The 144,179-nt window shown below is 42.4% G+C and overlaps 2 protein-coding genes and 3 long non-coding RNA genes across 7 annotated transcripts in view; 1 reads left to right on the top strand and 4 right to left on the bottom strand.

Moving 5' to 3' along the window:
* Positions 1-12,143: 12,143 nt before the first annotated feature.
* On the bottom strand, positions 12,144-32,878 carry LOC107311194. 2 transcript variants are annotated; one of them, XR_004306663.1, is made up of 4 exons: positions 28,525-32,878; positions 21,704-21,858; positions 16,483-16,615; positions 12,144-15,054 (listed from the first exon to the last, which is right to left on the bottom strand). It is a non-coding gene; the product is annotated as an uncharacterized LOC107311194 (long non-coding RNA). The 2 variants fall into 2 exon arrangements; XR_001553914.2 differs by lacking the exon at positions 28,525-32,878 and having other exon boundaries at positions 21,704-24,550.
* Positions 32,879-52,623: 19,745 nt separating this feature from the next.
* On the bottom strand, positions 52,624-79,746 carry PPP1CB (protein phosphatase 1 catalytic subunit beta). Its single transcript, XM_015857519.2, has 8 exons — positions 79,427-79,746; positions 68,749-68,880; positions 66,019-66,249; positions 65,566-65,670; positions 59,393-59,464; positions 56,606-56,757; positions 54,945-55,079; positions 52,624-54,368 (listed from the first exon to the last, which is right to left on the bottom strand). Exons 1-8 carry the CDS (start codon positions 79,476-79,478, stop codon positions 54,264-54,266), a joined length of 984 nt encoding a protein of 327 aa, XP_015713005.1. The 5' UTR covers positions 79,479-79,746; the 3' UTR covers positions 52,624-54,263.
* A 4,357-nt stretch (positions 79,747-84,103) lies between these two features.
* LOC107311207 lies at positions 84,104-93,548 on the top strand. Its single transcript, XR_001553939.2, has 3 exons — positions 84,104-84,602; positions 89,693-89,938; positions 91,934-93,548. It is a non-coding gene; the product is annotated as an uncharacterized LOC107311207 (long non-coding RNA).
* LOC107311206 lies at positions 88,331-103,402 on the bottom strand. Of its 2 annotated transcripts, none has more exons than XR_001553937.2 (3): positions 102,809-103,398; positions 100,845-100,909; positions 88,331-89,754 (listed from the first exon to the last, which is right to left on the bottom strand). It is a non-coding gene; the product is annotated as an uncharacterized LOC107311206 (long non-coding RNA). The 2 variants fall into 2 exon arrangements; XR_001553938.2 differs by lacking the exon at positions 88,331-89,754 and adding an exon at positions 100,529-100,642 and having other exon boundaries at positions 102,809-103,402.
* A 9,377-nt stretch (positions 103,403-112,779) lies between these two features.
* PLB1 (phospholipase B1) overlaps positions 112,780-144,179 on the bottom strand; it is a 79,812-nt gene continuing 48,412 nt past the window's right edge. The window contains 23 exon segments of the mRNA XM_015857533.2: positions 112,780-113,562; positions 114,052-114,126; positions 117,603-117,698; positions 118,889-118,993; positions 120,301-120,382; positions 121,375-121,466; positions 122,009-122,074; positions 122,977-123,057; positions 125,037-125,088; positions 126,416-126,515; positions 127,671-127,714; positions 129,407-129,465; positions 132,235-132,293; positions 132,960-133,020; positions 134,590-134,667; positions 135,973-136,044; positions 137,131-137,226; positions 138,957-139,061; positions 139,569-139,650; positions 140,911-141,011; positions 141,369-141,434; positions 142,044-142,124; positions 142,249-142,300. Of these exon segments, the coding sequence (XP_015713019.1) occupies positions 113,344-113,562; positions 114,052-114,126; positions 117,603-117,698; positions 118,889-118,993; positions 120,301-120,382; positions 121,375-121,466; positions 122,009-122,074; positions 122,977-123,057; positions 125,037-125,088; positions 126,416-126,515; positions 127,671-127,714; positions 129,407-129,465; positions 132,235-132,293; positions 132,960-133,020; positions 134,590-134,667; positions 135,973-136,044; positions 137,131-137,226; positions 138,957-139,061; positions 139,569-139,650; positions 140,911-141,011; positions 141,369-141,434; positions 142,044-142,124; positions 142,249-142,300 (1,924 nt within the window). The 3' untranslated portion in view covers positions 112,780-113,343.

Below are 144,179 nucleotides of genomic sequence, written 5' to 3' on the forward strand. Positions count from 1 at the left end.
TGAAATGCATTCAGAATATTATGTTGAATTGTTGTTGCTTTTTCAATTATGAAGGTAATACGGATATATCCAAATTAGTGTTTAGTTGGGTACAGACAGCAAAGCAGCTCTAGCAGCGATGAATCATCAGAACCCCTCAGAAAGCTATTCTGTTCTGTGGTTAGCAGATACAGAGCTCCTCTGCTGGGATTACATGGCTCCCCAACTAGAGGCTGGATGCTGTAAAGCTGATTTTGGTGACCTAGAGCTGAGACTTTAACTGGACTGTAACCAAGCACCGAAAGAAGACAAGAGAGGGGAGGCCAAAAATGTGGGTGCACTCACACAAAACTGAGGAGGGGAGGAGGACAATGTGAGATCTAGTCATAGGCGCTAGGCCAAGAGTAAGAGTAGAGAGCTGGTGGGACTCACAGTCTTTCTCTTCTTATATTTTCCTTCTTTCTTTCTTTAAAAACAAGTAACCAAGCAGCTGCTTTAATTTTATGAGGCCTTCTGATGAAACATTGCCTATAAGCCTACAGTATCTTTTAGGCTCCTATGAAGGAAACATAACTGTAGGTCTTGCATTGGTGGGCCTAAAGGCTTCATCAAAGGGAAGTCCTGCATGGCCACCGAGTATGCCATCATACTTGGGTTGTGTGCAACATGTCTGTAGACATCGGGTCAAACCTTAGTCTCCTGTGGAGACTCTTTGGCTTGATCAACACAGTGGGCAAAATACTCGTGAATGTTCAGTGGATGGATTTTTGTCATTTTCAGTGGGAAAACACGTACAAATCAGTCTGTGTCACCAATCAGACTATGCCACTGCTGCAGATTCATTTCAGTTTGCCTACAGCTAAGTCTGCCAAATATGAAGTGAAGAAAGGGTATAATGGAGATATCAGTCTTGACAAAATACATCCGAGCGGGTGGTGCTCAAGTCACTGCTTAAACTTCCCTGAGTGTGGGGGCGGATGGCAGTCAGGGAAGAATTTAGTGGTTGTCCATTCCGATGGCAAGAGAGAAAAAAGGAAATGCTTTTCCAGGTCTAAAGACAACTAGCTTTGGTTGCTTTTGACATGGGAGGTTTTCACTGTAACATACTTATTTTTCTTTATTAGCAAACCAAAATAACAGAATAATAGCTAACTCCTATTAAAAAATTACCAAGGGAGGCAAAGCAGTGCTTATAATAAAATTATTGCTACAACCTTAATTAGGGCATGCTGCCAAATACCTCCTTGATGAAAAACAAATCAATATAATGATGTTTTCCCATTACTTTTTGTTTGGGGAATGAAATGTCACAAAATATTTTGCATACTTTGTCTTGGAGACTGGGCTGTATTGGACCAAATTACAGGAGAACATTAAAAGATTTTGTTTAAAATTGGCATAGGAGGACAGACAACTCCTGGAACATAAGGTTGAAAAAGGTTTTTGCTTTCTAATGAGAGCAAAGGATGCAGCACTGGTACTTACTGACCATAGAAGTTTCAAATAGAGCACGGAATCTGACTGGACTAAACATGGTGCATCTGCTTCTCTTTTTCACCCATGTAGACATTGTTTCACCTAACCTGAACCTGCTCTGGCAATTCAGGCCATGCTGTAAGGTCCTGCCTTTCTGTGGTGACTTCTCCCCAGGTACCTGCAGTACAGACGCCCACTGCTGCTGGAGCTCCTGGCCAGACATGCTGCCTCTCAACAGGGTACCTGATTCAGTTTTTCCCTTATCTGCCATCACACATGCTTTCACAGGAGTTTGTCCATGTAAGAGCTGACTAAACACTGAGCAAACGGTTCAGAATTTGGCTGTCTTTTATAAATAATGATTCAAAGATTTGATTTAGCTACCGATGAGCCCAAGCCACAAAAACTGCAGCTGGCTCCCAACAGTATCAACTCACACGGCCAGAGATTACTTTTCCCATTGTGTTTTATTTCAGCCAGAGCCTGGCCCAAAAGTCCATGTGGAAAGACAAACTAGCTGTGAACCAGACGCAGACATCAGTGCCTGGGGCACAGTGCATACCAAGATAGCCCACAGCCACCTGCCAGCTTGCCACTGACCTTTTATCTGCATAAATAGTCATGACCTTTGGGCTGCTCAAATTAGTGCTAGCTGCTCACCCAGGCCAGCATCACAGCCCCATCATGCACAGGCCTTCCGCTACTTCAACTTTGTTGCCTTCGCATGGTGAGCCAACAGGTAGGGGCACTGTGCTTGTGGCCTCCATAGGCTGCAAACACCTCACTGAAGCCTTCATCCACCACTGAAAGGCACAAAGACCAAGGGAGAGGTCCTGCTACCCATAGTTGTGTTGTCACTTCTCTGTAGGGCACGGTGAGCCTTCAGCTGCGCTCTTGCTTTGGGCATTAATTTAGCATGTCCTTCAGGAGAAGTCATGAAAGAGTTTTAAAATCAACAGAAAAAAAATCATTACCAAAATGGCTACTCTTTCAGTAAGCCTCAGAATGAGTTATTTTGGTTAATACGGAAGTAGTTCATTACATCGCAGATCTTTCTTTCCCTTCTACATTTTATTCAGTGGACTGTAAGTTGTGTAGGGCTTAATGCCCATTATTTTCTCAGCAGATGAAAACTAGCATGCCCCCTCATGTAAATGAGCATTTAGATCTAGTTCCAAACGCAGCAAATGAAACCACAGCAGTTTTCCTTATTTATTTATTTATTTATTTATTTATTTATTTATTTATTTATAGTACATATATTTATGCATGTATTTGCACTCTTTTACAAGCATGTTCTTTCAGATTGCTTAGGAGAGACCCTCTTGCTGCCTATCTGACAATATTGACTAGGTCTGAAAAAAGAAGAGTCGGATACTTTAAAGACATAGAGCAGAAAAGAAATACAATTTTCTAAGTTAAGTTGAAGACTGCATAGACATATTTCAGAGATACTTTCCTATGCCTAAAATTTGCTCCAGAGCTCTTCTGATTTATTTTAACTAGAGCTTTTTTCTCTTTCACTGTTCTAGTCATGGGATAAGTGGATTCCAGGAGCATTATTCCACCTGATGCCCGCTGTGTTCATGAAGCTTTAAAAATTCAGTTGACTTCTCTCAACATTCTGGAGACTTGCTAAGTTGCACCAAGGCAAACTGTCAGGAATGAGAAGGTGCTGTTTACAGCCACAGCCCTTGCTGCCAACCTATGACACCTTTGGACAGGAATAGGAAACCCCACAGGGTTGGGAGGTCTACTCGTTTCACTTGGCTATCGCCCCCAGATAAGCACGAGTCATAGAATGGCTTGAGTTGGAAGGGACCTTAAAGTTCATCCAGTTCCAACCCCCTGCCATGGACAGGGCTGCCCCCCCCCCAGCTCAGGCTGCCCAGGGCCCCATCCAGCCTGGCCTTGACACCTCCAGGGATGGAGCATCCACAGCCGGATAGATGGATGGCCACATCCTCTGGGCAACACAAAGCTCAGATGTATAATTGCTTGCAGAAAGTGAATTCCGGACATAGTTTTTAGCTCCCTCTTTTGTTTTATCTTTTACAGCAGTTCCCCAAGTTCATTCATTTGAAACTTCTAAAAGCAATTTGGTTTGCTTTCACCTGTTCCTTGTTTCAGCTATCTGCTCTTCCCTATCTGTGTCTGTGCTGGCAGCAACGCTAGCTTGAGCCACTCACGGGTAAATAAGAAGTCAACACGCATATTTGCAAAGTATGTTTAACTTGCGTCTTTCATCTGTGATTAATATTAAATCTATTGAGCTACATAAATAAGTAATTCACTTACAGACCTGTCAAACCAATAGTAATTTCTTCCCCTCTGAAGCTCTGAGCTACCCATTCTAATTGTTTAATTTCCTTTTGTGTACCTGGAGATAAAAACAGCCTGCTAGGCCGCTTCCACTTGGAGAGAAGGGAGGGCTGCCCAGTCACTCTCCTCCTCTACCTCCATCCCACTGCGTACAAGGCCTGCAAATGTCCTTAGAAACCTTGAGGAGTAAAAGAGCCATTTTGCACATCATTTCTGTGGTGGTAGTTTGTGCATGGGAAGTGGCCTCCTGCTCAGCCTTCTGGCTTGGATCACAGCCCTGCAAAATCATCTCCACCAAGAGACTATGGATCTGTTTCTGTTCTCCTGCAAATGAAATTAGTGGAATTATATAAACATAAAACCAGGGGCAAATGAGAGGAAACTCTTGTTTGCTCTTTTGTGTTGATATGGAGTTGTGCTTCTTGAACACTAATAAGGCAGTGCTCTTGTGGAAGACTGAGAGCATGTAGTCAGGCCCCTGGCCTCCCACTGACTGTGCACAGCACTCGGCTCCTGTAATCTTTCGGGTAGTTTACAGGTTGCTTATAGGGAAGAGTATGAAGTTGGTTCGAGGGAAAATAATCCCCAGGTAGGGAAGTCCCTCCTAGCCAAAGAAAGCACTAAGCACAGGGAGTTGAGAGGAAACCTAATCCCTTCCCTTGTTCATCCAGGTGCCTTTATCAAAGCAGCAGGGGAAGATCTCCCAGCAGCAAGGGATCCTTTCCTAAATGCAGTTGTGTAGGACCTCTCTTTGGAAGCAGTGATGAGAGAGCACTCCCTCAAAACCCACCCCAGCACCATTTCAGGCTGGTGGAGGTGGTGGTATTGGACTACAGCTCTTCATCTGTGGGAATTTTCCTCCCCCCAGCATTTGCTGCATATGTAAAGCCCTGCATAAGCCATTGTAGTCTCTGGGATCTGGGGGTGGAAGGAGGAATGGAAGAAATCTTGAAGCAGAATATATTTAGCTTCCTTCTTTTCCAGGATGCTCCTTCACACCTCACTGTTCAGCGCATCCAGCCCTGCACTGAGCAGGGGAAATGCAGCAAAACCAGCAGAGCTTTCTGCAGCAATGAAGGGGCTTTCAGTAAAGGAGCCTCAGCACTGAAAACATGAAAGGGACACCACAGTTATTTATCAAAGGACGTTTTTACACAATCCATGTGAGGGATGCTAAGTTAGCTCCTAACACTGTTTAGCTATACTGAAAGAAAAGGAAAATATTACAGCTATGCAGAAATAAAAAATGGGATCAAGATCACTGGCAAAGGGCAGAAATGACATTTACTAAACTGCCTTTTGCCTGTGATGTTTGTTCTTTACTGTTTTTTACTTAACAAGACTGCAGAAGACATGACTTGTTCTTAAAGAGCGCTACCGCATGCAGAGAGGAACCAGACCGTGGTTATCTGCTGTAACCGAAAAGCTGACATTTTGAAGTGGTCATTATTCATTGCAACTGCTCAGATTGAGGCCATTTCACATGGAAACAATTAAGAAGCAGAATGCATATCATAACAAAGGAATGAAAGATCAGGAAATACAGGCAGATTGGATAATTCTCTTAAAATGGATACCGTGTTTACTGCTAGTGATTGTAACAAATCTAAGACCTGTATTACCACCGAAGAACAGACATGACTGAATTGCAGATTTTCTCATGCAACCTCAGAGGAAAAAAAATTCAGATTATTGATTAATTTATAATTTAGGTCCAGAATGGAGAAAACTGTATCTTGTTTCATGTGTGTGCAGGATGGAAGGAGCCTGAAAATAATGAATTGCAAAAGTGCTCGCAACTGGAAATTACAGATAAATGAAAACCAAATAGGAATTCAACACAATATAGTCCACGTGTAAAAGCAAGGGAAACATGTAAATGTGCATGGAAGGGCATCCACAGACATTTGCACATTCTTCTTGAGATCAGTCTATGTGCGACCGGAAAGAAGAAAAAAGGATAAAGAACAAAATCCACTTCTAAAGAGGCGTGTTGTCTTACATGCAGGAGATATGGGGGGAGGGTTTCTTTACGCTATCAGAGAATGAGCAAGGTAATTACTGTAAGTCATATATTGCAATAAAGAATTATGAAACACTATTTAATACTTCTTTCTGGTTGAGTAATTAAACAAACAGAATATCAGCACTAAACGGTGTGAGATAGATGAGACACCGTGAGCCATATACAGCCAGGAGCCAGGATGTCCATGTCCCTCAGTCCTAAAACAGTCATCTGTGTTTGCAAGGAAGTTTGGAAATCACTTAGAGAAGATATCAATTCTGGATCTCTTAGTGGCATGAACGCCACCCCTCTCTGTGCTGTGTGTACACATTCACACACAGAATTTCATGATGCCCCCCAAAATGAGTGACTTAAACTTGTAGAATTAAGTGACAGCAAACTGCCCTCCAATTCCTTCCCCCTGACCACTGTCTGGGAGACTAATTTTTACTGCCACTGAAATCAATTTGAGTTTTATGACTAACCTCACTGGAGCCAGGATGCAAGCAGCTAATGGTCTGCTGACAATAGCTGGCAACTGGCGCAAGTCAGAGCAGAAATATTTAATGCTTTGTGACTGGGTGAATATTGCATTTGCACTATCAGCTTACCTGGCAAAGGGGATTTCAGGTATTGAGGCGTTAATTCCTCTTCAGATATCCAGTTTTTGCCCTTAGGTACAAAATCACAGCGTGGCTGAGGTGGGAAGCAACCTCTGGTCCAACCCCTGCTCAAGCAGCAGGCTGTCCTGAGTGCAAGTGCCACATCCAAGTGGTTTTTGAGTAACTCAAAGGAAGAAGACTCCACAGCCTCTCTGGGCAGCCTGTGCTAGTGAAAATCAGTAATTCCTAAGCACAAGACATCAAACATCTTCAGGAGGCCAGGCATGCCCTAAACAAAATTAGCCAGTACAGACCCAAGAGCAAAAAGGCTGAGGGCACATCTGAGCCTCTGCAGGGGCAGAGCAGACTGGATGTGTTACCTGTGCCATCTGCCTCCACCATCCTCATCCCTACACCTCAACAATGAGAGATATGTCACAGTCATGCTTCTTTGAAAGTAGGGGCTGGTGGGAAGAGCTGTGCTGCTGAGGCACGTGGTGTTTGCCCACACCGCTCCCTTCCTGCTGCTACTGTCCTGCTGGGGCCTCAAACTTTAATTATTCAAGACAACCATTGGGATTTTCAGCTGGAAACTTGTGCCATTTCCAGTCCTTTCCCATCTTTCAGGGAAGCTTTTGCCTAAAAAGTATCCCATCTGCAGAAATCAGCATCTGCAGAAAGAGTCATCTTGGGTGCCATTCTAGAAAGGGCTCCATTTGACATAGTTTATACAGAAGATCCCTTTAAATAGTAAAACGTTCGCACATTTGTATTCAGAGCTGTTACGATTTTATTTTTAAAGGGAATGTAGGTGTTTGTGAGCAGTGGGTGTGAGACTGACAGCACTAGACCAGAGCTCGCCATTGCAGAACAACTGCTGCATTGCCTACTATACTGCAAACCTCTGTGATGAAGATAACCAAGGTTTGAGAGAGGCTGTCCTTCTCAAGCCTGTGCCTGTTCTCTCCTTGTCCACAAAGGAAATCAGCTGCTAAGATGGCCTGTGTGTGTGCACTTGCAGGAGCAGACACAAGATTACGAAGTCTTCCAGACAGTAATTACTTTTAAGCTTTAGCACTGCATTTGGATTTTGCACTCCAATGCCAAAGCAGTAGCTTTCTATGCAACGTCACACTCGCTTAACCACATGCCTGGGCCTGTTTTGTCTTTATTTGTCAACTGTTTGTTTTTAAAAATAACCAGCTCAAACTCTGATGCAAAGGTTCTTACCAGCTTTCTAAGGGCTGGTAAACATGAGTGCTGGTCTCTTTAAGTAATCACCCTTGATACATGGTCTTCTATATCTGAGGTAGCTTATGCCTCTCAGCATCATTTAAGGGGGACTCTGCGAGGTATCACACTCATCCTTTCTCCCACTCCATCCCACTCAGAAACACACTGTGGGGAGAAAAAAAAAAAAAAAAGCACTGCCAGGACAGAACCCCTCTGAACACTTAAAACCCTCTTTTAGTTCTTACCTGGTCCTGTGCCATCTATTCCACATATGATAAGGTCAGTGGTGGTGCCAGCATAGTGTAGATACTTCCTCTTTCTTCAGCTGTGCCAGGTATGTTTACTAAATTGAGTTCACACATTTTCCTCCAAGACTTTAAAGAAATTTCCTTCATGCTATTTCTCTGAGTCTTCCAGCTAATGTGCTTAGGATTTTGGTTCAAGTTCTTCAGAAGAATTCTTCTTTAGCCTATCTTTTATTTCTTGGTTTCCTTTGAATAACTTAGGGTCAGGTTTTAATTTTCTCTCACTGTCTTGTACAGAGAACTCCAAGCTACAAGCCCAAATACCAGTCAGGCTGCTCCGAATTCTGCCCCTTCAGAGAAATTCTGCCTCTGCTCAAAATAACAACAGAGCCTCTTGATCTGAGATCATCTAGGGCTTCTCGGTCATTCTCTAGTTTTTATGGTAGGATCTTTTGTGATGAGTTGCAGCTCTGCCTTCCCTCCTTTCATGATTTGAAGCACTTCTGCTGTAATCAGTCCTCTGAAGCACCATTCTTTCCTTTGAATTGGCTGAGAATTTGGGTTAAAGTGACTGAAGGATGTGACAACAAAGGAGTGATTGTCATCAGGTCGCAGGGATTTGATACGCTGTTGGTTATAAAATGCATTTGGACAGCCCAAGTTGTGTGCCAGATTAATATTTGATGTCATTGGACTTGACTGGCTGTAAAAAGTGAAGCTGGAGATGTTGTTGGGAAAATGGCCATCTCCCTTTCACCGAGGAGCTGGGGCTCATGGAAGTTGACAGCCTGACAGCCCAATCTCCCATCCACCCATACACGCTGGCCAGTGCAAGCCAAGAGCTGTGGCAATGCAAAGTTTCCCATATTTAATCACTGATAAGTCAAATTATCCTCGCAACCCCTACGTGTCATGCTTCCTTTATATTACCAGCAACAGCTTTGCTTAGTGTGTTTTCTATCATTATTTGCTAAGTCATTAAATTACACTTAGAGTACTGATGTTTAATCTGTCCTTACTGTGTATATGTGGGACTCCTCTATGAAGTCCATGAAGACATGTAGTCACTTGATATGCTCAGAAGTCCTTCATTCACTCACATATGTCTTAAACAAGTAGAAGTAAATTTGGGGCTGTATCATTAAAGCTGTTGTAGATGGTCGGATTTTGTTTGCCTTCTGATCCTTTATCTTAACTTATCCAAAATACTGCTAGGCTAATGAAAACCACGTGCCGGTGGCACTTCATTTAAAAAGGAAAAAAAGAAACCAAAACAGTTAGTCTTGTGGCACACAGATATTAAAAAAATAAATCAAATAAAACTTGGCGTTGTAAATGGAAATCAATGGACTGCAAAATTGTATTTGTTCTAGCTGGATAGAATACTTGCCGAGTTCCGAGCTGTCCGTGCCCTGCTGAGGAGAGGCAGGGTCTGCTCTATGTGTAGTGCAATTGCAAAGCTAGTGTGTATAAACATGCACCTCTCCGCGTTCAATGAAATTCATGCATTAAAAAAGTAATAAGAAAACCATATATGATATGGAACTCTGCCAAACTGAAATACTTGCATATTACTATGTAGAATAAATATCTCCATTATAAGCAGTGTGAGAGTGAGGTCCTGGAACAGGCTGCCCAGGGAGGTTGTGGATGCCCCGTCCTTGGAGGTGTTCAGGGCCAGGTTGGATGGGGCCCTGGGCAACCTGATCTAGTAAAGGTGTATGTTTGGTGGCCCTGCCAGGCAGGGGGGTCAGAACTACATGATCCTTGAGGTCCCTTCCAACCCGGGTCATTCTGTGATTCTGTGATTCTGTGATTCTGTGATAAGATTCTTTGCCGTCGAAGAACCTGGATGTTGGGACTTTCAGCCCTGTGGATTCCTAGCGTTCCATCTGCAGGTGCTGCCCATTCAGCTACCAGGACTGTCCTACCAAAGAGTCCTGTCCTCTAAAGCTGTTCTTTGAAAATGTTAACTATACAGAGTATGCTATGCAAAGCAGTTATCAAAAAATAGATACCAGCTCTGTCCTTGATATTAAACAGGATCATTTGGATTACCGCAATCAAATACGAAAAAAATAGCATTCATTATGAATGTGAATTTACATCCCTTCAACTGTAGAAATTATCAGGAGAATATCGCATTTAAAATTAGCATTATTTAAGTAAGGCTTAAAAATTAAATTGATTGGAGAATAATAGCCCAACCAGTTCCTTGCTGCCTTGAACTCCTGCATGCATTTAATGCCAAAGTCTGTCGTGAGAACTTTTTCCTTTCAAGTGGGGAATACACATTTTCATGCTTAAAAAAAGGACAAGTTATCTGCAAAGTATGGACAAGTTCTGTCAGTCAGCAGACACATTCATAGAGCATGTGCTGAAGGAAAGGCAGAGCATTTCTTAGGGATCATAATCCTTTTAGTCCTTTTTAGTTCTGTGTTTTCTTGTTCGTGTTTCTTGTCAGTTGGCAAACTAATTTTCCTTCTACTTCAGAGGAAATGTGCTGAATGGCAGATCACAGGCTGGTCCCTTGGCTGACATTTGTATGTTAGGGTAAAACAAGCCATCTTTGACCCTGACAAAAGTAAAAGTCAACCACGTGTACACAATACATATATATATATACACACAGTGTGGAAAAAGGGGGGAAAAAAAAGAAAAGCAAGAGACCAAGCCACACCACTGCAAAGGTTATAAGTAACCAAGCAGAACAAAGGTCTACTCTTAAATGCTAAAGATCAGTGTAACTCTTTTTATGGCTGATAACATGCCATGCCCCATTGTTAGGCTAAGGACCTTTTACAGCTGAACCAAAGATAACAACCCGCTTTTATGTGGCATGCCTTGTAAAATAATAACTAACAAGAAAGTGCTCTGCAAAGAAGGCCAGTATTGTTATCTCCATGTCTCGGAAACGAAACCTGAGCAGCAGAGGTAACTTGCTTAAAGTGCCATGCTTATGGGCGCAGGTGACTTTCCATTTTCCAGCACAGATATCAGAAACAAGGATAGAGAAGCCAGCCTTGCTTTGCTGGGCAGCTGAATGCACCACCCTGCTTACAGCAAATATCTCTGGAATGCTGCAGGCATCGGTTCAGCTCCACAGACTGCACTGCGGGCACTGCAGCAGCCAGGCCAGGGCTGTGCTGGGGGCACAGTGGATGGAGGAGCCCCCCATCATCAGCTGGGTGTGAAACTGCAGCGCTTTGGCTGCTTCAGTGAGTGGAACGGCAGCTACACTGGCAGGGCAGGAGGCTGAGGAAGGGCAGGGTAGGAAGGCAGCCAGGAGAGGGGATTTGCCGAGTCTGTCACTGCTTGGGGATGCTGGCCAGTCCAGTGTCCCGCATACCCCTGAGGAGCAGTGATGGCACCTGCTGCCTCAGAGCCTCCACAGGATTGCTCACCCTCCATCCTGCACGTGCAGGGAGGGAACAACCTCCAGAATAACTCATTAACCCAAATTACCTCCTGTTCTTATCTAGCTCTGACACTGAGGCATAGCAACAGCTCTCCAGGAAGCTTTGAAGTGCGTAGCGAAGGGCCTCCATGTGGCTCCCCGGGCCCACCGGACACCTGCCATCACCATGTCCCCGTGGGACCAAGTAGCTCAGCAACCAGTGCTCGACTACACAGCTCACCCAATGAGGAGGCTCCTTCATTTGCCACCGGTTTATCCTGCATGAATGATGAGCCGCAGTTTCCACATTAAATCCCAGCACCTTTCACTGCAGCAGCCCTTGGCCTGCCTTCAGCTCCGTAGTGGGTGAGCTAAAAGCAAGCCGTCTGCCCGTGCGGATGTATGGAGCAGAATGTGCATCTATACGTTGTCATGGAGATGCCATGGGATACATCTTCAGGTTTTGCTGGTTGGGCTTCTTCTGCATCACATGTTGGTGAAGAAATGAGGTTTTTACTAAAATACAGGATCCAAGATTTTCCAGAGCATAAGTGGGACGTAGATCTGTGTCAGATCAGATGAGGTCACCTCATTCGTGATCCCTTTGCACCGGCCTTACTTTTTATTTTCCACTTACGTTGCTCCTGATTCCACATGCACACAGCATCAGCTGTTTAGAGAATTAAACACATCCAAAATAATGGAGGGGGGAGAGAAGCAGACCATAAGCTTCAACACTAACAATTCCAAAATGCAAGATGAGGTGGCAGGATATAGTGGATTTTGCAAATACAGCAGGCTTGAAACGGTCAATGGGGAATTGCCCTTAGGAGCTAATTGGAGATATATGAAATCTCTGTAATTTTCCTCTATTACCTCATGTGTTAAGGTAAGCAGTTTTATTGTTTGTGTCCATTCTTCTGTTTCTCCTTGGTAATAGTCTCACAAATATAGGAACAGATATTTTCAGTGAAACAGGGCTTTTTAGAAAAATAATCATTAAAAAGGAGAAAGAATTATCGATTTCTAAATTATACCTTGTCCATAAAAGACAAATCACTTGGCCAGTGCAGATCACATTCCCAATATGTGCGAGCAGACAAGGCCTGCAGTCAGAGGGGCTGAGGCCCTGCCTACCTGATAATTACGTAACCAGGAGCCAACTCCAGAAGACAGCACCAGCTCACAGCCTGCAGACCATCTTCAATCTGAGCACTGTTATAAGAACATCACCTTAGTCTTTCTATATAACATGCTTCTTATACAAGCTTTCCCGAGTACCCACAGCTCAGCCTCTATACCCAAGCTCTCATCTAATTGTGCTAGATTTTCTTTTTAATTGTGCTTGGAAACGATGATCAGTTGTTGGCCTCTTTCTGAAGTTATTCAGATTTGAGATTACTCTGGAGGACCTGCTGCATTTTCATAGTGCTGCTGCTGCAGGTCCGCCAACCGAGAAAAGCTCCCTTGTGCCTGATGACATGAATAATCCCCAGCATTTTTAATACAGGCTGTCTTCGCCAGTTGGCTGACACTTGTGCTATGCCATGAATAAAAGCTATTTGATGACAGATGAAAAATGGATGTGAGACACTTGCTGCTATATTTCCTGTGCTGTATGGGAGCTGTTCCCTATTGTTTGTCATGTGCAGGAACGTAAAGATGCTAAAAGCAACTTGAACATAAACAGCGATGACATGAGAGTGCAAGGCAGTGGAGAAAGCTAGACCCCATACCTGTTCTAATAGCCTGCAGCTTGCATATATTCCTTGAACAGCTTTAAGTGTAAGTTCAGAAATGTGTGTTTTAATGTGTTTTCCTAGCCTACGTGTGCCTTCACATCAGCACAGAAAAGAATCCCCTTGTTGTCTGGCTGGGGAAAGTTTAGTTTCACCAGGAAAGAAGATGGGGATTTGGGTTAGATTGGACAGAATGAGAGAGGGAATGTTTGGCTAATGGAAGATAGGAAATGGACCCAGGAGCCAGACAAGCTCCTGGAAGAAGGAAGCAGAGTTGAACCATCCAAGAACAAGACAAAATAAGCAAAAGGAGGAAGGACTGAGAAACAAAGGAGCAAGTTCAGAGATGACGTTAATGGGGTCCTCAGAGGGGAGATCTGGAGGTTTCACTGGAGATGAGATGCTGGTAGGCCAGTGTGTCATGGCTGTGGGGCGCTTAGCAGGAGCTTCTGAGCAAACTGATGGAAAAAAGTGGAAGGAGAGGAGGGAGGACATGCTGCTGCATCACAAACCACTGTGACACTGGCAGGAGCGTTCTGAAGATGGGCAGCAAAGGAAAGGTAGGATGTAATGAAGGTTTAAGCCATCCTAACACCTTTGGAAACAAAGCTTACAGATGACCCGCTAAAGCCTTTTCATATAAAGAAAACAAAACACGTCCAAATTTTAAAGGATTATCAGGAAGAGAGAGCGCACCACATATTCAGCAGACAACAATCCTTAAAACAACATATCCAGTGGAACACAAAAAACATCAACAAGAAAATGATCTACCATTCACTTGATTGCAGACCGTGTTGAGCCTTGCCCTGGGTTCTGCATTCATTGAGAAGGATCCATAAGCAGACTTACAAGCCACTCTGAGTTTTCTCTCCTGCTTCAGTCCCTTTTGAGAGCCTCCCCCCTCTCCCTTATCACCAGCTCAGAGCTGGAGCTGGCAAAGCACACCTGCTGCAATGACTTGCCACTCACAGCCCTGTGCCTCCAATATAGAGTTTCAAGCACCTGATATTAGTATGACGCAGGTGAGCTCTGCAGCATGTGTACACAGACCTGGGTTCTGCAGAGCCTTCAGCTGCTGCAGGGCACTCAGAGCCGAGCAGTGCTGCTGGCTGAGGCCTCAAGCAAGGGGAGGTGGGATCATGGTGCTTCATAGCCAGCTCTGCTTCAGTAAGGCCTCTTCTCTCCAGCAAATGGCTGAGCCAAGCAGCAGTATGAAAGCAGCCAAAGCAGCGTGAGATACAGAGAAAGGAAAAGAATTTCTTTCCCCCTAAAAGAGGAAAAAAAATAATGATGTGTGTGAGCGTATAGATAGTGTCCGGGTGATTGCAAGGCAAGACACAGTGACAGCGTGATGGCATAATTTCCAGATGACATATCAAGCAAGAATGCTTTGGAGAGCTCTGTTAGCCAGATCAGCTTTGGGGATGTGTGACTAACAGCAATGGGCCATAATAATTATTTTTTAAATGTCACTTTAAGCACAGTTTTCTCCTGATTATCACTAGAGCACATTTCTGGCACCAAGTACCTTTGTACAGTATATCTTCATAGTATGTGAAGCTAGCACTCAGCTCCAGGCAAGGATGGTAAAAAACAGTATATCATTTTGCTCTTGCAAGGGAGAATCTAACAATTTGGCCATCTGCTGCATTCCACAGCAGTGACAGCTCATGCTTGTGTTTGGTGCTAGAGCTGGGGCTGGTGATGCAGGAGCTGCCTTTCCTCCCCACCCTCGTCCAGCCTTGGCGGCTATACCCATCCCCATCATGCCATCGCTCCTCTCATGCCCTTCCCACCACCGGTTTCCCTTTTCACTTGAAGGTGGGTGAACTTCTGTGCTGCCTCACTGCATCTCCCTGCAGCTGGACCCTGCCCCTCTTGGTTTGCCCAGCTTTGCTGCGCCATGGCCACTGCACAAGGTGGGGATGCTGTGGAGGACAGAGCTGTGGCTGTAGGTCGCTGGTTACATGATGTTCATTCTCGTGTCACAGCAAAATGGTCAGTGAGAAGAGAGCAGCTCCTGCCTGCCCTCATGCAGCTTGAGTCTTCAAGCCTGTTTCAAAGAAGAATGAGAAAGCAATTATTTGGATGCACTGATTTCAGCCTCCCTGCATTCATGATGAGGGGATTTCATAAAATGATATCCCTGGAGGTAACTGTACCCAGGCTCAGAGATATCCACTCTACTTAGAAACGCAGTGGTCAGCTACAGTGGCAAGGAGCTTGCCACAGCTGGGCTTCACCTTTAATGTCCTGCTTGAGCAGGAGTTGGACCACATTGACCCTGAGGTCCCTGCCAGCCTCAGCACGCTGTGACTGCTGCAACCCAGCTTCTCTCACAGCCAGGGCAGAGTAAATCCATGCCCCTGCAGTGCTCAGCCCTGGGCACAGCCAGTTCCTGCTGCAAGCTCCCTGTACAGCACAAGCACATAGCATGCCCACCAGGCTGCCACGGTGCTGCAGACCCTCCCTCTCCCTTCCCACCCCTACATCTAAGCACACTGATGTGCATCAGACACCCCCCTTTTCCCCCACCCCCCACCCCAAAATACAGCTGCTGCTGCTGGGGGCAGTGTGCCTGACTCATGAGGGCTTGCTTTCTTTTAAAAAAGACGGATGTTTCTGAAGGTCACCATTTTTACAGCTCTAACATTCGCAATCCTGTGATCCTGCAATAGTTATGTTCAGCATCTGAGTTACTACAGCACAGAAATTGTATTCGTGGCATCCTCGGAGGCCGAGTGCCAAGCTGGGAGCAGATAAGCACATTGCACACAGCTTATGAGGCACAGAGGCACAGAGCAGCCCCGTGCTCTCCGACACAGAGATTTGCCTCCCTGTGGCACATGGAACATATCAGCATGTGCTCATCGGGAACCACAGAGCCAAGCACAGGAAGGCAGACTTGAGGCTTAGCTTCACAACCAATTTTCCTCTGGTAGCTTTGTAGAGAGCTAAATATTCATGCACACTAAATAGCATGCGTTCCTTTAAGAGGGTTTGCTTTCCTAGCGCTAATCTCTGCTGAATTGCTGAGCACAGTGGCATTTGGGATGCATTCACCTGTGAGGTTTAGCACAAGGGTCTCCACATCCCGCGTGCAGGTTGCTTTTGGCTCTCCATCCTGGGCAGGGATCTGGAGCCTGGGAGGTGGTCGGGTCGATGGAGACGATACTCAGTGCTCGTCATGGGGAAGAGGACGCGTGTGCTGCCAGGCAACGGCTCTGCAGCGCCCGTGCCAATGGCTGCAAACACCTCTGCAGAGGCAGGTCTGCAGCACAAGCATCAAACCCAGGCTGCTCGCTGCTGGGGGCCCGTGGGCACATCGCCGCCTGGCAGGGAGATGGAGCTGTGCCCCCTATGCCTGCAGGGAGCAGGGCAGAGAGGCCGGGACCCTCTTGGGTTCTGGGCAGGGCTCTGGGGGTCCCGGTGCTGGTGTCAGCCAATGCTGCTCAGTGGCAGCTGAGAAATAAGCCCTTACCTCACTGTTTATATTAGGGTGGGGAGGAACAGCAATTCAGGCACATGGACTCCAGACGGACGTCTGATGTTCTGGTCTTCATCTGGGTCTTTAATTGCCTTCCCTGGGCTCTGCTGCAATCTGCCATACACAGCTTGGTAAAGGAGGATAGAACAGATTTGAATCACAACAGATTTGCATATGTACATGCATTCACATATACCTATGCATGAAAAATTCATTCAATAGGATTAGGTACAGTTACCTTAGGGCGTGCAAAACAGCAGTGCCATCCACAGCAGGCGTTCCCTTTGCTTACTCTTTTCAATGAACTACCTTGCTTTCTCTGGTCCCCCATTCCAGCAATATTCTTCCAAAAGCAGCACAGGGGTCTCTGCCTACTCAGGGTTTCCAGAAGTTTTCCTGCAGTGATAGTTAGAGCCCTACTATATGATATTGACCAAGGAAATCTTTATAAAGATCCATATTCAACTCTTATTTTACAGCATGGGGGCAGATACCTACAATGCTGAGGAATAAATCTCGTTCCATCCTGCTTTGTCCTTCCTGGCCAGGGTTGGGCCATAAGTACAGAGGGAGAGACATAAGTTATTCTGAGACATGCAGTTGACACGCACTCTTGACACCCAGCACAGCTCAGACCCTAGAAATACCAGTGTGAGGTGAGGGCAGGTGAAGAGAAGGGCAAGGCCAGATAATTTATTGCAGCTCCCCCTGTGGGAATTAGGGATAAATCTCAAAGGATAAAATAATGTTTGTGAAGTTTGCAGCTGGAGGATAGGAATGGCATCTCCTCCTGGTCCCAGGAGCAATTCCATTGTGGGGACGGAGGCTTTGCAGCAGTAGCGCAGTGCCCTATTGAAGCAATGCTTGTCCCTGAAGCCGCCTCCCTTTCCCCCTGAATTTCATCACTTGGGCTGTGGCAGGTGGGCAGGGGGGCTGCAGGCAAGCACCCCACCCATCAGCTGCCTTTTTGGAGTGCTGATGCCCCTATTTAAGGAGAAGCCTGTCAGAATGAACACCACAAAGGACTATTGCTAGGTGCTTTGGAGCAAGGGTTTAGACACCTGCCTCAGCATCCCATCGGTCCCAATGAAAGCCAGGGCTGGGCCCCAGGGCTCCGAGTCTGGCAACAGGGAGGGCAGCCAGCTGCCGGCCAGCCTGGGCACTGCTGTCCCAGCACAGTGAGAGCACCTGAGTGTGACAGCCAGCATGCTGCTCTCCTATGCGTAATTTGCTGCGATCGTGTTATAAATCAAGATGAGGCTGCTAAAATTACGTATGACCTCATTTGATAGATTATCTAATAAGGAATTTGCTAATGCAGTTTATCACTTAAAAAGCCATACGACTGTTAAGGATGAGTACTTTGCTGCAGCACATTTAAACCTAATTGTCAGAGGAGAAAAGCAAGCAGATTTCAGAGGTGAGTTAGAAGAGCATCCTTATGAGGATGATGTCTTCACTAAATCAGTGGTGCAATGCAGCAAGCAGGGTGGAAAGGAGTCTCCTCTGGATAAAGGTACAGAAAGCTGCTAGACGAGGCTGGCTGTGGGAGCATTCTGCATGCAGCACTGATCGGGAGAGCCTTCTGCTTGTAAATACCTGTACCCCAATGGCATGCTTGATTTTATTGTTTCACCTAATGCTATCTTTTATCATTATAACATTTTAGTTCTGCTTCCCTGTCTTTCAAGTAGATTGAAAATCTCTGGTAGATCGAAAGGAGCTCTGTGCTCAGACCTCCAGCTCTAACTAGCTATTCTGGTTATTGTGCTTGTCAGAATGAAAAGAGTAATTGTTTTGCTGCTATATGTTACCATCCAATATTTTTGTTCTCCCAGTCCTGTGACTCATTTAAAAATACTGAACATCACTTCCACATACACAAACAGAACTATAAAGCAGCTCAAGCCAATGAAACAAAGCTCGTTTCGCAGGTTTGTTAACCAAGTGTTCTGTTCCAGTCCTCGATTTATGATTAATATAGATGCCTTTTTATTTCTTGACGATTTTATAAAACTCATTGTGGGGTCTGAATGCCTGCGTACATTCCCTGGATGGATGATACCGTTCAAAGCCTCCGAGATAAACATTAAACCTGCTCACAACTCCCTCTGTTTGTGGGGAGGGGGAGGTGTTAGAAAAGTGACGATTTTGAGCTCCATTTTCAGCTTGGATAGAACAAGGTGGAGACGTGAAAGAGCTCACAAAAGGCCACACAGAAAATCATTACCAGAGCCAGGGCTAAAGCTCTGGACTTCCCTTATCCCCACTTTGTCTCCTGGCTCCCAAGAGCAAAACCATCAGACATCCCCTTCCTACCCCCTGAGCACACCCTGTTTCATTTGCAGCCCTCTGAAGGTGGAGCTTGTTGTTTCTCATAGCAAATCGTGTTTTATGGCAGAAATGGGGAAGTTGGACATTGCTTTACTGGTGATAGGATGTGATCATTGGCAGAATAAGGGAGTAGGTAAATTTTGCAGCGTACTACTGAGTCAGTATGGTAGGCGAAACCTGTGTTGACTTAAATGAACAACCGCTCATTTGGGATTGTACAAGAGCTGCTGGTGTCACAAGAACAGCAGAGCTACCCACAAAGCATTGCAAATGCCACGGACAGTGACCAATCAAACTGATGGCGGATATTTCAGTAGAGACATATATTGGAAACATATAGGGGAACCCCCTGTGACATTTGCATCGAGGCCCACCTAACTACTGTTACGCCTCACTCAGTAATGCAGTCCCAAGTGAGTAGTTGGGCCTGCTGCTGGGAGAACTAGAGTCTATGTTTATGCGTGAACATCCCAACGTGTGCATGCATCTGGCTGGAACGATTTGTCTGCAGAAGTGGAAAACATGAAATAATGGAAACAGCGTTGGCCTCATGAAACAGCCCTGCTCTAATCCAGAGCACGTGATATGAGGGCTGAGCTCAGTTCATTACTGCACCTCATCAGTGCTTGGGTTTTCCCCCCAACACTAGCTGATACAAACTGAGTCAGTGGATTTCACATTGAAGACACATCTCTACAGCAAGAGGGGCTCACTTACCCTACCTACACTGTCAAACAATGTCTATGATAATCTTCAGTCACAGTTGACATAGTTAGACAAAAATCTCACCATAAAGCTCTCACTAGTCGTTCCATGAGCCATCCAGCCTCATGAGCTCTTACCACCACCAAGATAAAGATCTAGGTAAGATATGATGATGATCCTCATTCAAGACCAAGGGAAAACCAAGAAAATCAGGAAAGGTCACAAGGTTGTGAAATTTAAGTTTAATTATAGAATCACAGAATCATTAAAGTTGAAAAAGACCTCTAAGATCATCTAGTCTACCTTCCACCAATATGGCCCACTAAACCATGTCCTTTAGAACAACATCTTCCCTTTCATTAAACACCTCCAGTGCCAGTGACTGCTCTACCTTCCTGGACAGCCTGTTCCAAGGCTTGACCACTCTTTCTGAGAAGAAATTTTTCCTAGTACCCCAACTGAAACTCTCCTGGCTCGACTTGAAGCCATTCTCTCTCATCCTATTGCTCGCTATTACCTGGGAGAAGAGGCCGACACCCACCTCATCACAACCTCCTTCCAGGAAGCTGTAGAGAACAATCAGATCTCCCCTGAGCCTCCTCTTCTCCAGACTGAACAATCCCAGTTCCTTCTCTGCTTCCCATAAGACTCATGTTTTTCCCCCCAGTACATAGCCAATCAAAATAGATGCTTTTCATTTCTACTGGGCAGTACACCCTGCCATGTAACTGCGGGCACTGTGTTTGGCCATATGGTTAGCAATGCACTGTGAAGCTATACATGTCATAAAAATAGTACTTAGTCAAAATATTCTTAATACATCACTTATAGGGCCAGAAATATCCTCTAGAAGAAGTGGACTGTCAAGGTACACTTTGAGGTTGCTATCTGGCACATCGGTTAAATTCTCCTGCTGTGCAAATCAGGAGGTGGACTGCTTTGAAAACACAAGGTAAATATTCCTAGAAGGACAGAACTGGAAGGTGTGGCAGTGAGTATCTGCTGACCTGCAGCTCAAGACCTGTCAGAGCAGCTGAGGGTGCACAGGAGAGCAAGGCCTCAACCACGGCCATACTAGAGGGCCACATTCTGCTCTTCCAAAGGATGGAAGTCCCACCCCATCATGTGTCCACCGAGATCATCTGGGAGATCTGCAGCTGAGTCACCATTAAATAGCAATGCAGAAATTTCCAAGACTGTGAGCAGCAAAGTTTTACAGACATCCTATTATGTTCAGCTTACGTAATCTGAGTGCTTAGCTGCTCGGATAATACAGTTATAGAGCTTTGTGGAATTAAAAAAAGAAAACGCTTCCCCCACTTAGTAGTATGGCAGGAATGGAATTGCAGTGCTCCAGAAATATATAGTCAGTGCCACTTTCTTCCACGCTTTATTGGACATTTCCAGGAGAGACTTGCTGCAGCAAAGATGACACCTCAGCTCCTATGGTCGTGACATAATTTACACTGAACTTTAGCTTTTCAAGGCATTATCTTGCTTTTGGAAACAGAAGCCTCTGGTGACTCAGAGGTACACAAGGGCAATGGTCAAGGTTCAAACAGCAGTCTAAAGACATCTGTTTTCTTCCTGCTGAACTGCAAGTCTTAAGTTCTATGTGAATTCTTACTTCTGCTTGTACACAGCACCAGCATTTTGCAGAAGACCAGCAACTCCTACCTCCATCTTCCCTAAAGATAAGCATCTGCAGCAAGAAACTGCAGCTAATATGGTGGAGTAATGGCAGAAACGTGTTATACCTAGAAATATTCTTTGCTCACAGATTTTTTGAGCTCATCTATGTTACATAAAATACCAAGGAGTTTGATCTTCCACTGGCTTAAGTCCCAGCTTTATCAAAGCAAGTGGAATTATGCTGATTTGTATTAGATGACCACGTATCTGAAAAACATATTTTGGCCTAGGTGGCTGCTGGACTCCAGTGGGGCTCTCTAGGGGAAGATAAAGGGAGCAGTTGGAAATGGGCCCTTTAGAAAGTAATATGCTATGCTTTAGTAAGAAGCATGCAGGGTGAAAAGTGCCCTGTATATGTACAATATACATATAATACCCATATACATTACACCCAATATACATTATAATACCCAATAAAATAACAATGGCTTGTGATCCAGATGCAGCACATGCACACACATGGACAACACGAAGCAGTGCTTACTCCAGATGTGTCTCTTCTGCATGGCTTCTGGTGCCTTCCTCTGCTTTCTTTTCTGAAGTAGCACTTCTGATGTCTCAGACTCCAAGTGGGTCATCCAAGGGCTCTTTTTCCAGCGCTGCTGTACTTGGAGAGATGTGATTTATCTGAAAGGCAGGCTATGCAAACAAACATACAATAAACTTCTGCAGTTCCACATTTTTTCCACTCCAGAGATTCTTCCTCCATCGCCTGACCCTTTGGTGCAAAATGCACCAGCAGCCTCAAAGTTGGTATGTAAACTTAACATGCCAGACAGGGAGAATGCTAAGGCCATCCATAGCCACATTTTCCATGATGGGAAATGACTGTGTTCATGTGAGAGTGGAAAACTTAGTGTACCAGCAGCCAGACCATTTGCTATGGAATAACTCATTCACTATTGAGCAATGACTACTTTACATGGCGCAACTTCCCCCAGGCTCGCAACTAACATGACCTAACGCAGGGCTGAAATGAGCAAGGAATGGTAACAGAAGGACTCACACTCCCTGCTGCCACAAAGCAGGCCCAAGTTCCAACCAAACACCTGCTATTAGAAATTGGCTCACGACAACATCAGCATTTCCTCTGTGGAGTCTCATACCCAAGAGATGAGAGACACAGTGCCAAGCCATCTTGCTTATTGACAAGAAAAATCCGCCAGTTCTCTGCAGTGATAGTAATAAAAAGGTCGCTACCAGCAATGCTGCTATCCCATTACTTTGAAATCGATGCTGAGGACTATTACTTTTTGTCTTTATTTATTTCCAAGCGTTATTGCTTGGCAGGCAAAAGTCTTGGACCGTGATGTGTACCGATCCTTCCAGCATCTAGGTTTTCACAGTGATATTAATACTCAAGAGTACTGGAACAGATCTAAGATAAATATCCCACTGTCCTCTTCGCTGAGTCCTACACATCAGCCACTGCGTTTAGATGGAGAAACACTCGCTATTCCAGAACAGGATGGAGAACAGCCAAGGGAGCTTTCTGTATGCAAATGGAACAGAATACAAACCAAAGCTGATCTTTGGGTCTGGTGCCCTGTAACACACACTGTCTGACTTCGCAGCCACAGCCTGCAGCTCCTTCTCTCCTGCATTTGCACAGATGCAAGGCACCACTGTGCTGCAAAGAGGCTGGGTTGGGTTGCTGCAGCATTATCAGGCCAGGATGAAGATGTGCAGGACAAACAGGAGCAGAGCAGGTGCCATATCCCAAGGAACAGTGCAGCAAAACTCCCTGAGAGGAGCAGCATGCTCTGCTGCTCATTGTGCTTGCAGCTGATTGCCATCCCATCTTGCTGCTCCCAGGGCAAGGTGTTCCCCAGATGCTATAACTTACCCCTCCCAGGCATCAGGCCTGTGCACCCATGTGAGGACAGCTGGGTGTTTAAAGCAGAAACAGCCGAAGAATATATTCAAGAATCTTTGATAAAAGCTACAATTTTATGCACCGTGGAGCATCCATCAAGGAAATGCGCCGAGCTAGTGCCACAAAATAATTACATGTGCAGAGTCCATTGTAAACACAGCTTTTGTGTGCATCAGCACAGCTGGGGACAGTGTTTAAAAATATAATTATGTCATGCATTTTATGTAGTCCGCCAGCCATTCAAGTGATACCATCAGTTCAGCAAAATTACATGCAGCAGTTCGGTGTCTATTGGCCCAAGCAAAGAAACGCTTTTCAAGAGCATTATTGTTTTTTTTTCCCCTGCTATGAAATAGATTTGTCTCTGATGCCTACGGGGAAGTTGTGTCTCTGTCATTGGCCACTTTCTCTTCTCCTTTCACCAATGAAGGAGAAAGAAATGGGGAGTTATTTTTGGCCCTGCAACAGACTCCAGCATCTAAATCAGTTAGTCCTGAAACCACTTGGGGTGGTGTTGGTTCTCTTTTAATGGCTTTACGGAGAAGGAATTTGTGATGTTTGACTGCTTGCGAAAGGAAACAAAGCAGCTGTCAGTGGACAGAAGGGCAAAACAAGGTTAAGACACTGTGTAATGAAGCAGGGTCTGGCCTTTAACACTGAGTGAGTGTGCAGCAAACGATGAGCTGCAGCCAGATCAGCACAGAAGCAGCTATTACTCAGCCATACATATGCCACAGCCTAGTGGGTGATTTCCATCAAAATGAACACACATAGCAGATTTGCAGCTATACTTATTTCTGCCCCTCCCGCTGTTTATTTTATCCTTGTAAAGCTTGTAGCGCACTAGCTGCAGAAAACATACAGGAAGCTTTGCTTTCCTTCTCATATAACTGCAGCTGCAGCTGAGTGGAGATGATGCAACAGTAAAATTCTGAGACAGTGCTTAACCACTGCTGCTAAATGGCAGCAGCACGCTTACCTGAGACAAAAATAGAGGTTTATAGATACTATCTAGAGGCCATTTTAAGGCCCCAAAGCTTTCACTGCCTTGTAGACAGTAGCTTATGTGTGCTGGCCAAATCCCACCTGAAAACATTACATTTGACCTACCAAAATCTTTGTAGGAGACCCAGCAGATGGCTTTTGTGTGTAAAAAGACCATTAAAGAAACCTGTACCTCATTTCATCATGTGAGATCCACAGGTGGGAGTAGTGAGATCGCTTCTGCTGCTAATCAGGTGCTACTTGGCACAGAAACAGGACTTGATGCTAATTTCTAAATATGGGATCTGAAAGCTGCAAAGAGATTTCCTCTTCTCTGTTAGCTGCTGGGCCAGGCGTGGCACATTGGACCACACCAGAAGGAGAAAGGGGACCAGATTTCAGGTGTCTGCATTGCTGCTCCATGCTCACTCTGCTCCCCACTAAGTATATTGCATTTCTTTTTACTTAGTGGAACCGCATTGATTGGAAGACAGAAGACACAGCCTGCCATGGCAGAGCCTACTGAACTGGGAGCCGTGCACTGAAACCTCATTAGGATGATCAGCAGCGTACAACAGAACAGCAGAGCAGCTGGAAGTTCAGCACGGACGTGTTTCCAAAAGGAAGTAAATACAACAGAGCTGTTTGAAAAATAGCAGAATTGCCATATATTTGACTCCAGAGCTACTAAATGATTTAGGTTTCCTTCCTTCCCCACTGACGTCTCTGTAAAATACATTTTGAAGATGTAGCTCTCTGTGCTCTCTGGTGGAGTCTGCATGCATTAGCTACATATAGACCAGCATAGTGCATACCACCTACGACTCACAGGGAGAGCTGAACAGCTATCATTCCTTTGCCTTCAGTGCACAGACTGCTGACAAAGAGGCTGGTGACCATATTTCAGGTCAGCTTACACAATGAAAACGGGTATTTGTATTCACACCTACGTATATATATACATGTATAAATATGCAGTGTTTGGATACTGAGCAGATTTTTTTTCTATGGAAGAGTGGCACTGGGGGGAGATCAAGGTAGATAAATGGCATCTATAATTAAACTTGAGGGAAAGCAAACTTCTGCATTTTTAAAGCTGCACTCAGAGCAGAATCTTTCGAGAGATTTATCAGCTCAAAACAATTGCTTCTTTGCAGCACGGAGGTACGTGGTGCAGTCAGTCAAAATGAAACTGCTGCTGCCTCCCACCATGCAGACAAACGGAAGGTATAAACAAGCAGCACTTTTAACTTGCTTAGCAAAACTGGTCAGTAGCCCACTAAGAAATACTTCAGTGTGTGGTATCAGTATTGAACGTGGGAGTTTTGTGGTGGTTGAGTTGGGTTTTTTCCCTCTAAGATGCAACATTATATATTCTCATGGGAATTTGTAATTCTCAGCTCAAATGCGTTTGTTGCTCTGAAACAGGACACGTTTTACACTGTTCCTGTACACAGAGAGCTGGATTTTCAAAAGCACGTTGTTGAACAAATACTTTTATATGTATATATGTCTGCAGCTTGCTTATGCAGAAGGTGGTATCTTGGAAAGCCTGGCTCAAGAAGTATTGCTCCAACAGGTGAAGACCAAGTTCTTCTTCATCTGTCTTATCCAACCCAAGTGGAATGGTATCTCTAAGATGAGGTGACAGATTTACAGTCTTGGACCCTACAATGTTATATTAATTAACGTGTTTCCTTTGAAATGTAGTAGAGTTCTGTCGCCAGATGAGACAGACATGGGGAAGAGGCAGGAATGGACAGGCAGTGCAGCTTCCTCAGGATCACATAACAGATTGGTAGAGGAATTCACAGCAGAGCCCCTGACTTGTGTATCACACATTACTAATTGCTCCTCAGGTCCAAACTGCTTGTGGTACGCCTTTCTGTGCAAATACCACAACACTGCAATACCACACAGCAGCAAAGAACGTGCTCATTGGACAATTGTTCAGCAGGTATGTTTTAAAGTTCTCAACACAAAGATTACTTGAAGGGATACGCTATATCCAAGTGCATTCAGCACATAAATTTGGATCAAATGCTGACAGAAAAATTGATCAAGAAAAACACTTTTCAATAGAACCTATTTTATACGACCAGAAAGAATCTTCAAGAAGAAAAATGTAAATAATTCATTTGAGTACTTTCTAGGTGAAGACTAGCTGTGAATTTTGAGGTAAAAATGTGCAGGCATCATACTGATGTCCTAGAAATAGAGAAACAATGCCACTTCTACCCTTACCAACAGAAGGATCCCAACACTGACATTTAGAGTGGGGAAAAGTAAAAAGCAGAAGGAATCCTTTAGACTGTGTCTGAATAGCAGATACTCCTGAATAGCCACGATGAGGTTAGTGCTAGGTAGTGCTAGATCAGTTAGCAGATTTACCTAACTGTATCCACTACTCTCATTCCTTGAATCCAATCAGTCATTCTTAAAATATGGTACATATGTGAAACTGTTACCTCTTCCAAAACAGACAACTGCCCTGGCACTGCAGAGTAAGTAATACTGCAGGGTAAACAGTGGGTTTTGGTAACGTTCAAAAGAACATTGTAAGAAGAACCGTCAACCCTACGACCTTAAATTCCTTCAGTGTTCTTCCTTTAATCCCTCATACTAATGTTATTTATCCAGTGTTTATTAAGGACTCAGTTTAAAAGTGGTTTCTAATTTCTGGTGCCTCACTTAAGTCACCCAACTGTTAGAAATATGGCACACCAAACTCCAGTTGAAATAATGGCAGCAATGGGCAGTGTGTACATAACCCCATCTCGTTCCCTGCAGTCACAGTAATAGCATCCCCACTCTTCCAAAAGCTAAGCCAACTCAAGCTGTATTTCCTTTAGAGCTGGGAGTTAAGAGAGTATTGGATATTTGGGGAAAATGCATCCACAATGTATTTTTTTTAGGTAAGAAGATATCAACATACAGATTTCTTGAAGAAAAAATGCTACCCAAAATGCAATAGCCAAATAGTTAGAGAATAGGAAACATGAAACAAATAGAACTTGTAATGACATCTTGGTGCTGTGCAGTTGCAGATACTAGTCATCTTCACTGTCCAATTTCTCATCTACTTCCATGCTCGTGAAATGGAAAGTTGAGAACGTGATTAACTTGGCTGGCAGATAGAATTAATTTCACTCTGGAACCCTGTATAGAACAAAACTATGAACTACATAGGCAGTTTTTCTTTAGCAATGTGCCACCTCAAACCATAAGCTTTTTCTGGTTTGATTTCTGGCTTGAGTGTGCTTATCCATGAGTTGCAGATGGTCGAGCTGCTCCCCACCACTTTGCCACACATTCTTGAGCCATTCAGATTTATTTACGTATTTGTGACCAGTACAGTATGACTTTTACTATATATAAATATATAATAACTTTATTATTATATATAAAGTTATTTATATTTTAAATATAAATAAAGTTAATAACTTTACGCTAAGAAAACAACTCTTGGACTTCCTTTTAAAACTAAATAGAGCGATTCCAGGCTATGGATCTGTTTGTGGCTTTCAGCTCAACTCTTAGCAATACCCAGGCAACCGATGTGTCAGTCACAAACATTCAACATTGTGTTTTGGTGTTTGGTTTTTTACATACAGATATAGAAACCAGAGAAGGAGGAAAAAGAGTGTGTGCCCTAATCAGCAAGTCTGCAACATCACAGAAGACATCACTCAGGATTAGACTTCATCTGTCTTTGTTGACCTAAGTTCAAACTTTACCTTGTAGCACCATAGGAAAACAAACAAACAAACAAACAAGGGAAACCACTGAATTTCCATATCTGAATAAAGATTTTATACTCCTTGTGCTGCACATAGGACTGCTTAGCAGCTGCATGGGACAGCATTGAGACAAAGGCTGTGGCTGCAGCAGTGTAAAGAGCACAGCCAGGCCAGAGAGGCAACCCATGGGCTGGCTGGAGGGGTGGCTGGGCAGCACCATGCATCCCATTGCCAAGAGTGAACTGGGACTGCTTCCACCCAGACCTTCTGTGGGTCACCTGTTTTGAGCTGGAACAGAGTGCTGATATTTGGGCTTCAGGCTGCGGCTATTCAGGGACTGAGTTCATGTTTGCTAAGCTGTTAATTACTGTGCAGGACTTAGTGTAATACCACTGACACAGCAGGAAGAAAGTCTTCACTTTCTCATTCTCCACCAGCACCAAGGGGACCGTAAACCACTTCTTGACATTATTCTCTCTTGAAAAGAGGTAACCATCCTAGGAATGGCATATAGTTGAAAGAAAGGCAATTTCCAATTACTACGCTGGGTAAAAGCCAGAGATCAGATTCAATTACATTGCACTTTGCAATTTACAATCTGTTGGTGCTCATTCCAGCGGAGGCTTGTTAAATGCTCTCTTACTGGAGACCTTCAAAATATGCTTACCTGCTGAAAAAGAAGAGGTTCTCAGCCCACAGACTCACCATAACTTATGCCATCAAAATCCAAGCCAGACCCCGGCCTCCACTTAAGCAAGAGCTGCACATGGCTGAGTTCTCCCTCTCCACAGAAACTTCATGGGTTACAGAGCAGTGTCGGTGGGAGTCCAAATTTGAAATGCAGATTCATCAGAATACACAGTTCTGTCACTCAGATTCTGACAGGCACACTGGCCTACTACTTACATGCTTCTAAACACAATACTCGAATGTCTTCCTTCAATCTTCCTTTTCATTTATAACCCAGCACTGAGTTCAACCCATTCATGGATCTATTCCTTACCCCTTCCTGCACATCTACTTGTGCAGACCTTGTCAAACACCAGAAAACATGAAAGAGAGGAACACCAACAGAAATAGCAGCACTCATCTCTTAGTGTTTAAAGATGAGACTCATTTCCAACAACAAAAAAAAATCACCAGAAACAATGATCATCATCTTCTAACAAGGCAGATCAAAATGATCTAAAGGTTGTTTGGGGGACTAGATATCAACAAGAGTAATTTCCATTAAATCTTGGCTATTAATAACGGTAGAGTGTGAAATCAGCACATGCCTGGATGGGCCATTGACCTTATATTGTGGTTATTTAACCTACTGTGTAATGGAGCAGCGCACCATGAAAAAATGCAGTTCAAAGTGGGCAGCTGCCACGGCAGATTTAGATTTCAGCCTCTCATTCATTTTGTGTGTTCAATTCACATCTCCTTCCTTCAAAAGTTGTGACTGCTTTGCTCCCCTTTCTGCACTTCATGTTTTAAGCTTGCCTTGCTGGCTGCCAGTAGGTTTTCATTTTTGTTTTGGCGTGTGGTGTGGTGGAAACCAAAGATACCTGTGTATCTGCTGTTGTTCGTGCTGATAAGGAACTACATTAGCAGTAACACGGGCTGAAGGGTCTTTGTATCATCAGAGCGGTTTTAGAAAAAAAGTCAAGCTCAGGTTGCATACATTACTCCAAAGTCACAGGAGGAACCAGGTCATGTAGCAAACGGCAACCTAAAACCTAGATTTGAACAGGTGTCAGTTGACCCTCCTGCCATGAAAAATGATCAGACACAGCACCCGAGGAGGATGAGCGGGACGGATCCTGAATGAGCTGTGAGAGCCCCGGCGCTCCCAGACGCCTACCAGCACTGCGCTCCTCCCTCTGCGGCCCTCAGGAAGCACAGCTGCAGCATGTGGGTTGCATCCAGTGAGAGGTTGTGTCCCTAAGCAGTGGAGCTTGAGGAAGTTCTGAAGAGGAGGAAGAGAAGCTGACTTTGGCAGCCTTGAGGAAAATCCCAAGGCAGTCCCAAGGTTAAACAAGGGGAAATCTGGGAGTTAGGCAAACTTGGAAATGCAGCAGCTGCATTATCCGTGAAATGGAAGTCACGTGTTGATTCTGAGCTATGAGTGGCGTAGGGAAAAGGAGCCAAAAGGAGCTTTGGAGCTGCGTGTTTCTAGCCAAACAAACTAAATGCTAACAGAAGGCACTGACATGAAATTGGCGTTTACAGGGAAGAACTTTCCCTTCCTCCCCCGGCCAGGCAGCCAGCCAGGCTGAGCACCAGCGCCCAAAGGTCAGGCACCACTCCTCAGCCTCATTGGTTACCAGGATCTCTTCTAGAAACAAATGCTTTCACGCCACCACTGAGCATGTTACTAAGGATTGCTGAGAGCTACGTTCTGAGGAGCTCCAGAGAAGGAGACTCCACAGTTTCTATGTGCAGCCTGTTCCAGTGCTCCGTCACCCTCATGGTAAATAAGTTTTTCCTCATGTTCAGATAGAGCTTTCCACGTTCCAGTTTGTGCAAAGTGCCTCTTGTTTTGTTGCTGCACACTGCTGAAAAGAGCCTGGCCCCATCCACTTGACTCCCATCCTTTAGGTATTTATAGGCATTGATAAGACCCCCCTCTTGCGTATTTCTCCAGGCTGAACAGCCCCAGGGCTCTCAGTCTTTCCTCATAAGGGAGGTGCTTCAGGCCCCTCATCATCTCTGTGGCTTTCTCCTGGACTCACTCTCTGTAAGTTCCCTGTCTTTCTTGAACTGAGGAGCCCAGAACTGAGCACAGTATTCCAGCTGTGGCCTCAAAACCTGCTTCAGAAGAACCCGAGCTCCTGCAGGTTGAGGGGCTTCTCACACCAATTCTGAAAGCTGGCTTTCATCCACATTACTGCGATGCTCCTCCTGCCAGTGTTGGAGGCCTGCCCACACCCTGAAAGCAAGCATTTCCTCGCTTCTGCTGAGAAGTGTTATTTATATAACTCAGAAGAGATCATGCACCTGGGGTCACAGAAATCATTATTTATAATTAGGAAAGGAAACACGCAGCATTTCACATTTCCTGCACAGAAGACCTTTGATTTTTCTCTACTTGGCTGTACTTGTCTTGGCTACAAACTGCATTCCACTTTTTAACCTCGAGCTGTCAGGAAGTAGCATCTGGGCTGGACAACAAGGAAGAAGCTCAAATCGTATTTGGGTCTTTGTGCGTCATGCACATTTGAGAACAAGGTGCTAGGCCCATAGATGGAGGACAGCCCCTGAGCCCGTGGGGATTTTCATCCTCTCTCAAAACTGATCCTCATAGAAACAAGGACTTCCTTTGCCACCTACAAGAGTTACTTAAAGATAAAAAAAAAACAAGGAAAAAATACTTAAAGATCTGTTTAAAAGGCCTCCTACTGGTTAAGAGAAAGGCAGGGAATTGGGTTGGATTTTTTTTGCCACAGTACTGTGCTTGGCAGCTCCATTCTGCTCTGTCATATGCATACATCACTGTGCTTGGCAGAAAGACTGCAAGAGCTTAGCAAGGGAAATGGAAACATCACACATCCAGTACAGGTGGGCTAAAATGAAGCTCAAGGGAAATAAAAGATGATGTATCCACAAACACTTAATCAGTGATCATGGGAAACAAAACTTATCTTTGTTGAGCTAAATAGTAGTTGAGACCGAACATTACACAAACTCAATAAGCAGAAATGAAATTGTATTTTTTTTAATGAATGAAATTAACTGAAGAGAGGGTTGCCACAAAGACTAAGCAGAAATGACAACTCACTTCAGACCAAAAACCGAGCCTTAAAAGATAGACTTTTCTCTTCACCAGGGCTCATTTCATCCTTTGACAGGCAGGGAAAGGAAAGGAAGAAAACAGAGGAAGCCAATGCAACAGCTTCAGAGAAAAAATGAACACATAGGAGCTGGAGAACAGCAGCTCAGCATGCTCCGTGGGTTTTCTTCCCCCTTCTAAATGATTGCAGCATTTATTCCTCCACAGTGTATTTAAGTTCCTTGCATGCTCATGGCTTCAGAAAGGAATTTGAGAGCAGAGTGGGAGTGCACAGCTGAGTGTATGATTTGGATTACCTACAGCTTTCTCCAAAAATGCACATTTGTCTCTAGATGGGCTGGTTTTGGAGCTGTGCTGGGTAACACATAGAAGTCACCCCATTCTTTTCTTCTTAGCAGTTACCTCTTTACAGTTGGCACCAGTTTTTTCAAGGCTTTGTCATATTGCCAAAATATGTTTGAATGCAGTGTCCCTCGTGCAGCCAATAATCCCTACTCCTTGCAGTGTCTCGGACCCTGTGATAACAGAGATCTCAGCACAGGGCACTTCCCCTCTTGTGCAGAGCTTCCTGGCTTCACCGTGGCCCTGGAAAGATACGGAGCTCTCTGCACACAGAGTCCACATCAGCAAAAACCATCAATAAAGGTTCGCAGGTTGCCAATAAACAACAAGAGATTTCTATGTACCTTCCTTGCCTAAGCAATGCCAGCGTCAAAAAAACTGTAACAAAGAGGGCAAAGTCTGCTTTCCTGCTCTGTATCAGGGCAAGGAAAAGCAGGCTTATGCTTGCTGCTTTTCCTCTAGGTCCGCCTGTTCCCGTTGACCTTGAATGGGGCAGATCACAGTGCAGAAGGTAGAGCTGTAGTTCAGCTTTCTTGAATCACCTGGTGAAGTTTAACCTCATTATCAACAGCTCTCACTGTCACACTCAGAAAAGGGCCCTTGAAATCCACAGGCTATAAGTTAATCAGTGCTGCAACTCCCACAGAGTATTTAGTGCTGAAACAAGGATGACTGCGTTTCTTTGGAGGTTTGTCACATTTTATTTCACAGCTTTAAAAATGATGCCATCACGCATACCAAATTCATCCTCTTCAGCTATTTTGCATGTAGGTCTTGATTTCTCCGGTTGTTCAGTATTCTCTATTCATTTTGTGTTCAAAGATGAAAACCCCAGTCAGTCAGGGCCTGCTGAAAGCTCTGACTCATACTCCTTTTTGCTCTGGGGCCCTTCTTTCTTCCTAACCTTTCTATTCTCTCTCTTTAAGAAAGACTGAGAAAAAAAATCCTTCCCCTCTCCCTCCCCCCCCACGTTTACTGATGCCAGTGAGAGTAATGGCTTTTGTTCGTAGTCCTTATATAGCAACATCCCCATTCTCGTCCAGGTTTTTGAAGGAACAGCATGCTTCATCTCATCACCGGTCACCAAAGTCAGTTGAAATGATTCTATGGATTCCAATGGGTATTGAAATAAGCTCTTAGAAAACCAACGTATGTAGTTTCACTAAAATCTGTACTTTTTATTAGGAAGTCTTTTGAAGGAAAGATTTTAATACTCACATCTATTATGTAAGTTACAGAACAAGCCGTAGGCCCACAGCTGCTGAAGTGAAAGTAAATGGAAATGCTCACTGAAACCTTACCTGCACTTCTCAAGACCTGTATCCCTCAGTCTTCTACAACCTGAATGGGAAAGTGTTTGTCAGGCTCAACACCTTCATGGCTGCCACCCAGAATCTTTAAGCACGTTCAACTCACTGGTGAGCCACCAGCTGGGAGTCAGTGAGAAGCCAGTCTTAGCAGTGAGCACTCAGTGGTGCTGGCTGTTGGAGGCTCCAGTCCTTGCTCACCTCTCCAGACTTAGGTGACAGCTCACAATTGTTCTCGTTCACTTGTTAATCTGTTCTGAGGACAAGTGCAGCATTTCAGCTACAATATACCAGAAGTACATGGCTCGCATGATGAAGTCTTGGTCAGGTGAAAGCCCATGGAAAAGGGTGTGGAAACAGGAAAAACCCACTACCTCATTGCTATTTGCAATGCTCTAAATATTTCAGCAGAGGATCAGCATTTCAAGATGGATCACTTTATTATTATTTTTAAAGCAATTTCCTCATCACATCACAAAAGTTCTTTTGTTCCCTGTGAGCATACCATAACTTCAGAAGCATTGCATGCTAGGACTGCTCACATAGCAGTGAGCACAGAGCAAGGTGACCACACAGTAAAGCACAGCTACTGCTGTACTGAGCAGAGCCAAGCCCTCCTTGAGCAGGGGATTGTTTGGTCTCAACTCAGGCTCATTCTTACCACTTGTTTTAATCGTGGGATCATAACTCAACTGAGCTTAAGTTGCTCTACAGTTTCCAGAACTAAAGTCCAAGCAGAAGAAAAAAGCTTTGGTTCTTGAGTTTTCACTCGCTGTGAGCCTCCTTTTTCAGAGATACTGAACTCCAGAAGGCTTAGCTAATGTCAGGGGAAATCATGAGTCCTCTGGAAATCTCTGAAATGCAGGCACATCATGTACTAAGGGAGACTGTACAAACAATGCAGCCAAATAAGTAAATTTTGGCAATAAAACAGTCATTTACTGAGGAAACAGCATGCAGAGAGGAAGAATCAACTGGGAAGCACTCTTTTGTAGGATTATTTGCCTGATTTCCACGTGAGCTATCACTGAATCTTGGAAATGGCCATAGGGATATCCAGTCACTGAGGTACTATTGCCAGCTATGTCTGTGCCCACAAAGATGACTGAACACCTCTCCCTTCTTCCACATTGGTTTAAGGCAACTTTTCCACTACTCTCAAAGTGGTGACATTTTCAGATGACAAGGCAATTCCATCTGGCATGGCACTGTCCCTTTCCTCCCCTCCACTTCCAAAACACTGCAGGATCCGTGATTTGCCATTGCCACATGCACGGTGCTCAAAGGGGATCAGAGCAGCTCCACATAAAAACAAATAAACACTGAGCATGGGACTCCACTACTTTGCAATGCAAAGCCAACTCCACCATCTGCACCGCCACTGCAGCACATAGATCTTGGTGCAGGAAAGTCACCAAGACTTAAAGGAAGATCAGAGAAAGCTGCATTTCTGCCTGCTCTCCCAAGATGGGCTGCAGAAAGACTGCAAGTTAGGTCACTTCATTTCCACATTAAATTCACTGTATAGGAGTGGGCTGCACATGAGGACTAATGCAGCAATAAGCCCAGCCTCCAATCCACATCTTAAGGCTTGACACAGCATGAAAATGGAATAGAAAATAACTTTTTAAAGAGGTCCCACTTCCATCAAATATATAGCTATACTTATCTCCAAGGTTGCAGCTGCCAGCCAAAAATCTATCCATCTCAAGAGATGAACAGTTAGTGTGATAATGAGATCATATCCTCCGAAATTAATTCCCTGGTACTCAGTTTGTCCAGCTTCAATTCATGGATTCTGCACAAACTGTTTCAGGGAACACTGCATCTCAGCTAAAGGATGACTTGTTAATAAACCAGATGATGTTACGAACGCAAATTAGAAAAGGTCAATAAACAAACTCTATTTTAATAACATCTTTTTCTTTTTCCCCAGGAGAAAGAGAGCAGCTAGTAAATATGTTTGTATGAAAACTCCAACTCCACTAATTCTACTGCTGTTAATCAGCGTGTTTAATTGCTCTGGGGCAAGCCTGTTTGTATCAGCTGAGGATGAGGCCTCTGCTGGATTTGATTCACCACTGGGTATCAAAGACAACTGTGCTAAAAGAGCAATAATAATACTGATACCAAACAAGAATAAGTTGCAGGAGAACTTGACCTTCTCCAAGAAACACAGAGTGCACCTGAGGCAGGCAGCCGTACTGTCTTAGAAGTAGTTCCTAATTAAATCTTCAACCTGTAAGTGGATGAATGGACTTCTTTTGATTGTGCAGTGAGCGGGAGAGCTTAACAGTCTGATAAAGCATCTTACCCCCTGCACAGCCATTTGCAGCCTATCTACAGGCTGCCTTTTGAGGTACTGCCATGTTATAAATGTTCTTGCCTGAAGGTATTACCTCACTGTGGCAGATGTCACCAACTTGGCACTATCTGAAAGGTCTATTAAAAGCAATGCAATTAATTACTCGGGTTGTCATCGCAGTACTGCTTTTGAGATATTTAAAATGGTTTATTATTGATAGCCTGATCCTGGAAAGTGCTGAGCATCTTTACTTCCACCCATGGACACCCAGAGAGATGAGGGTTGGAGAAGAAGCTCCCAAATGCCAGACACTCTCAGGTCTGCTCTGGCTGCTCTGTGTGCCTCCACTGCTTGGAGACCTGATCCAGCAGCAGGCACTGGGCTGCCAATAGTGCTCAGAGTCCTGAGTCCTGTCTGCTTTAGTGATCTGAGGAAGTTGTATTGATGGCAGACTGTGGAGGTACCAGAAAAGGTGGGGGTGGAAAGGTGTTTTATCCAAATATTATAGCATTTGTCTTTTCACTTCCCAATACCCAAATCTATGATTAAATACATATACATTCATTAGCAATATATCAACTTAATTCCTCCCAGATTGAGCCTTGCTGTGATGCCAACTGATCTATCGTCATCTTGACCCACAAGCTTTCTCATTCTTGTTTTTCCTATTTTATCCCCTACCCTGCTGAGGCACTGAGTAGTAAGAAAGTAGCTGGGTGGGATTTTTGCTACCAACTGGGGCCATCCCACCACACTTAGGGGCCAAACACAATATGGGCAAACGGTGAACCAGGAGCTACAGCCCCTATGGAAGCCTCAATGAAAGGCAGCAGCTCCTGAAAGCAGCCGAAGCTGCAAGAATGCTTCTGCTGGCCCATCTGGCTGCATCTTATTTCTTCATGAGGAAGAAATATCTCTTGGGTTCTGCTATGTTTCTGCCAACACATTGGACTTCCATCTTGGGACACAAAACACAATATAGCAAAGCATCCTTGAAAAATTGCTCAGCTTTGCTACGTGGCAGTAATGACTACATCTATTGCCAATAAAATGAAGAGGAACAAATTCCAAGAGAGGGAAAAATATCTATAGGCGTACAGAGGATAAACAAAGAGTAATTTGCTGCCTGGGTCTCTAAAGCACAAATCTTTGGTTAATTTCAGTTGCTGATATTGCTGTTATTTGTTTCAGTTTAGACATACCACCAAGAGACAAAAAGGAAGCATCAGATATAGATTATAGAAGAGAATTTACACACAGCTTCCTCTAAAATTGATTCAAATTGTCTCAGATACGAACCAGGTCATGCAAACTAAGATATCCCTAACCACTGTGAACGGAGTCAGAATAAATATGGATTTGAAATATGAAAAAATGGGAAGTCTCCAGGCATCTCTTTCCCAGCACCCTCAGTGATACGGAGGAGAGTAATTGGCACATTAACAACAGTCATGTACAGTATTAAACTCTAACTTCTCAAGTGCTACCAAGGGCTGAGAAATATTACAGGGGAAACAATAAGTCTGGTTAAAGCAGAATGAAGATATAACTCACGTTGGTTCAGGATCTACTGAATTGGTCTGGGGCACAAAACCCCGGATGCAATGATACTTCACATCTTTCTTAACTGAGAATTCAATCCACCATTTATTTCATTTTTCAGGAAACAAATGAAGCCACGGATAGTCCTGAAAGACCAGAGACAGATGTGAAAAGAGCCAATAATGAAAGGACTAGAATATTCTAGAAGTGAAAGGAGGGAGCCACCAAGGCATCAATACACCACGCAGTCCGGCAGTTAGGTAAACTGATGCATTTTGGGCTGCAAACACATACGTACCAGTGGCTGTGCCAAGTCACACAGGGCAGACCTGAATGAGGTACTTGTGTTACCAAAGCTCCTGTAGCCACATAAGCTTGATACCCCATTCAGTCTTAAAGGAGCAGGACATGTAATCTCAGTAGCAGGTAGCGATAGAGCAGCAGACCAGCAGGGCTGCACACTGACACAACCCAGGCTGACTAATATTCAGCTACAGGGCAGGTCTCAAACCCATCAGTGTTTTTCCAGTTGTTGAAAGAAGGGCTGTAGAAAAAGAAATCATCGTCACAGAATCGCTTATCTACACAGGCTTCCATGGCTGGCTGCACTGACTTCAACAGCTACAGTGATCCTTGTAGCTGCTAGAGGATGTCCCAGACACTCACCTGCTTGCAGCAGTAGCATCCCCAGTGAGGTAAACTCTCATTTGAAATAGGAAAAATCAGTACTCAGTCCCAAAGTAGACACTGGATGAGCAGGTCAGACTCACCTCTGTGAAGTTACACAGTAAGTTCACCACTGGAGCATCATTCTATCTTGTAATGATTCCTGTTTTTCTTTTCTTCCTTGAGAGCCGAAAGGAAAGGATTAATGGGAATTCAGTTGACCTCCCTTTGTTTAAGGTTGAATCTTACTTGTTACGTTCACACAAGGTGGCTCAGCACCAAGCAGACATCTAACCTAGGCAGGCAGGCTTTTACGTTATGTAAAGCATAAGCAGATTTCAAAGAAAAGCTACTATTAACCTCTGCCTAATTTCTTCTAAAAAAGATTTTTAAAGAATTTGAAAGCAGGACAAAGTGAAGGCTGCATTTCAGAGTAAGGCCTGTTAAACAAGGGCCAGTGAGATAATACAGGACTTAAGCTTGAACCTCTCCACACAGAGCGCCCCTCTTGTACTACACATCCCGAAACAACCAACTCACAATCAGGAGCAATTGAACTGCTACTCTCTTCCTCCTTAATCACACACTACAGGCTTCCTAAGGACATTCAAGTGATCTGTGGGACAAAATACTGCTTGAATACTTTTTCTTGCAGGCATTGCTACAGTCATTCTGTCACAAACGCTGCTAGGAACATTACAGTGACATTTCAGCACCAGCAGGAGCAGACCAGAGCGAACTAGGACAGGCAGTTCAGTTCCTGAACAATGAATGACACAGATACAGAACCCAAATTCCCCTTAATTCCTGCCCAGCGAGTGGAATCAGGTAAATACTGCAGCTCCTCCCACTGCCTCATCATCTACCACTCTAAAGAGGGCTGAGTATCGATCACAGACGCTGAAAACCAGAAGACCTATCAGATAATGTAGCACCTCTCTCCTTTAACAAGGATGGCATCGTTATTTCTAGGCTACTGTCTGTATTCTAAGCATATACAGTGGAGCTGACACCATTGTGTTTTCTAGTCACAAATGATGTTGACCAAGTCCAGGTATTCAAAAGAAGACTTTTAAACCTCTCCAGAAGAAGTCAAAATGCTCAAATTAGCTTTATAATTGCATACAAAAAAATGGCAAAGAAAAGTGTTGATGTTACCTTTCAAAGTGCTTTTTTTCTGACTTGTGCTATATGCAAACATGTAAGATCGTAACTGGAATGAAAAGCTTTTGACTTGTCAAAATTAAGAACATTAAAAGGCTTTCCTTTGCATTTTAAACACCGCGTCTGCTCATGTGAAATGATTCCATTTTATTCAATCAGCAATTTACAGTCCCAAACCTCTTCACCTAAACGTTTTCATTTCTTTTCCTTCAGTAATGTTGCTCGTCCTCTCAAGAGCTGATGATTATTTTCCTCCTTTTCTGCCAATAAGTGGGATTTAATCATAAGCAAGGTTACCACTGCACAGGAGAGGCTTCCTGGGTACCGTACACAGTGCTCTGAATTGGATAGTTTGGATTAGTTTTTGCTCCACAGTTCTAGTGATTCTGGACTCTCTTAAAAGGGCAGAGAAATGGCAAGTATTCACATAAAAATGACCCTCTGCATAGTACCTAGTGGGCAGGTCTACATCAGAGCATCCTGGGCACAACCCTCAGAGAATGATGCAGACACTCACGCGTTCCCTGACCCCATGAGCACAGCAGCATGGCACAAAGGGAGGGGTCAGCTGAACACAGAGAGCTGCAATAATGCAATGCTGGAGTTATGACACTGCGACAGTGTGACAAGCTACAGACATTACCAAACTAAAAGCTTTTAATAATTCATTTCTCTGGCTCCTCTCCTGGTGCTTGCCCTACAAGTCTGTTGTCTACCCAAAACGGGACTTCATTTGGCATATGCTTAACCTCAATAATATGAAAAGAATTTGCCAGAATGTGGTTTTTTTTTCCTTATAGGTAAGGAAAGAAGGGAAATAAATAAGATAAAAAGCAGACCATCTAGCAACATCTCAGTTTGACAAACACCACTGCAACAGCCAGGAGCTCGTACACACAGCCACGTCCATAGTACCCCTATGCAGAGTCCAAGCAACTAGTAGTGTTTTACCTGTACATACCCTACAGTTACCAGAGGGAAGTTGAAAATACACCCCTATGTGCAGCAAAACATGAGACAGATCCTCAGCAGTAAACTAGGACATGAGTAAATCCCCCATTCTTCTGAACAATTCTTCACAGTGACAACTCCCTCCTTCCCACACGCGCACTCGCACGCCCAGGGAAGCAGGGGGCGGGGGAAAGCTGAGCTTTGCAATGTTGTCTGGAAGCTCATCAGACCCAGGCTACTTCCAAGCAGAGGAAGGGAGCAAGTTCCAAAGGCTCTGCTGAGCTCAGCTGTGAGCCGGCGCTACGCTCTGAGACGACTGCACACATTGTAGAGACTGGAGCCCACTGAACCAGAGAAGAGGGTGTATTTCCGTATCCCTCATCAGGAAATAAAGAACGGGATGGGAGGGAATCCCCAGCCCTGCTGAGATGGCTTGCAGCACTGGAACGCTAATTTGAACTGACAGGAGGCAGTGACAACCAAACCCAAGTGAAGTGCTGTGGCTCCTTAACACTGCCAAGATGCTGAGGGTGAGCAGGGAATACAGAGAGGAGACGCACAGAGCGGAGGTAACCCTGGCACTGCTGACACTGCCGTGATGTGTGGGTCTGAACAGTGCCCAGCTGAAGCTGCTTCACAGCATTGATCTTTCTTTTTTTTTTTTAATGCGTGAACTTACCAAGTTATCTGACCCAAGTTATCATACTGTGAAATTAAACAAGTAGCCTTTCGGTAGAGGATTAAAAGACTTCAGCAAGTAGCAGAAGAACATGGTGCAGGATAAACCATACGGCTTGTCGCTCCATTTCCCCTTCTACTGTTACAGGATTCTGCACAGAAATTGCAATAACCTGGTTTCAGCTATCAGCTTGGGCCTGAATTCACCGCAGCATACATCAAACCTACAGAACCAGCTCAGTGTCTAGAAACGGATCCATAAGCACAGACCTCGCATCCTGTAGCACCGTGACAGCAGTTGTGGCAGCCCCCCTCTATCGGCCTCATCCAGCCTTCGGGTGTCATCACAGCAGGGAGGAGGAGCAGAGGGGGAAAACATGTACTGGCGCTTGTGATAGGGAACAGCTTCAAGCAGTGATAGGTTCCTACTGCCCTCTGGTGTAACATGCTTATAAAACTTGTGGGATGAAAGAATCAAGCAAGATGGTATAACGCACTACACAGCAGCAGCTTAAATTTAAACTGTGGCAAATGGAACAAGGCTGCTAGAAATAATAAGCTTTGGTTTCTTTTTTTTCCTTCTGATTCTTTGAGCATACATGCATTTTCTGTACATACACATAAAATTGACCATAGGCTGTATCACCTGCGTGCTCCATTCTGCTTTAAGAACTTAGTAGATGTTGACCCAGAGAGTACCAAGTTACCAAGCAGTCTCTCTAACAAAGCACACCAGTGAAGATGGCTGGAAACTTCTTTGCACTACAGTCATACCACATTCCCTCAGCATCAAGGCTGTCCAGAAAAAAAACTTCATATTAAACAGTTTGCATACAAAAGGCAAAAAAAAAAAACCAACCCACCGTGGCCTGAGGAACTTAAAGTAAAATTCCCTGCCTTAAAAATATGTCAGCAGTACCACTGTCCGTACTTACATTACAGATCAGAAAAGATGCTGGTCACTATGCAATTACTGTGTCTCAAGTTCACCCCTGTATAGGGGACCCCCTTCAGCTCTTTTTCTGGTAGCTCATGTTTCTTCAAGGCTTCATAACTTATGGAGAGTCGCACAGAAAACTCAAACAGTGTTTTCTTCCTCCCGTTTTCTTCTGCTTCTTCCCTTGACAACTTGAGCAGCAGGAATTAGATTTCTGAAGGTTACAGTGTTGTGTTTTTTTTCTCTTTACCGATCAGGCAGAAGTTATATTTAGGGGGTAATAAACAAGATACAGCTTCTTGGTTTGATTTCTTTTTTCCTCCCTGAAATAAAATGGACACCACAGTGATGGGAGCACTAAGAAAAGTCAGAAACTATTGCTCAGAAACACACATGTCTAAAAGAATGTATGTATAAAGCACACGTACAGAGGCAACATGTAAAGAGCAGCTGAGATTGCCAGCGCCATTTGGATATATAAGTACTTGCCATTTAGAAGCACAAGGAACTGAGCACTCAAATGAAAGATCTAGAAGTCTTCTAAGCAGTTTGGGATGCCAAAATTTTACTCTTGTAATTTCTTTCCTAACCTTTTTTTCAATGCCTGTACAAGTACCTATATTTAAGTGTGAACAGAACTCTATGGCCAAGGCTGCAACACACGGACGCTGCATAGGCAAGGGATGACCCACAGAAAATTCCACACCTTCACGTATCTACACCTTCATATAAGGCTAACAGGAGACCTTGCCTTTCCACCATCCCGAGCTGTGGATCAGATTTATTGTATTGAGGTGTTACACCTTCAAAGAACGGACAACCATACAACTTTCAACAGGCTCGAAGCTTATGCTTCTTTTTAAAGGCAGCATTCAACTTTCAACCACAACCAGGTATTTGAGTTACAGGAAATCCTGAGGACAGAGCACATTACTGAGCCTGCAGGCAACTGCATCAATGTTAGCAAGATCAGTAATACACAGAATGTACTGGGAATGGCTGCAATCAATTGCCTGTAAGACACAAGAGTCATAACCTTTGGAGAGAATCTGACTCTTGTTTCGACATGAACTCTTAAACAGTAGTGCATATGACAGAAGAGCCTACCATGCCTCTGAGTACATATGTACGTAGCTGATCCTAAAACTAATGGAAAACTGTAGGGATGAAGTAGGATGCCAAGGCCGCCTGCTTCTAACTGCAACCATATAATTTTACTGAGGTCAAAGAACACTGGAGGAAAGAGCCAACAGTTTGTTTATTTTAAAGACAGATGTGTGGAATGTTGACAAAGCACAGCTTTGATTGACTCAAGTGGACCAACGAGCTTTTCAAGAAAGCTTCAGGCAGGTGCAGGCTCAAGTTACTGACTGGAGAAAGCAGGCACAGATAGAATAAGGATGAGAAAGAGGTAAAAGATTAGGACTAGCATTTATGTACTTTGCTGCCATGTCAAAGAATCCCTATTTATGATACTGATTTGGTTAAGCGCTTGAACACTCCAGTATGCAAATAATCCTCATGACTGAAATGGACTACTTTCATGCTTAAATTCAGTACACACTTAAGCGTCCCACTGGGACAGTGTTGGAAAGGATTAAGGTCTGATAATCCATTTAAAAACTCCCTTCTGCCTTAACTACCTAAAGAACATGATCTAATTGATCTACAAGTGTACTTCAGAGTACTATTCTACACCAGTTTGTACCACTGAAAAAACTGCTGAAAGCTACTGCAACACCAGTTGAGTGTACCCTCAGTAAGCCTGCAGATGACACCAAGTTGGGAGGTGGTGTTGATCTGCCTGAGGGTATGGAGGCCCCTTCTGGATCTGGATAGGCTAAATCGCTGGGCTGAGGTGAATGGGATGAGGTTCAACAAGGCCAAGTGCCAGGTCCTGCACTTCAGCCACAATAACCCCATGCAGCGCTATAGGCTTGGGGCTGAGTGGTTGGATGACTGTGAAGAGGAAAGGGACCTGGGGGTGTTGGTTGATGCTCAGCTGAACATGAGCTGACAAGTGTGCCCAGGTGGCCAAGAGGGCCAACAGCATCCTGGCATGTATTAGAAATAGTGCAGCCAGCAGGAGCAAAGAGGTGATCATCCCTCTGTACTCAGCTCTGGTGAGGCCACATCTTGAGTATTGTGTTTAGTTTAGGGTCCCTCACTAGAAGAAAGACATCGAGGCCCTGGAATATACCCAGAGAAGGGCAACAAAACTGGTGAGGGGTCTGGAGCACAAGTCTTATGAGGAGCAACTGAGGGAGCTGGGACTGCTTAGTCTGGAGGAGGCTCAGGGGAGACCTCATTGCACTCCACAACTTCCTGAAGGGAGGTTGTGATGAGGAGTTGTTTGGCCTCTTCTACCCGGCAACAAACAGGACCTGAGGAAATGGCCACAAGTTGAACCAGAAGGGGTTTAGACTAGACATAAAGAAAACCTTTTTCTCTCAGAGAGTGGTCAGGCGCTGGAATGGCTGCACAGGGAGGTGGTGGAGTCGCCATCCCTGGCCGTGTTCAAAAGGCATCTGGATGAGGAGCTACAAGATCTGGTTTAGTGGTCTGTGGTAGCAATGCTAATGGGAGGACAGTTGGACTGGATGATCTTGTAGGTCCTTTCCAACCTTGTGATTCTATGATACCAGCCTGAAGCTGAACACAAGAGCTATTGCCTTTAAAAGCAGTAGAGAAATTACAGGAAGCTAGTATCACTTAAAGTGACATAGTTTCTGGTTTCACTTTCATCTCCAGTTAATTCAAACATCTGTACTAGCCTCCTCTAATATCTAATTCACCATGTAGAAAAAAAAAACCATATGTATAGCAAAACACATTTTAAATTATACGCTATTCCTCTTGGCACACAATTCTATCATAGATGTTGACTACCCAAGCAAAAGGCTTGACTCCTTCCTTTTACCAGCTAGTCCATTTGAACAAGACAAACCCAGATTTATCTCCAGGTTATTGAGGTTTCCAGGCAACCTTTTTCTCTTAAGCATAAGATTAGGCTTTGGGGCACCTTTCCTAGAATTCATCTTGTACAGCTATTAGATGCAGAACAGGATGATTACAGTACGAGAAACAATCAAATCCCTGCTAACGGTAAGTTGCATAAGTCACAACATGCACTTTCCTTCTAAAAGCATATATTAGCCTTGCAGACCTGCCAGCCACATCCACTTTGGTAACTAAAGACAGACATAGAATGGAGTCAGGCATTGCCATATAGCTGCTGTGCTACTCAACTATTAGCACACACCTTGACACAGGCTTCCATGCAAGTCAAAAAGCCATTTATCATACCTCTATATTCATCCCTATGCCCATCTATATGAAAAGGTTTGTTTGTTTTTTCCAAGCAAACAGCTGTACTTCTTTTATTTGCTGGGTTTCTGTTTGTTTCTTTTTTTGCCATTATCCATATAAAAGAATAAAGTTGTTTGGCATGCTTCAGTGAATACACAGTATTTTGTTGCTGTTGTTGTTGTGATTCAATACAAGTTTGCAGATTCTAATGATCAGATTGATTCCATGCTGCTGTGGATAAGCCTTAAGGCAAATAGATGGCTTTGCCCTTCTGATTTTTTGCATACCATTATGTTTATGACCCGGGGGGGTATTCTGGCCAGAAAGTTGACTCATTAGTCTGACCTGCCTCAAAATATGACCATCACAGCACTGAAAGCTTCACACTGGGAACACTTAACATTGCAAATGAACACTTCTCAAAGCCCAGGGCACTTTGTGCATCATTCACTTCTATTTAGCTACTTGAAGGCTTCCCACATCCATTCAAGGGTACACTTGCTACAGTGGTAGCGATGGAGGTCGAAATGTATCATTACTGTCATTCCTTTTCATGGAAACAAGACCGGTTCACAGAAGCAAGTTTGCTGTGCCTTGGGTTTCTGAAAAGAGACATATACATTCCATCTCCTTAAAAAGTAACCACAGGGATCAACAGAAGTTCCTTGCTTTTTAAGGAATAACCTTTACATTTATTAGTGAAATACTACTTTGAAAGAATTGACTGCTACCAAAGAATACAGGTTTTGGATACAGCCGCATGGTCTCTAACTATATGAGAGCTTTATACTTTGAAATCAGTGAACATTTAGTCTACCTGACAGATTCCTGCTCTGAAGTACCTGCTAAGTAAATGGTTTGAGTTAGCAGCATGTGACATGGGACAATAACCTAATGCAGGACATCACCTGCTAAAAACACAGCACACATGCTTGTCAAATCATGGTTAAATTTATCTTAGATGAAATAGAGACAGGATAAAGAGAAGCATGACTGCGTGTCCAAGAAGCAACATGGATGGTACACAATTGCACTTAAGGTTCTTAAGTCTTGCATCATCCAGTATCAGAAACAGGATGTAAAGTGTCACAGGGGAAGAAGCAGAGACTGCTCATGCCATTATTCACCAACCGAAGATGAAGCATCTTAACCTAGAACTACATTCATTGAAAGAAGAAGTCAAGGAGGTTCAGAAAACTACGATTTCAGGGTATGTAGACTGAACTATTCACATGTCTGTACCTGTTGCTCAAACCTCCTCTCACTGCAGCATCCCAGCACTTTCTTAAGAAAAGTAACTGAGAGGATGAGAGGTGCCTGGTACACAGGTGATCAGCAGCTGAGAACACCTTGGGAAAGAAATCCAGATATACATAACATATAAAATACAAATTAACTGACCTAAATGATACCAGGTAGCAATACATCTTTGATACAGACCACAGGGCTCCACTGACAAATTTCTTTCAAGCAGCAACAGAAGTTTCTGTACGCTATTTTCCTAAATCGTTGCAGCTCAAATTTAAAGGAGCTAAGGCATATCCTTTTACTTCTTCTTATTAAAGGTCACTTTATCCACTTCTTTTGCCAGAATGCACGGCATCACATTTCAAAGACATCTGTTCTTGGCATTGTTCACACTGTTGTATTGTTTTATAAACAATACCAATCATAATCACCTCTTGCTGAAGAGCTGTATAACTGTAGCTTGGATACCAGTAAAACATTTGCTGAAGCACTACAGAACACGCAAACAGCTCAGCAGGATAAGCCACCTTTACCTTACATTACTGCATTTGAACTGCATGATACATGTGTTTTTAAGCAGCTCGAGTGTCTAGTGACATTCAGAGGGTGACTGATTCTCAAACCAGCCATCTCAATTCTCACCCTCAAAGAAAGGAATCCAAAAATCTATTTGCAAATTGCATCTATACACGCATATTGCACGTAAAGGGAGGGTATCACCAGCAGCTACAGAGCAATAAACACAGAGTAGAGCTAACCTCTCTGAAAAGGTTAAAAATGAAGGAAGAAAGAGAACCTAGGATAAAACAGTCCAACCAAGAACCAAGTTCTGAAAGGATTCAAAGCAAAAGAAAATAATAGAAATTTTTATTAGAAAATGATAGCCACCGCTGCCCATATTGCATACAGGTCATACTGGTTACTACCTTTAAGTAGGTCAAATTAATCCTGACCACAGGAACTCACATTTCCTCTCCAATCTTCACAAACACTTAGTCAGTCCTTTGCTATTTCTGTATTCTACTGTGACACTTACCTACTGCAAGATCGTGATTGCACTTAAGCGATGGCTGGTTACAGGCCACTTTGACACGAGAAGGAAGTAGGAGTACATTGTATTTGCAGTGAGCAAACAATTCTTACGTATAAAGCACTATCAGCGATTCCAGCACCCAAGTTTCTTCTGTTTAAAGACTAGAAAACAAAAATTGATAGCAAACCTACCTCCTTCAAGTGGTACAGCCCGATGCACAAATACTGTTCTTATTTGTGGTGCATGGATGCCACCTGCTGGCCATTGTGGTACATAAATAGTCTTTTTCATAGAGGTAGCAGAACATTTACAAGCCGACAGATTCTACCTTTAGAATTTCCCTGTTACAAACTAGAAAAAGAATATGCAGAACCGCACAAATACAGATGTTTAGAGATTTTTATTTCAGTAGATTTAAACAACCCATTATTTCTAAGCCTAGCCTCTGCTAAAGATCTTTTTCTGTGTGTTTCCAAATCCTTCTAGCTTTACACATACCTCATGGTCTGTGCTCTAGAAAAGCACATATTGGGAAACCAAGTGAAGAGCCCAAGTCTGAGTAATCAGAACACTTGACTTGAACAGGACCAGCTCACTAGGTGTCCAAAGTGGTGTCCCCTGTGGAGTGGCCCACAGCCTGTACAGAGATAAGCAGAGACAGCTCCTGGGGAGCCAATGGGACCTATATCTTTAGGTGCAGGAAAGAGATCAGAAGAAGTGGGCTAATACAAGCTCCTAGTAGTCAACATGGTCTACTAAGAACCACAAATCTGAAGTTATCAGCGTAGTCAAGCCAATGGAGTGAGACTCACACTTGTCAGACTAGAAGACCAGTCAGGACTGCATACAGAACAAACCCTCGCATAGTAAGGCATAGCCTTGAGCATCATTCTTTTCTGTGATTTCCACGTCACCTTCCTCAGATTCTTAAGGAAAAAGACTTAACAGACATGAAGTCTGCCTAATTTATGGGAATTAAATGTGTACTTCTTGCCAAGGTAAACCTAGGTTCAACGCAGCAAGCTCCAAGTTATTACAAAGCCAAGCACTGCGGATATATTCCAGTAGTGATCAAGAGAGAAGGCCTGCACATCACAAAAGGGTAAATATGCAATAAAATATTAGTTCTGTGGTAATAGCTTTTCAGGCACTGGCCTTCAACCACTAGATGGCACCTGCACATTACATCAATTTTAGCAAACAATTACATCAACTGGATTGGCTCCTTTATATAATTGCTTTTCTCTTCTCTTACAGCATTAGTATAAACTAAATTCAAGGAAAAGAATGTCTTTTCACCCTAGATGGTAAAGGCAAGGCAAGATAAAATCCTCTAAGACTAGTATAACAGCTGTTTGTTGCTGTACCTTCAGGTAAGAACCCTGAGAAGGAAAGACAGAAGGTACTTTTCATCCTCACTTAACAGAACGGAGCATCTAGTCTTACAGCCCATTCTCTTCGTAAGACCTAATTTTCAAGAGATCTGGTTAAATTTAGGTAATTAAGATGTCCATTAAAATGTAATTCTTGTAACATATTCCTCTTCCCAGCATTTTACAGTAATAATGCATCCTACCTCTGTGGGAGGTACACTAAGGAACATTGATCTGAAGTATATAAACAAAATATACTGAGGGTAATTGAAACTTACTGATTTAGAGAAGCGCAGAAATTCAAGCAGGATAACTGTAGAAATACTGCTAGAGAGTATCCAGAGAGAACAATGTGAAATTCTTCTACTTCATTACAGTCTGCTGAGACTTCAAAGCAAAATGATGGAAAAAACCATTACATTGGAAAATATTTACTTTCCCAGGTTAACATCTCTTGCATTTTAGCAAAGCTGTGTGTTCCCCTGCTTCACATCATCAGCTGCACAGGTCTTCCTTAGAAAAGATTATTCTAACTACATACTGGTAAGGGCTTCTAGAACACTTTGAATTGCTGTTTCATTCTCATACCGTGGGACATAACAGCATAGGGATAAACTTGAGTCAAAACAGGACAGCAGAGAACAGAACGAAACTCCTTGTAAACAATTGATGTGTTAAAATAAATAATAATAACATTAATAACAACAACATCTCAACGAGGCACGCTGACATACAGAACAAGCAAGCAGTCAGCTCTGTATGTCTCCCAGCAACTTGACGTATCTTCATGGACGATGCTCAAGCACTGCCAGTTCCAGAAATCCATGGCAGATGAGAACCCAGCAGACCCACTACAGACAGCTACCCTCATTTATGGCTTATCTTGTTATTTACTGTCCCAACACTGACTGTCATGTTCTTTTACAGTGTTCAGTCCAGTACGGTTTGAGGTTCCTTCAGCAGTGATCATCAGATACAAGCTGTAAGAATGCTTGGTTATAGACCCATATGCAGCCACCTAGTTAAGATGCTGTCATCAAAATCTTGGTCAGCTTTGGGAATAAAGCAAACAAAATCAATTCACAAGGTTAGTGTACAAATACACTGAGAGTATGTTTTAATTGCTAATGCTAATTAACAGAAGTAAACTGATTACATCAGAGAAAAAGGTATCCAGGTCTATGCCTTGACATTTCAAACTTGGCACTGCTTTGAGTTGTTTTTGTTTTTTCTTTTCCTACCTATAAGCAGGACTGAAAACTCGGTATTCAGTTCTTCTAACAGTCCGGGCTCTTCACAGATGCACAAAAGTGGAATTTCAGTGTGCTCCAAAACTTGAACTTCAGCACAATTTTGATTTGTCAACTACGCTTCCCTCTATAGCATATTAGCCCACATTGACTCAGACATCCAACATGCTGTGCTGTAGTCACCTCTGCTCAAAATAAGATGCTCTCTTGTTCTTGCTTTCTCACAAGTCTATTTGAAGCCAAATGCTCATGTTTATCCTCATAAAAATCAGACATGCCAATCACGAGTCAAGTTACAATTCAAGGATTCTGAAAGCAACACAATACTGACTGTATCATTTTGCTGCTGTGCTTTGCTAAGCTGTAACACTACCTGCTAAGTCTATAGAAGATGTCTTCCTCTTCCACAAACCTGACAGCAAGGAACACTCCAGACATACCAGCCACAGATATAATGCTAACAGTCTGTGAAGCAGTAAACATCAGTATAAAGGCCAGGCTCTTACAACTATTAGGTATATAAGACTCTACAGAGGGTACCCTTTTTGTGTTAACATTTGAGCTTCACATCAAAGGCGAAGCACAGGATGTTCACGTCCAAAACATGCATTTCCTAGAAATTCCAGCTATTCAAAATTGATTTGTTTTGATTTCAGTTTATATGTATTTGACTGCAGAGATGTCTTTTACATACTTCCATTATTACATGATAAAAATGAGTCTATCAGCCTTTAAGTACCTCCTGACTCCAGTAATTTCAGCTCACAACTTGCACAGTACGACAGCAATATCCCCATGGACTAAGAAGCAACAAGATCAACTCAAACCCCAGTGTCCAGAAGTGCTTGTGCCAAGAGCTAAGCAAATAATACAGCCCACTAATATTAAGTCTGCTACATCCTTTTCAGTTAAGCTATTTCCTACACAACTGCAAGTAATGATTATGTATTTTTCCTCCTTTAAAGCAGCAAATGATTATAAATAAGATTCTAAATGTTCTAGGCATAAGAAATGCCACTATGCATACAAGAATGGACAAAAAGAAACAAGATTCTCAGTTCAGCAATTGATCAACATGAAAAACCAAAGAATTCCCCTACAGCCATATCATGAAGTAGATTTTTCGCTCGTGTTTAGATCACATGGAACACCTGTCAGTCAAGGGCAAAGACAACAGGGTTCATGTTGTGTTGCATGCTATTACGAAATCAAGGATGGGTATTACTGTCAGATAAAAATGATATAAAGTTGTATATACCTCTAAAAAGCTCATTTGAGAAGTCTCCTGTAACTGATCACTGATGCTGCGCTTCTTAGCGGCATGTTAAAACCGTACATAAGATGTTTACATGGAAAAAGAAGGCCAGCCATTACTCCATCAGCAATTTCCATGGAACTACCTTTTTGAACCCACGCTGTGCTGGCAGTCTGAGTCTCCTGGACACTGATCAAGGCAATAAAAAATCGCAGACAGCAGTGTAACTTCTTACTTCTCTCCCTGCCCTCAGCTCAACAATCCTGACTACCTTGGCTCCAGACCCTAGAGAATACTCATGCAAGAGAAGTTCCCACTGAAGGCACAAGATTGTTTCTCTAGCTTGCAGACAAAGCAATTGCAGCCCCTATTTCCAAATAAGTTCATCTTCAAAGAGCATCTCACCATACTGAAATCTAGCAACTCATTTCACCCTGAAGGGACTTTAAAAATACTGTCAGTGTTCTTGCAGCAACTGGGGTGAGTGCTGGAATGCTGCTCAGCAATGGGCTATGCCAGTCATCAGCACCCCTCACTCTCACCCTCAGCTTTCTGGTCAGCTCCCTTCTGGCACAACTTGCTGACTGTTCTATACATGAAATGCACCATATGATAAGAAAACAAGATCTCATTGATAGTTCATGATGGTAAAACATTTTCATGAGCTGGTTACATGTACCAACACTATCACAGTCCCCATGTTTTCCACTATACAGTCTTCCCCGTAACAAGAATTACACTATTAGTTTACTCACTAGTTAGACACTATTAGTAGCATGTCAGCATTATGTAGCATTAATAAGCCACTGTAAAAATACTCTAGTCCTACATGAACAATGCACATGAAAGCAGAAATGGGATTGTTGGTTTTGTTCTGATGTTCCTAACTTGTTTCCAACATGAAAACTTCAACCCTATCTGCAGTGATAAATATATTCAAAGCCCATAAGTTTTCTCCCCACATAGACTTCTTTCAGTCAGCAGACATCCCAGCCATTTGGTGTGGAAAAAGCGCTCAGACTCTTGACCAGTGATCGCTACCATGTAAGGCAAGTAATTCTTGCAGGATAATACCCCTAGATATGGTAACAGTTCAACAAACCAAGTGTATCTTATTTCCTTAAGATACTTAAGAAGGTCTGAAAATCATATTCCTCTAGCAGCAACATCTATGCTGTAATTGAGCACATCAGGTCCTCACAGATATAGAGCCTTACACCTAGGTTTTTCATGATACAGTAGATATTATTCCAGAAACTAAGGCAAACACAAGTTAATTCAGTTGATGGGTAACGTTTCTGGCAAAATGCTGGCAAGAGACAGCATTTTCAAAGCTTATAAACCTAAACCTCAAGTAAGCCATGACTTCAGAGCATCCAGTTACCTCATTGAGGCTTAGAGATTTCCATTACCTCATCACACACCAACACTGCACTCACTCTCCTGTCACCAGAAGGATGAAGAAGCATCTGAGCAGTACTGCATACAATCTTCCTCTACTTCATATTGCATTAAACTGACACATGCTTCAAGACACGGTAACTTAAACCATTTTTCAAAACCAGAGCAATCCAATATGTATCAGCAATATATATGCTGCATTAAAAAAACAAAACAAATTCCACACTTAAGAGCAAATAGTAGTAAAATAACCAGACAGACTTCATTCAAATGAATTAGACAACTTTTACTAAATGAAAAAACTACATTTAAAATATGCATTTAAAACAAAAATGGAATTAGAAAAGACTTAAATCCATTTTGAAGAACTTGCTCACTGTGTCAGAAATCAATAGAACTCTTGCATTATATAATGTGCCAGTTCATAAAATGCAAGTTACCAGAATTCTCAATTTAACGTTTTCAAAGACAATACTGAAGTCGAGATTTTCACAACTATTGATGCACACTTAGGATGGTATAAATCTGAAGCCTTCCCCCAAAGAATCTCACAAATTCAACATTATTCAGTAAAAGCTTTTGTGTATTGCATCCTAAAGCATCACAGATCCGTGCCTTTCACTTATCCCACTATACTTTGCATCTTCTCTGTATCTTGCTATTTGCCAATGGTTACCTCTTTGAGAAAGGAGAGAACTGAAAAGAAATACTGCGTAACTCTCAATCATGTACAGAAATTATTGCTACTATAGTACACTACAAAGCAGAAGTCTATACAATAGTATATGAAATTTGATCATGAAAATCCAAACGATAAAATCTTTAGTGACATAAGCCTTACAATCATGTTGGACATTCATTTAGCAGTTTTAGCTCACCACCAGCAAGCTAACCTATTGGCCATTGGTGAACATCCATTTAAATACACCCTCTTATGAAAAAGAATGTCAGCTTTCAAAGGCTTAGCAAATAAGGACCTTCATGTTCTGTGGAACTACGCAAAATGAATTCTGATACAGGTAGGGAGTTACCAGTTACCTGGAAGCTAAGCATGCCAAAGGTGTTTCATGCTAATAAAACTAAAGCCAAGGTACCACATAATCAAGTTACCAACTAATAGGCAATGCCATTTTTGTCCTAAGTTAAATGATGTGCCATAGCACAGTGTAATGTCAATAATTTAAAATAGTGTAGTGTACAAATTAATTGTGTGGCAGTTTAAATTAAAAAGTCAGGGCAGGTTCTCCTGTCTCAATTTACGTTGGCTGTCAAGCTGTCCAGTCTGGGCACATTGGTAATAATTTGCCTTTTAATCACTCTACCATACTACCAACTTTGCATTATAATGGGGCACACATTTGCGCTGCATTACTATGAATAACATGAGGACAGAGGGAGGATAGATCCATGGATGTTCTAATTCCCTTCCGTATTTCAATTTCAAAGAGAGCCAGGGAATATGACTAGATACCATATTCGCATCATTCTAGCTACAAAATAACCAAAGTAAAAGCAATCAAGCAACAATAAGACCACATTACACAAATGGAACATCATGCTCTCATCTGGTTTAACTATTACATCAAGTTTTAACTGGGATGTTGGTCAACGTTAAAAACTGTGGTAAGTGTGAATATGCAGTTGCAATAGGTTTAATTTTTTATTTTATTTTTTACTCTATGCTGGATATTAGAAGTTGGAGCTATACTTGTTACAATACAGTGTCGCACATCTTTCTACTAGAAAAATTAATAAAGATCCTTTACCCGTCTCTTTAAGTTAAACGTGTGACATCATAAAGGGTGTCAAATGGCTGGATGGTTTTACAGTGCACACTTATTATATACTGTAATATGGAGTTTTGTCCTTGACAGATCTGATGGTTTTTCTACATTATTCCTGTCTTCACCTCTTCTTCGGTGGATTAGCTGTGCGAGGTGGAGTGACTGGACGCCCAGAATTCAGTCCACCATACTGGTACTTGGCTTTCTTTTCAGATGGCTTCAATATCTTAGAGAAAATAAAGAAGTTCTTTTCAGTCAGTGATAGCTGAGAATATTTCAAATACCCGTAAGTCAATCAACATGAGATCTCATTCAGAAGGAACAGGGTGGGGGGAAGACTAGAAATCACAACAGGATCGTACAAGTTCCTGAATGCTACAGACAACAGCACTAGGCAGCTGTTTCTAACCTCTAGTTCCAACCATTTTACTGAGGTGGGAGGGAGGAAAGGAGCTCAAAATATTGCATTCCAAGAGGAATAAGGAATAAAACTCAAGCAGAATTACTGCACTAAATGAGTGCCATCCACCTAACTACTTTCTCTGATCACCAGGTATGACAAATTACTCAAATAACATTGAAATGAGCATGCAAACTGAAGCAACAATACTCCAGAGCCCAGAAAACAAATCCCACACAACTCTTTAGAGAATAGTTAGTTTGCAGTTGTCCTTCTCATAGACCAGACTGCCATGACACCATTTCTGTAGCTCAAGTATATTAACCTAGCCTAAACAAGTAGACTAATACCACATACACAGACCACACTTAAAGGAACACTTAGTGTACAAACGCATCATACCTGAAAGGAACACATCAGGGTTTCGTCCACACTCATCATGGCACCTGCGTTGTCAAACTCTCCACAGTAATTTGGGGCAGAGAAGAGGGTGACCAACTGTCGTTTAGCAAAGAATTCATAGCCATCTTCAACCACCTGTCAATATCAAAGAAATTAATACAGCCCGCATAAACCAAAAGATACATTTTGAAGAATAAGGCTAGATTTAAGGCAAATGGTACTTCTATTAAAACAAGAATTTAATAATAAAAAAAAGTATTTTATCTTTGTCTTCAAAGAGGGCAGATTCACTCCATATGAACAGTGAACGCCAAATCAAGTAGATTTAACTGTCTGACAATCCTAATGTTAGACAAGCATCAGTTTCACTGTTGGTATCATTGCACTTGTTAGTCAGTTATACACCATCAGTTTAAGGATTCCCAGTAATCTGTTTATATGCAAACTTGGATACATTTGACCTACTAGTTTGGAGCACAAAAGGTCATCTTAACTGCAACCACTAAGTTTCTCTTACAGTACAGTGTAGGTCCTACAAAACTTAAGAGCAGCTAACACAGGCTTTTGACAACTTTGATGGTCTAAAAGTAAGCTGGTTTGGCCGTGCTTTCTCTAAGAGCAGAAAGCACCCTGAAAATACTGCAAAGTAACACAACACATCCTCTTCCCCAGAATAGTAACCTCACATAATAGACTGAAAGTGATACACAACCGAAAACTGCTGACTTCAGTCCAACTGCCACAGTCTTTTGAAATATGTCATAAAGAACTGAAGCACATGTATGAATACAAAAGCACTAATTGTAATCATTGTGCAGTTGAGACATCTTAGCTTAGTTCTACACATTAATATTTTGTAGTGTTTTTAGCAGTAAAACCCTAAGAAGAATGCAAGTGATCTGACAGAGCACCTGAGTTTAACTATAACAAAATTAAAAACCTATTTTTCTTTCACAGAATGCCAAAGCTTTTAAGATCAACTAAATAAAACTGGAACATCACACAGAAAATTGAAACCTGACGTCGACTTAAGCAGGACACTTCCTTAAAATCACTTCATAAAAACTGCAAACAAATACGTGTAAAGACTGTCCATGCAAAACCAGTTCTGTTTTCTGGTATTTCAGCAAGTAAAACAAGTCTATGTCAAAGTACTCTATAGTAAATTGCAGGCAGTGTTTATGTTCAGACCTGTCTGTAGAAACGTTCAAAAGTTACTAAATACTTTAGTGAAGTCAAGCAGAGATGGTTATCTAGCAGATGTGGTTTAAACCTCGTAGTACTGAAGTAATATTCAGTAATACGGAACTCAAACTTCAATGCCATTCTTGAATTTACTTTGCCCCTTTTAACCTACACATTTCTAGTACAGGCATACAATAGCTTAACAATAAACAGATGATACACAGACATGAGGAAACCCAGTGTTAACTGTTTAGTAGTGTAAAAAACTGTAGTGTTTACTTAACTGACTTAATTGACATTAGATACTCAGTTCAGTGAGTAAACAGAATACAGACTTACAGTTCCTTTATTAGGAACATTTTGTTTTTCCTAGAAGTACGGCAATACAAACTAAGTTTTAAATACGTGCTACAGATAACCAGCACCAAAAATGCATGAAGTTTAGGAGAAGTTTTAAGTAATAGGATCACTCGTACCTGGTGAGCTCGACAGATCAAATCCAAATCATGACGATTCAGAAACTTACTGACCACATCAGCACCAAAAGTGAAAGAGACCCCACGATCATTTTCACCCCAACCTTGCACATCTTTGTCTGGGTCAGACCACAGCAGGTCACATAGTAAGCCTTAGAAAAATAACACAAGCAAAGATATTAGTCTTAGGAGGTAAAACACAAATAAAATTGATTTACTGTAATTGTCAGAGCAGCTTCCCTAGAAAACAAAACACATCCTAGCAACAAATTCAGCAACATCTGAATTTTGATTCTGACAAGATGGCCTGCCCAAGTCTGGAGAATACGGCAAGACTTGCTTCCCTTTAAAAGTGATGGTACCTTGAGATGAGACAAATCAAAACCAAACAACTCTGAAATAATATTTACTTGTAATATTCAGCATATTTACACAGAGCATTTGAGGAATTTCAAACACAATGCAGTGCAGTGCCTTTTCAAAGACAACCATCACTTTTGCAGCTTGCCAAGCAGGCAGAGTTTGAAAGCCACGGGAAACAGTCAAATCCTATGCAGGACCCCTATGCAGGACCTATCAGAAAAACAACATAAATTTGTACCAGAAACTTCTGAACATGAAACTTTTCTTACTATGCATGAAGAACCTTGACTGACTAAATCAAAATTTAACTTCATTTTCAGCTTGGTTGAACTACCATATTTTTTTAAGAAGTCTCACGCCAAACAGTCTGGAACCTAAATTCAAGTAATTAAATCTTTATTATTTTAACACTGGTGAATGCCTTTTTTCAGCTGCCAACAAGAGGTCAACTAACAGTGGAATTAAATTTTGTACTGAAGATGATCCTTCTGTCCAGTTGCAATGCCTCTGACCATTAAACCACAATACATACAAACCAAAAAGCATTCAAACTTATCTCAGCTGACACAAAACTGTTCTCACTCTACCTCTGATGACCCACCACAATCCCAAATAATCCTTAGAGTCACAGACAGGAAAATAGAAATTTGTCCTATAGGTCTTTAATAGCTGTGTAACAGATCCCTGCAAACACAACTACAATAGTCAGACGGGTTTATTTTTAATGTGCAACACCTACCATTACAATAGCTTAGGCTGACTGCAGAATGTAACACAGTAGACATGAGATATTCAGTTTTACACAGAAGAGGGAGCTACAGATTCCCAGTATGTGAACAGCCAGCAATGACAACCAAAATATTTATTTTATATATATATACACACATACAATCACATATACATATATGTAATAGACGACATCTATATTATATCTATATAATATGTGTATATATATATATACACACACACCCTAAGTAGCTGCATTTTGTGAGGGTTAAGTCTTACTCTTGGAGGTGTTGCCGTGATGTAAGTCAACATAAGGAGTTAAATTTGGGTAAACAGCTTCTAAATACCATGAAAAAGACATGAAAATAGAAGGTCTTTAAACTGCAGCTGAGGTTGGAATGGCTTTTTTATATCAGACTAGAATAAACCATCATAATGATCTAATCTTACCAGCACAAGCCACAAGCATAACAGTTTTTGCATCAATGCGAGTATTCACAATGGCATCCCCCTACAGACAGGCAGCTTTCAAGGACCTCAACTTCCACAGTGAGACCACTTCAGTTTACTTGCTGCAAGGTTTGTTTCCATTCAGTCATATATGTTTGCCATCAGTAGGCCCAAAAGACCAAATCCTTCAACATCACTGTCATTTTAGTTCTACTGGAAAACATCTGTCTGCTTCTGAACGCCAAATGAAGGCAGTAAATCAGTGGATCAAAAGCTTCATAGCTCCCCCCACAGCCCTTTTCTCTTTTTCCTTTAAACTCTCTATGCTTATTTTTAGGAGGTACTAAGAATACATCACTCTAGATGAGTGTCCATGGAAACTGGAACTACAGGGGCAAGGGCATTCCTGAAGCGGGGGTGGCTCAAGCAGCAGCAGCAGCCTGTTAAATAAAACTATCTTTTCTGAAAGCTCTGATAAATGTAAAGTTTGACTCATTTATAATGACATTTATGTTGATATGGAGTGAATTACAAATAGCATAAGAGGAAGAACTTCAAGTGTCATTTATACTACAGAAACACTCATTTACCAGTCTAGTAACGCATCTGTTTCAAGCGTGCATATACCATCTTGCATAGAAATGTAGTTGATCGAGGGACAGCAGACAGATTAAAATCAGACCCTGAATTACTTCTAAGCATTACAGGAAGTAGGAAAAGCAATGGCAATTTGCATTCACTATCTAGAAGCAAAATATAATGTATTAGCAAAAGAAAGCTTCAAAACTACCCCATGACATAAGCAAAGTAATTCCAATGACGGTGAAGTTGAAGGAGATTCTACAAATTTGATAGGGAAGGAGATGTGTTACCATCAGGCTCTGGCACAGAGAGGCTTAAACATCTCAAATACTCTGCACCCTTTAAACAGTTATGTTGATATATTAAAAAGTTTGGGTGTGCCTAGCCAAGGCAAGAAAAAGAATGAGTTGTTTAGTTTTATTTGATCATCTAAGTTTGTTTTAAGGCAGGCGTGGATAGTTTGTTATGACAAGCAATAACAACGTGGGCAGTAACCTCTAACAGTATCAGTGAGTCATCACAAGGAGCAAGATCCATGCTCTGCACAGAACTAAAGCAATGCTGTACTGGAACAGAGTTAATGACTTCGTCCACTGCATTGCCTGTAAATTGATTAAACCTATTTCATCTCAAACACCCATTTACAGTGAATTCCATGCCACTCACCTGTGTCAGGAACATCTGTAGGTCTCATAATTCTCCGGATCTGCTCCATTGACTGGAGATCTGGAGACAGTCCTGTAAGTAGGAAAAAAAAATACAAGAGATTTATATATACATATTTTACCTGTTACAAAGAACTCCAGAGAACAAACAGGTTTAAAGACAACAGGTCATCCATTGTTTCCACTTCATTATAAACGAAGAGTTGTTCTCAGTAAAAACATTAGGCTCCCAAACAGAAGAACACAGTAACACAAGTGAAATTAGTGAGGAGCTTTAATTGTTTTCCAACTGTGATTTCAGCCATACACAAAATTCTACAGGTAAGTAGATTCACTTAAATAGCCCATCAGACAGAAAACCAGTGAAGGACAACTTTCCCAATATGAGCAAAAATGGATGCAGATCTCTGCAACCAATTTACTTTCAAAAAGCTGAAGAGAAGTATAACACATCCAGCTTTAAAACACCATAAGGAAAAGCAGCCAGCAGGTATGATCTACATCATACGCAACTGACAACACTATTTCAAAATGTTACCACACACTGAAGGCTGGAGCACCTCCCCTATGAGAGCAAGCGGAGAGAGCTGGGGCTCTTCAGCCTAGAGAAAGCACTGGGGAGACCTTATAGATGCCTTCCAGTACCTGAAGGAGGCCTGCTGGAAAGCTAGAGAGAGACTTCTAAGGGCATGCAGTGACAGGACAAGGGGAAATGGCTTTAAACTTAAGAGTAGTGTTATCCTCAATAGTAAGAAGAAATTCTTTACTGTGAGGGTGTTGAGACACTGGAACAGGCTGCTCAGCAAGGCTGTGGATGCCCCCTCCCTGGAGGTGGTCAATGCCAGGCTGGATGGGGCTTTAAGCAACCTGGTCTAGTGGGAGGTGTCCCTGTCTACAGAGGGGAGTTGAAACTACATGATCTTAAAAGTCCCTTCCAGTCCAAACCATTCTATGATTGCATCAGTTGAGCTGCAGCCACTGGACGCTGTAAATGAATAATAGATTTTGAAACTGCAATAAATTATGAGCACTAAAGGTAGTCACCTACAACAGCTCATCTGCTTAGTCATTCGTAAAACCACAATGTTGATTATTCAAGTCACTGATCACAAAGAACACACCTCTTTTTGTATAGTTTCTCCATATTAATATCTAATTGCAGCAAACGATGGGGTTACCAAGTTGCTCTGAACTCTTCAGGTACATGCTCCCTCCAGAACTGCTTCTACTTAAGGCATACAGGCATAAAGAAAAAGACAACTGAATGGATGCACCAGTATCTTAATATGAGATAGGTTCTAAAGTGAGTGAAACATTTAAATCTCTTAGGCTAAGACCACCTCATTAAGGAAGCCACAAATGTGGAAAAAGCATTTAATTCTGACATGTGATAAAGCATTATTTTATACTAGCAAGTCATACCCATTTTCCTCAGTCCAGAATTTTGCACGTAACAAGAAATCTGTCACTGGAAAGAAATTGATACATAAAAAAAAAATATCTCAGCTGACATCCAGGATTGGACAATAGCAATAAATGCACTGGATGAACAGCAACTTCAACATATTTGATGTAAGGAAGGATTTGAGAAACTTTTCCAGTATTAAGATTTTAGATTATTTTTATTGAATTAGTCTTCTGACAGAAGCTTGCTATCAGTATCAGCTTGCCAAAACCACCTTCATGATAATACCTTCGGGTTGTGAAGGATGGCAGAAATCTTACATTAGATAACATATCAAAAGAGCTTAGTCTATTACATAACAATACAGGGAGAAAAACAAATTCAAATCCACTTCACATCCAATCAGCATTTAAACTTTGACCCACTTCTCCCTCCCCAAATCTGATCCATTTGCATGTAGATTACATTAGCACAAAGGTGTGTGGGTTCCTGGCATAGCCACACCCTGAGATAGTAATGGGCAAGCTCAGCTAAGTACAGCCAATTTGTGACCTCCTTTGGTGTTACAGCTCTAAGCACCTCGGGTTACACCCAAAACATGGCAGTTCTTCAAAAGAAAAAACTTAAGTCATGTCTCAACACTGTAGCTGTTAGTTTTGTAATGTAGTTCTGCGTTATTTTACACTGCTGTAAAATCCCCAAACCCCATGAAACTACCTGAATGTTTGTAGACCCCTTCATAACTTATCAAGAGGCAGTTTTTCACCAGCTATTTCATCTGCACAAACATGAATAGCTTGTGCCTGAAATTCACATCTATAGGCAAAAAACTGTGCGTGATTAGCATCAAATGAAAGCATTACGAAGGCAAACAGGTTGCTGAAGTCCTGGTCCAGCTGCTGCTTCTACAGTGATTGCTGCAAACCACCCATTGAAAATAAAACTAAGCAGTACACAACTGAACTAGGCTGTCCTGCCAGAATGACAGCTAAGCATCCAGCATACAGTCTTCTTGAAGTGTAAGCGCACACCTTTCCTAATGGAAAACAGAAGTGAGTTATTACTCATGGCAGACTCATCAAATCCAGAGCACAGATTTAAAACTGCTCATCAGGTAGATCTAGTAAGGTAAGACTGTTACACATTTTTACATAATAACCCAGAAAGCTCCTCTGCTCTTTGGACACTATATATCGTATAGAATCAAGAAGTCTCCTTGCATCATGACAGTAATGTCACATTCTGGTCTACTGTATAAACTTACGTATAACTACTAAACTAACAGGAGTAACATCTTGGAGCTCAAGTGGTCAGCCAAATGTGTTCAGTCAACATAAATTTACAGCATGGGACGTAATCACAAAAGGATGTAATGACAAACACTCTCCAAAGATCAGAACTAGAACATGGTGTCAAGACAATACTGTATACCACACAAAGCAAAGTAAAAGGAAAAAGCTGGGAATTGTTATGGCATGAGCTTTAATAAGGTGAGATGAAGATCAAAGTCAGAAGTAGGCTGTGAGGACAGCTTTGAAAAATAAAGATAAAACACTAAATAGAAAGACAAGAAAGTTTCAAGAGATGGAAGAAGGAGGCAAGTTGAAAGAAAACTCTGAAAGACCTTTAGAAAGCAAGAACATTTGGAGACAAGGATGGCAGGAAAGGTTTGACTTACATTGTGATGTCCAAGAGAAACAGCTGACTTAGGATTTCAAACTATTGTTGACAGTCTACTGGGATAAATTAGGTGCCTTTATTTACTATGTTATGCGGTTTTGCAAAGTTTTATTATATATCCCATAGGGCAATATTAAAATAAACTATGCAAAAATGCGCAATATAGTAAAAGAGGCACCTACCTTATATATCTACCTGCTAGCTTCAACCTCCAGCACAGTTAGTGTTGTTGACTCAATGTTTACTACAGTAGTAACACCATGAAAAGGCGCTGGCAGTCCATGACTTCAGGGAATCTGGAACGTATTTTGGACAGGGTTGGAAAAGAGCAGAAAAAGGGCAAAGCTTAAGTGCTGAATGTCCACTTCATTTATTAGGAGCATACAGCACATTCTGTGAGCTTTACACTTCATTTCATAGCCAAAAATCAGGAGCCTGGGGGACTTTCTATCATTTAAGCATAAATATTTACTTGAAACATCTGAATACTTTATTACCATTGTTTTTCCACTGTTCCAAAATAAAATAGAACATACGTGGATGGTAAAGAAATACCTTCCAAAACATTATGACTTACAATGGCTTAAAGCAGTTAAGCAGTCTTCCAGTTTAAAGCCATTTCCCCTCATCCAGTCACTACACACCCTTAGAGAAGTCTGTAACCAGCTTTCCTACAGGCCCACTTCAGGTACTAGGAGGAGGCTGCTCTAAGATCCCCTCAGAGCCTTCTCTCCTTGAGACTAACTCTCAGCCTGCCCTCACAGGGAAGGTGCTCTAGCCCTCTGATCATCTCTGTGGCCCTCCACTGGAGCTGCTCCAACAGCCCACAGTCCTTCATCTGTTGAGGTCCCCAGAACTGAACACAGTACTGCAGATGGGACCTTACAAGAGCAGAGCAGAGGGGCAATATCACTTCCCTCAATCTGCTGGTCATACTTCTCTTGATGCCAGAATACAGTTGGTCTCCTGAGCTTCAAGCGCATGTTGCTGACTCATGTTGGATCTTTCATCAACTGACACTCCTAAATCTTTCTCTCCTCAGGGTTGTTCTCAAGCCATTCTCCACCCAACCTTTACTTGTGCTTGGGATTGCCTCGACCTAGGTGCAGGACCTTGCACTTGACCTTGTTGAACTTCATGCAGCTGGCATTGGCCGCCTCTCAAGCCTGCCTAGGTCCCTTCGGATGGCATCCCTTCCCTCTGGTGCGTCAAATGTACCACTCAGTTTAGTGGCATCTGCAAGCTTCTTGAGGATGCAGTCGGTCAATTTCACATGTGAAGCAAAGGTGCGTCACTGAATTCCTCCATATGGAGACCAAACAACAGATGGTAGCACAGCAAGGCAACAAGTGGTGTGTTTCAGCAGTGGCAACAGTGTCATGAAAGATGAGGCACATTCCAGACAGCCACACACAGCTGTCACACCGCAAAAATCAAGAGTACTTTGATCAACTCATCAACATGAATTCATGTATTACAGCCAGTGAAAATATGTACAGAGCTAAATATTGGCTTCAGTGCATTGGAAACTACAGTGGAAACACTGGAATATTGCAAAATACACACCAGGTGGCTCCCATGAATGCTCTCACAGGAACAGGAAGAACAAATCAGGACATACTGAACAAATAATAGGCTGAAGGTGACAGTTTCCTGGATCGTGTCATTACAAGTTGTGGTGTCACCACAATCAGCAGCAGTCAAAATGACAGTCCATGGAGTGGTGACGTGAATTCTCCATTAAAGAAATAAATAGGAGGCATTACTTTCAGAGCAACCCATAATTGTTCCTTGTAATTACAAGCTTTAGCTCCTAAGGTAGGTACCAGTTTTAAAAAAAAGATCCCCATCCTTCAACAGAGAAGACAAGTAATTTCTCTAACACATCAATACCACCTGGGAGCTGCTATAGACTCAGCTGTGTAACACTGTATTAGTTTTGGATTTACAAAGGAAAGCTAATACCTAAAAGCATGTTATGCTTAAGACTGATAAGCTTACAGTAGCTGGCACTGAAGGCAGAACCTGTCAATACACGATACAAGTGCAGGCTGGATCATTCCATACAGGCACAACCCTCATAGAGATACTTGAATAAAGACAGGGCAGCAGTCATCAGTACACATTTCAGAGAAATCTGCACAGGAATTTTAGGTATAAGTTACATCTAAATCCTAGTGGAGCTGTTCAATCAAACTGTAGATTTCTGCAGAGCTCTCAATTCCAGTGGTTTCTAATCACCTCCTTGGCAATGCAGACATGATACCTACCACACCATTTCTGGATCAAGCTGCTGCGTAAAGAAGTTAATTAAAAAGATAGATGGAAGACTGTGGGATAGCTCTTGCTACTACAGAAGTAATTCGAAAGCGTTGTCAATTGTTTAAATTGTTGCAATAGTACTCTACAAGGTCCCAGAATCCTCCAAGTATCACCTCCTATAAAAACACTGAGGTGTTTCTTTTGACAAAGAAGAGTGACTAAGTCCCAGTACAGGAAGAAGTCACAGCCTTCTTGCAAATCAAATCCTTTTCTTCCACTACAAAAATTGTGCAGCACAGGGACCAGTACCCAGAATGTATGTTTTCCAACAGTCAGGATCCTTTGGAGTCAGATGGAGCCATGACTGATCCAATGTCAAATGCCTCAACTCAAGCATCAGGCTTGATTGTGACTATGTGCCAGGGGTCTCTTCCACCAACATCTTACAAAACCAGATAAAGAAGCCAAGACCACAGAGCTGGGGTTACTTGTGAAGCTTTTTCTTTCATTTCACAGCTAGAGATTCCAGTATCTGCTATGCATCAGTACATAGCTTTGCCAACAAGACATGAAGCAAAAAATTAGGCATGAATTCTCATGTATTGACAGGAATAATTAGATGCACTTGCCCCTCTGACACAAGTGGTCATTTATGACTGGGAAGCAAAATATTTCTTAGCAGCCAGATGTACTGAAAAAAGCAAGACAACAACAACCTTTGCAGACAATATACATTGTGAGCTGAACATGCACATCCTCGCAATTCAATACAACAATAATCCAAAGAACAGCTTAGACACATCCTTTAAAAGTAGTCATCCATTTACCTCCATGACAGCAGAAGATCTTCTCATCCACAATGGCTGCAATTGGCAAACAGTTAAAGCAGTCTGTGAAGGTCTTCCAGAGCTTAATGTTAAACCTCCGCTTACCTACAAGAGCAGTGTGAGAGATTAGGAAAAGATGACTATTTTCTTAAAGCCAACCTACAACATGTATTACAACTTGATTGGGGATGTAAACTGACTGTCTTCACACAGCTTTATTTCTGAAACCTGAGTACACTCAGAGACTCCTACAATACCATTTCAGAAACAACAGAATAGAAAATAATTCTAAGTTTAACCTTCTTTTGATAGGCTCTTTGAGAAGGTTTCAAAGCAGGTTCACAGAACACTGAAATTCTTATAGCACATGAATCGTGAGTCATTTACCAGAAGTACTTCCAAAACACAGTATTAATACACATCAGCCTTTCAGAAGAAATAGGTTTAACTTACATTCATCATAGAATCCATAGATCCGGTTGATGCTAGCACACTCATGATTTCCTCTTAAGAGAAAGAAGTTTTCTGGGTACTTTATTTTATATGCCAGAAGTAGGCAAATGGTTTCCAGAGACTGTTTGCCTCTGTCTACATAATCTCCAAGGAAAAGATAATTTGCTTCTGGTGGGAATCCTCCGTATTCAAATAGTCGAAGCAAATCTGTATACTGACCATGAATATCACCTGAATAAAAAAAGGATTACCACGGATGAGTGCAACAATGTAAGGAGTAAACATATCAAGAGCTTAAATCACTGTACTAAGCTTCCCATTCTCTGGCATTTAGGACAACTCCCTGGATGCATTTATTGTAAACAGTACAGAGACTGAAAGACTGATAGCCCTGACATGCTACTCAAAACTGCAGAAGTCTTAGGAGCAGTAATGATCATGTTACTCATCACACTGCCAGTTTTAAAACTAAGATGGCTTCCATCCACATCCACACAATAGCTCTGTGCAGCAACTAAACCACCACAGCACATCACATCAGACTAGGCTGAAGTAATTACCCTTGAGCTGCCCATAAGGTCAAAAGTGATACCAAAGCTCTACCGTAACTTGTACAGTAGCTGTGATATACTTCAGTTGACTGCAGAATTCATTAACAAAGTGACTAAATGCAAAACTATGCCTAAGAAACCCTTAGTAAAAGCTGTATGCTGATAATACAGACTACTTCTTGATCCCTTACACTAAGCATGTCATGAATACATTTTCAACTGTGCTGTTTGTTCTGTGGCAAAATACCTGTCTTTATTAAGCCTAGTAATTCTCCAGTAGAGAACTAGCTTCCTTGGCTATAAAGAGCAAAACTGACAAACAAAATGTCCCCACCCACATGCCTACAACTTGTTTCAGAACCTTAAACCAAACAAAAAGACTTGCACATCTTGTGTGGAGTCACATACTCCAGCAGTGACTTCATGCCTTATTCCTCTTTATCTTTCCATGAGAAAAATCAACACTATTTTCTTTCAGCAGACAATGCTTTCAACTATTTCTTGCTCAAGGAGGGGACTTGCACACCACTTTCCATTTAATAATGAACATTATTCACTACCCAACTGCAGGCCCTCTGAAGTTCTACCAGCTAAAATCATTTGTGCGTACACTACAAGAAGAGTTTCTACTCCACTTGGTATTTAGAAATCTCCAGGTTAAGACAGAAAAACATGCAAGTTTCATCAACATGTCACCATGGTGTTGAATCCAGTACTCCAGAACTATTGAATTAGTACTCAAACTTCATCACCATCAGAAGTACTCATCACCAAAATAAATATACCATGGAAATATTTAATGTTCATTGTCTGAAACTACTTTAAGTTACACACACAAGCTAAAGGGATTAATGGACATAGAAGAATGAAAGACCATTCTGTAGAAACTATTGTGAAGTGACCAAAGCATTTCAAATTATTCCTTTGCAGGCACCTGATAATTTAAAATACAACTTCATACAGGCACAAGTTGAAGCCTATCAGAGAAAGAACTACAGCTATTTTAAAATGGACGTTTACATAAGAAAATCTTCCATCTTATGTTAGAACAGCCATTCAAGACTTAAAAGCTTATTTTGAACTGATTACAAGACAGTTCTATAACAATTTCTCAAGCACCACCTGAACACATTAAACCAGTAGTTCAAAGCAGTACAGCAGCATATTGTGCTCTCAGTGAAAGCCATCACCTCTCTTCCACTTCTAAACAAATACAACTTTGACAATTTCTCTAATGTTTAATTTAGATCTACATGTCACTTCCAGGTGCTACCGCTTTGTTAAACATGTAACTTAAAAATAACAAATCTCTTACATAACTGTGCATTTGCTATCTCGACTACTGTATATCTAAGAGCCTTCTGAGCTCTTTAGATTTAAACAAGTGAGAAACTAACTTTGTTTGAAGGAGTCTCATTATACTTTGCAGATTGAACTTAAGAGTGTATGCAAGTCTTTCAATTTTATTCTGTCTAGGAATTAGATGACACTATTCTTTTTCTCATCACAGAAAAAATAAAATGAAGTAAAGCTAGATTTTTACCTTCAAATTTATGCTGTCAGGCAAGCTGGTCCTGTTCCTCCACTCCTCCATACTCAAGCAAGCCATTACTCACTTAAAAGTGACTTTGCCATTTAAGAACAAACATAACACTAATAACTGCTAATATTCTAAGTGAATGGCAATGACTACAATTGCTCCACTAGTAAGTGGACTAGTAAGTACTCCATCTCATCTTATATGAAGATCTTTCTTCAGTTTCTGCTATGAAAGGAACAACAACAGCAACCATTTACTACTTAGGTGTTTTTAGAATGCTTTGAGATAATGATCCAAACAGTAGCAGCTCTGTGGAGGAAGCCCTTAGGACAACAGACAGGCTGCAAAATTTGCACTAGAAGAGAAGTGCATGCAGCTCTTACTGCCATCAGCACTTGCTCCTAAATAGCACCAAGAGCAAACATTAGTTCCTTTCTCTTGACTAACTTAGATTGACTCCAATCTAAGTTGAAAATGATGTTTAAGGTTGAGAAGACCTCAATCACTAATCTGTATTGCTCAAATCAAGGTCATCTGTGTATCTCAGCATCTCCTTCATCAACTTTCCTTCTCATTCCAGTTAGCATACAACTAAATCAACACACCTACATAACAGACACACACATTAAGTTTACATACCACAAATTTTCAGCGGTGCCTCTAGTTCCAGGAGAATAGGCTGGCTAAGAAATATTTCTCGTGATTTTATGCACAAGCCCCGAACTTCTGCTTCTGTCATCTGAACAATCTTCCCAGGACGACATCCTCGTACTGTAATGAGAAGTTTAACAATTAAGATAGCTGGCACACAGACACCTAACAACAGTTAAGTGCAGATGAGCTGTGTTTGAAGTCTGTATCTGACACACCAACTTATCTACTAAATGTGGGAACTGCATATTCCAGCCAGTTCTAAAGTTAAACTCTGATATACTGGCAACCTGCGCTTAAGCTCCGAATGCATCCCGGTTAAGTCACAGTCCCAGAAAGCAGCAATTTAGATCTTGCTTTTGTCTGTATTTGGATAATAGCAACTTCAAAAAGTGTTTAAATGAATTATCAGATTATGCTAGAGTATTTGCAGCAGGCAAAAAAAGCCTTGAGAATGGAAATCTCAAATACATTGACGCAAAATGATCTAGGCCAACTAAGTTCAACAAGGCAAGCATAATAAAAAGGAACGTTTGTACTTTTTGCAGCTGAAACTGTCCTATCAGGAACATCACATTAAACTGTGTCTGTGCTGATTAAAATCTTCATTCATACATAATGGATCTCGAGTTATGGGAACCTCAGCAACCAAACAGACATTCAATTAGCTTGACATTGAATTCCTATATCCACAAGCCAAGTATTCCAATCCATACTTAGTCCTGAAGTTTCCAAAAACATCCCCACCGCACTCTGACTAACATCCTCTGCCAAGCCTATCTGCTGCTGCTTCTTTCCATGAATACCTACCTGATTCCTCTCTCAGGCTCTAATGTGTACATGCGGCAGAACAAATGTCTACATTCTGGCTGATGTGATTCAGTTCTACATGTCAGTATAAACTAACAATCAGATGCAACTAATAGAGCAGAACACAGCAGTGTCTATACCAGGCTACCATCATGTTCTGCCCCCCTGCTTCGCATGGAGCAACACTCAGCTTTAAACCACAGTAGCAGCTATAAAAAAAGTGGTATGAACCTTTAGCAGACCAAATCATGTTTTCAAACTTTAACACAGTAAGACTTGACTCAAAAAATATTTGCTGCAGTTTCAGTAAGTCTTATAAAACTTGCTAACAGAAGAGCAAAATGAATACATCTTTTTATTGCAGCTCAGCTCTCAGCCAACATACTTTGCAGAGTAGATCACTGCCATCTACGTGGGGGAGAAAGGATATAAGGGGAAACAACCCATCCTAAGACACATAGTACTGAAGTCCAAAGAGTTAAGATCAGAACGCTCTGCCCTGCCTATCATTGTGTACTTCCCCCAGAATGCATCTGATCAGTTCAACACTGCTGCTTGTTTTTAATTAAAATAAAAGAAACCAGATCACTTGTTTAACTAAGGTTAAGCAGCCACACAAGAGATGAAGAGGCAAAAAAATAATAATTAGTACTTCAAGTAGGGAAGAGAAGATGTGAAACTACATCTTGGGGCAGCCAGCGGGAATGCAACAATAGAAAGAAGGTCAGCTTATCTTCAGTGATGATACACTGCTCACTAGAATCCCATAAGAACGAGGCTTGCAGAAGCACCATAAGGAGACTTCAGAGAAACTTGAAATGTGACGTGACTCCAACTCCATGTGACATTTACCATACGGTAAGTCACACGCTTTCCTCTAACTACATTAGAGAAAGCAGACAGCTTTTACTAACCTCCTTGTAATCTAACATCTTAATGCGGGAAGAATGACAAGTTCATTGTCTGCCCTTGTATTTTTTAAGACACAAAGTGATCGGAGAATAAATGCACACAGGCCTCAGTCGCAGTGCATCTCAAATGTCTACAACATGATGCTCTTCGATGCATCTTCAACCCCAAAGGGGTTATTGGCAAGAAATAAACCTTGACAGATTTGCACAAGACTTGACGACTCAATCTGCAGGTACCAAAATCCTCTAAACACCTCCATGCTTTTCAAGTGCTTGCACTCCAGTAGCTCATACTCATCCCTTTTGCAGACCTGAAACTCGCTGTGCTAGACACAACAAACTGTCACTACACCTAAGAAAGTTCCCACCTGAGAAGAGCACAGCACAGCCTTAACAGTTCCCATTACTCTTTCTGAGATAGTTATGCTTCATTTTAAACCCATGGTTGTCTGATGCCTATAACATCAAGGTCCTACTGAGTGCTTCTTCAGCCTAACTAGCTCGTCTGCCACATTCTGCTCCACTATCTGCTTTCCTTAAAACCCTTCTGGTAAGAATTAAGTTTTCTTCTGTATTTAACTGCTGCCAATGTTTTGCAGCGCCAAAATGAAATCATGTAATAAGGATTAAAACCAAGAAGTGACTTAATTGCACACATATTGCACCCAGTCTAGTTTAGAACTCAAACCCAGGAAATCCCACTATAGATGACAGTGATGTTTCCTCAAATAGCCCCAGACAAAGCACAGAGACCAAACCCGAGGCTGTAGTTCAAGGAGGGCACTCACACCACTAACTTTGATCCAATCAATATTTCCTAGAACAGCAGCACTGGCTCCCTTTGAGAAAGAGAGGTTTAAACATGGAACAATTGCTTTGCAGGATTAAGCCATTAAGTGCTGCTGGATTTCTGAGCTAGAACACATACTGAACACACAGCTTGCGACTTCCAAATCAGCCAACTGCCACAGCACATCCAGAGCCACAGTGCGAGTTCCTGACCTTTTACAATACAGACTTACATGCTGCAGCTCCTTAACAAGGAAGCCAACAGATTGGCAACTCGTTAGACACTGGTTCTCCAAATAAACCCAGCTTCTCAAACTATGCTGGGCATGTCACTGGGAGACAAAACGCCTGGTGAATGCAGTTAGAAGCTGCAGTTAGAAGCTACTCAGGGGAAGGAAACAGCCCTGAGCCACTGGGCCTTTACAAAGGCCTGGCCACCTGAATCATTGGCAGCTCTGCAGAACAAACAAGCTCACTTACATTTGAAGAAGCAGAGCCTGGGCATTCAGGAGAAATCATCATCAATAATACATTAAAGAGAGGCAAGTTTTCTCCTGTAATCCACATAGTCAGTAAGACAATGAAATAGCAAAAAACAAGAAGCTACTGTGACCTCAGAAGCCTCCGCACATCACTGGACTCGGACTCAAAGGTGCTGCAAGGTTACCCAGCAAAGCATCTGGAAGAGCTGGGCCGCTCGCCTGGCACAAACAGACAAGCAAAACTAAGGACATATTTCACCCACTTACACTACAACTAGAATTCTGTTTACGTTTCCTTGACTCAGCCAGGCACTGTATGGAATGTAAGTAAGAGCATCTCTCACCATATTTAGTTTTTCAAAAGAGAACTCCTCAAGAACTGATTTAAAAGGAAGTTATGAGCACTGGATCAAGAGTACAAGTTGTATTTCACAGACTTCTTTGCAAATCATGCCACAGATGTAAATTTCATAGTGCACACACCTCAGAAAAGGCTTAACAGTACTGGGAAAAATCTATCACTTCCAATGGTTGCTGTTTATCCAGAGGATGAACAGTACCTCAGCATTAGGTACCAATTAGCTCCCTATGATGCAGACACAGTAAACAAGCGTTGACTGAAACAAAGATCTGTAGCAGGGACAAGCACTCCTCTCCTAACTCTCAATCCTGCATGCACAGCACTATGCCAGAATAAAACTTTACTGATAAGACCTTAAGCCTTTACCTAGTGGAGAACAAGGAATTCAACATCACTATATACATTGTATTTCAAAGCTATTGTTTGAGCACAATAGCTCCTACAGTAATCCAAACCTTCTCTAATTACTATTAAAGTGTCTCAGCACCTACACAACTGTTGGTGAGCAACCTTATGAAGTCTAACAATAGAAGCCAGTCATTTGAGATGTGAGTTGCAGTGCCAGGAAAGAAACTTCCGCAGTAAGAAGGGTTCTTGTTGTTTGTTGGTTCTGTTCGCCAGCATCCTTCCAAATTCATGCCAGAGACCAGCACATTTTGTAAGGCTGCCTCAATTTCTAGTGTTAAAACACCAAGCAATGTGGTCTAAGAACTGTACTGGAGGTTCTATGAGTTTTGTCCTTTCAGCCATACTATGCCATGGAGCTGAGCAAACACATTTAAGTCTCTGTCTCCGATGTGCCTCTCACTTTAAGTAACCAAGCTTATATTTTGTGGTAACACTAATAGAAGTTTCTTCTACTACTGAATCAGCTGTAGTACACACAGCTGTCCTTAACATGACTGTGTTCTACTACCATACACACCCTGTATATCAGACAGCACTCACACTTTCAGCACATCATTAGATCCCATACACACTTCTACCAAGCTTGAAAAAAATATTGGTGCCAGTATCACTGCTATGAAGCAACTTCCATCTTACCCTGCACATCCATTTTGCATGCACACTTGCAAGGCCACAGAGTAAACTGTACTAGGGAGTGCACCTTTTCCTTCTAGTACAAAGACACAACAAACAAGTTTAATCTACGCAGATCCCCAGGCTGGAAGATGCATTCATTCACTGTGAACTTGGGTGAGGATAAGGCAAGGATTAAGCAGCCAGCTGTTCTTCTGGCAGAAGCTGCAGCCAAGGTATTTCTAAAATTACCATTTTCAAGTTCCATTTGCCAAAGCGCATCTTAAATAAGAAGCAAACAAAAAGCACAGCACAAAACTGCAAGCACACAACCATCAACATCCCACAAGCATATATTCTCTCATGATGCCTCTGGAACATTTAGTGATTGGCAACAAGTAACTGAACACCCAACTGCTTGTCTCTTGCATGACACTGTATTCTAGAATATCTGATGAACCCTAAACAGCTTCAGAACAGCAGGAATAGAATGGATTTGGAAGCTAAGGGTACTAGTACTGTTAGTTAAAGAAAGCAGTTCCAACAGCTTTGGAAATATGTTCTAACATCACCTAGCTAATTTTTACAGTTCTAAGTTACAGGTTTTTGTGGTTTTTAAGTCCGGAATCCTGGATTGGAATGCCTTCACTTCTTTTCCAACCTTGGTGATTCTATGATTCTGAACTGCTGCAGCAAACGCAAGGTCCAAATGGCTTCCATTCTCATACCAGCCTGTGAATAACAGTAAAGCTGTTAAAATAACGCCACAGCCTTGCTCTATGGAGTATGCAGCACACAGCTGAACCAACAGCTACTGAGCATGTAACACACTGAAGAAAGCTCTGCACCTTTCACACAGTGCAGCATCTCGACTCTACACAAACAACAGAAGAACCAGCTTTTGGGGGAGGCTTTTCTCAAGACCTTGGACTTTTCAGTCCAAAAGCTCTAAAACCACCATTACATGCATCCTCACTGGGTGCACTCAGGATGAAATGTTCTCCCAATGAACACAGTGCTGGACCATGAGCTCACTTTAAAAGGATTTATTTAACATAATACAAAATCAATGCAGAGTAAAAGAGTGTCTAAGCCTTCAATTTGTAACAAGGGAAATAACCAAACAACCAAGCGTTCCTCTTTCACCAGAAGCTGAAATTACATTCCTGAAGTTCATACTACCCAGCACAAATAACGCTCAGGGAGAAGCATCATTAGCAGCTATCTCCAATTGCTTCAGGGGATGCTCAATTCAGCCCACAACAATATGCAGTTTAGCCTTCACCAAAACTCTTCTCAGCCGCATTTACTCTTCATTGGCCACCTACTAATACAGAGGTTCCATACAGCATGAGGTCTCAGTCATTCTTAATCACGTACAGCCCCAATCATTGCTGGATCCAAAGGTAAAGAAAATCACAGCAGTCACTCCATTCCATAAGCAAAATATGGAACCCTAATACTTGTTATTGCTCTATATTTACTGTGTTTACTTGCTACACCTGAACCAAAACCCCACCTAACCAGCAAAGTGTGAGGTAGAAACCTCTCACTGTGCAGTAACACACGAAGGGGTGGCAAGTTCTTTTCCACATCACGTGCAAGGTTAAACTAGCATTAAAATCTCATGCAACACAGAACATCAGCTTCTTAAAGTTGAACTTAATTTTTCCTCTAGAGCAGAGTTAACAAAATCATTGACTGGAGACAGGTGAGGGCAGAGAGTTGCTTTCTAACTCCTGATGAGTAACAAGGAAGAAAATGGCTGAAGATGCATTAAGAAAGCTACGGTTTAAGATGACTTCGGCACTCCTAGGATCCTTAAATTCCACAATTGCTGTGTAGAACAGGGCTAGAAGGAATGGCCTCAAGCTATACCATGTTGGATATTATGAAACGTTTACTCTCCAAAAGAGTGGTCAGATCCTGGACTAGGCTGCCAGGGAGGTGGTGGAGTCACTGTACCTGGAAGCATTCAAGAAACATTTAGATGTTGTACTGAGTGATCAGGCTTAATGAGGAAATACTGGTGGTAGGCGGACAGCTGGACTGGATGATCCATCTTTTCCAACCTTGGCGATTCTATGATTCTAGACAAACAAAAGCTTTGTATCAAGTAAGCTTGGTATTAAATTGCCAAAAGACAGAAAACAGTGCTGTAAAACAAAGATAAAGTAGTATATGCTAAAAGTCAAATCACTGGGCATTACGTGAAGGCAGTAAACGGCTATTTCAACATGAAATTCACAATCCAGATCCAGATGGCACAGCAATAGACCAGGCTGCAGTTCACAGTAGATTTCCTTACACACACACCCCGCTCCCTGAGCACACCATCTGACCTCACCAAGCTGTAGCCAAATATAGTATGCTTGACTTCACACTGCTAAACTACTTATTGTCTTTTTAAGTTACAAACCTACTTTTGTAATGGCCACTCACAAGCATCTGACGAAATACTCAGGCTAAAAAATCCTCCTGTTTGCATTAAATAAAGCGCTGCTTCCTTCTTTTATGCTATAATTTAGCTGTACCTCTGAACAAGACGAAGACAAATATTCTGCAGCAGCGTTAAGAGAAACAGTTACTGAATCATGTAGGCTTAAAGGTTCACCTCCATGGTGTCATCTTACCATTAATACCCATTTTTCTTCTCTACAGCTGCTTCTTTCAGCATCAGCAACGAAGCCCACAGAACTGTGGCACCATTAGAGCACTGTATCTGCCCATCAGGCTGCCTGAGTTGGGTAAACTACTAAGACATTAACCAAAGCTCATTGGTTATAACACATTAGTCCAACAACTCTGTAGCATTTAACAGTAATAAAGAACGTTCCAATTATTTCATAAGCATTTCAATTTACCTTTCACCTGAAAAACCTGAAAACTTTGTCACAATCTGTATTACCTCTGAAATAACAAGAAATCAAAGCTTGTAGCTTTCTTAAAGGCATCACCTTACATGGCAAGGTAGTGAGAGAGCTTTTATTAAGGTGGATGTAAAAATGATGCTTTTAGCTGAGCACTGAAGCTATAACTGTTCCCCACATCTACATGGAGTTTGACAACTCTCTTCTTGGCTAGATATGTCCCATTCCTCATAGCAGGCTCAGTACTATCCAATAGAGCAGAACAGGTAGCTTCATCAAAAAAACAAAAGTCTCTTAGAGCAAATTTATGCTAAGTTCCATTAAATGAATGAATCCTCTACAGTAATCCAGCCATAGAAATTGCTAAATCCAGCCCAAGTGGACTCACCTACAGATACAGTTACAGCACAACAACAGGAAGCCCAACACACCAATAAACATGGCAGCCTAATAACCACCACCCACAGCTCTCTTATAACAACAGGCACAGCTACTCCAGCATCTCTGCTTTGCCACAGAACGAGCTTCTCCATACATACCCAAAGCATAAGCTCACTTAGAGCCTAGGTTAAATGTAAATCTGGTACACCAAGCTAGTCCAATGTTTTTCCAGATGTCACGGCATTTCCCACAAAGGGACATATGGTGTACCTAGATGGTGCACAATACAGCACGTTGTTCCACATCTTTTGTACAGATGACAGTCTTACATGTGCTTAATCCTGAACTGGCTACAGATAGAATGGGCTGGAAAGATCCATCCACCAGATGGCATAGCTGAGAAAGCAAGAAAAAGCAACAAAAATACCCAAGAAAACAGCAGACTGATGTTTAAAAAATACATACAACCATCTTTTTTGTTTACTGTAATGCAACTAAGCCTGATCCATGCCTAGAATTCTGAATACCTGCATAAGAGAAACCCTAAACTAATTCAGTGTGTTCATTTCTGTGGTCCCCCATCAGCTGCAAAGTGTTTCAGCAAAGCTAAAGAACTATGGTTGAATGACTTTTAATGTTTGCAGAAGCTTTCATGAGCTATTTCTGTATCAAAATTTATCATGTAATCAGCCAAAAGTACCCCCCAAATCAATCAATCTAGAAGCACCATCTCTAACAAGTAAGCAAGTACCAGACATATTTTAACAGTCACCGCAAAACAAGCTCTTACCATTCATTAAACCAGCAGCGAATTCAGCAATAAAAAGGATTAGTATTCAGTATATGCAAGAACATGGAAATAAACCAACGTCCTGGGAAACTATCATCAAGCATTAGACTATGGCTCAGCTGAGCCTTCCTGAAAACTATATCCCCAATTTAACTCAGAGCAAAACACTCCAAGCACTCTAAGGATCCCATGTACATGTTCAGAGTAACCATGCATGCAGGCACATCTGCTGAGTGTCAGTACTTTGTCCTTGAGGAAAACTCGCAAGCAGCCCAGCCACAGGCCGCCTCATTCTGACGTCTCAAACAAGAAGAATCACATGCAGGGTAAGATGATCTACTGCAATCAAAAGGCAAGTTTAAGGTGTTATATAATCCACAAGACAAGTGGTCTTGAGCAATCGTAGTGAAAACAGCTACGAGAAACGTAATTAAGAACACAGGCTAGAGAGCCTCACAGCCAGGAACAGGTGTCACAAAGCAGGAGGCCAAGGTCACTAGGGAAGGTTGAGGCCACAGCTTTTGATACGCACTTACTGCCTTTAAAATTGATGTGCAGCCTCAGACAACTGCAGACTGCTGCTGAAACTGAACACTACCCACTTCGCCTCGAGTAACCAAAAGGACCACAGGCCTACAGCACACCAACATTACATTACAAATACTATTGATTATGGTAATGCAGTTTTTGGTTTAACAGCCCAAAAGCCACATTTCCTCATTGTTATAGTCAACAAAATTACCCTGTTTTCATGAAGAATCTTCCTGATCTCCGCTCTAAGAGATTAAACTGGCTGACAAACAGATGCTAAACCATCACAAAAACTTATTTCTGAAATTGCATATACATATGGTTAGAAATTAAACTGCCATGGAATGAAAAGCATAGATAAGGTTGCTTGGTCTCAGTACAGCCAATTATAACCCCAAGTGCTAGAGAGTTGCAACACAAGTATTTATGGTATATACAGAAGGAAACAAGTAAGTACTTTAAAGGTCTTGATCACCTTACAACAGAAATCCGTCTGCAAGCAACAAGCAGATGGGCAGAGAGGAAAAGTACTTCTCATTTTCCTTTATTTAAGAGCCTCTTTCCATAAATAAGACCAAAGAAAGCAACCAAAAAATCACAACGCCATACGTACACACACCACACACCTTACGAAGGTCAAAAATAAAAGTACAAGAAGAAGTCAATGTTTAGTAGGTTACTGCTTCGCTTGCCTTACGCCTACCTACTAATCTGGGTTCCAACACGCAGAAAATGGGGAGTTTATCTGGAGTAGTGATCAGAGATAAACTCTGACTGATAACAGCTGCAGGTTCTTTCCATACTACACTACACTGTGTATCCTGAAACACAAACACGAGTACAACCTCCCAGCGCCTTCGTGTTTTTTAAAACACTGGTTTTATTGCTTTTAATTTATAGTTTCACCTCCCAAAAGGAGAGCAATTACAATTAAAAACTGAGAGCCCTACAAACTCTGCTTGGCAGTAACTTGGCTATAAAGAATTTTCACGCTTAGGAGACTCGTTTCCATTCCAGGACAGTACGTACTCCATACATTTCTTTATATAAGCCTTCTGCAAAGCGATTTAAATACCCGAGGCTCCCATCTCCATTTGTGGCGAGTGAAGAGCTCGTATCCGCGTACAGCACAGCGGGCACGGGCTGCGTGCGGGATGGATGAGCTACGTGAGGAGAGGCCTGCGGAGACCCAGCACTAGAGACAACTTACAAGAAAACGCTAATATCACTATCGCAGTTTATCCGGAAAGACGGATTCACCTTCCCTTCTCATTTTGAGGGAAACCCGCACAAAACACACTGCAGCCCTGAGCAGCTCTGCACAGAGCACAGGCACAGGGCCGCTCCCACACAACCCCTCACCTAACGCCGCTCCCCAACGCGTTTCAGACCCGGGAAGCTACGACTGACCCAGCCGGCCCCCAGCTCTCAGCCGAGCCTTCCCCCAGAGGGCAGCTGCGGCGGCGGGAACGGCTCCTCCGCTGCTTTAAAGGCGGCGGGGCTCCCCCCTCCCAGGTACCCCCGCAGCGTCCCCTGTTCGCTGCGAGGAGCTGCGAGAGGCCCGGTCCGGCCGTGGAACACCCCGAGGAGCCCCGAGCCCCCCAGGCGCCCCCCGGCTCCGACGGAGGGGCCGCCCCGTCTCCCGCCGCGCCCCGCCCGCCCGCCTCCCGCCGGCGCCCCCCGCTGTCCCGCGGGTCGGCTCGGCCCGGCTCGGCGCTCACCTTCCAGCAGCCGGGTGATGAGGCTGTCCACGTTCAGCTCCCCATCCGCCATTTTGTGGCCACCACACTCGGTCCCGGGCGGGGAGAGGGCGGGGTGGAGGGCGCTCCGCCGAGCAGCAGCAGGAGGAGGAGGAGCAGGCAACAGCAACGGCGGCCGCGGCGCAGACGGCTCCCCCCGCCCCCCGCGGGCAGTGCCCTCCGGCCGCCCGGCGTCACAGAGCAGCGCAGCCCGGCCGAACTCGCTCCCGTTGCTCCCTCGCCGCTAAATGGGAGCAAGCGGCCGCCTCGTCTACCCGCGCCTCCTCCCCGCCTCAGCAGCCGCCGCCGCGCATGCGCTGAAGGAGCGGCGGGTGGCGTGGCGCATGCGCGGTGTTGTAGCTCCGGTCTGGAGCGGCTTCCAGTCACCACATTGAGGCGTAATTATATATTATCGTAGAACATGAAGTATTTAACGTGGACTGCGTGCGTTGTCTTTGATCAAGGGGAGCTGCTCAGTGACTTCTGACATTACAGCATACACACATGGAGACCAAAGATAGCTAACTCGTTATTTAAGTAGCAGAAGCAGGACGTTGCTGATTTGCCTGTGGCAAACTCTCATTAATAATACTCATCTTTCTAAACTTCCTTTTGGTTATTTGGAAATTTCCTCTTATGTCCACAAACAGGGCTTTGCTGCTAACGTTGGTCTCAGTGCCATTTACCATAAATACCCTGTGTGACATCTTTCCTTACCCACATGCTGTCTCATGATATCCTTTAATTCAGCACTAAATGTATAAGAATCAAACAACAGAGATTTCCAAATAAGGTGGCAAAAAATGATGAGTTAGTAAGTATTATTCTCTAAGTCCTTACTGTGCTACTGAGACGGTTGTGTCCCAGTTACAGAGCCCTGTCCTGACAATATTGCCTACTCTTTCCTGGTTGCCTTACATAGGGTCAGCAATCAAGTACTTTACGTATTGACTTCAACACGGTTAAAGTTGCTTTCAGAAACCATAGATCCAGCTGTATTGTCCTTCTTGGTCTGTCCTCAGTCACCTGAATGAAAACACGTGGCAATATTTGACAGCTATCCACTCGCCACAGCTTATATCTGACATGTATCACCCTTGTGGAGACTGACTACCATTGCTGTGTAGGTGGGAAAAGCTGCATGGCCTATAGTTGATTTTCCATCCTGTAATCAGGAGCATATTTTCCCTGCATGGAAGCAAAGCTGCCTCAATGGCCTTTTTCAATTGCTGACTTGAAATGGGAGTTAGTGACCCCAGTCAGCACAGGCACATGTTTTCTGAGGACACCTTGCTTCTAAAACACTCACGGGTCTTGATTTTTGAGCAAGAAACCACATCCAAGTGCTCTCAAAATAGACAAATACTGCTGATTAATTATCACTAGTTGGTTGCAAAACCTTATATCCAGAAGCAGTCACAGAAAAACAAGCAGATCCTACCATGCATCACCTTAGGACACTTTTTGCTTTCTCAGTATTTATAGTAAGGCTGGGTGAATAGTAGGTTTTGTTCTGTACTTTCAGAGATTAAAATAGATATACAGTACTTTAATACATAGAGCCAAAATCAAGACTTTCTCGACTTTCATGAGTGGAGGAGGAGGACATTCCCAAGATACCCAGTGAGTTGAGTTCAGAGCCATGTACCCAGGATGTGAAAAACTTTCCTGTGAACTGCAGCATCCTACATGGGTTTCTTTTTGGAGTTGTGACACTGTGTATAAATAATTAAATATCAGCTGGAACTGAGATGTGAGTTTGGCTTTATGTCAGATGAAAACTCTAATCATTCAGCAAAAGAGCCAGTTGATCCCTTTTGATGTAGCTATGATAGTTTCTAGAAATAGTTAATTATTAATAGAACCCAAAATGCAGGCTATTATTAAAGTAATACACTGTAAATATTCTGCATACATTTCATGCTTATTCTTTCCACTTCAAAGAGCTGACAGGTGATTCAGATTCACCTTCCTCAGATTCTTGTCATACATTTGCTCATGATTACTTGGGCACCCTTGGTGAGCTCTCAGTTTGAATTCCCACATGTATAAAATGAGAATAATGACAAATGTGAACCTCTGCAGACAATGGAGAGACATAACTGAAATATTTGAAACACGTTTGAGATCTTTGGTTGATATTCAAACGTGTTTTCCGTGATCATCAAAGCTTTAATAATTGCAGATGAATACCAGCCCTTGGTTCCTGTGAATGCAATACATCCTGATTGCCTTTTAAGAGCACTGAAAAAGTAGAGTAAGTCTGGATGATTAATTATTTTATCTGCAATTAAAACAAGAAAGCAGATTGTTGATTTCAAAGACCAATGACAATGATAATAATAATAAATATAAATTTAAATCCAGTAAGTCTGACTTAAAAGTCTCATTCTGAACAGAGCAGTGACCCCTGCCCTATCCCAACAGCTCCAACCTAGTGTGGAGACTTGGCAAGATTAGAATTGCCTTGAAGGCATGAAGGAGAGCCTTCCGGGACCTCATGCAAAACCATAAGGTAAGATGTATACAGTGTGGCATGTCGCAGATGACTTCATCTCTCAGTGTCAGAACTATTTAAAAGTGGGAGGAGTGCTTTTTATTATGATGGTTATTATTTTTTTTTTAGCAGATGATACAGTCTCAGTTCCCCTGGCAGCCTGCCCTACTGCCCACAAACTATCAGAAATTTGCAACACTTGCTGTGGCGTTATTCCCTAAGCAGGGAAGGGGGAAGCAAAACAAGGCAAGTCATTTGTGCCTGCAAGATCTGCAGATCTCAGTTTGTGGAATGTCAACTAAGTTTACTATTCCTTTGCTTTGGAGGGAAAAAAAACAAAAAAACAAAAAAAAAAAACAAAAAAAAAAAACATTCCTACCCTCCTGTTTCCCAGGGAGGAACAGCTGTGAGAACTGAAAATGCCTGCACCCATTTTCCTAAGTAAACACAGGACTACTTCATTTCAGCGAAAACAGATGGTCTGTGCCCTATGAACATGCTGGCATTTGACACTAGCAGAGTTTCACAGAAATAAAATGTACGCAGAGCATTAGAAAGATTCTTCTAAACTCTGGGGCCGAGCTCAAGAAATGAAAGCTATGAACTCAGTAAGAGTATCCCTAAAAAAAACAAACCAAATCCCCCTTCCTCCCCCCCCCCCCCCCTCCACTTTTACACTTCCCTCTCCCCCCAAAAAACCAAAGCCACAAAAAAACAGTGTTTATCCAGAGTTCTCAGAGGGCTTTCTAAATACTGTTGATCAGACTACATAACAGTCCACAAAGCAATTAAATGTCTTTATAGGTTTCTCACAGGGTTACACTGAAGAACAGAAGGTAAATGAGCTCCTTCAGGTTATGCAGTGAGTCACGGTCTGGCCTCCTGTGTGTGCTCTGACCATCCACATTTCTCTTCCTAATACATCTCTAGTTCACTGTCCTCATCCGTATTCCCATGACAGGATTTTTCAGTGTGAAACCCTTACAGTTAATAGCACAGGGACAAGACTGTGATATAAGCAGCATGCATAGCCATCACTGGGACATCTGAGTGCTCTATGGGGAATTTATAATATGCTAAAGTGATATGTCAACAGCCCTCCAACCTGGTGCTAATGGCAGTTGCAAGGGGTGTTAACTGTCTAAAAATACTTAATTATTTGGTGATTTTTATTGATTGGGATTATTGCTTAACATAACTCAGTACTAACAAGACATCTTTTCTTTACCTGTCTGTAAGTGTTTTCCAAACAGTAAATAATTAAACTCTACAATCTCAATACCGTTTTGTTGGGCAACTGGGAGACAAATGCTGGCTCAGGATTAATCAGAGCTTTAACAGCAAATCTCAGAGGCTTCAGACATCAGAGGCACTGGTAGTGTAGCTCTTTAAGGTCTAAAATGCATCCTTGGATGTTGGTTTCCAAAAGAGAAGCCATGCTGTGCTCTGCTTTATTCCATCCACTTCAGGACTAAGGGTGTGCCATACCTGCCCTACAGTTGAGGCAATGCTATAATTTAATATACTTCATGATCAGCATTTTAAGAGTTTGAATTTGCTATTTCTCCATTATGTAATTCCATAATAACAGTAACTTAACTAATAGAACACTAAGTGGAGTTCTGCTGTTATATCTTATGTAAATTAGAGATATTTAGCAATATGTTACAAAATGGTTGCACATATTTCAGTGTGAGACGTAATAGGTTACTTGGATTCAGAGGGAAATGGAGATGTAGATGAGACCTATTTTATAAAGGGAGAGCTCTTTAGTTGCATCTCATCATGCTGTGGCTCATTTACTAGAGAGAAAACTGAAGAGCTTCAAGATAAAAACAAACCCAACTAAAAGCAGCATTCTCTGTGTTTTCTGATAAATGCAGATTTTTAATTTAGATACAAAAGGTAATTATGTATGTGTGAGGAACTGGAGGCTGAATTTAGGTAATGTGAATCACTAACAAAACCGTGTTGAAATAGCCTAATCATTAGGCCAAAAGAATATTTATTTTATTTGTTCATCTGCTCAGAAGAAACAGATATTCATGACATTTAAAATATACTTCAGAAGAATTTACAAGGAATGCAAAGTCAAATTTCATTCTCAAAATGTGTCAGCTAACTTGACTTCTACCAAACACATGCTGGTCATTCCCGTGATCTCATTTGTGTGGCATTTTTAGTATCTATCAGGTAATCTAATTTGTCCTAGATGTTCCTAAAATAATTTGTCTGCAGTAAGGCTCGAAAGAGCAGGATCTGGGAGAGACCCAGGAAGCACGAACATTAACCCACGTTGCCTTCAGTGACCTGAAGCATGGCACACCCAAAACTATGCATCCCAGCCCAGCCGAGAAGACTGAGGATGATGGTGTGAGGATGAAAGGAGCAGTGGTGAGCAGGGGAGGGGGACAAGAAGCCCCAAGCACTGCTCTGGTGAAACTACCCCTGGCCGAGGACTAGTGGGAGGCTGCAGCCCTGTGCCACCCGACTGAGTCACTGTACTGCTCTGATAAGCCACAGGCCTTATCATGCCTCAGCCTGCAATCTGCCAAGCACTGATAACAAAATTTAAATACTTCAGAAGAATGTAGCAAGGCTTAATTGGGGTTTGTAACATGTTTTGGACTCCTTACGCGCTGTACCAGTGCAGCATCTAAGGTATGGCTGTTACAGAGCATGTTGCTCCCAGAGATGTCTCTCCTCAGTGCCCTCTGCAAACACTCTTCCCACACCACTCACGTTCCTCATCAGTGCTCGGCTTTGATGCCATTGTGTTTTCTGGACACCTTCTAATTTAAAATTCATATTTTGGTTCCTGGGTGATAATTTCAAACACCAATTTGCTTCTACTGCACTCTAAGGACTTTTTCCTATTTTAATGAAACCTAGCAACCATAATATAAACTGGAAATAACTACAGCCCATCAGACTGTTGAAATCCCTGAAGATCTGAATTATTCGCTATTAACAGAACTTGTATAATTATAGGTTAAGACATCACTTAGGCATTTAGCGTACACATCATCTCCACTGTTAATTTTTAGCTCTTGATCTGTATTAGTAACCTCAGCTTGCTAAATTAAAGGATATGTCTCCAATTAGCCTAAATTTAACATTCAAGAACGCATCTCTGGTGGGATGATGCTTGTAAGTTTAGAACATTCAGGCAATTTCAGATGAGCTTTTGAGGCTCTATCTTAAGTGGAAAATATTTTCTTGTAAATAGTTCCAAGACTTTTACAGGTGCAGAAGTAAAAGGGTAATGTTGCATTTTGCACATAAATGGGTGCAGGTTTTGGCCCTCTGTCCCTGTAGAGGGATTCAGGAATTAGCAGAAGTGATGGGTCATTGAGTGAGGCAGTAAAGATGGATTCTCAACCATCATCTCCATTTTTCTTTTTATATTTTTTTACTGTTCAGTACCTGCCTTAGATGATTAGCTCACTCCACATAATCCTAAGTAATCTCAGTTCCGCTTGTGGCAAGCCCTTTCAGAACATGGAGCTAGGAAATCACATGCTAAACAGAAGCTGAGCTGTAAGATCAAAACATTTTGTCGTGGCCAGCCCTAAGGAAAGATACAGGTTTTGACAATGTCCTGTCATGCATGCATTCCATAAAAGGAATGTATAAATTCAATAAAATGAATTTCAGTAATCACTAGCGAACTTATTAATGATGAGGAATGCAGTATCATTGGTCTGCTGTATAATTATCTCATAAGACCAATTCAAAAAACATTTGCTGAGTGTCTCCATGAGAAAGGTCTGGGCAGTGAGAAATCCTCTTCCTGGGAAATCTTCTTAGAAATTCATTATGGCAACCATAACAGAGAAGGGAGAAAGCACTAAACTGGAAAATGCTATTAAAAATTAGACTAGAATCCAAATTATTCAAAGCTTAGTCATGAGTCTCACGCAGCAAAGCTTGTTGCGGTACACGGCTTTTAGTGAAAACAATCAGAATCAAAAGATTACACTACTAATGCCTGGTTGCATTGTACCTAGAAGAACAGCAGTAACAACAAACATTTCAGATTACAGTTCAGTGAAGGTTTTTTTATTGGTTTTTTTTTTTTTTTTTTGGTTGGTTTCTTTTTCATTTATCTGGGAGATTGGACTCTATCCTATAAAACCTTTTGTCATGTAAAACAGTCACTGTAGTGCATATATACTGATAGTCATATCTCAAAAAATGCAGGTGCCTCACTCTTAAATACATTCTTCTTTCAATGCTGAATTCCCAAACTATGATGCCCATGATCACAGCCATCCTGTCAGACACTGAGTAAAGCCTTTGGCTGCTCAATCTGAAATGTGCCAAGATCTTCGTGTGCTCACAGGCAGCATGGATGGTAGTGATACCTCATGTTTCTATTTCATGAGGATCCAATAACTCAGTCCTTTGTTGGTATAATTTTCCCTGCTACCAGGATTATTACTGTGTCCTACACAAAGAATGTGCTCTCATATAAAATCTCTTAGCAACTATGAGAGCAAGGATCAACACTCTGGTGTCCCAGAGCAGGGCTCCTTGCCCACACCTCTCTCCTCACCCCATGACTCCAAGCCCAGCTTTACTGCAAGGAGCATTTCCCTATTTCTCAGGCTACCCAACAGGTCAGGGATTACAGCATGCTCTGAGCAGTGTTACTCATCCAGACCCCAAATTCCATTTCCTGGATGCACACTTTAGCTGCTAGATTTTGTCTTTTGAAACAATCCTCCTGCTAAATGCTCAGCTAAGGAGAGACACTGTTGGTTTCCTGAGCAGGGCAAGGCTGCGATAAGGTTCCAATGCCTGTTGGAGGTGGCTCTCTCTGGGACTGTGGGACATGATAACTCTAGAAGTCCTGTGCAGCCTAAATTTCTCTTGGTACTTCATTGCATAACACTACCTGTAAGCCTATTCAAGGCAGCCTAATGTCTAGCATATGGGTTTTTTATCACTCTGTGGTTGCCGATTCCTCTATCTGATCCTACAGGGTGTCTACACGTCTGTCTGGTGCTTTGCATTGCCATATGTGGGCAGAACCTACTTTTCAGCCTGTCAGTGCCTCCGCAGGACCTGCATGAGGCAGCAGTCTGACTCTGTCCTCAGCATTGCCTCATGCAGACATTTCTCTGAACCCGTGCAGATTTCTCTTTAAAGCTGTCAGCTGTTTGAGAAGTTCAGGTTTCTCTCATCTACTCAGGAATTTTAGGTTTAATTCTCTAGAACAAAGACTCTTCCCCCTCCAATCAAACAGCTTTTGCCTCAAGCTGTGTCTTTGCATGGCCATTTACTTCAAAGATTTTAAAAGGATTTTTCCTCGCACTCTCCAGATTACTTGCTGGTGAAACCATTCATGCATTTTGTTCTTTTATCTCATTAAATATATGGATTTCCAAAATATTTGTGCTACATGATCTTCAAGGTTTCTCATTTCTTTTTCTTTTGTTTTATTTTATTTCTGCTTTTTAAAATTTTTTTTTATTTTATTTTAAACATATATATATATATATATACAGAAAAAAAGTAAAAAAAGTTGCTTCTATATCTGATTTGTATTTCTGGGAGGGGATGTGAACACAGAGCTCACTAAAACAGTGATGACTACAGACAGAAATACCATGGGCAGGTACTGTGTAAGTCCTACTTCCCAGCTGCTGTAAATCCTTTAAATCCAGCTTTCTGCCTGCCATTTCCTGCACGTCTGCCCTGTGAATTGTAAAAGTTATCTAGGCTGCCAGCAGCCCTGGAAATGTTAGAAGCAGCCATATGAACCTATAAGGAAACAAAGGGCAAGGACTAGTTTTTGCATACTTTTGCACTTGTCAGGGCACTGCTCTTCTCCATACCAGCTTCCTGTAGTACTCAGTGTATTGATGTAGCTGTTCCATGACTGGACAGGTGTCAATTTCCCTCCCTGCCAGCTTCTGGGGCAGAGCAGAGTCAGGCCTGTCACATATGGAGAGCTTTTTGCAAACAACTCAGACTTTGGTAAGACATTATGACTGAAATCACCTCTTAGTTCCTGTTTACACTTGAAAGTTTTGTCATCCTGGTGTAGCTGTACCTGTAAACTCCTCCCACATAAGGTGAGCATTTTTTGCCTGTCAAATATGATCCCGGTTGGCAAAGTCTATAAGCTCAAGCAGCAGAACACCTTTATAGTTGGTTTAATTGTGTCTACACTAGGACTTTTGTTGAAGTAGTTATGTCATGTAAATCACCCCACAGGATACAAACTCTTAAAGTGAAAACTCAAATCTTTAATCTTGTCTACTAAGCCAGAAATTGCTATGCTTTAGAACAACTGTGGAAAACCAAGGTTGATTTGGTGAAGTGTGCTGGTCACAACCTCCTTGTCAATAGAGAATTACCTACATCCCATTCAGCATCATATTAACTAACCAAGGATCTGGTATGGTACAATCTAATTTGATTCTTACATAGCTGTGGTTGAGTAGGGACCAAGCAATCTACCTTAAACTGTATCATATATTAAAGTGTGAAATTTGCTTTATTTGAATTTCTTTCTCATTGGCTTTACCTACCCATTTCTTCCAACACATATTACTTTGGTTATCAGCTCCATGAAGTCTACTGAGCCATTTCCCATTTTAAGCATTTCACATTCATTTTCCTTCTTTGACAACATGAAATATAAACATATATAAGCTACCAGTAAAGAAAAAATATCTGTCATTTCAACGGGTACCCCTCTGCATCTTTAAATACCAACTACCTGAATTTTTTTTAGTACTTTAAATTAAACAGCTAATAAGCACAAACATAGTATATTATCTGCACAAATATCATTAATATGTCTCCTTTGTATCAGTTTCTAAAGGATGTCATTAGCCACACTCATATTAGTTTTCCCAGTAGATCATAATTTAGTCTTGCATTTCTAATAGTCCACTACATCTTAATTACTTTTTTTTCACTTCAGTGTTGCTAGGTTTCCTCAAAAATGCAAATGCTGCCCTTCAGAAAACAATAACACAAATTGGCAAAGCTTGGGATCTGAAGAAGTCAAATAAAGTTACCTATTAGATCACACAGAAAAGCAATGCTGCTTTACAGCATGAGTTTCACCTACTGTGAGTGCGAAATGCATCCTCCCATGAAGGGCTGGAACTAGATATGCCCTGGAGTCAGGCCCTTCTTAATGATGACCCCAGAGGAGGCAGATGTAGGCCTCCATAAGAACAGCCATCTGAGAGAGCACCTCCACCACCAGCAGCTACGAAAGGACTTACAGGGAACAGCAAGGACCAGAGTTGCAGCCTTGGCACATGTTCTTGATCACACAGTAAATGCAGAGGATGAAGTTTACAGAGACCCAGGAGAGGCCTGACATTTTTGATATATTTCAGTATTGTTTTCTGACTGCAAGATCAGTAAAGGAGTAGTGGTGTTCCACTCCAGGGCTCAGAGTCTCCTAATAAAACAAAATCGTTGCTTCGCTACTCAAGCAAACAGACCCAAGAGCAGTTTTCTAAAAACAAACAAAAGTGATGCAAATGCAATTTTAATGCTGGGACTCAGACTACAAGTATACTGTGTTTATTGCTTCTGCTTTGACCGCAGGCTGAAATTGGGATATAAATAGGCATATATAGCTGTGTAAGGTCAGTCCTGCTGGGCAAACAGTGGGATTTTCTCCAGCCATGTATTTACCATCTATCAGAGTCATCAATATCACCACAGGAGAACACCATATCTTCTTTGCTGTAAGTGTGTGTTGTTGTCCTCCGCAGCACCAGCTGGTTTCCAAGTCGAGGTAACAGCAAATGATACTCGCAGCAGTGACACAATGCACCTGCAATTTTCCAAGTGTGGACATGAAGAATGATGCCTAACAAAGCAGAAACCTTCTTCTTCAAACCATACTGTGTTATTGGAAAATAACCATTTAGATGAAGAAGTGGGAAGCAGACAAATCCAAAGCTTCATCTGTGGCACTCTGTCATTTACCTCCAGGATACCTTGTGAATGCAGACCAGGTGAGCAGTGACCACAAGTTGTTATGACCTGACAGCCAAAGAGAGGAAAGGTGGTGGGAGTGCTTGATTTTTCATGAACTTCTCTAACTATAACAGAGACCTGGCACTGAGCATTGTGTGCAAGTTAAACATCCTTTTAGCTCTCAGTTAGAAATAATCCCTTTTGATACAGATGGAGCAATGATTGCCCTGTCTGGGAAGCTCACTAAGCTTTGCTGCGGCCCACACTGTGCCTATCACATGAAAAATGAGTACAGGCAGATCCCCAGCCCATCCAAATTTAGGTCATCGATTTCAGAGTAATTACCACCATTTACACCGCAGAAGAATCTGCCCAACTGAGTTTATTTGCACTGAGGTCAGCCTGAAGATTTTTGTGAGCCCTACATGCATTTCTTCAACAGGATTGCTGTAGATTAACTGCCCCATCATTTAAAGTTACAAAGTAAACCTCTCAAATGAATTGCATCAGATTTTTTCCCCCAAGTCTCACGCTATACAAAATCCTAAGGCAAAGTATACCTGGCACTGCAGATTACCAGGCATGATCAGAATATCAGAATATCTTTTTTAAATATCTTAAAGGAAGAAAGATAGCTGCAGCCTCATTGCATAATAACAGCTGTTTGAATTGCTTCACCGTACACGAACAGCAATGAACAGACTTTGTGATTAACAAAATGAAATAATTAAAACCTCCTCCAACCCTGCTTGAGCATTTAGTTGGCCATTTAGTTGTTTACTTTCCATCTGACAAAACAACAGGGATTACTGTGGTTAATTAAAAGCAATAGTTAATAATTTGGAGACTCCGGGGTTTACATATATTCCTTGAATGGTTGAACAATAGATACTAAAATAATTATTAAAGAAAAAAAAAATGAATACAGCTTTTTCCCTGACCCAGCATTTCACGTGAACTGCAATGCCCCAGTGGTTCAGGTCTGCATGAGTGCAGGGAGGAGACACAAACAGGGCACACATACTGGCAGTAATATGTGGTCATTTTCAGTGCTGTAGGGTACCCAAAGCCAAACAGGGAGTCTGAGCAATCAGAAAGCTTTTCCCCATGGGCAACATGGTACAATGACTGGGACCTGATGTGTCCCACAGCTCAAAGTCTGTGCTGTGATTGAGCTGGATACCCTGAATCAGAAAAGCAAGCAGCAATGTGTCTGCTATTTGGCATCTGTAATGAATATGCTCCAGGATCCCTTTTCCACATTTACAACTGTTATTAGTATTTCACTAATGTAGTGTCATATTTCTTCTTCATTTTCTTTTCTTCTGGTTAGAATCTTTAACACATAAAATAAAAACCCATGAAATAAAAACCCAAACCATAAGAACCTTCCTAGCCACAGTAGTAAGTGCTTCCTTGTCATATACAGGGCATTTCTTCAGGAAACAAATATTTCTTTACAGGGTTGGTAGGGGGACTTATTGATCTATCGACTTCCATGTCAAATAACCTGAGTAACGGTAACATCCACCCCAGGGCTTCTTCACTGCTGGCTGCCCTACTTTTCCAGTAGCTCAGCAATTGGAACCCTGGTGGTGTAAGTGCTCAAGCAAAACACAGTTTTTCCAAGCAGCTCTTTCTCTTGCAAACAACAAGCCTGACAGTTAGAAGTTTCATGCTCATTAGAACTTCTCATTTCAGAGTGGAACAATTTTATGTCTACAGTTTAAGAAGACTTGCTGCTTTGCATTGGAGCTGTGAGTAAAATTAGCTGAAGCCCAGAACTGATTTTGGCTTTGGGGAAGAAAGTTCATTCAACTAAGAGTTTGATGGTCATGATTAAGAGGAAAGTGAATTTTACCTGTGTTGCATTTTGGTTTGGAATACAGGTGTATTGAAAAACATACATAGGCATGCAGAATAATTCCATAAACTGAGAAAAATGAGTGTATCAGATAAGCATATGCATTATTATTTTTTTTTATCCAGTCTCATTCAAAAGAAGTTAATTTTTTTTTTTTTGTGACCAACAGATTGCATGAAGACTAATTCTGATCCTTTGGAGAAAACTGTGGTTGGCTGTTCATTTCCAAGCTATGTCGGGATTAATAGCAAGGCAAAGAAGAAAAAAGAGCAATTCCATGGCAGAACAGTACACATGTGGAGAGCCCAAAGCTGTCTGAGTGGAGCTGGGAGAGGGACAAGTCCTAGGAGAAGCAAAGGCATCTCCAACAGCCTGGCATGAAAGGAGTGAGGTAGAAGAAGAACACATCTTTCTTGCAATACTTGATGTGAACAGAAGAGCTTGACATCTAAGCTGGCAAAACCCTTAGTGCAGAGAACTGCTGGACTAGGATCCTAGGCATGGCCTTATCAAAAAGAATACTTAAAAAACAACAGTAATAGTAATTAATTACACAGGGATGGGGACAGAGAACTCTGATATAATTTCAATTACCTTTGCTTTATTCAGTTTTTTCCTTTGCTCTTCTTTGCCTTAAGTTTTCTGTTTTCCCTTCTTCTTTTCACTCATTGAAGCTGCATTAGAGAAAGCATTCTTTTCTATGGAATTCAGTGGGTTTTGGATCAAATATCCTACAATGCATCTGCAGTTCATTAAATTTTAAACAGACCTCACAATCTTTGTGCCATATTTTTATTGTTCACACAAAGCAAAGACAACGTTTGGAATTCAACCAAAGAATCAAAGAAGGGCAAACACTCCACCTATGTCAGACATCACATGCTGGATCAGCTGCTCCATCTTTTAGAAAGCTAAGTTCTCCTAAGCAGTTTTTCACTGCTGCTACATAGTCACATAGACTGACACAGTACATTAATTGCTGTCAGAACTGTGATTGCAGAAATGCAGTGAATTCTTTACTTTCTTAGTAAGCTGCCCCTGAAATATATATATATATATATACATATTATAGAATCTGATGTAACTGATTTAATGATGTTTTGCAGTAATGTACAGATTCTGTACAATGACTTGCTTTTAGGAATGTTTAATTTTTGAACAGTGATCACTATGTTACTATTATTACTAAACCAGGCAAAGGAAACTCATGGCTCACAGTCCCTTGCCCATGAGTTGCCCCCCTCAGCATTCTGAAAGCATTGAGTTAAAATTTATGGCTCAAAAGCCATTCAACTTTCAGCACAGAAGAGTTCTCTTCTGACTTAGCCTAATAAGTAACTATGAAGAAACAAAGAAGAGGGAAGAATGACTCAGAATTAGTTTCTCTGCATAAACAATCTGCGCTTCAATGTGGCAAACACTAAGGTTACAAGACTGAATCAAAGTGCCTTGCCCACGTATATAAGATATGGGCCAGCCTTCAATCCATGAGTCCAAAAGAGGCCGGATGTGGAGGTGGATAATTAGTTCCTCAGCTGGTGCTTTGGCCAAAGACTCATAATCAATGATTGAATTAAAACAATAAAACAAGTACAGTGTTTACTTTTCCTTCAGAATCAATCAGACTAAAATACCGCAAGCATCGTCAGACACTAATATTGCCCAAATCTCAGAGAAACAAAGTGCCCACAGGTGTTACTTGTGGGCTGCTCCTATATCTCTGCCAAGGAAATCTCCCTGGTGGGGGTCAGGGACAGCTCCAGCTCAGTGGTTCTCAAGCTAGGATTGCAATTCAATATATGGAGACTTTGATATCCCTTTCTGCTTTCCCTCCAGCTTTGTTTTCTTACCAGCTTTGTTAATCAAAGACCTTCACCCTGTAAAGCTTGTTGCCTTCAGCTTGAACTTCAGAAGAAATGCATCAAGCCCCCTTGAGCCCCAAGGGAACAAGATTAATTCTTTTCTCATTACAACTGTGACAGTACTGCTGTTGTCTCCTGATCAGGTCACACTGAAAAAAAAGCTGATTTCAGCACTAGCTGGAAAAGGATTAAAACTAGATGCGCCCCAGTGATAATGCTAGGATTCTCTAGGACGCTGCTGGAAAAACAAAACCAAGCAGCAGAAAATGCCCTACAAAAACACACTGCAGGCAAGTGGTCTAAGCAGGGGAACATACAACAGTGGCAAATGATTCAACAGTTCCTCCTAACTGCGTGTGCACACCTGTTGTGTTATTCCTCTTCTTATATTTGCTAGCAGTGTTGTAAATATCTGAGCCACAAACAGATTTTCTCTGCAAAACCTGTGGGCCAAATTCTTAAGAACACCTTATGGGCCTTAAAGTGATAGGGGTGCACTTGTGTATATTTTAGCTTATCAGCTTTGTTTTTTGAGTAAAACTGTGACACCCTTGCATAAGAATCAGTGGAAATTTGCCTGAATATGAGCAAAAGCACCAACAGATTTCTCAGGTTTCTGACCAGTGTCTGCCCTACATTCAGCAACAACTTTAATATTGGTTAATCCTGTCAAAAGTACAAATATGGTGTGTTGAGGCTTATACCTATGAGCCAGCAGCCATGTCTCCTGCCCTGACAGTTCAGCTGTTCAATTGTACATGTGCATAGAAGAGAAATAAAAAACAGCTAAGCACTTATCTTGAACACCCTGGAGGTATTTGAATCTGGATTGGATGGGGCCACGGGCAGCCTTGTCTGGTGGATGTCAGCCTTGCCCATAGCAGGGCATCCAATTCCCGAGCCATAGCAGTTCACAGCCCGTATTCCAGCCCCGGCAGAATAAACAGTTTGAGCTTTCAGTTTCAAATATCTCTCAGAATTACATCACTCAGTGTTGGGTTAAGGCAATGGTAAAGCCTCCATGCAGTACCCCTGGCTGAAGCTACTGGAGATGCTCCTGTTGTCCCATCCAACTGACACCACAAGGCAGCTGACTGCATCTAGGAATTTGCTGAATGCCTCTAATTTACTGCACTGTCATCTCTGGAGGAAGCACAGTTGAAGAAAAATGACACAGTCCTTCCTTTTTAATTTATTGTCTCACTAAAATTCATCAGCAGCCTCTAGCTCCTAGAAAATTCTGCAGAGGAAATCAAACTCCAAAGATGGTCCGTTCTTATTAGAAATGAAGCAAAAAGTGAGTCACTGCACAGGCCCTGATGCAAACACAAATAGCCTTGGAGCAACAGCCAAACTTTGAAAAGTTCATGATTCACAGAAAACATCAACACAAGTACTTGGACAACACAAAAAATCCAATCCAGCATTTGCTTTGAGTTTGGCACCCATTAAGATATGGACCCATCAGATATGGAAGCCATGATCTTGCATATGATGTCATTCATACATTGGGTATACCTTTCCTTAGCACACCCTGGTCAAAACTCCATATCCTCTGCGCTTGCAAGGAATTAGATAGAACTGCAAACAATCACAAAGAGTCTGAGGCTGATGGACAGAGCCAAGAATGAGTTCCAGGATGGTTGGTGTTGAACCCTCCTGTCCATGAAACTTGGTGTACAGAAGCAGGTTTGCCAGGATCTGGGGGGATCCCCCTCTTCTGCCCATGCTCTTAGTACTGCTCAGCATGGCACACACACTGCACAGCTACTGGGGAACTGGCCACACCACCGAGCAGCTCTCCCACTGCTCTGCTTTACCAACAATGATGTGCAAAGCCTCATAACTGCTTCTAATACAGATTTTACACGAGTGAGTTAAGTAAGACGTGGAAACTCAACAGCCTTAAAAATTTTGTCGCGCTTCACGGGTGGTGTCAAAGAAATCTGAAGGAGGAAGATCAATGTCAGAAGATTGAATTCCCATTATTTCTTTCAGCACAGCCCATAACAGTGCTGCACAACACAGCTCAAGACTATTTAAGTGAATAAGGACTGTAATTCTCACAGTTCTTCAAAGGATGTACAGAAGTCAATAACGCCATCCTAACTCTGCCACCAATTTGTTATGGTAAGGTCCCTTATAGCCTCCCTTTTTCCTATATATAAAAAGAGGATAATTCTAATGATGGTTCTTCTTACAGAAATATTATATACCAACCAATATACCAACACTAGATATATGAAAAGTACTTAGTAAACACTGAATGTTATCACCAGCGCTTGATAGCCAGGCTATCAGCACTTACAGCAGAAGGGAGGACAAGAGAAAGCTACTTTATCACAGACAGGACTAGCACTGAAACAGGTTCAATCTTTACAAGCCAATTACCCTATCACAACTGCAGATTCCAGAACTCGCCTGGAAGTCCAGACACTGTGGAGTCGCACAAGCTATTTTTTGCTGTTTGTAGTCAAGAGAACAACTCCCTCATCTCCTCAAGTATGTCTGACCCTTGTTCTTACTTGTTCTTCACCTACAACTTGCCGTTTCATATTTTAAAATTGCTCTTAATGCTGAAACAATGAATTAATTCAAATGTCATACGGAGGAAAGACTCACAAACTTGGCTGATAAATGCTGTGCTTAAGACTACTCTGTGTTTCCACAGCAGGTGAATGGATGAAAACTACCAAAATGATCACAAAGTACAGGTTAAGGAACTCAGGTAGTAGATAAGTAATGGCAATGGGCCTAAGATGGCCTATACTCCAAGGATCTGCCCAAAAGCTATGAGGAAGCTTGTCAAACAGCTTTTCCCAAGCAATTATGTATCTTTCAGAAGCCACCCCAGTCCCAAGTAATTTCCCCTATTAAACCCAGCTCAGAGGTTCCTTCCTTTTGCCGTAGCAGCACAGGGAAAATGTGCCCAACAGCACAATACACATCTGTAAAAGCAATTTAGCTGCCCAGGACTATGATGAGTACTTCAGTTTCACACTGTACTACCGAAGTCGCTTGATACTCGTCTACGATTCATAAGGAAACACATTTTTCAAAGCCATCTGAGCTGACACCTTTACCAAAGACCAATTTCTGACTCACTGTAATCACGATCCTGGTCAGCAATAAGAATCACAGTGAAAAATAGGCTTCAAACAGGGATGAAACACAGGCAGATCACTAGCAGCCTAAATTCACACCCTGGCATCTATCAGCAATTACGCACAAGGATAACTTATGTGTGTTCATATTTTTGCTCCTTTCTTTCATTCCACTGAGATCAGGCTTTTCGCAGAAGCAAACAAACATTTGATCAAATAAACTTTTTATGATGAGATTACGCCCTGTACTGCAGTTTGCAAAACAGAGCTGCTATGAGAACATTCAGTGCTCTGCCATCAACTGCTATTTATCTGTTCATCCATTTCACCAGATAACCTTTCCTCGCACTGCATGTACCTCTACTCTAGTTCAAGCTGACATTAAATAACATGGTTCATCACTAATATTACTCTGGCTAAAATCATGTTTTAGTTGGAGAAAGATGCAGTTGATATTCTGGAGATCTTTCCTTCCCTACAAACGCATCTGATGTATTTATGCACTGCACATTGAAACACGTCATTTGTCCACCTCTATTCAGGTTGGATATTAGGCAAAAATTCTTCTCATAAAAAGTAGTGATGCACTGGAACAGGCTGCCCAGGCAGCAGGTAGAGTCATAGAAGGTGTTCATGAACCACATGGAGTGGCACTGAGGGACATGGTTAGGGGGCTTGGTGAGGGTGCATTGATAGTTGGATGAGATGATCTTACTGGTCTTTTCCAACCTTAATGATTTTATGATTCCAAATGCATACACACACACAAACACATCCCTCTCTCACTAGTGCTCCTGTTATAACACACAGGTCCCAGTATGATGGTAAGTGATAGCAACTGGCATGAGAAAGCAGACTAGGTGCAAGTCCTCCTCTGTCAGCACAGCTCACACGTATTATTTGGGTTGTGGTCACTAAGGAGCCTAGCAGAATGTTTAATTACTCACTTCACTGCTGCATTTAATTTGATTAAGTGTATAGCTTTCTTAGAAAATATGAGGTATATAAAAGAAACACATGCTATAGGAAACTTTTGGAGTAATTTCTAGGTATCAGGTATTTCTGATTGCAAATCAACCCTCTTATGTCAGCCTCTATCAGTACCTGCAATTGGCCTACACTTATAATGTCACTGACCGTCTTCTGCAAGAACAGCAGCAGTTTGATAGCAGTACAGACTTGCCTGCTCCCATCCAGAGCCCCCAGCCCACTGGCAATTTGCACCTCAGCTTGGGGAATACCTGTCTGTCACCGAGGTGCCAGCAGTAACTGCAGCATGAGCAGCAGAGCCAGCAGCATCTGCTCCAGTGACAGGAGTGGCAAGAAACCCAACATCAGCAGCAACAACTGTAGGACTGATGACATCAGAACCTCCTACCCCCTCAATTCAACCATACCTATTTATGCCCTGGCTTCATCTGGGATAGAGGGTTTTTTTTTCCCTCTCCTTCACAGCATCTGGTGTGATGCTATGTTTTGGCTCTGGGACAAAAACAATGCTGATAACATATCGATGTTTTAGTTATTGCTGAGCAGTGCTGTATGGAGTCAAGGACATATCAGTGCTACAGCCTCTTGTACTGTCCTGCTAGCAAGAGGGCTGAGGGGGTGCAGGGATGTGGGAGGGGGCAGAAACAGCACAGCTAACCTGAACTATCTGAAGAGATGTTCCAAACTATATGACGTGTAAAAAAACTATCAGACTGAGGGAAGATGAACAGGCAGGCAATAATATAATTACAATGATAATGAGATTACTAAAATCCATTTTTCGTTTTCTGTTTTAGTAGATAGTTTTTATTTCAACTTTTGAGTTCTACTTTGGGGTTTTTCTGTGTTTTTTTTAATTCTCTCATCCATCCTAATGAGAGCTGGGGAGTGAGTGAACAACTGACTGGTGCTGAGGCTCAGCCTTCTGGGTTAAGCCTCATCAATTTAAAAACATGTAGAGTCATTGCCCAACTTCTACCATGGCATGAGGAACAATGTTATTTGATCTCAGCCTTTCTACCTTTCCCACTGCTTTTGTCTCTATTGCCAGCTCCTGTTACCCAATGCGCAGTATGCTCTGTATGAGATTCAGGGTACAATGTCTCTGGGAAATAGGAATTAATTTTTAAACCTGTCTCTACTGAAGCCTTCCAGGTGTTGAGACAAGCTGTAAGCTAAGCACTGATAGTTTATCTCTGTAACACTGCACTGTTGCGAGAAACACATCAGTTAAACTACTGATGACTTTCTATTTTTTTTTTAATTAGGATTCTCTTACATTGGAAAAGAGCTTTTTTTGCTGAAAAATTAGAATTGGTCTACAGTTAAATCCTCCCTTTTGTCCTCTCCTGGGCAGGCATGCCTCACTGCACAAAGCCTTAGTGGTGCACTAATCTCCTTTGCGCTGCATGCAGTCAGAAGCCAGAAGCCTTGAACTAGGTTTAAATGTGTCATCCGACATTGGCAAGGCAGCTGACTTCTTGCAGGGCTACACATGCCTACACGTCATGCGACTGCTTTTAAGATTGTCCCTGGAAAGGGGTGGGCAAGGGCTGAGCATCTGCTGCGTGCAGTAAAAAGAATGGTGGGGTAAGATTTTATGTTCCAGGTATTCCAAGAGCTGCAGTGGTCAGAGCAGCATATGGAGAGGAAGCCCCCTGAGATTCTTCAACCAGGACAATGGAAGACGACTGCACCCCAACTGAACTATGGCAAAGCACCAGGATTGCCTTTAATCCCCAGTTGGAACAATGAAGAAAGACCAATTGTTCTTTTGGGCCATGTAATGCCACCATTTGAAGATTCCAGGGCTTGTGTCTTGTGGTCATCTGAAGATACAAATCTACTTTGGACATTGATAAATGTATCTCCCTTATGATTTTTTTGTTATCTCACAAGATGCTACTATGTTTGCTACCTTTATTTCTGTTCACTGACCTAAGAGATCCTGTCTGCCCCAGCTCACTGCCTACTTGCACTAAACTCATAGCAATTCAATTACTCATGAGCCTGCTCTCCTTCAGCCAAATTGAATCAACCACTGTATTCAACTGTTATTTCAAGATGTACAGAGCATGATCACCCAAGCCTCATTTCCCGAAGAAATCAGACTGGCAATTCCTACTTCTAAGGTCTGATGACTTGCAATGAATGCATGACATAAATGAGAAAATAGGAAGAGAAGAAGACGCCAGAAAGGCTGGAGCTAGGTAACAAGAAGCTAAGCACACTATTGTGCAAGAAAATAAGCATTAGTCATGGTCCAACGCTGACAGCTGGCACCAGCTAGCAAGGCATTTAAAGGAAGGGTAGGAAGTCAGAAAGGAGATGGTAAGGTGGGTTTTCATCCCATTATTTTCTCCTACATGCAACACAGCACAGAGGGAAGCATCATAAGGCCTCAAGAGGAAAGTAAACTAGAAGGAGGTGGACAAGCAGACGTGGTTATGTCAAGTTAGCCAGGAGCAGCTGCTTACCCCTGGATTGAGCTGCACTGCTTCAGGGAGACCAACATGCCCATGGCCTGGAACCATGGCTGGCAGCTCATCCCTACCCAGGTCCTTCCTCCCACAGCCCAGGGGCTCACACACATTGCTTCTGCCTCAGCCAAATCAGATCTTCCCTAATAAACCCAACTTGTTTCAACATGAATGGGCCGGGAGGGGCTCCTGCAGGAAGGTCAATCAAACTTTTTCACTGCCAAAGCTGTCAGCAAAAGAAGCACAACTCCAACCCCTTCATAGAGTAATTGGTCTGGGGGACTGTGTTTTCAGGCACCTTTATTACAAATATTGGTATTTCAGTAAGGGGAAGCAGAGAGGAGTCAGCTCTGCCCTGGGAGGCATCCTGACATGCCTGAGGTCCTGTTTGTGCGATGGGAGATGTCCAGGCTCCCCCTTCCCTCATGGCAGGTACCGGTACCTATGTATGGACAAAGCTGGATTTAAAGAAATGTACTAACTCTGTGACATGTTTTGGCTGATGTGGGCCTAGTGAGAACCAGACAACAAAGCAGACCACAGAGGCTGAGTGATGAGATACATAAGCCACAGTGACAAAGAAAGGCAAGAGACAAGAGAGTCCACCAGGGCACAGCAGGCTCTGAGGAACTAGGACTACTCACCACTTTGGCTGTTCCATATCCCTTAAGACAGCGTCAGGTTCTGCAGTTGGTCATTTGGAGGCAAGCTTGGAATGAATAAAAGAAAGAGTTTTACTAGTTAAAGCAGTGACAAAACAGACAAATGGTGTGATGCTTCTAAACCATCAACCATTGACACCAAACAGTGCAATTGATACACTGGAAGGAAGGGAAGCCATCCAGAGGGAACCAGACAGGCTGGAGAAGTGTGTTCATTAAAACCGAATGAAGTTCAATAAGGACAAGTGCAGGGTGCTGCACATGGGTAGGGGCAACCCCAGGCTGGATGTGGCTCTGGGCAGCCTGGTCTGATGGTTGGTGACCCTACACATAGCAGGGGGGTTGAAACTACGTGATCTTTGAGGTCCTTTTCAACCATGCTATGATTCATTCTATGAGCTGTCTCTCCTCTACCTGCACCAGGAGCAGACGTGGCAGGCTCATTGCAGAGCCATTTTCCAGCTCTCTGCTGGCAGCTACCTCGTTACAGATTTTTTTTTTCCACCGGCTAAGCCCATTGTTTTAAGGCCCTTGCAGGCTTTAAAGCTGCTTACAGACTACAAAGTGACCTTTCCAGGTTACAGTCCTTGAGACCAACTTGTGAACTGAGAGACTCTGAACAAAGAGAGCAGATTTGCTTTTGTATTTCTGAAGTGTCATGCATTCATTAGTTAGAAATAATAAATGTAGCACAATCTGCAGAACGTATATCCAACCTATTTGATATTACCCCATGCTTGTGATAAGCTTTTTATGTTGAAATATTTTGGGCCTCAGTCACCGTCTTCAGCCCAGAACCTCAGAACCTCTGATGTGATGGAAAGAGGAAGATAACTCATTTCAGGAGTAGGACTTGATGAACATAATGGATATCTTCCAACTCCAGATATAAATACCACACATTGCACTCTAAGACGTGAAGACAAGGCACGAGGTGAACCGAAGGCAAACCAGAGCGGGACCCAGCTTTTTCCATCACATCCCTACCACCAATTACCAACACTTGCATAAGCAAGAAATGGGTATTTTCTCCTTTTCAGTTCACTAACCTCACATTTGCTGTGCCTCTGCTAGCACTAAAATATCGTAGCTGCTGTGGCCAAATTTGTTTGCGTTCTTTCAAGATGTTTATTTTAATACCTCTTTACTAATGAGTCAGGCTTCTTATACAATCCACAACACATCAATATTGCATGTGCTGGGGGACCAGAAGCACTAAATGCTGTGTTTCAAACAGCAAGTGTTTTGTTAACAACAAATAAATGAGCGAGGGAACACCCGGATTCAGAGCAAGAGAAAAGCATGTGGAAGTTAATTGGCAAAATGCCACAGCGGCCATTCCGTGGGGGGAATTTATGGTTTATAAGCAACCCAGTAAAAGGCTGCATTAATCACCAGATTACACTAAGCACTTTTAATGCCATAAACCAACATTTTTTCTACATGCACATAAAAAAGCCTCTCATTTTAAATATAGAAACATGTAATCAGATTCCTAGAAGAGCCGGTTGTTTTGTTGTTGTTTCTCCCCCTCCCCCGAGAAAACTATGAATATCACAAATAACACCACAAACATCTCTGAGAAACTGATGGGGAGAAGGACAGTGGGAGGAATTCCCAGTGCTGCTGCACACCCCTGGGCTTCCACAGAAACCCCTCGGTGCCCCAAGCACCTCACTTCTCCCTGAGGGGTGTCTCATGTGGAGGCCACAGCACCCAGAGCTCCGTGAGACCATGGGAATCTGCTGTGTGCACCAGGCAGAGAGCCTAGTTAGAAGCCTGCTGGAAATGGTATGCTAAATATCCTATTGTGTGCTTACATGGTATTTATAGACATCATTCGTCACATGGGTGCTACATGCATTAAATCCAGATGCATTTAAAGATTGGTGGTGTTCTAGACTTCTACAAAGGGCTCAGAAAAATGAAGTGGCTGCAGCCCTCACCTTACTCCTGTGGATTCCAACAGGTCTCCGGCATTCAGAAAGGCTTGGTTTGCATCCAGATTCAGCCCCGACCAGTGGTACGTGTCAGGGAAACAGCAGGAAGCAAAGTTGGGTTGACCCTCTGGGCTAGGTCACAGCCCTCACAGTAACTGCATCTTATGGGAGTCAAAACTTGGTAGAATACAATCAAAGCAAACACAGAGTAAAATAGAAGCAGACTCAAAACCTTCTGAACCAGCAAAAGCCACAACAGAGCACAGAAACACAGTCTGTGCAAGGCAGCATGAGCAAATGACCTCCTGCACTGCTACTCAGCCCTAACCCCAGGCAGCCCTGACCATAATTGGTCACAGCTGGGCTCCTCCGGTCGCCTTCAGCTGGTGGGAAGTCTGCAGCACCAAACAGAAAACACATGTGAACTGTAGACCTTCTTCAAGGAGCTGCCAGCAGCATTCTTTGGTCTGGCTGTAATGGCATGAAGAGAAGTGTCCCAGTGTTTGCAGGAGTGCCATTCCTAGGGGGAAGGATTGCTTTTTGGTCATCTGGACATAACTGGTGTGGCCGCAGCATGTCCTATAGCCTAGAACATAGGGCAGCAGCAGGCAGCACTAACGTGATAGTTGTTGGTGCAGAAAGAGATAGGCACAGATGTATATATTGTCTTTCTGGTTTTGGTCCCAGCCTAAAGTGAGTTATTTAACCTCCCAGCTTGACTTTCCCTGGATGTTGATGTTACTAATTTCATTTGTCAGTTCATCAGTGATATCTGCAAAAGCACAGTATCACTTGCAAGGCATTCTTGACAGAAGAAGCACTTCACATTCTGCATGGCACCAGTAGCAGAAGTTAGGCATGAGGTGGCATGAGCTGTTGCAGGAATGCTGCTGCTTATTCTCTGCATAACTGACCTGCAAGGGCAGAGCACTATTAAGCACCACGCAACCTGCAGATTTGCTTATGCATGCAAAACCTCCTCTGCACATTTCAGCACTGTCTACGCCTCTTGTGCAACAGGGCAAGCTGTGATGCAGTTTGCCTTTTCTTCATAACAGTAATTAGATTCTATCTTTTCTGCTTTTCATTTATTTATTTATTTATTTGGGGTTAGGTGTTTTGCAGAAAGTCAAACCACAGGCAGCTTTCTTCCGCGAAGCAATCCAATTAGTTAAGATTGTGGAACGATTAAGATTTAAGACTCTGCAGAGATGCCTGGATGGAAATCCTGTAGGTTATTTAGTTCTTACTGAGAGACAAACAGACAGGAATGGAGGAGAGCAGCACATGTAACCTGGGACCGCTGGGTGGAGGCCGCCAGATAATGAAAGGTTTCTCATGTATTATCATCCTTAGCAAAGGGAGGGCCAGATAAGCCAGGACAACACCACTTATGGAGAAGAGCAGGTATGTAGGTCACCGTGCCTCACAGAAGAAGGGCACAGAGCAGAGCCTGGGCATCCTTGCAGGGTCATAGAATCACAGAATATCCTGAGTTGGAAAGGATCTATAGGGATCCCAACCCCTGGCTGCACACAGCACCACCCAACATCCAAACCCTGTGTCTGAGATCAGTGTCCAAACTCTCCTTGAAGTCCATCAGCTCATGGCTGTGCCCTGGGCAGCCTGTTTGGTGCTCACCGCCCTTTGGTGCAGACCCCATCCCTCACCCCCATCCGCCCCTCCCCTGACACAGCTCCATGCCGTTCCCTCGGGCCCTGTTGCTGTCACACAGAGCAGAGCTCAGCGCTGCCCTCCGTTCCCTGCGATGAGCTGTAGGTCACCATGAGCCTCCCCTCAGCTCCTTTGCTCTGGGCTGAGCATCCCCCTTCTTCTGGGTGACAGGCTGCTGTCCTGGCCACACTTTGAGAAAGAAAAAGCTTTGAGAAAGAATTTCTGGGATTTTGTAGGGCCCAAAATAGGGAGGGCAAACAGGTGCAGAGCGTATGCAGACAGCTGCATGAACGGCATGAGCAATTTCTTCTCCTTGGTTCCACTCATCCCTGTGATCAATCTTTTAACCAGAAGAAGTCAAGGAAGGGATAAAGGAAGGAAGATTTATCTCCTAAGGCACAAAACACAAATGAAGCAGACAGCAGGGTGGATGCGAGGCTTCAGACATTCATTTTTGGGAACGGGTTAGGATCCAGCTCTAACAGGGTGAGTCACCAGGCAGCCTGCGGCTCCAGCCCTACAGCTTCCACCTCTCCGTGCATAAAAGTTGCCAGCATCAAATGCCAATCAAGTGGGCACAGCAGACTTAGCTGTGATTGCATGAGATCATCCCGGAGGATCAGCTCTCTGGTAGGAGTCAGCAAGGGTCAGAAATGCTGACAGACACTTCTCCATTGCTTTCTAGTGAGTGCTGTGAGCCACGTGAGCCCAGCACACCACAGCTGCCACCTGCCAGGCAGCTCCCTTGGTGGCACGGAGCAGTGACACATGGCTGTTTCCTGGTCCGTGAGGTGGGTATTTCAGGACACAGCATTTTAAATAACTGTTTGTACAGGAACGGCTCACTGCCATGCACTCATCAAATGCTTCTGAGGTTACTCAGCGCCACAGGAACACAAACTAAGACCCCACCCACCTCCATACCCCGCAGCCTGGGCACCACAGGTGGCCTGCACCCTGCCACAGCTCTTCTGGCAAGCACAGACCATGCCAAACAGATGAGATGAAGAGCAGGCAGATCATTCTGACCAACTTCGCAGTGAAGAATGTTTGGCCATTGGCAGGTTTAGAGAGGCCAGGAAAACAAAATCGGGTTCCATTATCAGCAAGTCAAATTGGAGTATTAGGAGGAGCACTGCGAAGATTGTATCATGGATTTCACAACATTTGGTGCCGTTTTACACAGCTCTGTAATTACGCGAAAATTGCTACTTTCATTTAAAAGCAAAGAAAAAAATGTCTCCACCCTGGAAAGTTTAAAAGACTTTCACCAAAACATCCAAATCCAAAAAGCAAATAGGAAAGAAGCACATCAAAGTAGTTATTAAAAAGCCCGAATCACTCAGACAACCCACGATGTGTGCTGGTCTGAGCTCAGCTGATAGCTGCTGGCTGCTCAACTGCAGAAAATGTGGTTTTCTGGAGGGAGAGGCGACCAAGTGGGAGTATCTGTTGTTAAAAGATAAGAGTCAAGTCTAGTGGCAATGTGACTGGGAGGAAGGAATATTTCCAGTTCTTGCATGTGTTTGGTGTGAGAGATGGAGCCGGGAGAGATGCCGAGAGCGAAACCTTCTAAATCTTTAGTGTCTATCTTTGCCCTCTTTCCCTATCTCTGCCTGTGTTCCTTATGCACCACCACACAAGTTTTCAGATATCTGTGAAACGCATCACTCACTGGGATGGATGGATGTCTGCAAGTCCACATGCATGTGTTGTAAATGCCCTCAAGCTCTCCACCACCTGAGGCCTGGTATGAACCAGGAGCCACCGCACACAGGAGTGACACTGCCATTAATTCCCCCTGATCCCCCTTTAATCACCCAGCAAGCAGGGCCCAGCGCTGAGGCAGGCCTTGCTGCCTTGTGCTGCAGCAGTGCTAGGAAGCAGCAGGACCTGATGATGCAGAGCTGTACAGTAGCAGGGCAAAGCGAAGACTGTAATTAGGAAACCACTTGGTTGTGCAGCAGGCGCTCTAATGAAAGCAGCCAATGGGACCAGCTGACTGCATTTGCATCGACAGCAGCCTGCCTGCAGCATCAGTCTCTGTCATCTTTCCCCTATCCAGCACATTTCCTGAATGCTTGGAGTGAAGCAGTCTCTCTGCACCACACAGACTGAAACCTATCCTTCAATTGCTCCCTGAAATCTGTTCTAACTCACACAGTGCAATGGCCACCACGTCAGGATGGGACTCCACACCTTTATTTTTTTCTATTTTTTTCTCTCTCTCTATTTTTTTTTTCCAGAGTATTCTGCACAGTCTGGCTTAGAGAAGCCAATAATTTTGCTGTAAATGGTGACCAGTTAAGCCTCTTGCTTTCAGCTTAGCTTTCAGTGCATAGAAGTACGTACAGGAGGAAGCTTGCCTGTTCAGAGAAGCTGTGGGTGCCCCATCCCTGGAGGTGTCAAGGCCAGGTTGGGTGGGGCCCTGGGCAGCCTGAGCTGGTGGGGGGCAGCCCTGTCCAGGGCACAGGGTTGGAGCTGGGTGATCCTCAAGGTTCCCTCCAGCCTAAGGCATTCTGTGATTCTGCTGCCCTTGCTGTGCCAAGCCTGAGCCTGCAGGATTTTGGCTCTCCAGGGCTCCCATCTAGCAGCTCGTACAGCATTACAGATGTACTGCTCTTTTAACCAGCAAAGAAAATAAATCTTCCTTGCCATAAATGCTAATGTTCATGCACAAAGAAGCTCAAAGTGAGGCTACGGGGAGAGAGAAACATTCCCCATGTGATGATTAAAGTGCCAGTCCACGAGCGCTGACGTCAGCACATGCTTTCAGGGCAGCAGAGCACTCTGCATTTATCCTCTCCTTGTTTGTGCTCCATCTGGACAGGTTCCAGTGGAAAAAAAGAAAGAGAGAGAGAGAGGGAGAGAGGGAGGGAGAGAAACAGAGAAGCCTTTCTGATACATTCCTGGATTCCCTCAGTTTCACGCATAGAGAAACTCAGAAGCACCTCACGCCTGTTTGCCTGGTTCAGTGAGATAGAAGAGCCCCAAGGCAGCTGACGCTGCAGGCAGATCGAGTTCTAACCAGACTGTTGCAGCAAGCAGTCAGCTGGTACAGCTCCAAGGATGACCAAAGAAGAGCACGCTGCTAAATAACGTCATTAAATAACATTATAACAGGATTGGATAATTTGCAGAGGCGACCCTGTTTCCAATCAAGCAGATTCATTCCAGCTCCCAGCTGCTTTTGTATAAAATCATGGTGGTTCAAAGAATAAAACACTTGAGTGAGCTACAGGTTTCTACTAAGAACGGCCTGGTGGGAGGAAGCAAAGGGCAGCACCAGACTGCAGGCTGCTGCATGCAGGCTGGAGGATGAGCAGATGGCCCATCTCATGGATGGAGCAGCAGTTATGGAGGCTACAAGCTGAGGGCATGCTGGTGAAGATGCTGAGAGGCAGCTTTATTCGTGGAAAGATGCTTCTTTTCTTTCCCCTTTTTTGTTGGAATCAGTGAGGAACATTTTACCGTATGGTCACACAAGGGCTGCAGCTCTTGAAGAGCGGTGACATGGCACAGCTTCATGCTGCAGATGGCTGAGGATGCTGTGGTGCCAGAGCCGTGTGCTGGCACTGCTGAACAGTGTGGGTGACATCGCACAAGGGCAGTCTCAGTCTGTGGTCACTCTCAGAGGTGGCAGGGCTGAGTAGCACCAACAGCTCAGGTAGGTCACTGCAGGGGGGGGCTGTGCAGGAGGCTGTCTTGCAGGCACTCATAGCAAGTCTGGATTTACTGCAGCTTTTGGAAGAGCTTCTTTCTCCCTGGACACGTTGATGCCTTGGTGTTAGTTCCTGCTTCAAAAATCAGGACAGCAATGTTAAAAATATATCAAAAGGTTCCAAATCTGTATTATTTTTTAATAGTATGGCTTTAGCTGGAAAATAAATCAAAAGGCAGATATCCTATGCTTCTGAATGTTCTGAAACTAAACAGCTTTTCAAGGAGCTATATAGCCTTGCAATAACATTCTTAAAGGGAAAATTTCACTTTGGGTCAACTTTTTTCCCTTTCCCACCATTTCTCTTCCAACAAGGAAAAAAATGGAAGGCAAACCAACCAAGACCAACAATGCGAGAAAAAAAAACCCATTTCAGCAACATCATTTCTTCCCAGCAGGACTTGTCATTTTCAGAAGAATTCTGTCCGTAAGGACATACCTCCCCCATTCAAACAGATCTGAGATCAGACGCCCCAAAGCCCCAACCCTTCCTGCTCTAAGCAGCACATCAGGATCACTCCAGAACAAGATGATGCAGAGCCCATAGCCTTGCACTCCATAATAAATGCAACCTGGGTCCCACTGAGTGCTTGCTGTCCCCATGTAGCTCTGGAGCACCAGGGCCGGCCTGGATCATGGTGTCCTGCATGCTGCAGAGCTTGCTGCGCCCACTGCTCCTCCCCACTTGTACAGGCTGCTGCTGTTTTGCTGAGTTTGCATTCAAGCAGGGAAAACCAGGCATAAAACTGGCACCGCCACCAGTCTGCTCCGTTGGTGATTGAGTGATAAGTTGTGCAGTGGTTACACAACCAGGTCGTGTCTGTGGAGCCAGGGCTTCTTGTGTTTAATTTCCTGCTCAGCCACTGACTCATCACCTCGCCTGGGGCACATCACTTCACCTCTCTGCACACACATTTCATCCTCTTTGGGGAAGGTGTGGGGGTAATAAGGCTGTCTCACAGGAATGCTGGGACATTCGAATTACCCTCATGAATATTTGCAAGACACTTAACACGGTGTTTCAATAAAGGCACCAAATATTTCACTGTACAATAAGTAACAGCCAGGAGAATGTCCAAATTGCCAGGCTGGTTCATTTGCCTACTGCACACCACAGGTTTCTGGCAGCTGTACTGAAGGATGCCTTGGGGAGGGGAGAGGTGAAGAGGTTGTTGGACTTGTGCAGCAGCAGCAGGAAAATGTCAGCTCGTGCCACAAAACAGGTGTGTGGTGGATGGATGTTATGCCATGGGCCGAGAAGCATTTGTGTCATTTTCAGCCCAGACTCACAGAAAGCTAGCGCAGGTGACTTTGAAAGGGATGGCATACAGATGGAAAGTACATTCAGCAAAAGCTACGTGATTTCTTCAGAATCCATTGTCAACTTAAAGGACTTGGCAAGCACTTAGACACAGGAAGTTCTGCTTTCACACATCCCCAGAGGTGTTATCTTGTTGCTTACAGTGAGCACCTCCTCACTGGGATTCACTGCCCAGATGTGTCAGAGCCTCAGATTCCCAGAAGATCTGGAAGGGATATTCAGGGTTATTATATTATTGCTGTAGTCACATAATTTTACTTTGGGACATTAAGGAGCTGCTGCACTCCAGGCCCCAGAGGCTGTTTTTGCACATAGGTGAGTTTGAGGGTGCCTACACCTGCAGTGTATCAAGTTGTCCATTGCTGATGGAATGATAGGAACCCAGCAGTGAGCCAAGCCAGCCTTAGGAATGTTCAAGGTATATATTGTCCAACCTACCCAGCTGCATCCTCCCCACTTATTTCTAGCTCCTGTGTTTTACTTTGATCTGAAAGGTGTTTCAGAAGATACCCACAGGCAACCTGTCAAGTGAATGCAAATCCCTAACAAATGCAGAGCTGCTGAGCTCGCCAGCACCTGTGACTGCCACAGAAGGCTCTGGCTACAAACCTGAGCTGATGTGACAGCATTGAAAACATTTTGTCTCATTCACCCGCTGTGAACTGCCCAAGGCCCATCTTCCCTGCTGCTTTTGAACTGCTGAGCAGCTTTGGCTGCTCTTTTGTTTTGGGGATTATCTCCTATTGGTACCTAAACTCATTGTGGCCCTCAGGTGGTGTTTCCAGTCACCTAACCAACACAAAAGGTAGCAAAAGGGGTTTTGTTTCCTTCATGCCTAGTTTTCATGACAAGAAGGAATTTTAAAAAATCTATGACAGTTCTAACACATACACTTTCAAGGCAACAGGCCATTTTTCTCCTTCACATGCATAAGTTACTAACACACTGTTAGGTGTTCCTAACAGTGGCTGGTTTCTCCTTCTGAAATATCTCACCCCAGGGTCAACCCATGGATGGTGGCAGAAGTCCTCTCCCGCCTCTCACTGAGCCACATCCACACAGTACTGTCAGTCCAAAGGGATTCTTAAAACCTTTTAGTAAGGCAGCAGAGAGCCTGGAGAGCACAAAGTACTCTACCACTGAAGCACATTTGTGGACCCCATACTCAGTCCAACAGAGGATATGAGCACATTTTCATGTAATATCTGGGCCAGTTGCTGACGATTACATGGAGATACTTGGCATGTGCAACATTAAACATTCCAGCTTCTTTACCTTTTTCCACCACCCTCTTTTTTGGATACAGCCTAATGCTGCTAGAAATAATATTCAGGTCTCTGGATGAGCAAACTCTGTACTGAGGATACAAATAGTTTTAATGTTATAGTTCTCAGGAATCATGCTCAGAGACCTGTGACTCTCAGAAAACATGTTTCCTTTCAAGTAACTTGTGAGCCGCCTCTTGGATGGTCGTTCTTCCTGTTGTTCCCAAAGTCCAAGATACAGCGAATATGAATAACCCAACAACAGCACTGTAAGAATCCAGGGCTTCTCCATCAGTAGACAAAAAGGACAGAAGTTCAGTACAGCTGCTGCCTAAGCTGTAGACAAACTGCCAACTGTTATTAGGCTCTGTCACTTCCCTTGAAGATCAGATCAGTTTACACGGCCAGGCAACAGCACAGCACTTCTCACAGCAATAACTCACAATGGTCAGTCCCTTGGTCAACGATTGTCCATGAGCACCAAGCTGCAGCTCTCCCTCAGTGGAAGAGCTAAGCCAGTTTTCAGCAGACATACGAGGTGCTTTTCAGCAGCAGGTGAGATCACCACTGTCTAAAGTAAAATCCTGGGCTTGAAAACCATCCTTTGCATGGTTGTTTGTTTTGTTTTGTTTTGTTTTTTTTTACACAGACTTGAAGTTCCTCCTGTGCCTCCCTTCCTTTGTGCAGCAGTAAGCAATCTGCACCCAGTGGTGCAGCAAGGAAACATGCCATGGGGCAATGAAACCAAGGGCGTGTTATTAAGGAAAGAGGGAAAACAGACAACTAGCAGACAGGATGCACAGATCCTGATTTAATGCTACTCTGAATGCAGACAAAGATCTGGACCTAATAACTTGTCATTCATTTCAACTTAATCCTTCCTCTACTTAATGAGTGCTTGGCATCGGTATTTTCAAGGAAATAATTTTGCTTGTGAAACAGCTGCAAACAGCACGATCCTTGCTTGTTTTGTTTTTTGTTTTTAATTGTATTTTGAAATGCCCATGCAGTTCATTACATTCCTCGGTCCACACCAGCAAGATGCCAGAAAACATTTCCACAGGCTAAATAAGGAGCACACAGTTTCCAGTTCCATCTCCCATGTGCTCCTGCTGTAATAGTGTAGTAGAGCTGCACCCAGAGAAACAAGAGGAAAAGGCTCCAGTTGCAGAAGCAGCACAGAGCCAAGATAGTTTAAGCTCAACAGGCTCAGTTCCCAAAAGCCTCAGTAAAGGCAGCATTTCTCATAAAGCTTCAGGAAACTGAGTATCTGCAGCACAATCTTGTGGCTAGAAGACTTGTGAGAATAACATTCAGGAATGAGATTGTCACCTTCATGACCCACTGGGATATTTGCTCAGATCCTCAGCACCATATAATATGTCTGAGGTAATGATGCTGTGGAATGTGCTGGAATATAGTAGATGTCTTGCATTACAAGGCTGTGTTTGCTTCCAATAGTTGAACTAAATAAATACCAGCAGTTCAGACATCAGGTAAATGGTTAATGACGCACACTGAAGATGGGGACAGGAAGAGCAGCAGAGATGAGCTGTTTGAGCTTATGCGTGAGCCACACTGCAACAAGATACAGGTGCTTCTGTTTTGCATTTCAAATGTATCTCTGTTTGGGGCTGCATATATAGCCACTGTGCTCAGACGCACCTGTGGATCTGATTTATGCAAACAGCAACCCTACCACTAATAGTCCAACTTTTGAGAGCAGATCAAAGGAGGGATTAATGGAGCTACAGCTCCTGACTGCACACGTTGTATTTCATCCATCTCTTTTTATCTTGGACAGAAGAATAACCGAAACAGAGTCTGAATACCTTCTATGTTTGTGCAATAACTAGATTTATGAAACCCAGAACACTTATTTTTTCCCTGAAACAGTTTTAATTTTCAGCTTGTTTGCATTTCTGGAATGGAAATGTAGAAATCTCAAAAAAAACCCCACCAAACCAAAGCAAATAAAAAAGTCACACCATTACAAACTACACTTTAGTTTCAATAAAATCAAAAGTATTTGGCACATGAAATAAAGGGACAACTAAACACATCACAGGTCCCACGTAAGCCAGGCTGTTCTGTCACATGGTTGATCAGAAGGTGCTAGAGGATGTTTCCTTGGTGTTGCACTTCCCTGTAGGTTGTAGTATGACCATAGTGCCTTCAGCACAGTGATCTGACTGGAATCTAACATGTGAAATTGCTACTTTTCTTCTTTATCACACCTTACCATTGGGGAACACCAGGTCACAATCATGGACATCTAACTTTTATACGCAGAGTTTTGCAGGAAAAAGGGACAAATAAGGTGCAAAGGTGCATGAGTAAGTCCTATGTACTATTCAAGAAATTGAGAAACACATCCCAGCATGAAAAAGCTTTAACATTTTGAACTCCATAGTTCACCTCACTGATCTGCAGCTGCTAGACCTACAGTGCAGTTCTGATCAATAGCAGTGGGTCCCAAAATTCCTGGGCTAAAAATGAAGCTTGATGAACGTCCAACTGTTCTTTAATTCTGCAGAGACAGATGTTTGCTCCACTGGCTTTACAGAGATGTCGTTTTCATGTTCTTTTCTGCATCAATCTCACATCGGTGTCTCCTGGCTCTTCCTGACACGGCCCAGAGGAGCAAAGAACCCACCAGGACTCCAGCTACTGCCGCCACAATGACAGCCCAGTAGGGGACTGAAGGTTGCGTCTTCTCCAAGTTGAGAGCTGAATTCCTGAATCCACTGTTTCTCAGTGTGGAAAGAAAGGGTTTCTCCTACAAAGGGAGATTAAAGGTTTTACTGACCGCAGACAAATAGCAGGCAGTATTCAGACAGCATAACATCCCCCTTCTCAGAGAGGAGAGTCAATTTCTAGACAAGCAATCTACTGTTCAGCCTTCTGCCTTAGCCCAAACTGTTTCCTGCCCCATGGCCTGAAGTTCCTCAAAGGAAAAAGAGAAGCCGCCTCAGAAACATCAGTGATGGCTCCATTTCCAAATCTGTTTGCTGCAGACAACCAAATGGAAATATGTACACTCATTAAAACTGGCTCAAAGCAGAGACTTTCCACTGCAGTAAGGATAGATCTATGGCATTAAACCTGTAGAATTCCCAGAGTGTAATAAACAGCAGCTTATTTTTTGCTATTTAAAACCTTTACAAAGATATTCTTGAAAAACAAACAAACAAACAAACAAACAAGAAACAATCGGAAAAGAGGAAAACAATAAATGTGGTTAAAGGAGAGTACGGCCTTTACTTACAGGGTTTGGACACTTGAGTTTCGATCTGTCATAGGTAAAGTTGTTGTAAGTCTGCTTTTCACCAACTGGTTCCATCTGAGGAAGAGAAAAGCAATAGTAAGCAGTGAAGATGTTTTCTTCTCATACTCCTGACTTGTGTGCCTACAAGCTTTTATCCAATCTTATGGTGCCTGCAGCAATGAAGAAACGTGGGAGAAGGTGCATCATAGGAGAGTTTCCAAACATTTTAACACTCAGGAGCTGAAGACATTGAGAATCCAACTCACTGTCTGCAGAAAAAGAACTCAGGAAGCAAACTGAAGGAGAAGCCTTTCCTGCTTTCACACCGAGTGCAGGAGAAAATAGCTCTGACTACCGCATACTTTAAATATTCTGCTACAACAAAGCAGTGCACTATACACCCAGTTCTCCCACATGGACATCTCAAATGACAGTATAAACCACAAAGAAAAAAAAAATCGCATGAGAGATGTTAGTCACATTACTAAGCACGGTACTGAAAGAAAGCAGCTTAGGTGTCATGGTGATGGAAGTGCCTCTAGAAATGATGCAGAGTTGCACAGGCAGGAGGAGACAGTACAACCCTTTGCAGTCTACACTCAGACAAGAAATCCCCGGGGAGTTTTAGCTAAGGCCAAGTTCACCAGACTGCAAGAAGTTAATTAAATAGAACCTTTTAGATCATCGGTTGTCAGCTAAGCCGTATTAACTGACCCTAGGCTCTCCCTGAGCCCATTTCACTTGCAAAATAAAATATGTCCAGGCTAATGGCACAGTACCTGTGGATGGCTAGGAGTGCACATGCCATGCGTTACCATAGTTAAGCTAACCAGTAGAAGCTTGATCAGTCATGTTGACTGAAGCATTTACAACTGTGTATGGACTTGCCTGAAGCAATGACCTGAGGGCTGGCCCAAAGGGAACTGCAGAATTGTCACCCAGCACTTCTGGGTATACAGCACTGAGGGCAGCTGTTGCTGCTGCTGTCATCTGTACACGCATCTACTGTCTGACATGACTAGAGTGTCACCTGTATGCTGGAGAGAAACAATACCCTAACGAAACCAACACGAGATGAAGAAAACGTCTTGGTAAAATTCCAAAATTTCTCTGGTTTCTTAGTACAAAATAGAAATAGACACAGAAAAAAAAAAAAAAAAAATCAAAGGGGAGAGATGAACCAACACAAGATGAAGAAGCTGATGCCTCATGTATTAAAGATATGAGGAGAAAATAAATCTAAGAAGCATGGAGAATATGAGAAGAAAACCAGAGGGTAAGGTTTTACTGGTTGTCATGAGGTCCTGTTGTACACCTATGAGTCCTAATCATTTGTTCTGCCTTCTTGCTAATGTTGTGGAGGTGGAATTTGCTAGTTTCATTGCATTTATAGTGAAAAACTCAAGTTCTGATGCAATTATTTGAAACATACGTGGCTCACTTTTTGTGTCTGCAGTGTGACTGGTTAGTTGTAGATAACTTAACACTTTCTGTGCCAGAACACTTGACAAGGGGTCTGGCATAACACCCAGGCAAAGGAAAATAAGGTGCAGAATTCTATAGCCCATCCTTTTCACTTTGGTTCTATGTGATGCATACATCAAGAGCATCATCTTCTAAGTTCTGAAGATGACAGCATCTCCATAAATGCACAGCGCAATTTCTGGAAGGCACATGCAGATCCTCTGGTAGCATGTAGCAAACACAGAGGCATAATGCAAACTAAACACACTGTCTGTGTGCTCTTCTCCTGGGTCAGGGGACTGACTGGGTAGATTTGGGACTGGTAGGAGACTGTTAAGATTAAAGTTTTCTGACTTCACAAGGTATAAAGAGTACACTTTGCTTTGCATAAGGCAGAAAGGGCAGAGAGCATCAGAGTGAGGAAGAGGCTCCTTAAGCCATCTCCATCCTTTTATACCCACAGAATGGCCAGGCACAGTCTAGCCCTTTGTGTGGACTGACAAGAATACATGTCATTTGGCAATAAGCCTACTTCTTGCTGAGCTCTTCAGGGAACAGCAAAACAATACGGCCTTACAGTAAGCTTGCACAACCTCTCCATACATGGACAGAGAGTGAAAAGAAGGGATGTATTACAAGAAGTAGATTTCACTAGGAACTAGTCTGATCAACATGAATTGACAGCTCTGTGGAAGTGAAGAGTTTACATTACTAAGAATCTGATCCCCAGTATGCCGTAGGAAGATGTGTCAATATTCTTATATGTGGGAAATGAGTGACAGCCTGGACAGAATAAAACTCCAGTGGCAGAGAAAAAGGATTGATGTGATTCAGGAATGAGTAACGCCTAATAGGAATATCATGTGGCAACAAACCCAAGTTAAGGCTACCACATGCCCAGATATTGCCTCTTTTTCTTTGGATCTGCAGCTATGCACTACTTGAATGTTATTTACATTTGCCAGGGGATTGATGAACCACAGTGAGCCTTGCTAGGACTACTATACAAAGCATCCTACTAGGCTGCCATCATCTGGAGACCAACACAGTGAAGCCTGATGTTGAAAAACAGGCCAGATTTGTTGTGTGCACAAATCAATTACTCAGCACAAGCACACACATTGTTTTCCATAACCCTGGACTTAACAGCTTGTGTTATAGTGAGCAACTGCACAGATTTCTGCCCAGGATGTCCTTGTCCTTGTGCTGAAGTTCCTTATGGAGTACGTTGTAAGCTCCTTATCTTGCTCAGTTTTTTACTTAAAATGCAAAGTTTCTCTTCCATGTATGTCTGTTTCTTGCACAAACCAGGACACAGCATTTCTGCTGGCACAATGTGTTTGAGAGCTTGTGTTAATGAGACAAGAAGAGGAAATGTTGCTGTGGCATGAAAGCATCATGGTCTTTTTTTGACTATAGGAAATAACATCATTCCAAAAGTGGCTGTTACCTTGGAGTTACCAAGTCTAGCATATGCTTCTTATACACTGTGCCAGCACTATTCAAAAACTGTTTCCCTCAAAATGACAGAAGGAACATGACTGCAAGCAGAGGAATCAAAGGTGTGATTTCAGTCCTCCATTAGCTTCAGTGACTCTAACAGGATTGCCTCAGATATCTGAGTGGATGGTACAACACTTTTAATGGTAGGGAAAAAGAAGAAATCGATCACAAGCGTTTTCATAATAAGTCTAGGAGATGTCAATGAAGAAAGGTAAGCTCATTGAACAGGCTTTTCCAGGAAACATACAGGACTGTATGTTTAACTGGGCTGATTTTTGCCTTAGTGTATATTAATAACCAAAGCAGAAAGGAATTTTTCTTCAGAGTATGGTGAAATACTCAGAATTTCTCATAAGCAAAGGTGATAAGCAAAAGGTTATACTGTTTTAGGCAACAAAACCGCTGTCAGTTGTGTTCCCAAGCAATGCAGACAAAGAAGGATCTCAGAGTTCAATAGTCCTCCTCCCGTTAGAATAACAGTTTCATCTTGTTTGCTGTTTTGTTTCACACCAATATACTTCCTCACAGTCTTTTGTTGGGACTCCTACAACAAACACATTGGGATCTATTTAGCAGCCTCTTACCATATTATTCCAGAGAGCCATAGCCATCTCAGCATAGCCTTTTTCACTGAAATGAAAGCAGTCTGCAGCAAAGAAACTCAGATCTGGCTTGCCATTCTGCAATAAAAAGCAAAATAAAATCCTAAATACATTTCACATGTTAAGATTTGATATACTGTATCTGAAAGTGCACTGTACTTGCCATGTCCACTTCACACTTATCTGCAGAGAAGGACCTGGGTGTCCTGGTGAACAACAGGTTGCCCATAGGCCACCAATGTGCACTTTCAGCCAAGAAGGCTGGTTTTATCCTGGGGTTCACTTCAAACAGCAGAGTCAGCAGGCTGAGGGAGGTGGTCCCTCCCCTCTGTTCTGCCCTGGTGAGGCCACAACTGGAGTTATGTATCCAGTTCTGGGCTCCTGAGTTCAAGAAAGACAGGGAACTTCTAGAGAGATTCCAGAGGAGGGTCACAGGCTGAGTGACCCGGGGCTCTTCAGCCTGGAGAAGAAGAAGCTGAGAGATCTTATGAATGCTTATAAATACCAAAATAGCTGGAGACATGTGGATGGGGCCAAGCTCTTCAGTGGTGCCCAGTGACAAAAGAAGGAGCAGTGGGAACAAATTGAAACAGGCTGCTGAGAGGCTGTGGAGCTTCCTTCTGTGAATTATCCAAAACCCACCTGGACACTTTCCTGTAGGGAAATGTACTGTAGGGAACCTACTTTAGCAGGGAGTTGGACTAGTTTATCTCAGAGGACTCTTCCAAAACCCTGCGATTCTGTGAACTTCCTAAAGGCAATCTATGCACATTTTGACACTGCAGACAAAGTTAGGTACTCATAACTATGCACATATTATTATACTTTGAGATCTCCTGTGTAATGCATCCTGCTCAACTTCACACAGTAACTTCCATAACAAATCTAGACTCATGGTTAAACCAATAGTCACAGCTCTTATATGGACCCAGCCATAGACCCACACTCTACCTTGAACAGATTAAAAAAAACTGTTTACTTATCTTTGCTGGATAAGCTTTCACTATTCGGATTCTTTCAGGTATTCAAATCTGTGCTGGATGTCAGAAAAATATAAAAAACTGGGGGATTATCCATCAGGGGCAAATGTCACTACTAAGGAAAATACACCTCATTACTACTAAAACTGTGACCGTTATTTGGACTGGCAAAACCAAATAAGGATGCTATAACAAAAAGATGAGTAATATGCAAAACTGAATGGTTCTGACCAGGATTCATACGAAGATACTGGTCCATGCAGGATGGAAAAGAAAAATGAGACTCACACTGTCCAGAGGCAAAATGGTGTTTCGGAAAAACGGCTGCACAACAACTGCAAAGTCCTCACGCTGTTCGTACCGACCGCTGTTGACCAGTTGTAAGGCTTCAGCCTGTGGGGAGTTACATGGTTGGAAACAGGAAAATTACATGCAAGAATCATCTACCATTTAACAGCTATTGTAAAAACATGGATATTACATTTTTTTACAGCATAGGTTGGCATAACTTCATACAAATCCTGCTAAATAGTACTGAAAGGTTCAGAGAGTGGCAAAGAAAATAATTTGGGAGAGATTTTCATGAGAAAAATGTGGAGAAGCTAAGACATTTGGAAAAGTGAAGTTGCTTAATTTTGACAAAAAAAAATGGGTTGTACTTATAGAAATCAATAGTTCCTAAGAACAAGAAGAAAAAAAGTACAGAGAATTAGAAAAAGGAAAAAGGCCAAATTTCTTAGAAGAGACAGGTGATTGGGAACATGAACTTGAGATGTTTGGAACATGTGAAAGGTGTACTGGAAGTAAAATAAAATAGAAGCATTGAAAAACACCTGCTACTTTTGAAAACTGCCTACAGACATACACACTGCCATACAGATAATAAAGCTATCTTCCTAATACTTTCCAGCTTATGGGTATAAACACTAAAGGTCCTGGTTATATCCCAGAACAGCTCTAGTACCAGTTCCCTAATAAAGAAAAATGTCCACATGGGTCAGTTTATGTGAGTGTTTTCCAAGATGGATTTTTTGAGCTTTGTGAGATCCAACAGACAACATCTACTGCCATAGAAAGAACAGGAGGACTGGAGAACATACTGTGATCTGATAGCGATCCCTGCATTCACAGAACTAATGACGGAAAAATCTTCTGTTCCAATGGCTATTTATAGGCCTTGTTAAACTGGAGTGAATCTTAAGCTGGAGGCTATGAAAAGGTACTCTCAGATAATGAGTTGCCCCATAGCAAGCTGAGCGCTAACTCTCAGCCTATGGTAAAAGAAAAGAATATCAGGTTAGTTTAATTCATTTCCTTTGCCAAGTGTGATGACAAAACTGACGATGGAAGTTAATTTCTTATCCTTGCAGTAGCATGTCAACTCCTGTGAGCTATCCATTGCATTTGTAATGAATGTACACCAACAAAACAGCCGTCACCAGCAAATCCTTTCCAAATGTCCAAACAGCAATGGGAAACACAACTAGCTGAGCTCAGAACTAAGCTCAAAACGTTAAGGCAGAAAGTCTTGCACTGCTGCTAATCGGCTTGCAGGCTATGCTTTTAATTAAACTGTAGCCAAGCTGTTTCCCCAATCACTCCTCTCAGTTCTGAGGTTTTGAGTGAAAGAAAGGTGACTGAAGGAAGAGGTAAAAAAGAAACACAAATGAAGACGACTAGTTACAGAATCAAATTGTTACCTGAAAATCTCTGTTGACTCTCTTAATTTCTTGTAGATCAGAAGAATTTTCTTTGGGGTTTAGGAAACATGGGCAAAGATTCCTTTAATGAAAGAAATACTGAATTTAAAAGCCAACATAGAATAGTCTGTGCAGCACTTCAGTAATGTGTCTGGTACAAGAAGCTCAGGATAGCTGCCCAAAGCTTACAGGCAGGAGAACCTCCTTGCTGACTTAGATGTGGATACATCAGGAAATAAAAATTTTCACTGAACACCTGCCACAGCCACTAAGTCTGAGTAAAAACACCCTACACATAGGTGTAGGAGAGGTCCAGAAGTCTAGAAGTTTAGAAAATAAATCATTTGTGTGACTTGACTCCTCAGACTACTGTGTTTCCTTCTCTTACTCTCACATCAAGCTGTAACTCATGCTTCATTGAAATGTATTCTCTAAGAAGGAATTAATATGAGAACATCAAGCAAGTCAGTTGATTCACTAATATTCCTTCTAGTGTGTTCCAGTAGTTAATCACTTCTGTCATTAAAAATCCATGCCTTATTTCATTTGAATTTATCAGGCATCATCTTCCATTCTTTGTTATAAAGTGAGCCATACACCCACTTTACATGGACATAAAATACATCCATACTGACTCCTCTGAAGGCACGGCTACTTCTTAAAACAAGTCCCACAGTCTTCTTAGAGTTATAATTTTGGCCTCCTCCATTTGGTAATACAGCACTGAATACATGGAGAGGCATCAGGGATATCAGCCTGAGCTGCTGAGCAGCTAATGGGTAGGCATAAAAGGCACCAAGGTCAGCAGTAAGGCAGCTGCATGGTGATTTATGCTGTGATATTCTGCCTTAGAGCTAAGAAGGCAGTGACTGACCACAGCCTACAGGTGCATGCCCTTTAGCTGAAGTATTGGAAGAAGCAATAGAAACTCAATGTGAACTAGTGTATTCATGTAAAGGCAGCAATAAAAGGAGTTCAGAATGGCGTGGCTATCCCTACTGCAGCAACAGTTTAGAACAAACAGAAACAAAAAAGAAAGGCTTTTAAATGTGAAGATCTGTTGCGTTCACTTACTCTGTTAAAACACACTTTGAAGAGCTTGCTGCCACCTGACGCAGTCCAGAAATCTCAAGTATCTCCACCATGTTGATAAAGACTCTTGGGAGCTGCAGGGATTATAATAAGCAGACATACCGAGTCAGAGAACATGATACCACTACAAAGGGAGAAAGAAGTGCCATCCGTAGGTCAGTGAGTCAGTGCAGAACCACACTGACTGCAGCCAACAGCATGTACAGAGGTAATGTATAAAGAGAGGGAGACATACAGTGGATGTCAGCCAAAAAATTCCTGGCAGCTAGTACAAACTAGCTGAAATGCTGCTTCACTCCCTGGGGCATTTCCATTTTCTGTAGAGTAAATGAAACTTTGCATAGTTGGTCCAGCCATCAGCACCAGCAGTAATGCTGTGATATGCTTCATCCACAGCAAAAACACCATGAAGCTCAGTTGTCCTGAAACTACAGTCCATTTTCTCAGGGCATTATCTAACACAGTTGTTTGAATGCTCCTCAGTGCTGCGTTATGATCTCAGCTCTTTGGAAGATAATCTTGCATGAAACATAATCACTGAAAGTCTACCAGAGGTGAGAAGAACACAAACGTGCTTGCCAGGAACATAGTTTGCTGGGGTATCTTTAAAGCTTACCTCCATGTAGAAAATATCCAGAGTGTCCTGGAGGTGCTTTACGTAGTTTTGTACTGAATAAGCTTCCTATGTAATTAAAATAAAACAAAGCAAGATCAGTCTTCTTTCAAAAACCCAGAAGTTTAGACTGTTTTATCCACACAATGGAGTCCCTGTTCTGCTTTCTGCTTCTGATGGCAGATATATATTTGGAACAAGAGGTTTACTGCCACACGCACCCAGGTTGCACAGTGCCACAGGAACACAAACACATTCACTTAATCTCTACAGAAAATCTAGAGGTATGTAAGAGATCTCAGCAAAATATTTCCTTAATGAATAAACAAAATCCATAGGCAAAACGACTCTGAGTGTGGTTATAGAGGTTTAGCCACCGGGACGAAGACTCCACTCAGCAGTCTTTGAAGGAAATAGACCAAAACTGAGAGAACAATCCTCAGTAATTTCAATGAGATGGAGCTCAAGACTTCAGTGTGTGCTATGAGAACCTTGTCTTTTCAGAGGGAATGAGCACTGCCAGCTAGATATGAGATCTTTTTCCACCATAAACTGATGTTACTTCATTTGGTGTCACTCTGAAGCAAGAAAGAGACATCTCCAATAGTAATTGCATGGAGACACTTTCCAGAATAAAAGCCCACTTGTGTCCCTGTAACAACAAACATAAGACACCCCACTTCTTGAGTGCTTTTGTCCAGTCAAGCTGGAAGAGCTCTTTGGTTTACACTTTTGTTAAGTGTGGGGCAGATTGCTGCTGCTTAAATTGTGCATTACTCCAGACCTGCAGTGCCTCAAAATTAAAAGCTGTGTACTTCTTTCATATACAACACAGATGAAAGGAATTGTAGTCCTAAGTGCTTTTTAAACAAAGAGGAGCTTTGGCTCATGGAGAGAGAGAAAGGTTAAATTTCTAGGACTGGGCTCCTGCCAAGTGCCCAAACAAGCATGCCTGCTTCAGAGATACAAACCTTATCCAAGCAGTACTGACACAGGTCATTGCCTCCAATGAAGATAGTGATCAGCTTCCAGTCCTCCTTGAAGTTAATCTTCTGGTGGCACATAAAATAAACAGATTTCTGTGTTAGCCGCTTACACTTGCAGGACTAGAGCAGGTACAGACTGCGCAGCAGAGCAGCCCAAAAGAGGCACAGTGAGTGAAGACAGCAGAATCACAGAATGGCTTAGGTTGGAAGGGACCTTAATTGGTTGGGAAGGGACCCATTTCCAGCTCCCTGCTGTGAGCAGGGCTGCCCCCCACCAGCTCAGGCTGCTCAGGGTCCCATCCAACCTGGCCTTGACACCTCCAGGGATGGGACACCCACAGCTTCTCTGGGCAGCTGTGCTAACACCTCACCATCCTCTGAGTAAAAATATTCTTCCTAACATCTAACCTAAACCCCCCCTCTTTTAGTTTAAAGCCATTCCCTCTTGTCCTATCAAAGACAAGCATCTGTCTGAGGGAACATGAGAACTGTTTGCTAGTCTAGCTGCAGCTCACCTTGGCTTTTGTAAGGAAATCCCCTTCAGAAAACAAGAACCATCAGGGCAGCTGAGCATGGAGATGTGCCAGCAGGTGTGCTGAAACAGATACTGGGTTTGGGGCACCGTGGAGACAGAGCTGGGGTTGCTGGAGTGGCTGTCGAGAGCCGGGAAAGTGAGTTGCTAGGGATCCTGCCAGCTGAGAAGGCATTGCTCCACGGGCAGGCAGGGAGAGAGGCACCCCGGGGACCAGAAAGTGGATTAAAATAGCAGAGTCCGGGAGGCCGGTGACTTCACCGAGCTCATATAAGGGCAGCTGCAGCACCCACGTCACCTCGCTGACAATAGGCGCTGCTGAGAGCTGGAGCTCAGCAAAACATTTTGTAGGTTCTGAACAAAGAAAGGAATCAAAGGCAGCTATTTTTAGAGCGGTACATTTACATAACAAACAGCTGCGAAAGGATCCCGCAAATAGAGAAAGGGCCTGGGAATCACCCACGGGGCTGAATTTTCCTCCTCAAGCAACGCTTTGCTCCGAAATCATTGCACAGAGCGTGGCGGGGATTTTCCCCCTCTTTTTAAAGATGCATAAATAGCAGTGAATAAAACAGATCTAGAGCCTTGTAGTACTTCGCTAAAGAGCCACGGCAGCTCCCTTCAGTGCCAAACATTTGGTAGTGCAGAGTAACTGACAGCACGGTGAGCACGCAGCATCCATCAGGAGTGCTGGCACACAGGGATGAGTGCTCTGACAAATCCTGCTTATTCAGTACCTTTCTTTCCCATTCAGTCTGAGCCAAGGAGCACCAGGCTCTCTTATTCCCTTACTGGACACTCTATGAAGCAACAAATCACACTGACAGTCACTACCACAACAAATTCAGACCACGCTTGGGGCAGGACAGTCTCAGCTTTCTCCCACGTTTTACCCACGCACCCCAAACTTCAGCACCAGCCACTGTGTTAAAAGCCCTCTGCAGCCCTCAGTGGAGCAGGAACAGCGTGTTGGTCCACAATACTACATCCCTGACCAGTTCCCTAGAAGCTTGAGATGTGGCAGGGATTCTCTCCACCATGAGGACTTTAGCCACCAATGATTCATATGCCTTTTTCAGGGGGTTTCCTGGGAGGATTTCATTTCCCCTTCCCCAGTATTGCCATTCCCCAGACCTAAAGCCAGAGCAAAGAATGTGGCTGATGTTGGTCACTAGGCCCCTGCTCCAGCGACACTGTGCTTGGCCATTATGAGTTCCGCTGTGAATGCTGCTGCTCACTCAGCCTCCAGATCTCCTCCTCCTCCCCACTACCATTCTCACAACTCCCAGATGCATCAGCTGCTGCCCTTTGTGTTTGCACACTATCTGGGTGGATTTGCATAGGTAACTTCTAATCTTTCGATGATAGTGACTGTTCCTTAGTTGCTTATCTTGGAAAACACACCAGAGGACACTGACTTATTCTATTCTGTTGCCCCTTGAACTGGCATCATGGGAGCACTGAGGTTCAAATCTGAAGTCTCTGCTTTGTTTCTTAGGAGCAATCTACTTACCGAGCTGCTCCTCATTAGCTCCACCAGTTCACGTGCTTGGGCTGGCATATTGCTACAGGAAGAGGACAGAAAGATTTTAGATGCATGCTCTGAAAGCTCATCATCATTTTCTCTTGCACTCCTCATTTCAGGGAATGCTACGAGTGGCAGAAACCCACACAGAGGAAGAGATGCCTCAGAAGGAAGAGTAGTGACCAGAGCAGCAACAGTTGCACAAACTATCTGATCTAAAAGGGTTTCAGCTAGGACAGCTGCCAAGTGGCAGTCAACTGGGATGGCTTCTTCCCATCTCAGAGCAGATTAAGTGCATTTTATTGGGAGAAAAAACACTAATGCCCAGATGTACAGAGATATTTAGCTGCACAATTCCTTTTGACATCTAGTAATGTTTACACAGAAGCTGGGCACCTAATCAACTTTCCTGATTTGGCCTTCAATTCCTACCACTAGTCTGGAGAATATTGCTTATGCTGGGGAACCACGGGGCTGAAGCTCAGATCTGTGCAGGATGCAACATCCATAGAGCAAAGCACAAACCATGCTGAGACAACAGCTGGAGACTTGAGCTCCTGACATACTGAGATGAGATTGCACTTGAGCTAATCCTGTCCCGCATTTTGCCAGCAGCTACACAAACATAGCCACATTTATTTGCACTCCCAGAACCACGCTGAGCTCAGGTCACTCACAGAACAGGAGCTACACAGTCTTTGCTACCCTGAAACCCTTTTGCAGAAAATTTGATGGCTGTTAAAGGGGTCACAAAGTCCTGAAAATAAATTCCATGAGTACCCACAGAGCAAGCACAGCTTATGCAATACAAACTCATATGTTTTTGTTCTTAACAGACTAGTAGTGTTTTCCTTCAAGAGGAAAACAGATTCTTTTTCCAGATGCTCACTTGGTTCATTTTCTTTACACTGCAAACGAGGAAAGCTCTTAGTGCAATTAGGTGACAGCGAGTTTCTATTTGTTAGTTGGAGGCACATTTCCCAGAAATCAAGGAATAATTGAGAGGGTCATCAGCTTCTTCTCATTACAAACAAACTGAAAGTGAATGAGGAAGCAGCAAACTGCAGGCTGAGCAAAAAAATGTACTGATAGAAACCTCCTTTCTTCATTTGTCTTCTGTACAGCATATTTGAGCTGATGCCTTATTTATGTTTCTATTTCTGTCTCTGATTTAGAAGAAGAAGAAAATTAAATCATAAAATACTATCTTAAAAAAAAAATGTAATCAGAAATCAGACCACAGAAACATGTGCATTACATACAGATTGTGGGTATTAACTCAGCATTACACGCAGCTCAAAGACAATCTGCCAGAGCATCAGTTCTTTCCTACCCCTTTGCCCATCCTTGGCTTCAGTCGTACTTACTGTGAAGTCGCACCTCTCTCTGCAGCATTGAATCCAGCTGCTTCCCTACTATTGCCAGTGGAGAAGCCAAAGAGGTTTGGGCTGAATTTTTTCAAGATATCTTAAAAAGAGAAGACACAACGTTTAACTATCCATGGTACAACTGGCAGTAGATACACCTGCTTTGGAGACTTCAGTACTGCGAGTATTTCTCCCTGTGGCCTCAAGGAGAAGGGCCTGGTGGCCCCGATGACAGCCAGGTCCTAGGGAACTCGCTGTTACTGACAGTGAGTGCCAGAATAATTATGATAACTTCCCTTCACATACCAGGAGCAGATGCTCCAAAGATGACCCTCTCTCTCCCAGTCCCCCATCTACTCATTAAGATAATATTTATAGCAGGAAAGTGAATGCCATTCATGTTTATAGGCTTCAGTGAAACCCTCAGCAGCAAAGTGCGATGCCTGAAAACTGCTTTTGTTACTGTGTCTGTAGTGCCGTCTGAAACCTCTTTATAAAGTCTCGTTTACAATGCTGCATGCATAACGAAATGCATTTTCTGTGTTTCCTTAAGCATGGTGTTCATGACACAAGACAAAGCATATCGGTTTTTGTTACAAGCAGCGTCAGGTATTGTCAGCCTGTTCCACAGCACAGATCACGTACAAATAGATGAACCACTGTGAACCAATTCCCCTCTAATTTATGGTCACACTGACCACTTAGTGGTTTCTATGGCAACTACAGGGACCGGTTACACAGAATGCTAAGATGAGGGACGTATAGTATTTTTAGACTTTTTTAGTGCAGTGTAGCAGCTTGAAAGCATTGAGAGAAACCAACAGGAAATCATAACCTTGCCAATGATCTTTACTAAATGGACAACTAATTGTTTCATAAACCTTCATTTGCCCACAGCCATTGAGCACTACAGCTGGTGACTGGAAAACACAATGAAATGAAGAAGGGACTGATCTGCCATGGAGTCCTGCCACCTACAGTACATTTACTCTTCATAATTTCTGTCAAAAGGATGCATTGGCCACATGCAGATCCTGTAATGTGGAGGGGCTAAATTAGCTTTGCAGCTAGGAAGGTCAGTCTGGGTTTCAGCTGTGAGTCAAGTGAGCTGCTCCCATTCACAATGGATGGGGATGCCCATCGTTTGCAAGGAAAGTGTGATCATTTCCAGATGTTTTTGAACATCCTCTTGGACTGCTTTCAGACTAATAACGTGCTTTCCCCCTTACTCATGCCATTTTATCAGGATACTCACTGGGTAAAGTGGTTTGGGTCTCCAGGGTGCCATCACCTCCGATGCTACAAAGGGAAAGCACAGAATTACTGGGTAGCAATAATTCTGCAACCCTCTTATTGTCAACATACATTGCTGCTAAAGCCCAGGAAGGGATACTCACCCCAGGCTGAACTAGGACAGTAAAACCACAAGACAAGTTAAGAATTCAGGAAAGGTACTGAAAGGAGATTTCAGATTAAATCAAACAGGATTTCAGCTAGGATAGAAACTATGCCTATAAACTAGGAGTGAAGCATACAGGAAGAATCAGTTTTTCACATGAACATGCTGGAGCACCCATTGTCAGAAGGCATGTGACCCTGCTGAAAATACATTTGTGTGCATTTATGTATAGAAGACAGACTGCATTAAATGTTCGTTATCTACCCATCTGGGATTTTGCAATGCTGATAATGAAATAAGCCTCTGCCTCTACTGTTATCATAAATCGGTTGATCGTGGAACTCTCTAAAACTCAAGCTAGCTTAGAGCGTTAGAAAGTGGGTATTCTTTATTCTCGGTGCTGGATGCACAAATGGATCCTTCCATCTAATTGTGCATACCTGGTACAAAAGATCTTCAGCTTATATACATTACTTGTGTTACATATGCAAAGGTTTTCCCAGACAGTACATACATATTCAGTACTTCCCCCAAAATCATTAACATAGGGTTACACAAGCTCTTTTTATGGTGGTGGTTCTGAGACATTCTAGATGAAGTCAGTACCCTTCCTTACTGTGTTTGCCAGATGAACCCAGTCTTTACACACACTTGGTTAGCTCTTTGCCTTGATCGCACAATACTTGCTTTCACAAAATCAGCTGATTCAAAGTAGAACTTCCCTTATCTACTTGATACAAGGAGTTCAGTATATCACTGTTATCTACTTGGTACAAGGGCACAGATTCTTCCTGTTTTCTAAACAAACTCCAGGGTATTCATCAATGAGCATTAGCAAGCTTAACACTATTGCTACAACTGGTATCACTACCACCCAAATAATGTGTATAGACATCTATGTGTACAGACAGTGTTCCCTTACACCACCTCTGTCAGGCCCTAACATGGGTGAAGCACAGAGTAGAGAAAGATAGATGAAGAAAGGAGTGTATTCATGCACATGCTTATCATATCTACCATTCTTACTTATGCCTGTATGAAGCAGACAGTTTTCTTCCACTCTAACGTGGACACTGAAATTCACATCTACTCTAGCATATATTGTCATTGCTTGCTTTGTAATTGCAAATCTATTTGGGACATCTTCACTGAATATGCATGTGGTGCTCTCACCGCGTTCATGCTAATGGGCGCTCACACAGATTCTCTAGCATTAAACACCGCTTTGGATTATCACAACAGCAGCAATAGTCTGAGGCACAGGACCCTGCTGGTAGCAGGCAGTTCTCATTTGAAAAACAAACAAAAACCCAGCACCACAAAAATTGCTCCCTTTCTCTTCCAACTCTGACTTTCTCAAGCCCTTACCCAGCAATACTCGATCTCAGCGACCTGCCCCCATATTTACTCTCTGTAGAGGGGAGTTTGGTTAACAGGAGCAGAATTTAGCTGCTCAACCTGTGGCAGTACATCTCTTTGTCTGATATACCCCATTCCCATCTTCTTCAGGATGTAACTACACAACCAGGTGACCCACACTTACAACTGCGTCTGAGGATGAAAATACCAGAGAGAAAACTGAGCACAGTTACCTCCAGGAACATCCCCTCCAGTCCACTTGTAGGTCAGTTGTGCAGGCTCCTACTGCAGTCTGAAAAGGGATGAAAAGAATAACTTACAAAATACTAGAACAGGGTGCTGTAAGTACAGGTAGAACAGAAAGTGTCAAAACGCTGAAGAAATTTAGCAACATCATTCTGAATCCAGCTAAGCTTTTCCAGCATCTCCTTTACAGCAAAAGCATTCCTTGTCCTTATTCAGCAGCACACACTGGCCTATGGGTAGTCCTACATTTCCTGTGCTTCAAATTCATAGCCTTATCCTCATGTATGAAGGCAGCTCATCTAAACAGCAGACCTTGGAGCAAGGGAAACACAGTCCAACCAGTGGGCATCAGACTGTAAGGTCTTGGGAACTACAACTCTCATAATAGTATCAACAAAGTAAGGAGAACCAGGTTCTGATCTACAGCCTTGTATTTGTCTGGATTTTTCTGATTGAAGCTGCTTCATTCCGGCATGTCCTGAAGAAAGTTGATGTTGGGATGCTTAATAATGCAGGAAAAAACAAAATAGCTGAAAAACCCCCAGTTTTAACAGTAAATAAATCAGTAGAGAGGTTGTTTTTTAAACTGCCAGGAAAACAAATCTTTGGTGCACAATCCACTTTTCTCAGTTGGAGCCAATCTGGAAGCTGAACACACAGACTTCGTGAGATGTAGGCAGGATTTTTATCTTGTATTTTTGCCAATACAGATAAAAATGTTGGCACATCTATCTCTTTCACCACGCACTGTGGCTGAGAGGTTGGACAGATGCATTCTAGCCAGTGACGTGACTAAACTGTTCAATGTTTCGTTAATCTCCAACTGCATCTGGGCTGAGAACAGTCTTCCTGCAGTGCGAACTTTATTACAATTTAGTATGGGGGGAAGTCACCAGAACAAAGAACACGGTGATAGATTTGAGTGTTCACAGGACTGTGATAGAATGCTTTTATTATTTTATTTTTCAAAATCTTCTAGCAAGGTCAGCAGCTTGACTCACTTTCACGACAGCAATAATGAAAATAGGTTATTCTGCAGCTTTTTAGTTTATTAATGGTTTCACTTCATTTTGAGCTATTCAAAAAGCCACGCGTCTCTGGTTTTGGCTGATAAAGAGCTCTTTCTCTTCATAGTAGCTGGTACGGTTCTGTGTTTTAAGATGAAAATAGCACTGATATAACAGTGATGCTTTCATTGTTGCAGAGCAGTGTTTGCACAGTCAGGGCCTTTTCTGCTCCTTGAGCTGCACTGCCACTGGGGAGCTGGGAATGTACAAGGAGCTGGGAAAGTTACAGCCAGGGCAGCTGGCCCAGTCTAGCCAAAGGGATATTCCATACCACATGGCTCTGTCCCATAAAACTCAGGGATTCATTTGGGGTGGCACTGCTGCTGCTTGGGGACTGACTGAGCATCAGCTGGGCACTGCTGAGTAATTGCGTTGTACACCAATCACTTGGTTGGTTTTGTTTGTTTTTGTTTTTTTTTCTATTTTCTTTTCTCCTCCTTCATTTCTTATTAAACTGTTCTTAACAGACAAATTCTCATATACCATTCTCAACTCTCTCCCCCTGTTCATTTCCTAAGGGAAAATGAACAAGTGGCTTCTGTGGTATTTAGCTGCCTCCTGGGTTAAGCTGCAACATCACGATATCAACAAAGCCATCAATACTGACCGCATACAGGGCTCTTGAAGGAAATACCAGGAGGAAAATCAATGTGTTAGGGAACCAAGACAGATCTTTACTACAGTTCCTCTGTACCAGGGATGAAGTATAAAGTATTTGTTCTGCTGGCTATGCCAAAATGTTATTTATGTGCTTATGTGTGAGAAATATTCTCTTTGTCTTCTCTCTCCATGCCTCTCAACCAACACTACATCCCATCCAGTTGCACCTTGCTATGGCAATGAAGAACTGCATGAATAATGGCAATATGAAAACTGCTTTTCTCTGCTGTTGGGACAAAAACCTCAAGGAACAGAGTCTGGACCCTTTGATTAGGAATACATACACACATGTATGTCAATTAGCCTGATCATTTGAGAGCTGTAGTCCATTCAGCTCCTTCTGAACACTGCAGGAACTAAAGCTGCTGGAATGAGACAGGTGTAGCTCAGGAGTTAAAACTCATGTTGACACCAATATCTGCCTTCATTCCATGCCAGAACAATTCTGTAGCGCTGTGCAATTCTGAAACTCTTTCTCAGAAAACTTCAGCACAGATCAGAAATATTCCATTAAGGATAATGGAATTCTTGGGCCTTTCTTTTCTGAGACTATTCTTTTCAGTTTGCATTTCTTGGTACATGAAATACATCATAGTTCTAAGTAAAAATTAAAATTAACCCAACAAACAACATCTGAGAGCAAACTTCTGATATACTGAAGTGTCATAATTATCTCAAGTGAGAAACACTTTGGTCTGTAATCAGTTATTTCTCTAGGAAATTTCATCAAGACCTCTCATTGTATGTAAAATGGCAATTCATTTTTCTTAGGTCAGAAAATACTGCTACTATAAGGCAGACATTTCCCTTTCCTAAAACACTTGAATAAACTGCGTGCAATAGAGAGTGTGATCCAATTTCTGTTCTGGCCTGAATTATTCATTACTAGATTACTCAATTGTCAGTGCCAGTGTCATTCATATCCCTTTAGGCTATGTCTTTGCAAAGGGACACAAGTAGATGAGCTTTTCTTTGCCAGACAAAACAATTTGCTTTCTATCTGATGATGACTGACATAACCATAACATAGAGGCAGAAATCAACACTTATTCTTCTCATTCTAAACCTGGAGATATAGCAGTACTTACAGTCAGGGAATCTCCCAATGCTCCAATGACTTTGATGTCAGCAGGCTGTAGCTCATGTACTAGAAAAGAGTAGGAATAATAAAAAAAATAGTAATTGATAACTGACATAAAATGCTATTTATCGGAGTCAAGATCCAAGTCTTTGGTTTCAACCTGATGTTATTTTTACAGACTTTTAAGGAGAGAGTGCTTCAACTTCTACGTTTCTGCCAGGCAAAACATATAATAACCTCTTGCCATTTGTTTGCAACATTTTACTCAACCAACAAGGAAATAAATGAACCTTGAACAACTATTCAAGTGTCACCTTATGAAAAAAATAAATAAGGAAAATGGATATGTTCAGGGTTTATTTTTAAGGTTTGGGTCATAGATCAATACTTCCCATTAGCAATCTGCCCACGATGCCTTCCAGTTATGCACAAGACTGCTACTACACTACTGATAAGGCAAGGCAGGTCAAACTTACTGAGCAAATAACCTACCTAGACACTTTAATCTGTCTCATCGCTATACACGATATATATGTATGGTAAATGGGACTGCACTTATCCACCTGCTGCACTGTAGAACTTGCTGTCTGTGGCAGGATGGATTTTCCTACTTTGCAGTTCAATATATCAGTTTTTATTGTTCCCATTCTATCTAGAATTTGAGGTTCTGTTTCAAGAACACAAGGCAATAACCTTCCTGTTCAGGATTTTAGCTGATGAGTCCATTCTCACCTGATGTTGGGACACGACTGGATGGAGTCTTTTGAGAACATGACAGGTCACTGCCCCAATTCTGAAATGACAGTTAATACAACTGCATCACATTTTGGGTAGAAGACAACATGGAAAACATATATGGTTTAATTGTATGGTGAAGAACAAGACCAAATTTAAAAATAGATCCTAGTTTGGTGCCTATGCAGCTCAGCAGTCATAGAATCATTCAAGTTAGAAAAGACCTTTAAGATCAGAGTCCTTCCCTCTTTGTGGATTGCTGTTCAAATATTACATTATTCCTGGTGCAATTTTCTAGCCAAAATATACCATTTAGTTCCATAACAAAGTTCCATAAATGGATACTTTTTTGCCCTTTCTACAGTCTGGAGATTTCACCCAAGATCTGGGAGGTGGCATTGTTACACTTGAAAATATGTAATTGTTGTAATGTTGTCTGCTTATGCTGATCTCAGACCTGACCTTACCTTGGAGCAGGAGGTTGTTCTAGGGGTGCCCTGAGGTTCCCTTCCAACCTGAGTTATTACTATGAGTGCAGAATGCTATCCTTCAGAGAATAAATAAACATAGGCCAGTGGTCTTCAGAAAGCATGGTTAGTATTTTAATATTAAGATAAATTTGTCTGTTCTCCTATATAGCAGTGTAATAGTCTCTACTATCAACCATGTAGTTAAAAGGCTGCCTCCAGAAGCTAGAACAGAAAGCTGAGCTTATTTTCAGGAGAGACAGGCAGGTGCCCATATACTCTCTCTGCTATTTCTTTCCTTCACTTTATCACTTCAGAACTTACCGCAACTGAGATTCAGTAAGCATAATGATTACCATTAAAAGTATAACTTAGCTCTACAGATTAAAAAACCCATTTCAACATCGCGAACTATGGCTTGCTGAAACAATATTAGCTGTTTCTCTTTGTAACCCTCAAGGCACAAGGAGATTTTCACGATTTAGACAGGCACAGGGACGCCCCAGTATGTCCAAATACATGGCCAACTTTGACTGCTGTCTCTAATCATAGCTACATTACCAAAGCTGAGCATTCCTTGCATGCCTGCAGCCATTTGTTAAGAGCAAGTTTCTGCACCGTTTCTTCAAGTCCCACACAAAGTTTGCTTAATCTGTAGTTTGCTATGGATGTTGTTCATTCATCATGAAAAATAAACCCCTTTGCGAACAGATCTCCATCACATCCTGTGCACTTGGCAGTATATGCTATAAATAAATACGTCTACCCTCTGCAAGTTAAATCTACCTGAGGACATGGAAATATAATGGCTCAAGAACATACAAATCTTCCTTAGATCATCTGGGGATTCAGCATCCTAAATTCTCTTCCCCACGTTGTGAGGTACTTACAGTACAAGTTAAGGAGGCACTCCAGGCAATTTTATGTAGGAAACAGCTTTAATACAATTGCACCTGATTCAATTCATTTTGTCTGGCTTTTAGGACAAGAGGTGTTTAACATTTTATTACACAGGAAACAATGCAATGCAAGATAGACTCTTCTGTCTGAAAACTGGTGATAGGCTATCACATTTATAAACTCAGAAGGATGTGCCAACAGCGAAACAGGGACAGTTTTGCACAGCTTATCTAAGATGCAGCAAAAGAAGCAACATTTACCTCTGTTGGCTCACTGGTGGGAAGCGCAGGAGGATTTGTGTTGTTGCTATTTTTATTTGTCATCAGGAAGGGGTTATCCTGTGACAAGGAAGAGAATTTAAAAAGTTAGAGAAATTAGGCAATAGACATGAGACACACACCATAGCGAGTGATGTCAAGACATGATATCACCAATTATATAGTTGTCTAAGCAGCAAAACAAGGATCTGGATTTCAAAACTGTTCTCCACATCTTAAAATTCAGAAGCAATATTTCCTCTTTAGTCTCTCATGGTAAAAACGATAGATATGTCAGGTCCTGGTTAGCTGTATAACATTCTCCTCTCCTAAGCCTTCCACAAATTACTTAGCCTTTATTAGCTGTTCAGTCCCTTTAAAAGACATTGTTGTGAAGTCTGGAGAAACCTGGAAATATCATCCTGTGTCAGCAGAGAGTAATAAAAGCCTGACTACTGTATGAATCACTCCTCCCTCCGAGAGAGACTGTACAAATTGCATTGTTATTTTTGTCCTCTACAACAAAAGCAACATGCATCAAGGAAGACAGGCACATCACATAGGCTAAAAATCTTTGCAGGGATATGTAGTTGTCTCAAGTAAGAACAGTTCCAGAGCAATTCCTTCCACAAAGAGGTCTAACAAAGCACTAAAATTTTGCAAAAAATTGCAAAAAAAAGAGGTAGAATCAATTTAACTAATTTTTTTTTTTTTTGTTTTTTAAACATGCTGATTAACAACCCATCAGATCTTTCCTTTCTAACAGGATGAATGCAATATAGACAAAATCGTTCTTTATGTCTTCAATGACTGTCTCCAGACCTTACTGTACAAATCAGCTCCCCAGTCTGTTCAGTTCTTTGGTCTCCTCATTGAAACTGCTGAAAAAAGTGAGTTATTTACTGCTGACTGCGGGGGTCATTTCCACGTGCCGATACCTATCAACTGTACCATGAGTTCAGCAGCTTGTTTTATGAAGGCAGAAGTATCCAAAGAGCCTAAAGCATCCCTGTTAGGGGCCAGGTCAGCAAAACCAGCTTTCCACTAATTCAAGGTATAATAGATACTGGGATTTTTCAGAGTCACTATGGTGCCTGAAACCCACATTGATTCTAATGGGAAAGTTAATTCAGAATATTCCATTTGCTGTTGAGCTGCTTGTGTACTTCAAAAATATATATTTTCTGCTACAACTTAAAACACACAAATCAGCACACTGTCTATCAATATTCGCTGCACAGTAAAGGGATACCAGAGTAGATATAGCAAGAAAGTCTGCTCATTCAGAGGTCAGCAGAGAAGGAAAGTCTTCAGCAAACTCATCCCAGGGAGCACAGGTATGTACAGCTGCCTTATACCCAGCTTTCACAACATGGGACTATTTACCTGAGTCGGGCAGCTGAGGACAATGTCAGTCACGAAGTCAAATGAGTCAGCTTTCTGGCCTACAGGATGCAACTAGGAGGGAAAACAAAACAAAACAACCCCACACTGCTGTAGCTGTCTCAGTTCATCTTACATCTGTATAACAATTCTCATCAAAGGAATTTAAACACCACTTTCAGATTTTTAAGAAACTGCTTGCATTTACTGACCTTGATTCACCCAAGGCTGAAACGCTACTCAGAAGGAACATGGCAACTGCGTAACAAAACAGCAAGTCTAGGAAGAAGTTTAAAATGGGAAGTGGAAAGCTACGCTGGATCAGCTTAAACTCCAGGAGGATTTTGGCAGGCACATGAAGTTCCTTGGAATGTTGCCAGAAGCCAAGCTTGTAAACTCTGTTCTCTCTCATAAAAGAGAAGACGCTAAGAATCCCTCTGTTCTTATTGCTAAGCTGCATGATGGCGTCTCCAGCAGAAGACTGTTTATGTGCAGAAGATTAAACAAAATTTAAATAGAGGTACTACTTGATGATTGCAGACAATCATGTTAGCTGCTAAGACATTACCTGGAAGTACATAGAAGACAGCATCCAGAATCCTCCTACTGGACTGCAACACTACCTAAATGGGATTGCCTAAGCAATCAGTAACAACCCATCGTTGCTAGATTTTATTTGTTTCCAAAGTTAGTAAAGTTAATTTGAATTAAAACTACTTTAATTCTGAGTGATACACTCACAATACAAGGATTCAAAACATTTTTAAGTAATCCATTTTGAACTGACATACACCATTAGCAATTCTTTATTTGGCAGTTTTTCATTTAAGACCATAGGAATATCATCATTATTAAATAGTGTCCTGACATCATGGCAATGAGTGAAATGGATTTCAAGCTGCATGGCTGAAGTCAGGAATGGCAGATCATGCACTGACAGCACCTGTCCCTTCCCAGCAGACTCTAAGAAGTTTGAGCATCTATAGGCTGAGAGCAGCCAGAAATGTGGGAGCACCTGACTTCAAAAGAACAAACAAGCACTGGAGACCCATTAGCAAGTTACTGAGTTATCCAGATACTCATAGCAATGTTTATTACAACATTTCAACGGTAGTTGGGTCAAGCTAAAGATTGCATTGTGGGCAGAGCTTGTCATCTTACCATAGTATTCCAGAGAGCCTTGGCAAGCTGAGAATGGCCCTTCTGGCTTGGATGGAAGCAGTCAGGTGCAAAGTAGGAGATATCAGGATGCCCATCCTACAAATGAAAGCATAAGGGACATTTAAGTGCAGAAGAATTCACCAAGTTCCAACTGTGGATTGCTGAGGATGGATCAGAATAAGTAATGGAAGATGCATTCTACTTGTCCTTGCCACTCCAAAGGAAAACACCTCATTAGCAGCAGGTGATGAACAGCATGCTTTGGCAGGCCTGCTAGCTACAAGAAATGCTTAAGTAGAAATGCTTATGCACATACAATATCAGATCCACAAGGAAGAAGCAAAACCAGAGTTTTGAGTTCGATCCCTATTTTCTCTCTAGGTTCTGTGATTAAGCTGGGTCTCCTCCTCAACACATCACCACATCTGGCTACCCAGTCACCATTATGCTCTGCAGTATCCTTACATGTGAATGAGTATTTTATGGATGCTGTACCAGAAGGAACACAAAGAACCCATCTGCCTTCTCACAGTTGTGTTGGTTCTACAAGTTTGAGAGGAGAAAAAGCAGGAAGCATCTAAGAGAAGGCTGCCAAACTGACCGAGTAAACCAAAACAAACTCCTTTATGAACACACCCATACTTTAATGAGGAAACTAGGGAATCTTAAGGAAATGAAGTTTGGACATTTAAGTAACTTGGCTTCTTCGTAAGTATTGAAAAAAGAAGTTAATTATAAGCTCCTGAAATAACATCTTTTTGGTCATCACAGTCTTTTCTCAAAACTTGGCCAGGTGTTGATTCAGTGTGTTTGGGCAAGCTACTACCCAAATTTGAAGCTATATTTGATCTTTTGCCGAGTTCTAGAGGCAGAGTTTGTAGTTCAGAAACTTCTGAATTTTGTGTGAGATAAGAAAAAACAACACCCTGTACTTTCTTAAAATCTGAATTAATGCTTGTGGGATTATACAAGAATGTTCAGAAGTATTTTTCTTCCTTTCTATTTACTTCTGTGTTTCTCACCTTTGTGCTAAGGCCCCTAAGGACAGCTTTTCACAGGAGCCAGCTTCATCAAAAATTAAAGCCTGTTTTTCCTTCCCCTTCCCCTGTAAAGTTTTCAACCAGTTTTCCAGATACAAAAGCTTTGTCTGTAGCAGTAAATGAATTTTTCAAAATAGTCACTAGCTGCTGCTGGCATTTTCAGGATCACAGTAATACCAGTTTAATCCTTATTAAACATTTTGCCCCATCTGTATTTTGTTCCAGGTGAGATGAAGAAGTACAGTTGTATCTGGAAACTAACAAGGGGAGTTTTCAGTTTCAGAGAAGGTCTGGGTCACTTCCCAGTTCATAGTTTGCTGGGAGGTTACTCAAAGAACTGAAATATAGTTGCCAATAATAGGTAAGATCTACTACTACCTCTAGTCTGTATGTAAACTCATTCTACAGATTCAGACAAAGTGAAATTCTAGAACACGAAGTGCTGTCTCCATTGAATAACACAGCAAGGTTGCTTTAAGAACTGTAACTAAATATCTCTGCATTTTATTAATCATGTTATATTTTGAGAAAGAAAAATATTTACATAACTTGAGAACACACACAAACCAACCCCTTAAGTCAGCTTTTGATTCATTTTCCAAAACAGCAACTCATTAACAGCACAATATGTAAAACGAAGAACAAATAACCTAATCTACTGGGCCAAAAGGCAGCATGTTCTAGTAAGAAAAGCACATGACAAGTTGAAATAATTGCGCATACTGTCTCTAAAGGCTGGATGCCCGCACTTAGTCCACTGCATGCAGAAATCTCTTCATACCATACCTGATCAAGAGGAATCTTGGGATTGTGGAGGAAAGTCTGGACGACCACTGTGAAACTGTCATGAGTGTCGTATCTGCCAGACTCCACCAGTCTTTGAATACCAAGCTGCAAGAGCCAAAAAACAGCCACCAATATTCCATCAACAGCTGTGCATAACAATGTTTGTTGTTTTTTGCTTTTTTTTTTTTAAGTTTGCTTTTGAGAAAAGAAAAACAAAACAAAAACAAACAAACAGCAACAACCAAAAAAACCCCTAAGAATCAGGAGGAAGCTTTTACTTGTTAATTGAAATAACCAGAGACACTGATAAAAGGTAAGCCTTGCAAAAGTGGCTAAGAGAACTGGAACGTAGCACTGCAATTGTTTGTGAGAAACAGGATTTTGGTGACTGAACTCCTGCCTATCCATCTGCATTAGGAAATGGCATTTTTCTGAAAAAATAGCTTATAATTTTCATCGTATGGTGTTCTGAATAACATCAGATTAACTCCTTTATAACTTAAATGGCTCTCCTAGGTAAAGTATTGCTATGATTTGCTATAAACAGACAGTTTGTTCGGTAGTGAATCTCAACTGGAAGCAAAGTAACTGCACCATTCTTGATAAACATACCTGGTAAGCTTTAGTGGCTTCCCTCACCATTGTTAAGTTTTCAGAGTTTTCCTCTCCTGTGAGAACACAACCACACAGATAACTGTGGGAGAAGTTAGAGGAGAAAAAAAGAACAAAGAGAATTAGAAACATGAGACTGCAAAAGTGATTCTTCACCACCCAACATCCTCATGACATGGGGGCAACAAGGACATTTGTACATTTTTGTATCTGTGAAATATCTTATTGTCCTCATCATTGCTTACACTTTCAAACCTCAGTCTTATTTACTGCCTCATGTGAATTGTGCTGTACACTGTGCTAACGCCAATTTGTTCCATTCATTACATCCAGGCATCCAAAGTCCCTGCATTCTGACACAGGTCCATGCCATTCCCTCTGGTTCTAGAGAAGATACCATTAAAATATACTGATTATATGCTACCTCTGAGCTGTTATCTTTTCAGGGCATCAATATGAGTAAAGAATGTAATTATATACCTCAATAAAGCCTCTGAAAAAAAGAGATACCTGTCTACTCTGCAAAAACACCGTATTTCCTCTAAATGCTAGAAAATTTAAATTCTTTTGCAATTCAACTCCATCTTGAGGTATCCTGTATCGGTAACTTTAATCCAAGCACATTGAAGCACAGTTTATATAGATTATGACACAATTTAGCCCACATTTCAACCAAACTTGAATTTACCCCTAATCCTGGTAAGTCTTCCCAGGTCCATACAAAATCCTAGAGCAGCTAGGACATTCCAGTACCCCAGCCAAAATCCCATGCAAGCCCTGTTGTCTATGATGGATAGGCATGTTCTCTCCAGTGTTAATCAGTCTCACACACTTTTATTCTTAAGTGATGCATAGCTCAGGAATCCAAAACTTCTGCTTCCTAATAGTAGCTCAGAGTGCCTTATTTTACATAACTGTAACATCAGAAGTCTTTATATGCCACAGCTACCTAAATAAATAACCTCATCACTGCTTGTTACAGGCAGCTCAGTTCTCCAGACTCGATATTGATCAAGGAAAATCTCTGTACAACTGCACCAACACTGGTCTGATGTTACTTGTACTCTACAGACAAAAAGTAAGGAGCTGCTTGAAACACTTGCAGCCAATAAAATGAATGTACTTATGAACCTTTTAGGTCAAAGCCAAGATAAGGAAACTTACTGTTTCCACTGTGATCCCACTGGGCAGGATCACATCAGCACTGGATGTATTGTCCATAGGACTGCTGTGTTATGGACAGTTAATACAGTTAATACAGTTAACTAAGTGTGGAATGAGAACTTACTTTATCATCACAGACAGTAAATTCAAGTACAAAAGAAAGTCAAACAAGCCTTACTCTGACATGTAAGTGGGACACTGAACTTGAGTATCCACAAACAACTGTCTCATACGGAGGATGTCCATGACTCCAACTAAACTCACCAGAGCTTTTGGTACCTGAAAGGAAAGTCAGAATTCAGCTTCAAAGGAACTATATGCACAGCCCACAGTCCCCAAAGTCCAGCCATTTAACATTCCTTGCCTTTCTCCCCTTTTAGAAGAAAAGAGCATATATATCAACAAAACCACTCACAAAACTTTGACTCAGGTGTTGAACTCTTTCTGGTACCATGATTCAATATCACTGTCATTTCAGATAGCATCTCACTAGTCTTAGATAACACACAAGCAATAGTTTCTGTGAAAGTCACTCAAGTACATTTGGTACCAGAACAGAAGAAATCAGTAGAGCTAGTAACAATAAATTAGACACCAGTCCAGGCTAGAATGCCAGGACAATTTCACAGTACTTGCCTGCTCATGCAGAATATCAAGAGTTTCTTGAATTCTGCTGGTGAAATTTACAGCTGAGTAGTGATCCTGATAGAAGGAGACAAGAATAGATTATTGCTAAATGGGGACACAAAACATTTCGGTTGGGAGAATAATTCACTTCCTTTTCTGCCATACTCCTGTGGTCAGGATAAAGTTCTTCCTTTTTTCCAGTTATCAATTAATCTAAAACATAGGAAGACTTGGTGAAAATTTGGGTTTAAAACACAGCTTGTCAATTAGCAGCATGTTCCCTCATACAACCTCACTTATCCGTACTTCTCCTGTACCTAGCATCACCCTATACTAAGAGTTATAAGGTGATGACAGACATTGCAGGATTGGACTGATAGCAGTTCAAAACAATATTATTTTTTCTTGGATGCCTAATGAGGCTTTGCTAGCACAGGAGCAGGTACCAGATTGGATCTTCTATCATGGTCAGAGAAGACTAGTGTTTTTATCTTGGAGTAAACCCAAGAGAACATAATCATCCTACTTGCTTGCCAGTAACAGTTTGTATATCTGGGCACAACATATACAGCAGCTCTATTAGAGCACTCACTATCATCGCTGTGAAGGCTCTAAGGATCTGTGCATTTCTACACTTACATGACAGTCCCCCAATAGTCTTAGCCAACCAGTTCTGCTACTCACAGGGTCCTTGCAGTAGTTGCATAGATCATTGCCTCCAATATGCACTGTTATGATTTTCCAGTCAGCACTGAAGTCAATTCTCTGTGTAACAAAGCAGAAAACGTCTTTGACTGATATGCATGTAGCATCTTTGTGGATGGATCTTTCATGTGAAGCAGCACCGGTTTCTTTTCATGCTGCAAGATTAGAGTTCCAGACAACTTACGGAATCAGTTTTCATTAGACTCAGGAGAGCTCTTGCTTGGGCTGGTAAGTGCCTATAAAGAAAAGCAACCAGTGAGTGAAAGAAGCACTTCTGCGGAGAGATCAACATTAATGCTCTTTGGACACATTAAATCTATGAGCTGTCAAATATCAGGTGATTTAAATGATGATGCGGTACAATCCCCCTTTTACAGTGACTGCAAACAATGTTCACATCATTATGAAAAGTAAAAAACAAATTAAACCTGAACATGGATTTTACTCAAGTTCAATGACTGGAATGCAGACACAGAAATATGCTTGTTAGCAGATGGGCTGTTTAGAATTGGGGTGCTATCAATCTATTCCTCATGAACTGAAATGACAAGGGAATCCTAAGTCCCTGTGTTTAACTGGTCTCTTAAGCAAAGTTTATGCACACACCACAGCTCACTCATTGCAAAGATGATGCATTTAGAAGTTCACTGTGCAAATCTTCCTCATCTCTGCAGCTTGCACCCCTAGTCAATATTAATTTCCAATTGTGTAAAACAGTTTTGTGCACTTTACGTTTCTAAGTGAATTAAGAACCCAAGTAACTTCCAAGATCTCCCACACAAGTTAAGATGACAGCCTCACTGTTTTCCAACAGCCATGAAAGCACTCCCTTCTATATACACATATATACATACCTTTGTATATATACATATCTTTATTTGCATGAATGTGTACACAAAATTGTCATTATTTCTGGGTTACCTAGGCTCAACAGTTCAACCTTGTTTGACTGCCCTGACATGCTGATACTCAAATATGCATACAAAAGAGAATGGAGAACATATGTGGAAACGTTGGCCTTCCAGGCAGCTCTGGAGCATGGGATGGGCTGCATTTCCCTCCAGGCTCTTGTTAGAAACCCTTCAGAGACTGCATATCATTTCTGGAAGCACACCAGCTGACATTAATAGGCATGACGCTTGTTTTGTATGGTAATCAGAGCTTAGCTCTCTTTTGCAATGCTGTATTTAATGCAGGAACAGGACTCTCACCACCCTCCTTCAAATGAATACTGATCTAACATGAACATATGAGTATTTACTGGGGAATGACTCCTGTCAAGCATCTTGGGACACAGGCATCACACACATAAAAGCTCAATTCATCATTATCCTTGTCCAAAGTCATAACCTACTTATTTATATCCCAAAGCTATCACAAGCCATTGGTAGTTGAAATTTCCTTCTGCTCTCACTGTGGAACGCCTAAGTTAGGGCACCAACTTCAGTACTGATCCAGAAGAAAACATCTCTTATGGAGCTGACACTGCAACAATTTTCATATCTCATGCAGTCACTGAAGTGCTGATGCATCCTGAGCTGATGTTGTCATTAAGACTGAACATCTTGAATGATGTGGCAGTACTGCTTCCATTCTCAAGCTGTAGCCTCCACCAAAATTAGATCTTAAGCAACAGAAGCAGTCTGCTGATGTGAAATACAGATATTCACAGCTCTTGTCACCTGTTCTTTCCTCTCAATCTTAAGTTCTTAACCTCATCATCTGAAATCAGAGATGTAAGCCAGGCTGTGCTTCAGCAACATGTTTCAGACATGTCCTTAGCTCCAGCATGCACTTAAGCACGTTGGCAGTGAATGGGGGTGGGCCCAAGAAATTTTTGTCTACACTGCTGTATTCACCAAACAGAGCAGCTACTGATTTCATTTGAATGAACTGTTACATCTGTTTTCAAAAGCTGATATGGGTGCAGAACTACCCACTTTCAGGCACAGCCTGGAAGAGTTCCTAGACTAGCAACTGTAAGTATGAGCCAGGCAATGATTCTGAAACATCAGAGTTATCTTTCTTTCACAGACTGTTTTTCCCCCTGGACCATAGAAGAAGGGATATTTTTGGCTGATACAGAATAAGTAGAAAAGTAGCAGTGGTCTGTGA

The sequence above is a fragment of the Coturnix japonica genome, chromosome 3 (genome assembly GCF_001577835.2).
Source record: "Coturnix japonica isolate 7356 chromosome 3, Coturnix japonica 2.1, whole genome shotgun sequence".
In the NCBI taxonomy this organism is placed as follows: Eukaryota; Metazoa; Chordata; class Aves; order Galliformes; family Phasianidae; genus Coturnix; species Coturnix japonica.

Coding starts and splice junctions, on each gene's coding strand:
- PPP1CB (XM_015857519.2), bottom strand. CDS start 79,478: ATGGCGGATGGGGAGCTGAACGTGGACAGCCTCATCACCCGGCTGCTG. Junction 59,465..65,565: donor GATCTTCTGCTGTCATGGAG/GTAAATGGATGA, acceptor TCCTACTTACAG/GACTGTCTCCAGATCTCCAG. Junction 56,758..59,392: donor TACAGATGTTCCTGACACAG/GTGAGTGGCATG, acceptor TATTTTTCTAAG/GCTTACTATGTGACCTGCTG.